General features: G+C 41.9%; 2 protein-coding genes across 16 annotated transcripts; both read right to left on the reverse strand.

The window, feature by feature from the left end:
• Window positions 1-3,567: 3,567 nt before the first annotated feature.
• Window positions 3,568-38,047, reverse strand: ACVR1 (activin A receptor type 1). 3 transcript variants are annotated; one of them, XM_015869086.2, is made up of 10 exons: window positions 37,937-38,047; window positions 20,801-20,877; window positions 18,676-18,930; window positions 18,244-18,461; window positions 15,811-15,910; window positions 13,880-14,026; window positions 12,641-12,916; window positions 9,844-10,041; window positions 5,538-5,668; window positions 3,568-4,849 (listed from the first exon to the last, which is right to left on the reverse strand). In XM_015869086.2, exons 1-10 carry the CDS (start codon window positions 37,942-37,944, stop codon window positions 4,715-4,717), a joined length of 1,545 nt encoding a protein of 514 aa, XP_015724572.1. In that variant the 5' UTR covers window positions 37,945-38,047; the 3' UTR covers window positions 3,568-4,714. The 3 variants fall into 3 exon arrangements, with proteins under 3 accessions (XP_015724572.1, XP_015724573.1, XP_085409096.1); XM_015869087.2 differs by lacking the exon at window positions 37,937-38,047 and adding an exon at window positions 29,757-29,904; XM_085552970.1 differs by lacking the exon at window positions 20,801-20,877.
• Window positions 38,048-54,321: 16,274 nt separating this feature from the next.
• KYNU (kynureninase) lies at window positions 54,322-106,790 on the reverse strand. Of its 13 annotated transcripts, XM_085552961.1 has the most exons (16): window positions 103,801-103,848; window positions 101,967-102,159; window positions 100,525-100,714; window positions 98,813-98,885; window positions 96,479-96,599; window positions 90,581-90,663; window positions 85,332-85,393; window positions 83,907-83,978; window positions 82,444-82,518; window positions 80,987-81,133; window positions 75,110-75,208; window positions 74,631-74,704; window positions 59,708-59,760; window positions 58,163-58,248; window positions 55,700-55,930; window positions 54,322-54,653 (listed from the first exon to the last, which is right to left on the reverse strand). In XM_085552961.1, the coding sequence occupies exons 4-16, from the start codon at window positions 98,838-98,840 to the stop codon at window positions 54,501-54,503; spliced, it is 1,284 nt and encodes a 427-aa protein (XP_085409087.1). In that variant the 5' UTR covers window positions 98,841-98,885; window positions 100,525-100,714; window positions 101,967-102,159; window positions 103,801-103,848; the 3' UTR covers window positions 54,322-54,500. The 13 variants fall into 13 exon arrangements, with proteins under 13 accessions (XP_085409087.1, XP_085409088.1, XP_015724604.2 ...); XM_085552962.1 differs by lacking the exon at window positions 101,967-102,159 and having other exon boundaries at window positions 103,801-103,861; XM_015869118.3 differs by lacking the exon at window positions 98,813-98,885 and having other exon boundaries at window positions 103,801-103,851.
• Window positions 106,791-144,179: the final 37,389 nt, after the last annotated feature.

Below are 144,179 nucleotides of genomic sequence, written 5' to 3' on the forward strand. Positions count from 1 at the left end.
CCCATCATCCCGTTATCTAATCCACGCTGAAAGCCTCGGAAAAATTCTCCTTTCAGCCTCACAAGCTGTCCCAAATGCCACCAACTGCTCGGGATGTTCTTTACCCTGCTGTGCCTCATTCGTACTGAAGGGTATCGTCAGAAGTCAATCACTTTGCCAACGTAACCAAGTAAATTCTAAGGGGGTCGCGGGCACAGGCTGGACCCTAAGCCAGCTGTAGGCGTCCTACGCTCCATGTGCCCTATTTGCTGTTGGATAAAGCTGCTCCCAGGAGCCTGGCTCCCCACCAGCTGTTACTTGGATTTCTACTGCTGCCAATTCAATATTGCTTTCCATGTATCTCTTATTATTATATCTTCATTTATGTCTTCAAACACAACATAAAACTACAGCGTGGTATCACCAGCACAAAACCCAAACCTGGATCAGGTCCCCTTCTCAGTTGTCTTCTTTAGCCTCAAGGCTAAACAGGCTCAATTCACTCAGCCTTTCTTCACAGGGGAGATGCTCCCGGCCCTTCACTCAACGCTGTGCTACAGAAAATGGTTCCATTCCACTGACACTGTGTTTTCTATTCTGCCACAGAATTGTATTCTATTCAACACGACATCTACAAAATCAATGGCTCAGAACCCCGCACAGGATGGGGTAAGTCATTTTTAATGCACCGCTGAGAGAAATCACTCAGAAACGAAAAACATGAGAGAGATTTCTGGGGACAAATCAGACAGTTCTGAGGTTCTGTGCTGGGCTTTGGATTTCTGGCTTTTTAGTTTGGTTTTTAGTCTATGATGCCTGCGTGATTTGGGATAACGCGTTTCAAATCACCCCTCAGGTCTGAAACTCACTTTGGAAGGTCTCGTGGAAACAAATACATCCAAATTGTTGTAACGATTATTGATACGAAATCACAAGCTGTGCCATTGCAGAGCTGCTCTGACACTGAATGAAGAACCAGCCAACCCCACACTGGTGTTTTCTCGGCCTCTCTCTCCTCTCAGCTCTCCATTCCTGTTTGCTCCCACTAACCCAGTCACTGCTCAGGATGCACCCGAAGTTGCCACACTACAAAACGCAGCCTGCTGCTGGAGCGACAGCAAACGGCCTCGTGACAAAGCTCCTGCTCTGAACATTGGCCTTTTCTTGTGTTCTGAAGATTACCGGCGTCGCTGTACTCTGAAGCCATAAGTGTGGCAAGCTGATTGAGAAGCAGTAAAAGTGGGAAATGCTGAGGCCTGAATTTAAATGGCAGCACTGTAATTTAAAAGCAGGGCTCCCTCAGCACAAAGGTGGAGATGCTGGGTGCTCATCCTGCTGCCAGCTGGGGGCTGGGGACGGGGACTTGGCAGCTCCTGCTGTACTAAGGCAGTAGGGGCCGGGAGGTGCCCGAGATCACAGAAGGGACCTTAAAAATTAAGGCCCCATCCGACTCAACCATTCCATGGTTCTATGATCCTCAAGGTCCCTTCTGGCCAAACTGCTCGTGGTTCTATGAGTTCTGAGATCCCTCCCACCCAAGCCATCCTACCACTCTATGATATGACACCCATAGTCGCTGATCCCTCACCCTCTGTCCGCAGCCCTCATCAGACCTCTGACACACCAAATGCCAGTGGGAAATGGAGCTGAGCAAACAAGGGATAAGAATGAGATCCCACTGTGAGGTCCCTGTGAGGCAGACGTGCTCCCAGCCTGGACGTCTGCACGGCATGGCTCACGGGACAGAAACAGCGGATCCGAGGGACGTAAAGGGCCTTTGGAAAGGGGTGACACCATCAAAGCATTTGCCAACTGGAAGCGCTGCTGGGCTGGCGGGGACACAAGAATTCCGTGTTGTAATTTGTTTTGTTCCTCATCAGGACAAAACCGAGACCTACTGAACTTCGAGGGCGGCACGAAGCGCAGCGCACAGCTCCATCAGAGCAACCAGGAACGTGCAGAACGGAGCGACACGGCAACGCAACGGCACCGCTCCGGGAACCACGGCAACAAACACCCCGACGGCTCCCGGCTGTTCCAGGGGCGGTCGCAGCGCGGAGCTGGTGAGAGCTGCGCTGCCGGACGCTTTTAGCACACAAATGAGATGATCGCACTGACCCAAATCCCCCCGAACAAACAGCCCGGCCGGCTGACGTCAAACTGAGCGCTGGGTGATGCGGAGAGAAAGGAAGAGCACAACGGAAAGCGGCGTCCAACGAGCGGAGCGGGGACCGCCCCGTCCGAGCTGCAGAGCAGCGCCCATCTGCTGCGGGACGGCTCAGCACGGCCTCGGCCATCTCCATAGTAATAAATGCCACAAGGCGCTGATGATATATCAGCGCTCCAAATCTCTTTAGAAGATTAGATTTTACGGGAGGAACAGGGGGACATCGATTAATAAGCACACGGGAGAAACACTGTGTGCGCCTGAGACAACAGCACTGGGGGGTCCGAGATGTGCCCCCCACCCCCCCTTCCCCATCTTGACAGCACCAGCATCTCCTCCCAGCTGCTCCAACCCCCAGCAACGGGACCGCAGCTGTTCCCACCCCCAGCACTGAGATCTTCAGCCTCGGATCCTGCTCCAAACTCCCACTTCCACACATCTGGAAGCACAGCTGTACCTCCTGCCTCCATAGCAGCTGGGTGTTAGAGAAGCACAGCACCGACCAGCTTGGTGGCAGGGCCAACCCAGCTCTTCAAACCATTCATCTCCACGCAGAGAGCTTCTCCTGATGCAAGCTTGAAGGTCCATCAATGAAAATGATCAGCTCACATTTCACCATAGAATCACAAGGTTGGAAAGGACCTATAAGATCATCTAGTCCAACATCCTCCCTTTTCCATACCTACAGCAAACCCCTAACCCATATCTCCTAGCTCCCTATCCAGACACCTCTTGAACACTGCTGGGGATGGCGACTCCACCACCTCCAGGACAGCCCACCTCCCCAGCTGCAGTAGTTTAACAGCCCACCCAGCACACACCGAACACCCAGACCAACTCAAGGCAAACCAGAGCTCGTTCTGCCAGCAGAGTCTTTGACTTTCTATTAAGAAAAATCAGATCCTACATTTCAGCAGCAGCAGCATTGGATCTGCTCAGATTCGCACCAGGGATAATTACCAGATACAGTGACTGGTGGACACAGAGCCCACACTGCAGAGGCTGTTGCACCAGGCCAGCCCCCAGCCCTGCACAGCACATGGTGTGGGGCAGTGCCAAGTCCAAACAGCAGCACCAGAATCCAAGGGCACATCACACCACACACAGCAAGGGAGATGGGGCGAGGAGGAGAAATCACAGTGAAACAGGAAAGTGGGATAAGCTGGGTATAGAGCAAAGAAGGAAACCTCTGCAAATGGTGAATTCAAAGGTGTCACAGCATAATGGACAAGTCTCCAGCTCCTGGGATTGCCTGCAGGACCTCAAGCCCCCGAATGAGGGAGTTCACCAACAGACACTGAGCGGAGCCTCAGCTGCTCAGTGCTCAGCCCTGCACTGCCAGCCCCACACCTACCTATGAGCACAGCCCTGCGGTGCCCACACATGGCTGAGAGGCAGGAAGAGAACTAAAACGCTTTGGCTTGACTTGAAAACATTCTATTTAATTTATACAAATAACTACTAAATAGAAAAAGTAGATTAAAACAAAATAGTTATTTTTTCTGGCAGAGTTTAAATGCATATTATATAGCTTAGAAGAAATAAAATGCATTCTCCCCACAGCATTCATGACCTAAAATTCTAGTTAATTCCTCCACTGCTCTCCTCCTCTAGCTCGGTACAATAGTAGACACGCCGTCCTGTGAGTAATGGCTATATATATGTTCCATATTTGAACTGAAAATATGTTACAGACCACACACCTACAAATGTGAAGCACTTAAGATGTGACTATTGAGTTGTAATATGAGAATACAGAAAACAATTTATGCTTCAGGTTATATCGTGTTACAAAAAACGTTTGTGTAAAATCATGAAAGAGGCCACATAAAAATAAGCTTTACCTTTATGCACTCGCTGTGCAGTTTAGAAACTGGCAAGTGCACCGTAATAAATAATTTGCAAGTTTTGTATAAACGAGAAATTCCTAATGTTCAGCATTATTGTAAACATCAGTACACGTAAAATGCAGCTAAAATCTGACCGTTACGTTTTCTTTCCTTTTGTCCAAATTCTTTTCCTATTATTCAGGCATGGATCAACGCAGTATATGCAGCCAATCGTATTTTTGGCAAGTCATGTCATTAAAATTAACAGTGACAGTGCAAGTAAGGAATGCAAAGAATTCCTAGTGCAATAAAGAAGAGAAGCACAGGCAATATTGCTGATTAAAATTACCACTTCCGCGTGTTCACCCTGGGAGTGATTAGGAGAATTTAAAAATAAAACAACCAAAAAGGGGGGGATGGGGAGGGGGGGGGGGGAAGCTGTTCAAAGCCATTATTTAATGCCCTGATCTTGTCTTAGGATTTCTCTGTCTTCCTTCAGGCCACTACCTTTGCAACAGTACATCCAGCATGAGTCTTTATAGCTTGACCGTTTGTGAAATGCCCACTGCAGTCACTGAGCAAAGTCCATATGGTTCCGGTGTCTCCCAGATGGATGGCTTGGTAGGAGCTGCTGCCTCTGTAAGAAGCCACATGGGGACCGACTACACGAACTGCCTGGCTGGGCTGCCTCTGAGCCAGACACGTGCCTTCCTGTCAGGAAAGCACCACAAGAAGAAGGTCAACAGTCAGCTTTCAGTTTATCTAAGGAATTATCGATTTTGGTCAAAGTCTTTTTGATTCGCAGGGCTGTTAGTCGTGCTGATGGATTCTGATACCAGCATTCTTTCATCAACTTGGCAAGAGATGTTAACGTCTGGAAAAGAATAACAACAAAACACACATGTAAGTACACAAATCACAAGCCAGAACAGCGATAGGTTGGGCTGTTGGGCCCTAACACAGAATGGCTTTACCACCTTACGCATCATCTATTAGGCATTTCAAATAGACCAGTTTTTGAGTGCTGAAAAGTAGAGTTTGATAATTAAAGAGAATAAGTGACTCAACAATGGGCTGACTGCGGTGTCGAACCATCACAACTTTAGAACAGTAGTCTGAGGGTTCCAGACTGACTGTGGTGAAGGAAAACTTCAAGCAGCAGCCGCCTTTCAGAGAGAACTGTCCCTTATCATGGAGGCAGGGGAATCAGAGCGCTGCTCCAAATCTGTGTGCTTATGAGCCATAGAAAGGCCTAACAGGCTTCATTTCCCCCATGTACACCCTCCTTTGGAAAGTGAGTAATAACGAAGAGTAGTGTGAAAACAATTATTAATTCTTACTACTGAAGGGCCAGTGTGAGAATAGCTCAGATTTAACAGTCTGCTCATCGAGTTTTCTTTCTTCTACAACATCAAGGTGCACACATAGATGGGTCTGAAACCTATGCTGGCAAGTAGCACTGAGATGATCTCAGCTTCAGATGGTTATAGGAGCAGTTCGCATGGCTTCAGGTCAGGAGAGGGGTCAGCTTTTACAAACCATACACCAGAATGTCTACTCACAGGGTCTGAGAACCACCTGTTGGGAATGTTTGGCCTTTGCTGATCTACACAGACCACTTTCCTCATGTCTTCAAAACTGGGATCATTGGGAACCAGGTCATAAAACGGTGGTTTATAGTCTTCTACAATACCTAGTGAAATACAACCAAGAGAGGCATTATTAAATGGCTGTCAGTGAAAGAGCACCTCTGCAAAGCCAGCATGTGTGAACCAGCCACCAGAGAAGCACAAAAATACCTGTAAGACTCCACACTGCCGTGCTAAACAGTCACTAGAAAAACAGAATAGCACTTATGTTTCTCCTACCATTCTGCAAAATTAAAAGCTATATCCATTTTGGAGATGCCTGAGCCAAAATAAGAGGTAAATCTACTTGTTGGAAAGTCATCTTTCATAAGGCATGGAGGTTTACAGGCTACCAGAGAACTGAGATATCTAGTAGAACAGCACAGAATTTCATCATCTGCACTGTTGTTTCCAATAGGGTTGACACGCTTTGCGCTGTTCCACGCATCATGGAAGAGTCCCATATGGATGTCAGCATCTACTGACCCTCACGCCGGTGCTTCGCATAAAATCATTTCTGCTACTAACACAGTAAAATGCTTAGGGTAAGTGGCACCGCACATCTTCAGGTATAGGCTTTGCTATGGTATCTGAATGCAGTTTCCAAGATTCTGCTTTGAAAAGTGAGTAAACAAGAAGTTAATGCGTGTTCTCTCCACTTGTCCCCAGGTTACATAAGAGCAGCCTGCTGAAAGCCTTTTGCCTCCTCACTCTGGCATGCGTGCAGCACTGCCGCTGTTGTGGATTAAGCTCATCAATGACCCAGGGAGCTCAGCTTTCTTCAGAAGCCAATTTAAAAACTGGTGTTTCAAGTTAGTCTGGAGAAATAGTGAGCAAATGAAGTCCTCTGTGTACAGCAGAAGCACAGACAGAACAAAGCTAGAACTGCTTTTTAGCAGCCTGGCAGCTGGTCTATAATCAGATACACACAAAATTCAGGATACTTTTTACTTCAAGTTATACTTGAGCAGAAAAAACGGTTCTCCAACATTTGTTACAGTGCTTGTTGGGATTTAGTTCTCTTGTTCTGTTGAAGACTAAGATCAAAATCCCACAGACACTCAGCAAAAGTCTGTAAATCTCCATCTCTGAGGACTGGGCTTCAGCTGGGAAACAGCTCAAAGACCTGGCTGTCCAAGGGACGTCCCAGAACGCAGCCACTAGCAGCCCACAGGTTTGCCACGTGTGCTCACAGCGAGCCATGCATGCTGTGTGTGCAACATTCTGTTTCCAAGCAACTTCTAACTAACTGCATATACTGAACATCACCTAGAGGGCTGAACTTTGGTCATGTCCTCCTTCTGCATCCTCTCAGAACACAAAATGAAGTCTGTGAGAATTTAAGAATACAAATAAGCTCTTTTGGGTCTGTATCACTTGAAATGGAAGCAGCGGTTTGACACCATTCACAGGCAAACCCTCAGAGCTACACAGTACAGTCCTGAAGGTGCTGCCAGTGCCATTACAATATTAACAGATTATCACTGAGCAAGTCCAGCTCTGTTTCAGTTTCCTATGCTCACATAGGCATTCCAACCAACAACATACAGGTGGCTATTTGAGGTACGGCACAGTATTAGAACATAAAGTCAACGTGGTCTTGCCTTTACTCCAACAGAGTAACTGCGGAGCCCCTAATGCTCCTGGGGCAGCTGCTGGCTGCAGCAGCTGGTTGGCACAGCCACCAAGTGCCACCTCTCACCCACACGCCTCCTCCCAGCAAGATCGCTGTCCTGAACTGTGGCACATTTCCCTCTCTCACTTCCAGAGGAAAGGAAATGAGCCTCTTACTACAAGAGGCCCTGCTAAGCACAACCTACAGCTCTCCATTTTCTGGACAGCCTTAATGACTTCTGTCACTGACAACACCCTACGCTTCTCTCTCTGGAAGAGCTGATTTTTGCTAACCAAATGCAATGGAACTCTCACAGAGCAGCAGTTTTTTTCAACTTTATCCTCTGTTACTTGCATGAAGGCTTATCTTGTGTGTAGAAATGCACCGTGGAGCAATACAGGACCTCCACAAACCCCAAAGCTGCAGGTACAGCCCTGCAGACACAACACAGACCACATGCCATCGAGCAGCAGCCCTTCTAAACTTGGTGTCTCACATCAACATCGAAGATGATCACATTATTGGGAATGACTGCTAAGACCTAAGGAACAGACTGCACTGCAGAGGAAGTACATTCTACAGCCATGAGTAACCACTCTGCAGTGAGCAAGCACTGCTCTATTGGCACAGAGCGAAACGCCAATGAGGGGGCTCAGATCACATTTACATGCACTGAGAATTGCTGAGGGGCTCCTGCTGCAGCACAGAGACAGCACAGAAGCACTCTTGGTTGCGGAGAGGTTTCATCATGTTTTCCTCCTGCTGCTAAGCCGCAGCAGAAAAGTGCCAAGTATCATGGTGTAGATCACTGAAGAAAAGTCACCCTGACTCAAGGGTCAGATCACAGCAACCTCAGGATCTCCAGGACTGGATATACTAAGACAGGTTGATGCACTGCAGCAGACTTCAAGTTCACACCAAGAGACAGATAGCAAGCATCCTTCCTCATGGGACAAACAGCAAAGCCCTGTTACCTCATAGACCAGGTACACCTGTCCCATGCCCACCCAACACCTTATCACCCGGTTCACATGAACCTGCTGCCTTGACCTCTGCATGTTCACTTCAAGTACCAAAGTCTTATTACAGATCAGACAGGGTTATCTGATGAGTCCTACATAGTCAGACGCTTGGATTTCTGAAAAAAAATGTTTACTTCACCTCAAACCAGTGCAAGGAAATGTAATCACTTTTGAGCTACAGCCTGAAATATAGATCAACAGGAAATAAGTACAGCTAAGTTAGTAGCACAGTTGCCTTCAACTTCAGGCTCCATTGGCATGACTAATGCCACGAGGCACCCGCATTACTGTTAGAAGAGCTTCCATAGCAGCACCAACCTCAGCCTGAAGTAAATTTCCAAAGCCCTTCCTTATCTTCTTGGTAGGTTTGCAGTCCATGCTGAGCTTTCTGCTATCTTGGTTAAGCTGCCAGCACAATCAAACCCATTAGTTTAACATTAGCTCTAGTAGGTCTCCTGTGAACTGCTGTTACTGCAGCTACATGTCTAAATACACGATATTTCAGCATGAGCATATTTAGATGTGTACCATTACACAGAACTTTCATTTTAAGAGGTATCAACATAGGACTGTATGTATTACCTACCATATGCACACAAAATACATTAGAATATATTTATTGATTAAAAAAAGAAGAACAGGACCTGTGCAGCCTGATCTTATGCTCTCAGAGGAGATTCCACTTTAGATCACTTGAGAACTGGAGGAGTAGCATCTAGGCTTGTAAGGATGTTTAAATGAGCCCATGCCTGGGCCCTCCTCTGAGTCTTGATACCTGCAAGGCAGCTTCGTTCAGGCAGCTTGTCAGCATCCCAGAGAGGACAGGCAGAGGGGAGATGATGCAGGAGAACACCATGAGGAAAATACCCAGCCTTCTACTGGCATGTGGGGCCAAGCTTCGTTACTCTGGATGAGCTACCACGAATCTTCACCATCACAGCCCACCTCTGTCCACCCACTGCTCGTTCATACCTGACTCTCTCCAACAAAAGCACTCACTCTTTCCTTTGGCTCTTGGCAAAGTCCTCTGGGAACAAAATAAGATCCAAAAGCCAGAGAGAACTTCTGAATGACAAGGAATCACACCAGCAGATACCCAGCTTCAGGGTCCTTACACTCAGACTATCTTGCCAATGAAACAGTGCAATGCTGTGTGCTACTAAACAGAACTGTACTCTGACCAAGTCCTGCTCTGGGGGTGGTTCAACAGAATCTTCTTCCTACATTTTCCTCCTCTGCTCTTTAGGTTTTGTCATGTGAAACAGACACCTAAAAGCATTCTCTGTGATTTAAGGGCACAAAGGTCAGAGATTTCACAGCCTAAGACTTCAGTTTAGCTGACTGTTTGATAAAATATTTCTCACCACTACATAGGATTTAGAAGGGACCCCTTTTTCCCCTTCCACGTCAACAGAGCTGACATCAGTAGTATATTCTGGTGCCCAGCTTACCAGCAGTTCCAAAGGCAGCAGTGTGCCAAGAACAAGCAGACTGTAGATCTGTACTTTGCTGTACACCCCGTGCATTTCAGTGGCAAATTCTCTACAGTCAATTATTTGCCTAATACATTGTAAAAGCAACAATAACGGTCCCAAACACTTACCATTGCTAACCATGCGCCTAGCTACCTCCCATAGGACCAGCCCGAAGGCCCAGATATCAACCCTCTTGTAGGAGTCAAAGCAGTCTGCCTGGATGGTTTCATCCAACACCTCCGGCGCCATGTAGCGTTTGGTGCCCACTCGGGGGTTGTTCCCCACATCCAACTGGTTGGTGCTTTGGGAGTGCATGACTGCAAGGCCTGAACAACAGAGAAGAAGCATTAAGTCCCCTTTGGAAGCAGACATTGAAAGTTACACGTCAGGAGTGACACCCAGCAGACAGTTCATTAAAAAGAAGGAACTCTGTGTCCAGCCGTCCAAAGACCAACTGGGTCAGCTGCAAAGCAGCTCTCAAAAACAGCCCCCACGTCCACAGACTTAGACCAATATCTCCTAAGGGATTACTATCAAGCACGTTATTGCACGGCTCTAAAATGCTGTTATTATAGGAATTAAATGTTTTGCAGCCACTGGATGTCACCGGCGCTCTAGGCACGTATACACACAAGGCTGGGCAGCTGTTACTTAGAAGAAAACAATTTTACCCAGCATTCAAATGTATTTATAGAACTTTTGGGTAGGCGGATGCATCTGAGCTGTGGGGAGAGGAGCAGACAAACACTGCATGACACACACACACACAAGTTAAAAAATAAAGCTAGAAAATAAAAGCCACCATATTTGTAGTAGCTTGAAAAATAAACATCCTCGAGTGATCCAAAGTGAGTCAGCCAAAACCACTCTACCAGGTTTCTACTAATTACTAAACATTTAAGCAAAGAACATTATGTGAGGGACTAATTTACTGTAAATTCGGAAATGCACAAAGTACTCATTTTGCCATGGTAAACAGACGGCACTGCAAATTGAACAGCAACAGGTGCATGACATAACTAAGCAATATAAAGGGCACAGACTCCTGGCTTTCCTCAACAAATCCTTACAATTTCCATTTAACGTGGCTGTTTTAGATGGAACTTAAGCAGCCCTTACTTCAGGCCCAAAGCACGTTAGCCAATCTACCACTTTTTTTTTCCCCTTACCAAAAGAATAATTCACAGGAACAACAAAAAAAATAACTCTGAAAAATCCTCTCCTGCAATTGAAGGGACTTCAGGTTGCTAAGAAAATGCTCCTGGCACCTCCAGAAAGATGCTGCCCACTGATTGCCCCACTGTCACTCAGAGAAGGGGCTCAAGAGCCCATCCTCCACATTAAAAGCATTTTTGTCCTATTTTATTTTTATCTTTCTCTTCAGATCGCACACACTGGAAACAGAGGTTAGAAAACAAATTTCCTGGCAAACTCTAAACATGTCAAGACTCTGGAGGACGCTGGTAAAATGCAGAATGCTCCATCCAAATAGGACAAAACAGATTTAATAGATTGATGGGTCAAAGTTTAGGGCTGAGGGATGCAAGTCAGCATCCAGTATGCTACAAACTGAGGACGTGTTGCAATAATGTCAGGAGACAGCCATGTTGTAATCAGGTCCTCATCACAGTGGCATGAGAAGGCTCAGGAGGCAGACATCGCACCCCTGCACGTTCCTTTCACCACAGAACACCCCAATGCACATTTAAACCAAGGGAGCTCTTACTGTAAGATACCAACTGTCTATACAAAGAAAAAAAGCATTAGGGAAAAAAACGATGGGACACACTGCTTTTCAGGTTGCCAAAAGAATCAATGTTACTATGCTGGGATATTTTTCAGGAGCAGAAATTGAGTAGATGTGTTCTGTCCGTACTCTTTGTACCTTCCTTATAAATACTAGATCTTGTCTCAAGCTGATGTTCACTGTTCAGCGTGGAGTTCAGTGATGGGGTAAGAGGAGAGCTGAGTTAGGCTTTCTTTTCGTATAAGCTTTACAGCACTGTTGTATAAAGTTGCTAAATGCTGTTCAGTAAAGTTGCATACGTGATCTACGGCCATGTATGAGAACTGCTTTAAGAGCAGAATAAATCAATTACAGGGCAGAGCTTTCCTAACTGCACTGACAGACCAAATCAAGAGTGACACCTGTCCTTGGACCTTATCAGAGCTTTTGCACAGCCAGGACATACTTGCTAACTCTCCTCCTTACACATAAGAAACAAAAAATGCACCACAAATACACACCTGAGTTCTTAAACATTTTAAAAATAGGTATTTTACCACTGCAAAAATTAGTTGGGAAATGTTTGTGACCTTGCTCAGAAAGTCCCCCTGATTTTTGAGGCTTAAACTGCAGAATGGCTTGGGCTGGGGGGGACCTGGTAGATCACCCAGTGGATTTCACTTGGTTAGTGTAGTGTTAATCAGTGCCAGCACATGCTGACCCCTTCTCAGTCAGCCTTGCTGGTGTGAACCATCACAGCAGCCTGAAGCCCCAAGCCAGCTGTCATGGAGAGCTCTGTCCTGGACTCATTGAGTTACCTGGGCAAAAAGCTCAAGCTAGATGGATGTTTTGGAGACGTACAGGTTTGGAACAGTGGGCACTTATTCCTTCAGAAATGATGTGAAACATAGCAAACACTGCCCGCGTAAATCTGTGAATGGCATCCAACAGCAAAAAAAAACAAGAACAAGTCCAAAATGTTCCATCTGTTTCTGAACTCTGCACTGGGCCTTGTCAGCTGTGCAACAGCACAGCAGCATCTCTGAGTTGGAAGTGCCACCTAGCGGCTGCCAAGCCTACAGGGCAACACCAGGGAAACTCGGTGTGAGAATTACATTAAGGCTACTTAAGGTAGGAGTTATCCAATACATTTGTCTGCTGCAGGAACACAGAGCACATTAGCACTGAAATGAACTCACCTAAGTCTGCTATGCAGCACTGTCCATTTTTCTTAACGAGGATATTTTTGCTCTTCAAGTCCCGATGAGAAATGGCAGGCTTCCCCTGCGTTCCAAATATCTCTATGTGCAAATGTGCAAGGCCGCTGGCTATGGACAGTACTATTCGCAGGCAGCTGACAGTGTCCAGGGTGGTGAGCTGCAGATAGTCATACAAAGACCCCATCTCGTGGTAGTGAGTAATTAACCACAGCTGGGTGCTAGAGTTTCTGGAAGTCATATCAGATGCAATAAAACCTAGGAAAGACAGGAAAAAAAGAGAAAAACTGAGTGACTAAGTGACTGCCCTAAGAAAAGAATCAACACAACCAGGCTTCTCGTGCATTTAGTTCAACTCAGCTGAACTAAAACTTGACCTCCATGATACTGCACTGAAAACAGACTGCAAGTATTACAACAATGAAATAGAGAGTTAATACATTCTGAACTCTAACTCGAGTCCATGCGCAAGAATAAAAACAGCATCTAGGACTTCAGCCACAGCTGATCACAAAAGCCTTTTTTACCTAAGCTCTCGGACCTAACACACACACTCAAAGGATGCAGAAATCATCATGCTTCAATATTTACAGGAAAATGAGATAAAGGGCAACCATAACAAAGGTTGAACACCAGAAAAGATTCACCAGTTTGACTCAAGCTCTGAGCAGAACAACTAAATCTAACAGCAAATAAACTGAGCTTTGAATCCATTCATTCAGGAGCAAGGGAAAAGAAACTCCTCCTCACTTGTTCTTCTCTCAGTCCTCTCAGGTAAACTCAAGTTGTAACAAAACCAGATACACCAGAACCTCTTCACCTACACATTGCACAACACTCTTCCTCACCATTTCACCACCCTGCAAGAATTGTTGCAAGGCTGAATGCTCAGCAGGAAGGCCTGTGGCACCTCCTTCCCTCTCTACACGCTATAGTGCCAACAATCAATTAATGCAGTTGACCCTTTTGTGCCGGAGTATTTCTGCAGGAAAATGCAGCTGCTGGGACGCTTCCTCCATTTATGGGACTCAGATTTCAGCACCTTCCTGCAAGTCTCTCCACTTAAAATTTCCCTTCAACCACTGAATAAAACACAGGAGTTAATTCTTGAGGACTTCGAGACGTAAAGTAGTGCACAACTGTCATATAAGTCAGCTGTTTGGTTAACTTAACTTTGGTTAACCCTCACGTTAACTATATGAATGCAATTCTTCTACTTACCTAAAATATTTTCATGCCGCAGCAATACAGTGTTATACAATTCAGTTTCCCTGAACCAGGATTTTTCATCCCTAGAAGAGAAGATCTTCACAGCAACGTTTTCTCCTTGCCACTGACCCCTCCAGACTTCTCCATAACGGCCCTTTCCTGGTCAGGGAGGAAACACACAGAGCTGTGAACTAACAGTCCTCACAGGATTAAGGACAGAAGCAGCCAAGCAGACAACATCCACCCCTCCCAAATACGGGCACTAAAGAATTAGTGCTCACCACTACCCTTCGCCATATGTAATATTAACAGGATGACACGTAAAGACACATATGCCATTAAAACCAAGTTCCTAACAACAGCATGAGACTGTTGCCAATATGCATAAATAGAGGTACATATGCACACATGTCAAATACTGTGGGTGTTATCTGTACCACAGCTGAACTAACCTACAGGACACAGCAAAAATTGTATTTTGTCTACAGTCTGATATATTTGCCTCTAAAATTTCCCACAACGTGTTCCTTGCAGTAATTCCCTTTCTGTTTTGTCTAGAAAGCAAACAAATAAAACCCATGAATTCTGAGGTTAGGAGGACAGAAAGGGCACAAGCGCTAGAGGAAGCCTTTATGTTTCCCTTGCAAAAGCAGTAAGGATTGCCATGTGTAAACTGATGTCCATAAAAAACAAACAACGCCAATAACCATCAACAAAACATCAGGTGGGGATCAAGACACGCTGCCTGCATCCCAGGCTTTCTACCCAAGAAGTAGAAAGCAATATTGAATTATTAAACACTCAAAAGCAAAGCAACATCCTGGAGAAGGCACAACGGGTAAGTTTCTGATCATCACCACCACCACAGCTGGAATACTGCATCCTCAGCGTTCACACAATGCACTCTGCTGGATCTGACAACTGTAAATACTAAATACCCACATTCTGCCCTTCATGGCTGTGCCATTCAGTGTTCCAAAGGGACACATACAGATCAGCTGCAGACAGACACCCAACAGTTACAGCTCAATGCTGTCACCAGAAGAGAATTTCTGCTAAGTGTTTCCATCTGGCTCTGCCATGTAGGCTAACACACACACAGGCTCTGGAAATAGCACCAGCCCGTGTTACCTCAGGAGCAGGCATCAGTCCAACAAGACACATACACACCTCTATACCAGACTGAACACCTCTTAGAAACACTGTGCAGGTAACATCCTATAGTTTCTGATGAAGAGGAACTGCTCAACATGTAGGCTAAGACTTAATGTCAGTGTAAATACATGCCTACCCAAGGCACACTATAGACCAAAGAGACACTGGCAAAATGTCAGCCCAGGCTCAAGAAAAATGTAAAAGATCCTTAATATCACACTTAAAGTTCTACAAAAAAAAGATCAAAAGGAGCTTTAGGAAAGAATTATTACTAATTACTTATACTTAGTTTTAAAAAAATAATTACTAAAAAGAATTTCTCACATATTTATAAGTGCTACTTCAGCTACTTCGCTTGCTGCTTCAACTCCAGATCCTGGAGTCCAAACAATCCTTTTCCAATTCTAAAGCTTTCTAACTGAATACCATTTGCTGTTTTATAAATGTGTTAAACAGTTTCAAACTCCAAATGGTGCTTGCTTAACATCCAGTCCATCTAGCTTACAATGTGCCCATTCAAATGCTCCTCAATTGTACTCTCTAGCATTACCTTCCCAAAAAAAGGTCAAATTTTTCCTGATAAAACGCAGATGATATTTGCTGTCTTACGCATAGATCTGAAAGGATGACCCCTCTTTCAAAGCAGAAACGCATTCTGTAAGCTAAAACATGAAAAGTTTCATATAACATAAGCATAATTGAGGAAAAAGGTGATTAGGATGCCAGACAGAGCTTTCTGCCTGTTTGTTACCCAGACCCGGCACAAGGCAAACAAGATCTCTACTGACCTACACACTCCACAAGCGTGATCTGGCGAGCCACTGTTCTTTGCACCAAGAATGGAAGTCCAGAACCACTTCCAGATGTGCAGGAATGGTCCAATAAATCCTGTTCAAAAGCAAGAGCAGAATTTTACTACATAAACTGCATCGTTTTCCACTTAAATACACAAAGGTGCATCTCCTCATAGGATTAAAGCTTATTAGTAGTATAAGATGTTTGGCCACACAGGACCAAGATACACTGCAGCCACCACTCCATAGAGGGCTAAGAACATCCCGCACAAGGTTTTACTATTGCAAAGGCCATACCAGGCATTGCAGAGAAGAGAGGAACTAAAACATGGGCACACCCATGCAAGCGTGCTTTCACCAGCTAGAGCTCAGCTAGTCTCCCAGATCTACTGACCTGGAGGATCTCGTATCCTCTAAGTCTGCATTATGCATCCCTATGAATAAACATGCATTAGAAAGAGCAGCTGACAACTTCTGTACTTTAAAACCCAGCCACAGACGGAGTTCGGAACAGAAACATCCAACAACTTGTTTTTCCAATAGCTTCTACTGTGTGCCAGCAGACATGTGCTGGTGCCCAGCCAGGCACGTGGCTGAAGCAGTCAACGGGAGCACCAGGGAGATGCTGTCAGCAGAGCACAAATAACAGAGGGGGGTTATGAGCAATGGTTTCCAGGCACGGCTCAGGAAGGGCTGTGCTCTGCTTTATGCTGAAAAGAAACATTAGGAGAATCCTAGTTGAATGTTAAAATCCTATTAGCCTGCAAAAATGCTACTACACAGCTACTTTTATAGCAAGGACTCCGATAATAGTTCTAAGTATTAGCACCCAGGTGCTCCGTATTGCTGGGCTTTTTTCTCTTAAGAAAGGAAAAGAGGATAAAAAAAAGCATACACCCAACAACCACAAGGTATTTTCAGCAAGCTGCACTGCTGGGCTTCACCTAGATCCAATGAAAGCTCATTTCTCCTCACAATTTTTTAATGAGTGCTCAAAAAAACACTGTGTAATAGTGACAGGAGTCTTGTTTTGCTTTTTTGATAGATACAGAGCTCATTATCCTATCTACATCAGTGACTGTAAAAACAAGATCGAGGAGGCCAGGCGTCCTTTATTCTCCATTAGGAAGCTCAGCTTAGGGCTGTATTTACTGCACTACGGAGATTAATCTGAAATACAAACAAACTCAGTTGTAACAGAACTGGAGATTTAGATCTCACAATTGACATGAAAAATCCATAACATGAAAGACTGACTGTGTAGGTGAACACATACAGATAGGGAAAAAATACCTTTATTCTTTGTTCACACCACCAGCACCAGGAGGCAGAGCACAGACACTCTGCTCACACCCTACAAGAGCTACACAGCTGTGAGCAAAACGACAGCAGACCAAAACTTCCCAGCCAGCAACTTTGCCAATTTCTTTCAAAAGAAATTTTTTTATTTATTTATCTCAGGTTGTTTCCTTGGATCATGTAATAATAAAGAACAAAGGGTCAGCAACTGGAATGGAAATGGTCTTGCACTGATAAGAGCTGGAAGTCGGTGCTTACAGACAATCAAGCTGCATACCTGCCTAGTTTGTGGGGAGCACATCAAACTACCTGTTTTAAGACCAAGAATCAAGCCTAGGAGAGCCAAAGACATTAAATGCAATTTATATATGGCTGAGCTGAAGCAGAACAGCAGGCAGTGACACAAAGCTGCTGCAGTTTACAGAGTGCCCATTCCCACAGTCACACCAACCACCCAACACTCCAAGCTCAGGAGGAAGGCACCAGTTTCAGTAACACTCAATGTATTCCTGAAGCCACAAAAGCTCAAGTTTCAATGGGAACGTTGCTGGAAACATTTTCAATTATTATTATTATTATTTAAAATAAGACCAAGGTAAAACCCTTCAAAACTGGTAAAAGGAGACGCTTTCCTACATTATTTTCCATAGACTGAGTGACCTGCAACATTTTAAAGATTGAATTTTGAACATGATATCCAAAGAAAAGGAGAACTGCTGCTACTCTCCTGGCCAAAGAAATTCGCTCATCTCCTCCTCCTCCAAGAGCCCAGCTACTAAGTTCATGGGACTCAGACCTGAAGTTTTAAGAACACCTGTATTTTCTTCTTTCTCCATCATCACATCCTTTTCAGTCTTTCAGTTTGTCATTGAAACATCCAAATCACAAAACATTTTTCACCTTCTGTATCACTTTAGGCTACCCAAAAACTTTACAAATATTGTTTAGCTGAACGTAAGCTTCTCAGAGGCTTTAGATGTTGTTTGTTGAACCAGAAAACGTTTGGCTACAGCTCACAGCAACTCTCCAAGGAAACTACACTTGCAAAAGTGGCTTTTTTGTGTGTGGTTTTTTTTTTCCCCTCTCAAAGGTGGTCACACATTTCCACCATTCACAAAGGTCACTTACTGCCAATGTACTGTCTCCAACATTTGAAGCAATGAGTCCCTCAATTGTGCCATATTCTGCATCTCTAGAATTGAGTCTCTCCATGTGGTTCTTCTGTATCCTCCGGATGACGAGCACAGCTACCACAGAGAAAACTACCAGCACTACCACAGGAGCCAGGATAACGATGATTAGTGTTTCCATGCTGTAACCCGCAGCTTCGCCTTGCAGGGTTTGCCCTTGAATAGGAGAGAAAGAACAAAATAAAACGTGAGAACACTCAGAGAAAACCCTTCCAGCAGGGCTGACACACTTTGCTCGGTGGCTACTCAGATTGGGAGATGCCTTTACACAGTCAAGGCTGCAGCAACATGTAGCACCTTTGCACACCTGCAAAGCATGCTGCCGTGATTCAACTGCTCAGAATGCCTTGTTTATAAATTAACCACTCACCTTTAGAAGAGGGCAACTTCGCAGTGATATTCATGTTGCACAGGTATCCTTGGCAGCACTCCACAGCTTGGTCAGGAGATGGCGGAGTTTTGCACGTCATTTTCCCTTGTTCATAGACTTGGAAGCAGCCTTTCTGGTAAACCTTAGCACCATCGTTAATGCTCAGGGAGGCAAAGCACTGCTGGCCCTGGCAGCGGTCTCCATTCCCACATGACATGCCTTCACACACACATTCATTTAGCTTCAGCTCCTCATCTGCAAAAAACAGAGAGGTGAGGAAACAAAAAGCCACACCATACTCTATAACTACTTTCACAGCAAGATTTAGTTGTCTACATAGAATAAGACAATAAAAATCTTTCATTTAAGGAAAGGAATGTTGCTTGCAGCTATCACGGAGGAACTACCAAGTAGGAGCTAACAATACCCATTTATCTGATCCAGTAATGCAGAGATACCAGCCTGCACCACTGAAGAAATACCAGTCTTATCTGCCTACTCCAAGCACTCACATTCCCAGGACTCAGCTTTACATCGGCCCCACAGGCACCATCGCAGTGCTACTGCATGGAAGGGTTGTCTGCACAAGGGCAGTAAGCAGTGAGAGACCAACTATAACTTTAAAGCAGATTTGTTAAACCAAACTGCATTGCTCTGCTCAGGGTAACTGAACAGGGATGAGGCTGCACCTGCACACACTCACACAGCAGACCTGCTCGCATTCTTTTTCAGCTCCAGCCATAAACACACGTGTCTGTAACACAGCAGTGTGCCACCACGTGTTCAACCTCTCAGAGCCTATCACTGGAGACTGCCCATGGGGAACAGAACTGTTTATTTTCCTCTTGGTTTTTTTTCTGCCCTCCTCCCACAGTGAACAAATACACAAGTATAGTTTGACACTTTTGTACTGCCTGAAATCAGCCAGCTTCCCTGCAGCCCACACCCTGCTCAGTGCACAGACAGTCCCTGTGGCTCACAGCCTGTTCCATCCCCACCTTACCTCCACCTCTCAAACCAGGGACCCTTCCTAGGGCAGCCTGCGGCAGCCAGAGAGCAGAAAGCCACTCCTTTGGCAAAGAACCTCTATGTCGTATGGTCAGCAAATGATAAACTACACTATGGACTTACAAAAAGTCAAAACATGCAGCACAATAAGTCTCAGTTTCCTCTCTAAGGACAACCCAGACCCAGTGGGGCAACTGGTGAATGTGCATAAGAGGTTACAAATCCAACACGGAGCCAGCCCAGGGCTGCTGAAATCTCTCACGGTGACAGGGACTTCAAGCACAACGGTTACAATATTTAATAACAGCAATATTGCTTTTCTTTTTAAATGACAAGTGCTAAGCAGCTCTGGAGGCAGACAGGGGCTGGGCAGCAGAGGGTCAGCATCCAGCCCTCAGAAGGCCCCAGAGAGAGGCAGCATTAAGTGCACAGAAAAAGGAAAATGCACCATAGGAAGTTTGGGAGAGAAAAAGGAAAGGAATAAAGCAAACAGTTGCTCCCTTCTCAAATCGTGCCATAATCTCCACTTACAAAAGAAAAAAATAAATACAAATCAAATCACACTAAACCTTCACACACGTATTTCCCCACTCCTCAGTCTCTTCCAAGGATCCAATTGTTGTGCTTTGTCTTTTACTATTTGAAAACAAATGCAGGGGATTTCAGAAAGACCTGATGAGGCAAAGAGCACCAACGTGCCACAGCAGACACACAGCACCTGAAATGCAGTCACCGCTGAGGAAGACATTGGCAGAAAGTGAGTGCTGACAGCAGGCAGTTTGGAAGCAGCCATCACACAACATCCAGAAACCCTCAGGTGAACCACCACCCTTCTCCCGTTTTGCTGAAGCAAACCTTACATGCACTGCACATCTGAAACCCTTGTGTGCACACAATGAGTCACTCAGCACTTCCAAAGACCTGACTGGAGCAGCCACGGAGAAGATGAAGTAGTTTGCTATTCAAATTAGCAGTGAAATTCCCACTTCGCTCCCCAGGCCCCGCTGAGCCCTACACCACCCACATACACTATAGATTTTGTACATAAACAGGCTCTAAAGCAAATCCAGGTGGAGCTGAGAAGAGCTCACCCCGCGATCACCAGCACGGCACTCACCTTGCACGCTGCGGGAGGGCAGGGCCAGCAGCAGCAGCAGCACAGGGAGAGCCATGGCTCCATCTGTCGCTGTTGGCCTGCAGGAAAAGACAGATATGAGAACTGGGCACAGCTGCACTGCCCTTGGGGGTAACCATCCCAAAACAGCACTTCTCCACATCTCCCATCAACTCCAGAAACTCTGTGCAGGATGACCAAGTTTGCTCTCATTTCCCACATCTACAGAGCTTCTATTTTACCACGGTTTCTTCGTGAGATTTACACTTTTCTGTAAAGAGCCACAGAAGCATAATGTGCAACTATAGCATGATATGAAGTGTGCCAAGAGGACAGCACGCACCCTTTCAGCACCAAGCAGGCCTGTAACATCAAAGACTTGCTTTACCAACCAGGTTTTAAAGACTTAAGCTGCCATGGACTTAATAGGAAGTTGTGTAGAACTGTGTTGTTTGGACTCAGCAAAGAGAGATCTCAGCCTGAAACTGCTGAATAACTTTCTTTAACCAGCAGCAACTGGCACAGGACAGCAGGGAAAGCACTGTGTGTAAGGCAGAGCCATCCAGCTCTGTGCTGCTTGACCCACATCCTGCACAAGAACTGACCGTGTTCCCAACAAAGGCACGGGCTCCTCTAAGGAAGTAAATAAAGGAGAGAATTCTTTCACATACTGCAAACCTTTTCCAGGATGCTTGCTCCTTACAAGGAAACAAAAGCTCTCTTGTCGCTTTGAAGAGCTATTTTACAGGCTACTGACAAGGAACTTCTTTGTAGCAGGGGTCCTCTCAGTTGGGAACGTGGACTGCAGATAACTGCAGATAGCAGCAAGCAGCCCCATGGGTCTGCAGCTCCAAACCACCCACCTGCCCTGATCCCAAACCCAACACAGCAGTGGGGAACACTTCCAGATCAACATGGCTCTGGTGAGCAGGCACAGGGCTGCTGCTGTGCCTCTGACAAGCAGCGCTTACATTCACTTACTCACACTGCATCCTAATGCAGCAGACAGAAAAGTGACATTACCAATGTTTTTCAATTTTCATCAAGCATCTCCGGTTGCTGCCTTTTCACATCATTAGCAGGCTACCTCTGTGCTCGGAGACTAAAGCCAAACCATTTCTGTATTTATTACCCAACACGGATTAGTTTTGGAAAGATGTCAGGGATTGCTTTGTGACCGGTTAACATGGTCAAGGATTTGTGACCCTGTGTGCTCCAGTTCTGAGACTTCCTTCTTGAAGGGAGGAAGCAAGCAGGGCCCAGCACTGCTCAATTTGCTACAACCCACCTTCTCACTGCTTGCACCCACTCTGCCTTCCTCCTCCCACTGCCAAAAGACCTTACAACACATGTATTATCTCACCTCCAACAATCACAAAACACGAGAAAAGCTGCATGCAGCACAGTCAACAAGCACTCATGGGTTAAGGGGTAGGCTGGGAGAAAGCTCCCTGCTAAATAAGGTACCCCACCACAGGTCACACAGTTCCAGCTGGGTCCTGAATGTCTGCACAGGAGACCTCACAACCTCTCTGGGCAACCTGTGCCCACACTTCCTCCCCCCTTACTGTAAAAAAGTTGTCTGCGTGTTTGTACAGAACTTCCTATGTACAAGCTTTAGGCCATTCATCCTTGTCCTATTGCTGTGCACCACCAAGAAGAGCCTGGCCTCATCCATTTGCCTCCCACCTCCCTTCAGACACTAGGGAGGATCACCTCCCTCAACCTGCTGGCCACACTAACGCACCCATTGATGACTTCACCTACCAATGCACTGAGGCTCCTGACAGCAACACACCTACCACTACACTGGGGGGCTTCCTCCAACAACATGCCTGTCAACCCACCAGGGCTTCTAGGAGCACTGTGCCCACCATCCCACCAGCGCTCCCTGCCCAGCACCCACACAGCCCCGCACCAAAGGCTGCAGGACAGCCAGCGCTCAGCTATTGGCAAAGCAAACAGCAAAACCCAGGCTATGAAGAGACCTCGTGTTTCAGAAAGCATGTTGTCCTCTCCAAGAGATAAGCCAAACACCAAGTTTGGCCTGTGTGAACCTTTGTTTCCTGGAAGCCTCCAAGAGCCGGGCTGGAGCTATGCAGGCTGATGCTGCCCAGGTACCTGCTGCGGGGGGAGCTCAGAGAATGGCTGCAAACAGCCAGACCTGTCTGCAGAGCACTTAATGCACATATATAAGAACCAAAACCTGGCTCAGGTAACACCAGGACGACCGCAGTAGCAGTAACCACTAGGTGGCATTCTGAACACGAGGGCCTGTGCCTTGGGCACTTTGTGACACACTCCATCTCACCCAGGGCAGCAAACAGGATACAGTATTCACTCCTTTCCTGTTTAGGAGTGAGGGAACAGAGCATGGAGTCACATACAGAAATAAAGGCCTGCTCAGCCTCCAGCTTGGCACACACAACAAGAATCCATTTGTTATCTATGCTGTCACCCACCGTCCTCAGCTGACACAATTGCAATTAGAAATTATTGCAAAGTAGAAATATCCACACCTTCTGGAAGAAGAACCCACATGTTTATCCAAGAGGAAAAAATACCTTACCTAGGCCAAAGACATGGGCCAGGAACACAGGAGTTCTCATTCCCATTGGAAAAGAGGAGGGCAGGGAGAGGACGAGGCAGGGACAGCTCAATAAGGGAGATGGCTCTGCCACCCATCACAAACCCAGGCTGCTCCACAAGCTGTGTGTAAGAACCGAGCACAAATGCTTCTAGCTGGCTATTACAAGTTGCACGTGAAAGCTTGCTATGCCTTTAGAAAAAGTGCACGCTAACACCTACTAGCTCTAACTCACTCGAAGTCGACTCCTTTGAGACTTGGCCCACAACCCACCAGGCATTCCTTTACTTCATTAAGCTTTCATCTGTGCAACACATGATGAAAGAGCTCAAGGAAAAGCACACCTCCATGGCTCACAGTGCTTCCCGACCCACCATCAAGCACTGATCCATCCAGCTCCTGGTGGGCAGCAGCCACAGAGGCACCAACACCCCCATCCCTGCAGGGGAGTGGGCATGGAGGGATCCCAGCCACAACCCCCAGCACCACAAGAGAAACACACTCATTTTGGCAAAACCAACCACCTGCAGCATAAAGATACGCCCAGCAGAACTTTACTCTAGGGCTCTTTGTGTTGTTTTCAGTCTATAACATAGCTCTCCATTCTACAATTCACTTTGGCTTTCCTTTCACCCCTCCAGAGGCTGCGGAGCAAAGCCCCCTGTGGGCTGGGCCTCTTTGATGGCATCCTTCTTTGGAAAACAAAACAACCCCAATCAGCTTTGGGAAGCAACTCTGGTAAAGTTGTAATGCACTGCCTGCACAACAGGCAGAATTCACAGCAAAACACTCACACTGCTCTGCTTTTTTACCCACCAAGCGTGTTTCATCACCAGGCCAGACTGAGCCCTGGTGTTCCAACTGCTGCCCTGCATCTGCCAGCCGTGCAGTGCCCACAGCCCCACTGCCTGCAGCTCCTCTCAATGCCATGGTAGTTTGGTTGGATCCCTGCCCCCTCCTTTTTATTTCTCCTTTCCCTGCATTTTAAACACACATCTCTTGGCCTCGGGCAGGCGCTGTGTTTTGGTTTGGTTTAGTGCAGTAGCTAGGGTCTGATGATGTAACGTGAGCAGCATTTCAAGATCGCTTCTTATTCTGGCAAGCCCTGCTGCAAGACAAATGCAGCCCGAGTCTCGCAGACGTACACAGCAGTCTCACCACCAGCCAGTGCTGTATGCACATATGTAAGGACCTTAAGAAGGTGCAAGTGCTTTTTAATTCCAGCCCGATACCACTGAGCATCTCAGAGCCAAACACCCAGTCACAGACCCAAGGAACAAACACACACAACAGGCAGCGCTCCATCACAAACAACCCTAAGCCTGATAACTTGGCATCTTATCACTTCTCCCGACAGATTTATTCCAGATACCACTCAGACTCTTCTATCCCGAGCTCTGTGCTGTGTCTTCCTTTTCCTTCGCTAGCTGTAAGCTTCCAAATTCATGCCTCCCACATGGCCTTGCCAAACCTGACTGTACTCGTATGTCTTCAGAAAATTGTTCCACACATTTACTCAGCCTTTCGTTTTAATTGCTCTCAGAGATGCCAAAAGCAATCGAATTACTATCCACCAGCTCAATTACCATGACTGGCCTCACACATACTTTTAGCTGCTAACATGAAGCAGAACACAAGCTACATCTCTTTACAGGCAAGTCTGGCTTCGGATTTCTGAATGAAAGACTGCCTAGAAGCAAATCCTCTGTGATCACACAGCAACTAAGCTGTATTCTCTTGATTAAAGTGAGCTTATGACATACATCCAGTGGCAATTCCAAAGGCTCAGCATCTCAACATAGAGGATCCAGACACAAATGTTAATGTAACAGACTGAATACAACAAGTCAGAGAGAACCTTCACCAACCACTTCCAAGAGAGAAAACAGGATACCCAAATTTGCTCTGAGTCGAGGCCCACCTCTAACAGGACGTGACCAAGAGACCATTCTGAGCCCAGTACAAGAAAAGACAGCATTTGATCATAAGCAGAGGGACCATGTTGATTTTGGGGTTTTTTGTTCTTTATTTTTCTTCCAGCATCAGGAAGAATTCGGCATAAATCCTTCAGATGAGAGAGCACAAGTTACAGGAATTAACATACTTCATCCAAAAGTCCTTTAATGGCAGCTGCCCCAAGACAAAGGGGAAAAGAGCACTGCCAAAGACACAGTGAATTACATTTGAATGCCCGCTTACTGTCAGTAGCCTCTCAGTGCAGTAACGTTTATGAAGGCATCCAACAGTCAGTCCAAAAAGCTTGCCATCTTCTTATTGCCACCCAGTGGAAATGTGAAGCCAGATCTACCTCCAGAGGAAGCCACCAGCTTTTCTCCTATCTCCTGGACATCCAACAGGATGAGTTTTGTGCTGCAGAACTTCCCACTCACCAACACAGACCTAGTTCTGAGAGCACTGAGGTCTGCAGGAGCACGGCTGCAGAGGTGAAGCAGCAGCTGCCATGCCTGCCTGCAAGCATGCAGTTTTGCCAGGAACCATCTCAACTTCAGCTGGACTAGACGCTAAGGAAACCACAATTAAATGGACTGAGACATCTAAAGCTATTCTCAGAAAATAGGCCAGACTGGGCATGAAAACATCTGAGTTTGGCTTGATTCATAAACCACATGACCAAGACACCCCAGCAGTGCCTCCAGGCAGCGGGTGAAGGAATGCCGAGCAACACAAAGGCAGACAGCAGAGCTTCCCAGCCCCAGCTGCTTCTCTGCAGCTCCTGCACCTCTCAGGCACCCACCTCTGAGGCAAAACCAGAGCAACACAAGCTAAATCATCACATCCAGCCAGCTATGATTGCACACACTCCGACTGTCTCTTACACCGACACACACCAGTTTCCTCTGCACCCATCCAGAGTGCAACACCAAGCCCTTGTTTGAATAAGTGCACAAACTGTGGACAAGTCCTTCCTGGTTCCAAGCAAACACAGACATGACTTCAGACACTGGGAGAGCAGCACCAACTTGGCTCCTCTGCCCTGTGAGTCAGCGTACGTACTCTGAGCATTGCAGCATTACACATAAGTGAGCAGAACACATAGGGGAGCTGCTCACCAAAGTGAAAACAAAAGACCAAAGGACATCTGCACCAAGTGGAAGGGACAAGCAGCAGGGGAAGCAGAATGCTGACCAGAAATTTCCATTTTCTAGTCTCAGCAATGGGGAAAAAAAAAAACAAAAACAAAACAGACGTTTTTCTTCTTAAAGAAATAAGCAGAACAGCAGCAATAATTTCAAAAATAAACTGCTTGAATATGGCAGAAATAAGCACGTGAGGAGGAGCGAGAGGTGAAGACACTCAGGACATCTGATGCTTGTGCCCTCCCCAGCTACAGCACACAACCTATAGAGCAGCACAGTCTCACCCTGCTCTCACTAAACACTGCTCGCTCCCCACAGCTGCCTCTTCAGGCGGTTGGCACCGACCCCATCAACACGGGACTCGTTTCCAACGAGGACAGTGTTATTTTATTGGCTACCCAGGCAGCACATGCACCAGAAATGGAGTTTTATCTCCCTGCTTTCCTGCCATACAGAACCAGACAGGCTGACTCTGAACGCTGAGATTGCTCATTTCTCCCCATTCCGTATCTCCAAGCCAAAACAACATCTGGAACTTCTGTGTGCTGCACAAAGAGGGAGACAGATAAAAGCTGGAGAAAGCAACACGGAGCTTCCTGAGCACTGCGTGTGACCGCGTTTACCCGCATTTCCCATACAGCCCTTCCAGAACAGCCCTGCTGGGAAAAAAGTCCCTCACACAGACTCAGACACAACATAAAACTCCTTCCACTGCAAAATAACCCTAGGAAGGATTATCAGAAAAATAACAGGAGCAAAGCTGATAGGAAAGTTCACAGTACGAACGTGGCACGGTTCTTATAGCAAAATAAGGCGACTACCACTGACATACAGAAGGAAATGAACAGAACGGCCCCAGAGCACATTACTCGATAGCTCATGGGAAGCTCATGGTGCTTCATACACAGCCCAGCTGTATGGGGCACAGCCGGGGCTCAGGCCATGCCCAGCACATCCCCACAACCAGCAGAGCAACAGAGAGCTGCGCCGCAGACAGGCACAGGGGCAAGACGTGTCCCAGCTAGCACAAACCTCCCTGCCCACAGACGTGCCAAGCACACACAGACCAGTTGCTCCAACATTTACTTAACTCCTGGTAGTTAATTAACAGAAGCCACGTCTGCTGGTTATTCCCTAACCGGCTCTCACATTGAGGGGCCAAGCTCCGCACCACACCAAGGGCAGGCAGCGGCCCATGGGGTGGGGGCTGTAGGGCAGCCAATGGCCCGGGCAGCCCTGACCTCACAGCCGGGCACTGAGCCCTCCTGTACCTGCCCAGCCCCAGGGAGCTGCCACACCACCTTCAGTGCATGAGAATGACCAAAGTGGCCCCATTCCTCCGCCGTCTGATGGAAGGAATCTCATCCCACTAGCACTGTGCAAAAAATACCATTAGTATTTCTCATGGATACCCAAAGCAAAACCAACCAAGACCACAGCTCCACAAACTTGGAACTCAGCCCAGCCAGAAGCTACAGCACCGACCAGCCGTTGGTTAGCTCTGATCTCCACCAAGGGCTGTTCACACAATCCAAAGCTTCTCTCTGCCTAGAATTTCCCTGAGTTAAAAGAACAAGCAGTGCTCTCTTCACATCTACTTTACAACAGCACACTAGAACTGAACATCACAGGCTACACAGACTACATGGGGTAAATCATTTAACTAAGGAAAAGCACCAGTTTCTCCTCTTCCTCCACGCTCTGCCATCACAACCATTTTCACACACTTGCAGCCTTTCAAAGGGATCATTTTCACCCCATCCTCTGGAATCTCCCTGGTCCTTCCCTTTCCATTTGCCTTCCAGCCCACAGACACTCCTTTTGGCCACCGTTCAGCCACCTTCCACACCAGATGAACTCACATACACCACGTAGCAGGTAGCTTTCAGGCATTTGCAGCTCGCTTACAAAAGGTTCTGACAGAACTTGCATTGATGCCCAAGCATTCATGGCACTGAATAGTGCCTGAACCCCATCCTCCTTACCATGTGACAGACAGGGACCTGAGGCTGGCCAACGTGAAGTCGGTTGGCTCCCGTCTTTGTTTATTCTTGAAATAAACTGAATGCAATGCACCACCTCAAAGCACTTTCTGTATCTGGATCAACAACCCCATTCCTTTCTTCGTTATCACCCACTGAAGAGCACAGAAGGGCCCTTGGCTGTGACACAGAGTGTCAGCGATGCTGCAGCAGGGTTTAGTGAATAAGATCTTTGCTGGACACAAGTTAACACTGGTTTGGATGTTTATAAAACACTGCTGCAAGAAACATGAAACTGAGTAACAGATCTTTAAACAACAACCCTTTCTAAGGGATGACTTCTTGCTCAAAGCTGCTTAGAGGAACCTGAAACTACACGTTACTTTCCAGCAGTGACTACACGTCCCATTTCTGCACCGTTTGCTTCTTTTGAAGTCCAGCAGCAGCTGCTGTAGCTCTGAGTGAGCAGAGGCACCAGGCCCACGCAGGAGCAGGCAGCTCGGCCACAGGCAGCACAGCAGGTTGTGGGCAGGGGCTCCAGCAGCCCGGTCACACCAGGCCAGCCCCACGGCAGCCGCCGGCCACACACGGCTCCCACAGGTGGGGCAGCAAAGAAATCAAAGAGCTTCAAAGTGGTTTTGCGGTGAGCACGCTGGGGGCAGAGCTGCCAAACCAGCAGTGCCGGGGAGGGGCGATCCACAGCAGCTGGGGATCTCTCCAGGTCTGTACTGCTCCGCAGGGAAAACCATCCCTGGCCACCTGAAAATCCAGCCGGTCTGCACAGGCTGCCCTGGGAAGGCAGTGCTGCCCAGGGTGATTTCAGCCCGGTACTCAACATTTCCATCCTTCCCAGACCGCTTCAGGGGCGGTGTTATACCACGCTGCCATCAGAGGAGCCTCCCCCTGAAGATGAGGAAAGGCTCCTTCGGTCCTTCCGCACTGCTTTATGACTGCACTCCATCTTCACCCCCCATCTCCTCCTTCCAACCCTAAATCTTGCACAATATGACAGCAAGAGGTTATTTCAAAGCACTCCACAGCGCTCCTTGCTCAGTTTGTATGCTGGGTAAAGCAGAGCACCCAGTGCTTCTGACTACAGCCAGTGCTGTGCGTGATGGTGAGCTCTGCGCTAAGCAAGATGCACAGAATGGAGGCTTCTTTGGGCTACTACCAGAATAAAACAAGTAGCTATAGAAAGCAAGATGAACCGCCCTGAGTCACTGCATTAGCATAATGATCCAAAGCAAAGCTAAGCAAAACTCAAGGTCAAAATACCCTATCTGGAACTTTACCTGGTTTTCTGAAGCTTTCAGGACAGCAGTCTCTATCTATCTGCATGGTGGACTACACTCTTTGAGGCTTGGTAAGTATTTCAACACTTCCAGACTGAACAGTGATCAAAGTATTTAAAATCATCAAGCTGAGTCACAACTTCAAGAATGGATTCTGTGTCTGGCTTTGCACTTATATTTTGTTCTCTAACAAAGGTTAATCATTGCCCGACATAAATGAAGATACCATTAGGACCAATTAAATGCTAACTTTATTTCCCAGGAAGAAAAGCAACCTTGTTAATAACAAACAACGGGATGAAAGGGAAGAATAGAACTTTTGACCGTTACTGGGAGCACACTGTGCTGGCATGCAGTGATGGGGAGGGACAGACCCCGGAGTTAACATTGTGTATCTTTGCTTATCCCAACCAAGACTTCAATCAAAGGGAATGCAAGAACAAGGGGTGATGCATAACTAATTGTAACCCTAAGAGTGATCTGGGCAGAAACTACAAGCTACAACCAGTTGTCACTTCATACATTTGATAGACATCACATACATGCAGTTCTGATAGGTAAATAGAGAGCATTAAAGCTTTTGGCTCGTCTGGTAAAAGACTGGTAAGGGAAGGGACTCAACTACACAGCACCATGAACAGAAGTGCCTTACACACACCCTGAATCATAGAAACACAAGGTTGGAAAGGTCCTACAAGATCATCTAGTCCAACCATCCTCCCATTAACATAGCTACAGCAAACCATTAAACCAGATCTCGTAGCTCCTCATCCAGATGCCTCCTGAACACTGCCAGGGATGGCGACTCCACCACCTCCCCGGGCAGCCATTCCAGCACCTGAACTACAAAACCCCAATGTTCTAACTCAAACACACTCAAAAAGCAGCGAGTTCAGCTCCTCCCCTCCCTAGGGAAGGCAGGCTTTGCTCATTGCTTTGGCTGCCAGTTACCTCAAGGCACACTCTGGCCCAAAGCAGCGCACTTGCTCCTCTCTCCAGGTTTTCCCATCACAGCCAAGACCACAGACATGCCACCTCCTACTTCTCCCACTGTTTGAAGAGGAACCTGCCGATATCTTCAGCCAGGTCTCTGAAGAGCCATCAAGTTCCAGTACATAACTAAAATTAGATAAGTAACATTTCACGGCCTTCAGCACTCCCGTCTACACAGCAGGCTCTTTCTTAAAGTAAAGAACATCTGCACTGGGAGCTCAACCAGCAGCACTACCAGCACAGCACACATCAATTCTGACATACTCCAGGAACGCAACCTGACCAGGAATAAAGGCAGATTTACTCCAAGCAGGCCCATTGTGAAAGGAGACCTACAACAACCCTGCAGTTTGAAACACCAGTTTGAACTGAGCCCTGGGGGATGCCACTAGTGACCGGCAGCCAACTGGATTCAACCCCATTGACCACAACTGTTTGGGCCCAGCCATCCAGCCAGTGCTTCACCCAGCAGACCGTACACCGGTCCAGATCATGGGCAGCCAGCATCTTCATGAGAATGTTACAGGACAAAGTGTCAAAGGCCTTACTGAAGTCCAGGTAGACCACATCGACAGCCTTACCCTCATCCACCAAGCAGGTCACCTTGTCATAGAATGAAATCAGGTTTGTCACACAGGATCTACCGTTCATAAACCAATGCTGACTGGGCCTGATCTCCTGGCTGGCCTTTAAATGGTCCATGATGGTTCCCGAGATTATTCATTCCATAACAAATATTGCATTTATTTTGAGTAAAGGCATTTTCATGGTGCACGTGATTCAAATATCACTATTTAAGTTTGGTCATATTGATACACTCATTCCTTAAAATACTGCAGGTGCAAGGAGCACGAGTGGGGGAAGGATATAAACAGCTCTGGACCTTAGAACAGCTTTCGCAGAGCAGTTATGCACAGGTTTGCTTTAGAGAAAAGGATGAGAGTGTGACGTGTGTAAAATGTCCCCACCAAGACAGAAAACCAGGCTCCTGTTTGGGCGAGCTGGAACACGATATTCATTTAGCTTACTCTCTACCAGAGGCTGATGCAAACATGTGGTACACAAACACACGCAGATGTGTCTGCATGGCATTCCCGGCACATCTGTGTAGGTTTAATTGACAGCCAACTGATCTGAGGTTAAAAGAGATAGCAAAAGCAGAGGCAAGGAGGTGTGGAAGAAATGTTAAGTGGTGTCTTGACAGCATGAGCCCATGGGAGGGACAAGAGAACAGAGCGAGGCATGGTGCCCGGCCAGCACCAGGACGCTGCCTGTTCCTCAGCAAACCTGAGAGGAGCTTCTTCTAATCCTGGTTGTTCGACACAACTTGTGTGTTTCTTCCTGGATAGAGAAGGGCTCCAGTTATGTAAGGGCATGGGAGGACAGTCAACACTGCCATGATTTAGCCTTCATGGCAGCCACAAAGCTCTCAGCCCTGTGCCCAGCTAGCTCACCTGCACACAGGGCACCCTGCTGGCAGAGGGACAGACAACTTCACATCAAAGGAAAGCCCTGTGCAAGTCTTCAGAGTAAACAGGCCTTGTGCAGAGACAAGCAGAGATGGGCCCTCCAGCACATTTATGCCTAGTTACCCAGGAGACACAGGGTGACAACAGCCCTGCCAGGGCACCCTGACACTGGCCTTTCACCAGCACAACACACACACAGGTTCTATCACTGTTCAGCCCAGCACAGCCCCGTGTCACACAGCAGCCCAGCACCACGAGGAGCGGCCTTTCAGGTAAGCAACAAAGCACTGCAATGCTGAATGAAGTCACTAAGAGTTTCAACGTGATTTTTGCCAGTAATAAACAACCTGCAAGATACCAACTATCTTTTCTTTAGTGTAACGCATTACAATTAATTTACCCTCCCCCTAAACCAAACCACTATCTTTTCATTTCGTTTTCTCTTTTAAGATTCAGCCTTGAAACGACTTAATTGTTCCAGTCCACCCACACAAACACAAGAGACAACTCCATTGCAGTGGAGAGCCCTAAATAGCACAGCCTGACTAATACAAACACACATCTTGTTTAACGCTACGTTTGTTCCCAGGGAGATGCAGACCTCCCCTCTGCTCCCACCCCGAACCCGCAGCCACTGCAGGCAGCCACCCAACCCCAGCGTGGGCAGTGCAGAACTGAGACACAAATCGATCCCTGTTGGAACAAGACCAGTAAAGCCAGGCTGAACTTGAACAAAATTAACACCCTTACCCAGCTCATAACATGGCCACAGAAAGCGCTGGAATAGAAGAAAGAGCAGCACGTGGAGAGGGATGAGCAGAGCCACTCGCTTCCTTGGCACCCACTCCCAGCTGAAGGCCTGTGCAGCCATGGTGTGGCTCAGGCTGCAGCCCCGGGCCATTAGCAGCCCAGGCTCAGGGGCCTGCTGAGGCACAGTCATGAAAGCAGCCATCAGCAGCTTGCAGGACTTCAAAAGGCAGCCACTTCTAGCCTCCGAGCTATCCACCCAGCCAAAGGGATCCGGTGAAGGGCTGCCAACCTACTCCTGCAGTTATAGGATACATGCCAGACAAGCAGCAGACCTGCAATTAGAAGAGGTGTTTGTTGGACTCTGTTCTGCAGCTCATTAGCAGAGACGTTAAGGTCTGCAGCTTCTTGTTCTAAGAAATGTCTGACCTCCGCTGAGCACAGCCGCTCCGTGTGACAGCACGAGCTCCTCCTGCTCACCTCTGCTCAACTGAGGTGGTCCCATGGCTCAGCATAGCAGAAAGGAGTGTTCCAGGCATGGAGAGCACAGCCCAGAGCTGTGCATTACCTCCATGTCTGCCAAAAAGCCAATTAGCAACAGCCTGCGCTCCCCTCTGCTCAGCCCATCTTGTTTCAAGGTAGAGCTCACTCCCACTCAGCCAAGGCAAACAAGAGTCCAGTCACCAAACTAGAGGTCTTCCTTCCTTTAAAACAGATCGGAGATAACTTGCAACAAGCTCCAGGTGTGTCCACACGTGGAGCACCACAGATGGCTGAACAGAAACACACACACTCTTGGGAGCATCTGAAGAAGAAGATGTGCTCATCCACATAAACCACTTTGTATCAGTAACCATTCAGCCACCTATTCAGCTCAATGGGAGAAAAGAGAACGAGAGGTACCTCCAACCCACACCAACCTGCTGGTTGCAAAAGGGCCCCTGAGCACAGACTGAGGGAGAAGCAACGAGGACACAGCGTGGGAAGGTCAGCATCCCTGCTCTGCCCCACGCTTCCAGCAGAGGCAAACTCTCCAGCCTGACACTGCATGCAGAGCTCTGCACCCAAAGGCCCATCCGCAGACCCAGGAACAGACCTAATACCCTTCCTAAAACAGAAATCCGCTCTCCCTCAAAGCCAGATGTACCTTTCAGCCCTGCTGATGACAGGCGGCATTCCCCAGCTTCCACACGGTGAGCAGCCATGGCCTCACCTTACAGCCATCACACAGCTCCGCAGGATCTGCTCAGACCCTCTCTCCCCAGCAGTTCAGCCTCATTGCACCTGCAGCAGCTCACAAAACCTCACACAACAAAGCTGAGCAGCCCCACGCCAACGAGTTACCCTAATTGCTTCGAGAGCTACGCTGCCTTCGTACCACGAGGGATTTTAGTGGGGGCTGGAGAGGTGCTGAAGCGTGTGCAGCACGCTGCTTTGCAGGCATAAAGAACACGTTCCCATCAGAACCGGGCAGCTCTTTGCCCCAACACGGCCCGCTCTCCCTGCGGGGCCCAGAGCCGTGCCTGCGGCTGGGACGAGCCCGGCACCAAAGGAAAGCACAGATCAAAGGAGCCCTGTTTGAAGGCGGGATCGTGTAATAACCGGCTGAGATGGTGATGCAGCACCTGATGTTGACTATTCACCAGCCGATGAATCACAGGGTCGGTCAGCACCTGAACTGCTAATAAAGAACACCACAGGCTTTCTGAAGCACTTTTGCACCGCCAGCACTACCAACACAGCCCTGACGATCCTTCCAGAAAAGTCAGTGCCCCACAGAATTAACAGAAAAGCAGCGGCGATGAACCCAGCCTTTCTAACCACAGCCACTGCTGAGCTGTCAGCCAGGCCTGCAGAGCAGCAAGGCCCACTGACAGCCACACGGGGGGCAGCTGCAGGCACCCAGCTGTGTGCAGTGTGTGAGGGGCCGGACCTCCAGCAAGGGACGGCTGCCAGCTGAAGTGGTGCCATAGCACACCCACAGCACGGCCCATAGGGAGCTTCGGGTATTGCCACGCTCCTACACACCTATTGCTCCATGCTTCTGAAAGCACTGCTCTAAAACTGGGTTCTAAACTGCACAAAAACAGACCAGAAAGAGGCAGAATTTCTTCAAAGCACCCTTGGTTCCTCTCAGGTCTGACCAGCCATCCCCAAGCACAGCCCTGGGATGGCCAGTCCACCACCCGGCCCACTGGAGCCCTGTGAATCCTCACCCATGTTAAGGATGAAGACAGCAATTTCTACTCTGAAATCTACTACACGTGGTGTGAGTGATCTCCTGGTGCTGTAATATAGCTGCACAGGCTGAGATTTTAACCTGTTTATACACAGAAGAGACTAAAAGATACAAGGGCAGATACTGAGATCCTCATTTGAGAACCCAAATACCTAAGAACGGGAACAAATTCAAGTACTATTTCTAACCCTTGGGCAGGAGTGAAGGGGTTAAAAGGGGGCCTGGCTATTTATGGCAGCCGTTCCTAAATCCTATTTTAACATCAGACTTCATTATATTTAAGCATTGCTTCAGAGTACCAGCTGGCAAATAAAATAAACCCACCAGCACGCTGGTGTTGTTTTGCCGCCTGCGTTCACCTCCTACCTCCAAAGGAGATTCTTCACTACTGATCAGGAGCCCACTGCTCATCCCTTCCCAAGTAAATGGCTTCGGAGAGCAAAGCAAGGCCAGAGCAGGGCAGTGGGAGCATCGAACCAATTTTATCCCTCTTGCAGACTTACCTGCATTCCTCCCAAATAAGCTCTGTAATGTGTTTCAGCCCTGCCAAAAAGGACCTGGTTAGGGCAGGGTTGGGGTTACTGGGTACTGGTGGGTGGGAAGCTGGATGTGAGCCTGCACTGTGCCCTCCTGACACAGAAAGCCAACTGGATCCTGGGCTAAGTCAAAAGCAGCATGGCCAGCAGGTCAGGGAGGGGACCCTGCATGACTGCTATGCACTGTGAGGCCTCACCTGGAGCACTACATCCAGATGTGGAGTCATCAGTACAGGAGAGACACGGACCTGTTGGAGTGTGTCCAGAGCTGGGCCACAGAAATCCCTATGAGGACAGGCTGAGAGCTGGGGCTGTTCAGCATGGAAGGCTCTGAGATGAGCTGAGAGCAGCCCTTCAGTATCTAAAGGGGCTGTAAGAAGGAAGGGGACAGACTCCAGCAGGGTCTGCTGTGACAGGACAAGGGGAATTGGTCTCAAACTGAAGGAGAGGAGACTGGGAATGGATAGAAAGATAGAAGATACCCCTCCCCACAGCCTTGGCAATGCTTCCCTGTATTCTCCTGTACACTGGAACCTATCAAGGGAGCCAGATGACAGACAGCAAAGCAGCAAAAGGAAGCTTTTCTGTACGCTGGGAAAACAAGCTCCCTTCAAAATAAACAGTTTTGCAGGAAATGGTTATATTTAGCCCTCCCCTTTCACCTCAGCTTCTCAATGCATTCTCCTTCTCCTGCTGAAGGACCTTAATAACTGGTGGTAGAGGTCAGCTTTAACGCATCGCCTCAGCAGCAAAAAATGCAGCCAACTTAATGCACATTAATATAGAAGAGTGTAAACAAGCACAGGAATATCAAATATCCAGCTACTACAGCATAAGGAGAACTCCGGTGTCTCAAAGCATGTTAAACAGCTCCAAAAAGATAACGTGACCAAAGTTGTTGTGCGAGTTTAGTCTGAGGAGGGTGAGGCTGAACTTCTGCAGGGCACCACTGCTCCTCTCACAAAGCTTTTCATGCTGACCAACACAGCTCCAGCACTCACTATGGAATACAAGCAGGAGGTAATGGCCTCACCAGCTGCACACCAAAATGCTTCCTGCCCCCCGACACACGTATAAAGTAAACCACAAGAAACTGGGTTTCCAAAGCACCACCACCAGAAGGTCAGCAGGATTTCCCTTTCCCAGCCGTAACTTCAATACCACACTGTAAGAACTAAACCAAGAAATCTATGGGACAGCTTTCCTCCCTCCGGCTCTTTCATTTAACTATCAGCCTCGCCTTCCACGCTGTTGGCCTCGCTACAGCTCGGGATGTAAAAGCTGAGACAGAGGTTGATCTGAGTCAGAGCAACAGGCACAGAAGTTGTCCTGAGATGGAGCAGCAGCAGTCAGCACACAGCAGGCCTGGAGATGCATGGCAGAAGAGATGTCCTCAGGGACACCTCCTGCACCCCTCCACCGACCCAGGGATGCCTTCAACAAATCAGCGTGGCCAAAAGAGCCGGGTGGCTGAGAGCCATCCTCATCCTCATCCTCATCCTCATCCTCATCCTCATCCTCATCCTCATCCTCATCCTCATCCTCGGCCTCAGCTCCCATCCACTCCAGCCTCAAGGCAACCCAGGACTTGTCAAGCATCATTAGAGCTCGGAGGGAACAAGTGGGAGGCCCTGCCGTGCTGCGGATCGCTGCGGTTTCTTTGGAGCTGAGTTAGAAAGGCGGCACGTCGAGACTCTTACAGAAAAGAGGGGAATTTCAGACGTTCGGAGCGCTGTCAGCACAGCACACACAGCACAGCGCCGGGGAGCGGCCGAGCAGCACAGCGCAGTGCGCGGCTCCCAGCGGGGGCCGCTTCCCCAGCCCCGCAAGGAGAAAGCAGCCGAACGGGCCACCGAAGCGTCTCGGCCCCATTTTACAGCGGGCTACTGCGGCAAACGGCTCCGCTCGCCACGTCTTCACCCACCACCGGAGACGGAAGGAAGGCCGCCCTCGGAGCCGCAGCCGGCGACAAGGCGAACGGGCCGAGCCCGGAGCCGCCTTTGTGTGCGGCCGACGCGGCGGAGCGTCCCGGGGCGCAGCACGGCGGCACGGAGCCACGCTCACGGAGCCGCAGCAGCCGCCCGGCAGCGCCCCGCAGCCCCCGGCCCGGCCTTACACGCCGCCCCTCTCGTGCAGGCCGCGGGCCCCGCCGCTCCCTCCGCGGCCGAGGAGGCCCCGCACCGCTCCCCGTCTCACCTCCTCATGGCTGCGTTGGGCACTACGGCGGACTCGCCATGGGCGGCGGCGGCTCGTGGGCCGCGCGGAGGGCACGGCGCTGACCCGGCGCGCAGCCCCCCCGCATGCCCCGCGGCGGCGGCGCGCAGCTGACAATGGGCCGGCGGCGGAGGGCGGAGCGAGGCGGGGCGGAGGGCGGCACCCGCCCGTAGTGACGGCTAATGGGAGCCGGGCTCGGAGCGTCACTTCCTGCCGCCGACGCGACGCCCCGGTCCGCCCTTCCTCCTGCTGCCTGCCCCGCTCTGCTCACACACCTTCACCTCCCCGCAGCGGTGGGCTCCTGGAGGCGATGGATGAGAACGTCCTGTATCACTCGGACCTGGGAACGGAGACGAACGACCTGCCGGCTCTGTTTGAGGACGTAAAGGTAACCGGCAGGGGCCGTGCCCTCGTCCTGCGGTGCTGCCGTCCCGTCTCGCAGTCCCCCGGCCGTGTGTGCTCCTGCCGGGTCGGTCCGCTCCGGCATAGCACGAACACTGAGAAACTGCGTCCCTTTTCTCCCTGCCTCTGTGTCCTCAGCAGCGCTCTCTAATTGATGCTGCTGGTAGAATACCAAGCTAACGTCTGGCTTGGCTCTGCTGTCAGGAGCGGTCGCTCCAGCCCAGGATTGCAATGCCCGGTGCTGCTCCGAGGCGGCAGCACCCCCCTGCTGCAGGCTGACTGCCGGTGCAGGCTGTAGCCGACACATCTGCGTTTTACACCCACTTCGATGATGGCGTTTGTCCGGTTCGTGCCCAAGGAGTTGGGGCTGGAGGGCGACAGGGAGGACCTGGCCGACATCTGTGCGGGAACGGACCCGTGCTGTCCATCAGCGTTAAATGCAGCGCTCGGCTCCTCGCAGGAGAGAATTCAGGTTGGAGAAGACCTCTATAATGAAGTCTACCCACCGTCCCCCCTATTCATTCCAGCACAGGCTCTCCTGAGCATCTTGTACTTTCAAAGGCCCAGCCAAGAGCAGGCTGGTGCCTACAATGGTACAAAGAACTGAGATGAGAGGTGTAGGAAAAGTATAAGGGTCACCATGGAGGGCACGAGTTTTGCGGGAGATTTGCCAGCCCCAAGCAGTGGTGGTGGGGCTGCAGCACAGCATTGAAGGCAGGAAGGGCTGGGAGTTCCACCTGGGTGGGTTGCAGGAACCCCTGACAACACCTACCAGCCTCTGCAGTGGGAAGAGGGTGTGAACTGTTTCCTTTTCAAAACAAAGTGCTGGTTACAGAGTAGATGAAGTGTAATAAATGAAGAATTAATCGACTGAGAACTATCTCAGTCACAAACCTCTGCTTGTGAATGCAACCATCTGTGTGTTCCTCAAGGCCAAGTTTTATTTAAATAGAAATTTATTAGGAGGATTAACAGTAGGAAAAGCAATAAGATGCCCAGGTTGGCCGGGCAGCAGGTTCTGCTCACCCAGAGGAGAGGAGTTGAAACTCCAGACACTGCTGTGCTGGCCTGGTGGGTCTCAAACAGCTGGAATTCCATCAATGCTGTTCAGGAAATAAGAGCGTGCCCCACTGGCTCCTGCCCTGTGAATGGAAGGACTGTCCTGCAGGGTGCCCTTGGCCCTCAGGGGAACACACTGCTCCTGGTGCAGTGCTGATAGCTGAGCAAATGGCACACACAGCTCATCTGCTCTGAGTGCCGCTGCTCCTGGCTGTGGTTAGAAAGGCTCTTGGACTCATGTGGCCCGATGAGCTCTGTGGGGCCAGAGCCTGGCCCAGCCACCCAGTGGGCAGGGACAGTCTCTGCCACCAACAGACGGGGATGCAGGCAGGCTGTGAGCACTGCCCCGAGATGTAAAAAGGCCAAGCTGCTCGTCGATGGGGGTGGAGGGCATTCATGGGGGTTACGCACAATCCCAGCCAGTTTACCATTGAAACTGCTTCCAGGTTTGAAGGCTCACTTACAAGGTTGCTTGCAAGTGAAATAGAACAGCGACTTACAGGATTCAGGAATTCAGATAAATATAAGTGCTACACGTCAAAAAAACTTGACACAGTATCTCCAATATTTCTAAAAGCACAAAACATTTCAGTCTAAAGACGCTTATCAGCATTCTCCAAGGGGCCATCTGTGTGGCACCTGGGGCCCTCCCGCTGCAGGGACCCCTCTGATGGCCCACTTGGGCCTCACTCACTCTGGTCCCCCACCACCTCATCCTCACCCACTGCTGCAGGGCTCCCTGCAGCATCACAGCACCCTGCCATCCCGCTGGGTCAGCACTGGGGGCACACAAACTCCTCTTGTTACAGAGGAGGAGCCTGGTTCTGAGTTTGCCTTCCTGGACTTTTTGGGCTGATCTGATGGCTGAAGAAGGTAGTGGTAGTGTCAAGGTGGCTGAAGAAGAGCAGGATTCAAGGTAGTGTCCTTCAGTCACCCATCACTGATGTGCAACCCACAATTCAAACTCAGCTCTGCAAAGTCCAATGTCTGCTTCAAGAGCCTTATGTACCATAAGGTACCCTAACTCTTGATGAAAACTACTCCAGGAAAAGCAATGCGGTGCTTTAACATTTTGCCTGGTTTGGTAGGGGTTTGCTTTGCTGCAGCTGACACAGCTATAGCCCTGATCATTTACTCGGTAGGACACGGCCACTTCTTTATTTTCTACAACACGGTGCAGTTAGGACTCTTCAATCATCCCGCTTTTAACTTAATGATTACATTGGGAAATGTTTACTCTGTTGCACATTCTGACACCCTCCCGGGGTTTCAGATCAGTCGGTTAATGGCTTACAGGGCTCAGCACCTCCGTCTCTGGGAGCTCCTTTCAGAATGTAAAGCATCCAGCACAGCCGCCCGCTTCCCAGGGATCAGAGCCGGCACTGCAGCTACTCACATTTCTCTTCTATAAATACATACCCGAAGGCACACATAAGCTTATGTGCACACAAGCTGGCACAAGAATTGCATTTCTGCAGCAGTTGGTACCGGACCGACTCATCCTGCAGCTGGGGCTTGACTTGCAGGCAACCAGTTAACATTTGAGCCACTTCTGATGACCAGAACTGACAGCTGAGTGGTACATCTTAAGGAGTGCCTTCGTTTTCATAATGCTGTTCTCAGGCTTCAGAACATCCAGCAGCTGAAGGTGAGTGAAAGGTCTCAGTGATGAAGCTGATGGTGGAAAACGGGAAAGAAGTAGGATGAAACAAAACAATACTTTCCTCATACTGTGAGTAAAGTGTAAAGATACACCTAAAGGCCATTTGTGAATGTATGTGCAAGTACATACATTATACATTCTATATGTTTGTAGCATAAGGGTTCAAAAGGTGATTAAAAACGTTTTGGTCACAAAACAGAGCCTTTGGAAGCGAAGAAGCTCAATGGTGAATAACTCACTACATGTATTTTGATATCACCCTTTTTAAATACTGATGATCACAATCTGTGTTGACAAAGAGCTCTGGTTTTCAGTCCTCAGCAGATTTCTAAGGGCAAATGAGAAGCTGAGTGACTTGAATTCAGCTTGCTCAGGAAAAGGCTTCTGACTTCTTTGATGTTTTCTATCAATGCAGCCCTGCTTCCAAGACACAACTTTTAGTTCTTCCCGGCCTTTTTGTTTTTCTATGGGATGTGAGCACTTCAAATGCATTTATTATGTTTTCCATTGCATTGCTTACTAAGTGCATGGCAGCACCACTTTCATATCCATAACAACAACAAGGCCCGGGGAAATTAACCCCAAAATTTTCCATGAGGTTATCTGACAAAATCCATAAGCCCCTTTCAGCTCCCTCAGCCGCTCAGTGGGTGCTGGCAGGAGCAGGAAGCAGAGCCCATGACCAGCAGGGGCTGAAGTGGGCAAAGCATTCTGAGAACTCATGTATCAACCTCACATGCACCTCCTCAGAGCACCCTGAAAAGCCAGGCTTTTCCAAACCTCGCAACACCCACTGGATTTGGGGGAATTTTCTTAGCCAAACATTAATCAAAGATTATCCTTATCTCAAAAGCCATTTTCCTGCATGGTGTAATCTCCCTGCAAGCCTCTCTCATGTCCAGCTGGCAGCCACTACACTTTGTCTTTGGCCTTGCTCACACCACAGATTTTAAACCTTTCAAGGGAAAATGACACGTTTTGAAGCCAATTAACATATCTTACCTCCACAGTTTGATACATACACATTACAAGTACACTAAAGAATCACATTACAACCATCACTGTTAGCATCCTAAACTCAAACCCAGGTCAAAAAAAAAACAAAACTAAAACCCAGACATTTCAATTTTAACAGCAGTGTGGATGAGATTTTTCTGTTCTCAGTTATAACATTTTGAAGTGAGGAGATGGCTGGGCATATTACTTCTCATGCTTTGAGAGCAACAGTTGGGAAGCAAGGTCTTCCCAACCTCTGAAAATGAAACTCGCTGATTTCACAAAAGTCTATTTCTAAGAAGGCTTTAAAGCAAAGGAAGATAAGGTGATGTGGTACTAGTGAACATGGGGAGTGCCACAGCATGTCCTACTATAGTATGGACAAGATTACGAGTCATTGTGGTGGTAGGAGGACACAGATCTTATGCCTTTATCCTCTCCTGGCCACAGTAAATCATTTTCTTCCAGAAAATGTCCTTCAGCCACAGATGTGGAAGAAAATAATGAGATGTCAAAGTATGACAGAATGGCTGAGAGATTTACAGAGATATCTGGTCCAACCTCCTGTTCAAGCTGGATCACCGTAATGCCCAGAACCATGTCCAGATGCCTTTTGAATATTTCCAAAGTTATTTGAACTCATACAAGCTAAAGATATGGAAGCATGAAGAAACACAGCACTCTTGAATAGAGACATGAGATGATAGTGCTTTGATATTAGGCATCACTTACCTAATGTTAAGCGCCACAATAAAAATACTAACTTCCAGGCAAACAGCAAAGCTCATGCTCTTTATTTCCTTCATTGAATTATTTATACAAGAATCCCTACAGAAGTCAAACCATGGAAGGAGAGAGAAATTACTGCTAAAGCTTTTACCTGCTACTCGGTTGTATTCAGCCCTATTTCTGCTGCAGTGCTGATACTGGGACAACCTATTTATGTGAAACTTGGAGAGTCAAACCGTTTTGTATTTCATGTTGGTGTCAAAGCAAAATCAATTCCCAACAGATTTTCAGAAGGCTCCAGGCTGGAGAGCTGATCAGACCTGAGAGACTAGAGCAGAGCTGGCTGTGTCCCCGCTCCAATGCTTGGCTAAAACACATCCTTCAGATTTGCTTCTGAAATTCTCCACCTGTAAAACTCTGACATATCTCCTTCTTGGGAGCGTTATGGATTGTAATTAAGTATTCTCTGCCTGATGTTTTCAGTACATGAAAACATTAAAAAGTAAATAAATTAGTACTATGAGAAGCTTGTGCCCTGGGTCTTAAATAGAAGCACCATCAGTAAACTCCAAGTCTGCAAAGACCTCTTGATTTTGATCTCACTGAACCCCAGTTTATGTTTTTCTGAAACCAATTCATACACGTTTTGTTATAATGTGAAACAATGAAATTACAAGAAACAACAACAACAAAAAACAACACCCACCAAACTCTCAGCATTTCCTCTCTAAGATTTTACTTGTCTGTCTGTAGAGCACAGTGAGATTATGCAGAATCTGAAAGGCAAGGTACAAAAGCTGCTGCCTTGGGATTTCCAGGTAGAAACCCTTTGCTTCCCAGTGTTAACATCTCTGTGAGCCACTAGATGGCACCCTCAATATGAGCTCTGCAAATGCTCCTGCAGGAAGAATTTGGTAGTAATCACAATCTGTCCTCTTTTTTTTTTTATTATTATTATTATTTCCAGAAAATTGCAGAGAGGGAGACAGTCAGGAAACAGATAAAACATTAACAGAAAGGAGAGGAAGTAACCTATCTGATGCTTTTACGATCTGATGCTTCCAAACAGTTATTTGCATGGCGGCCAAGCTCAGGCTGGTTTTGCAGGGGAATTTGTTTCCCTTACTTTGGAAGACAGAGCTGCCAACCTCTATGCAACTGCTTATGAGGCACTTCACGTTCATTGTATAATTAGCTAATTTGCCTTTTGGCAAGCAGTTAGCATCTGGATATAAATTTTAGTTTTGAAACCTCCTACGGTTGATTTGTTGGATACAGGCATTGAACCAAGGCAGATGTGTTTTTTTTTCCCCTCCTTTTGTTTACATGGGTTTCCAGAGCAAAGGGGCAGCAGGATTTTATGGGATTCACCTCAGAGAAAAGGAACAGGGGAGCACACTGAAAACCCTCTTAGAAGTACATCTTCAGAGGCAAACAGCGCAGATAAGGGAGGCAAAAAGTCAGGAGGAAGTACAGGTACAAAAAAAGGCCCTAACATGAGGTTGAATGGATGATACAGGAGGAGAAAAGTGAGAAAGGACAGCTTTAATTTCTGGAAAAGGAGGAGATCTAGCCTGTGTAGAAAGGAGAATCACACAGGCTAAGGGACAAATCACGTTTCTATCTGGAAGAGCAAAACCAAGCCAGTCGTACATAAAGCACCTCTTCTGGAGATTGCCTCGAGAGTTCAAACCTTTCAGCAAAGGAAGGGGCTGTACTGGCCATGAGATCAGCAGTCTCAGTGGGTCAGCACTTGGGGTTGTTTCTCCTGGGAAATCAGTTCTCTTGTTTGAGATGCCTGGTAGTACATAACACAACACCTGCATGGTGAATTGGGCTGAAATGGAGCCAGAGCTCAAACACCAACTAAAGGTGTCACGTAGCCACCAAATGGGCAAGAGACATTTTACTGATCTGGCAAGTCAGTGGATAATATACTATAGCCCTGATTTCACCTCTCCACACACAGTGTGGAAGCAGTAAGCACTGCAGAGGTGAGCAATGGAAAGGTTACAGCCCATGCAAATCTGCACACACTGTAAATCCATGCCATTTATGAGAATTAGGCTCAGGCTGAAACACTGAAGACTTGCAGAGAACAGATCTCTGGCTTCCTCACTTACTGCTAAGTCTTGATAAAACAATTTTTAGAAACATTTTCCATAGTATTGCTTTCAAAAGCACCGTTTTCACAAAATCCTGTTTGATAGCAGTCAAAATACCTCTATTACTTCAAATATTCCTTTGATGGAGAGAACTTATTTTCTGTCTCCATTACCTTTATAATCTCTGTTTCTGAGATGATAAAGGAAGCAAACTAACATTGTTAACTTCTCAACTAAAGAAAAATCCTTAATGTTTCCAGCTTATAGCTTTCTGCACAAATTACAGAAGTAAATGATTCATCTCACTGCTATCTGTACGTCTTTGGTAGCTTGATTATGGCTTCTATCTCACAGTAACAGCCAGCAAGTATTCCTCTCCTGCAGCAGCTCATGGAGCTAGAGGAAGTTTCATATTGCAGTTATCAGGTTTTTAATTCATTTTGGCACACTGCTATGTCCAGTAACGGAGACTATATAATGATCAGGGTAACTGTTATTACCCAATAACTTTATTTCCTGAGTTTTCGTACAGTATCAGTAATATTTGTATGTGGGTTTTCTGTGAAGCAACACAATGTAATGAATCAGAAAGCAACACAAAGGCAATTCATCAAGAAACAAGAAGATAGACAGCAGTATTTCTACGTTTTGACTTGAATTTTTCCTATGTTTCAATGTCAATTCATCTTGAACCAATCATTTGTAATAAGTGCCAGTATCCAAGAAAGGAAAAATATATCTGTGATTAATATAATTTGTTGCATTTGCTTTTCAACATTAATAAATTAAAACCTTTGCATATCATTTCTGCTGTTTACCAAAATCAGCTTTTAATTTCCTCCAACTTCGTTCCTGAGAACATTTCATAGCACCATCAAAGTCAGAAGCACAACGAATGTAAACGGGTTCAGTGCGACATAAAAACACTTCAGATCAAAGTGCACCTGTTTACAGTCACTAATGGCATTCTTTCAGCTGAAGAGCAACACTGCACATGAAGAGCATCCACCAAAGCCTGCCAAAATAATATCAATGAAAGATAAAATCCATTTTCTATTGCAGAAAGAGGTCATTCAGCCTGGAATAATTCCTAACTTAGGAAGTTAGGATCAGGTCAACCTTACCTACTCTCTTACTAATAAATAAAACTTAGTTAATAACTACATAGTTCTAGTGACTGACATCTCAAATACCAACTTAGTATCTAATAGGAACAAACTGTGTTATCACCATCAACCTAGTTTAAGCATGATTACGCAGAGCTCCAAGCAGGTCTTACAGGCCTGATTCAGATCTCAGGCTTAGGGCAATACAAGATTTGTATGAAACATGCCCAAAGAGAAAAGTAAAAAATACTTACTGCAATATGGAGCCAGGTGTGGAGATACGCTTTATAAGGGATTACCATACATCCAAGTTATCACTTGCAATGTGCCACAGACCCACAGGGGTTCACAGTCTGTACTACAGACTGCCGACTACTAGGACCAATTCTTCACATCCATATTATATGACTACAAATCCACCTGCAGTCCTCCACGATCCACTAACTATGAGGCCTACTTGCAATAAACAAATAAAAGCCTGCTACGAAATATCATTATAATAACACTGAACACAACAAAAACACAAGCTTCTTCAAGGCAGCAAGTGACTGCATATGGCCATGTCTCCTCTTGCGTCACTTAGTTTTTTAGTTTAAAGCCATCTAATTCTGAATTTAAAAAAAGAAAAAATAAAAAAATCCAATGTTTTCTCTAGGAAGATCACATAAGAGTCACAGATTTTCTCCAGTGCTTGAAAGAAATCTGTTCCTATAGCCTAAATGTTCAGAAAAAGTGTTGTTACTTCTAATGTTGCCAGATCTGAAGCACTGAGACACTACAGGAAAGGTTATTCTTGCCGTATTTACAGATACAAGCAGAAGTGACAGAAATCTCAATGTAAGACTGCTTGAAATACTTCCAGCTCAATTATGCAGAACTTCTCCTCGCAGAGATTCAGATATTCATCCAAACTTTCCATGCTTACCTGGAGCAGAGATGTGGTGATGGTAATTTGGAACAGCCCAAACTCTCTGGAAAAGAGCTAGCACCACAAGACAAACTGAGGTATTAGAAAAATATTTCTGACATGCAAGGAAGCTCACCACGAGTAGCCCAAGAAACACATTTTCTATGAGCTGAAGAAACAGAAATTTCAGTTTCAGTCTGACTGCCACTACGTAAGTAATCCATCACAAGGATATCTTGGGTAGGACCTTACAACACGTTGAGGACCTGCAACACATTCATGTTCACGCACGTACTCCACATCAGACAAGAAGTTGACTTACTGTGGAGGAAGCACCTCGTGCTCACCAGGAGGTAAGAGTACACACACATTTTGACCTCTAAATGATTTGGGAGCACACATTGCTGCACATTTGCCCTACCATTACCCATTCTGCAGTTCCGTAAACCCATCAGCCTGCAGATCATTCTGTCAAACTCAGTTTACTGAACAGGAAAGGCTTTAAAAGCAATATTAAAAGGAAACGTGATAAAATAACTTCTCTCTAGCACAACTTGTCACAACAAGAGGCCTGCTTCTTATTCAGACAGCCATATCCCCTCCTGCCCACTGCCTGCTATAGCATCCGATCACCATGCTGTGCACATGGAAGTCCTGCCCACTCTCCCTCCCTCCTTCTGCATACAGATCTGCAGCAGTTCTCAGCTGTGATCCTACAGCTGCTCCCTTCCTTCTTCTCATTGCTCCCACTTCCCATCTGAGGAGGGAAAATACAGCTCCAGATACATTTGATCTGCTCCCACATTCAATTTTTCTTTTGCAGAGCTCCCTTGCTGCTCTTGCAAGGGAAGTGCTGTGAAAGGCAGACTGTGCCAGAATTGCAGACTGTGGGTCTCAGAAAATTTGGTAGAAGCTGCACAAAACCCAGTAAGCATCACTTAACCTGGTAGAAACAGGCCACGAGGAGATACCTTCTGCTGCTAAAAGTCCATGGGACTCCATAGCACAGAGCTGAGCTGGAGTCTCTGTGCAGCACAGCAAAAGCCATCTTCTGTTATTTTATTGTAGCATAAACTTTAAAGCAGAGTTTTGGGGCTACTTGTTCCATTTGAAAAAGAAAGCAAACAAATCCGTACTGCCGATATAATTGGATTGAGAGGTAAAGAGAACAAAAAATGCTACTTGTAAATTAATTTAATTAATTAATTAAATGGACAGGGTGGACAACAGAACTTCATCACATAGATGTGAAGCGACCATCAGTAAAAGTGTGAAATACCACAGCAGAACTTGGCTAAGTTACCTTATCAAAAACCTAGATTGCTAAGGACATGACATTTGTCATGAAAATGTCTTTCACTGCACACCTAACATTTTAAGTCAAGTTGCATACTCTGATTTCCTTCACATCCATTTGACAGTATGTCAGCAGTGACAAAATTCTATAAAAAGATGGCAGCTTTGCATACTGCTGAAACTTATGCAGCACAAGCTTCCTGTGTGATCTCTGCAAGACTGAAAATACTTCAGATGTGCAAAAATCCATTTAAAGAAATCTAAGAGCTCATTAAATCTAAGTAAAATTAATCAGGAAACGGGAACCACAGAGTTACTACCTGGAGCACATTCCTGGTCCATAGGTTGGTCTTTGTGTATATATATATATATATATATTTATATATATATATATATAGTCTTTAAACCTAGCTTTTCACTGCTGAAATAAAAGGGAAGAAAAAGGAAGAGAACTACTAGTCAAGAAAGTTATACAGAAATCCAAGCCGGTCCTTTTCTCTCTCTTTTCCAGGTGCTTTAGGAATCTGGACACTATTTTAAAGGCCAGCATAGCCTATGAGTACTTGAAATAACTTAGAAATCCACTCCAACCCATTATATGGCTAGACGGCACTAAAAAAGAAAAACAAGCATATGTTGATGCATTATGTAAAGACCTTCTCTGACAAGATTTAGTTACATGCAAGTTTGAAATGCAGTGTAAATGCATTTTCTGGAGCTTTTGGCTTCCAAATGCTAAAAGTGCTACAAGACCGAACTGCCAAAATGGTACTTATACATTACACCATCACAGACCTTGAAAAGACAAATGAGTCATGCACTTTGTATGGCAATAAGTTAATCTGTGGTCCTGCAAGTCAGAGGTACAAACTGATGCTAGCACTGGTACTCAATATGGCCAACTATCCATGTCAATAATTGTCCAGAAGACAAGAGGTTTTTAGGGCTAGGGAGCATTTTTCAGGCTTCAGTAGCATTTTGAATTTAGGCAAATGGGAGTTCCCAGTAACTGGCCAACCAACACAGACTGTAACCCCTTTACTTTTTTACACCACCATAATTCCAATTCACCTTTATTTCAAGCTTCAAACGTCTTTAGCTTTCTAGTTCTTCTGAGTAAAACAGCACTGAACATTAGGCGTGTTATGAAAAATATTCTCTCCAAGACTTCTTAATCCTGGTTTATTCTTCCTTTGTAACAAGTGCTACAAAACCTCTTGCACTCATTACTTATTCATCATTCAGAGCATCTGAACATCTTACCTAAACTTTCAACTAAGACACTAAAAATGCTTCTTTGTCCTACCTGAAAAGTGTCTGGGAACTTGAGTTATTTTACAGTAGGGGAGCCCATGAGCCAGACTACAGCCTATACAATTATCTACACATGCTATGCCCCTCCAGATGGGTGACATACCAAAAGACACAATCCTTTTCCACGTGTAATATCTCTGCTTCTCAGATGCTTTCTTTCATTCAGAATGCCCTCCTGTTACATGCAGGAACTGGAAAAGTTTTCATACAGATGACTGACACTTGTCTTCATTTCAGAGGGAGTGTTTTCAGAGCTGGGTGGCCCCATGATTATTTCAGAACCCTGCATAAGCCTTGCCCCATGTAGGAGTTATTCTAAATGTATTAAATACAAGTGGAGAGGAAAAAAAACACACCCAAACTGTTCCTCTTCCACTTTGATTGAATCTCCTAGGAGAAAGAACTATCGTGGATATAAAACTTGGCCATGTTTTAACAACTTGACAATCTCTTTAAAATCTTTCAATAAAATCTAAGGGGTTTATTTTTGTGTTTGTTTCTTTATAAAAAGAAAAAAACTTCTACAGTTGAAAAGAGGCCCCACAACTCATAACACAGCAACTTTCTGAGCATTTACTTAAAATCTGCATTTCATTTCATAAAGTTTTTTTTAATCATTCGATTAATTGCTCAAAACTGTACACAGAGATAAAGGGAACTTTGAAATTCATACCTTAGAGTATTAACATGTACTCAGGACTAGATGTAAATGTCAGAGAGAAAGAAGATCTAATGAACTCTTTCTTGGTGAAATACAGTATTGCAGCTGTCTGGAATTCTATATGATTTTGTATCAGGCTCCAAAGCAAAACAACTACAGAAGTTTACTTACAGTGTGAGCTCTCATTTAGCATTTCTCATGTCTTCTTCCAGGGTAGATAGGTGGATCCTCTTTATGTTAGCAAAGTGTCCAGGGGAAAAAAAATAACAAGAAAAAAAGTAGTGTAACTGTAGAAGTATTTTTCTGTCTAGAAAATTATACCACTATAAGTTTTCTTTTTTCTCCCCTGATGTCTTCTCTGCCATAATAATGGCTTTAAATTTAAATCCTTCGCTGCTATTGTGACTTCAAAGCCTTAGAACGGCAATTGAATGAAGTAGTTCATCTGTCATTATTCAAATATGAAGCAATTATGATGAAATAAAGATAGAACTCCATTGAGAAATGCCCCAATCAATTCTCACTTATATTTAACTAGAAGCATAAAATGATGCTTAGCAGAGTAAGTTTAGGTAATAAAAACTTGGAATATAAAGAAGTATAAATTGCTGATCTATAACTTACTCATTTCTGAATAAGCTTTCTAAACATATTTCACAAATATTGACAAAAGTTTAAGCTTATGATGCAAAACTGTCTCTCGGATGGTCATAAAGACTGACTAGATTTTCAGAAATGTATTTTCATCAGTTGGTACACCCAGAGGTTCAGATGGGAACCTACTGAGGACTTAAGGGGCTCTGTGCAGGTCAGCTCAGTCTGAAATAAGTTGGGTTGAGACACGTTGATTGGATCTGGAAATAAAACTGGGCTTTACAAGAGAATATATGAAATAGCGACTCTACCTTGGCCATCTCTTCATCAAACTACTGCCACTGCTTTGGTGTTTGTGCATTCTGTAAAGCCTTCCTTGCCATTTAAGAGGACTCTTTTATGCACACAACTGGGGCTTCCTGTTCCTTTAGAAACCAACTGGGAACACAATGGTAACACAGCTTAATAACTGTGTTTCACTATCTCCCCCCACCCACCCCCAAAGAACATACTACAAAGCCAACTTAGTGGTTTGGTTTCTTTTTCTGTGCTTCATTATCTACTCCACCTTCTTGCTTAATATGCTGCTGATAAAGTGAAAGCAAGGTGGCCTTTGCAGTGGTCAGAACAAGGACTCCCAATATTTTTACATCTTTATCTTTCTCATTCACAATTATGCAACAAGCCTCAGATGTAGATAAAATGCACAGTACATCTTTTTCTTCACTCAGAGTGCATTGTTCTTTTGGGAAACAAAACCATCCTTTTCTACCTTGTCTTCTCCCTGGTTTTACTTTGGCAAAGTAAGGGGGAAGGGGGGGGGGGGGAGAAGAGGGCACCTATGGACCCTTTAGTATTTTTCCCTACTGTTTTTTCAGCAGTTATTACTGACTTAAGACAGTATTGAGAAAGATCACATACAACCACAGTTCTACATATTCATATTTATCTTCATTTTATAGGCTTTTTATACCTCCTGCCTGAGCATCAATTCTTTGTCCCTACATATACTCATGTGTTGTAGTTTAATCTGAGAAATGTCAATGTGATTTCTTCAAACAACTCAAGAACTGAATATTACCACAATTAGAAAACAGCAGTACTTAATCCTGAATTTTAAATTTGAGGAGTAACTACCAGGAAGCATTTGAGGCATAAACAATTAATTCTTTCACACATAGTTATTCCCAGTATTACTTTAACTGTGATAACTTAAAGCATTTCAAAAAGCAGACTAATATTCCTTCTTTCTTTCTTTTTGGTTGTTTTTGTTGTTGTTGTTGTTCAGAAGCTCTTTCACTTGATATTCTCTCACTAAATAACATGCAAAATACTGACACCTAATGTTAACTTTCAGTATTATTCATTTTGTAAACTTTTATAAGAACTCAGGAAGGAATGTGCAAATGCAACGTTCATACTGTGATTTTGTTTCAGGCCCCTCGTGCAAATTTTAAAGGCATATAGATGATGACTATAAAAGCAAAGAATCTGATGCTTATCTTCACGGCTTTATGTTTATCTTCACTATTCATAGACAAAAGAGAAAGTAACTCAGAAAAGTTGCCTTTCTGCAAGTCATCCTTTGAACAAAACATAAGTGCTCATAAATGAGGTCGATACCTGTAGCTCTACCCAGAAGCGTGGCAAAAATGCAATTCTAATAGCCATTTATTAATAATCAATTACTTCTCAAGAACTGAACTGTACCAATTCAGGAACTACTTCACCTACCTTACAAGATTCATTTTCCACTGTTGTTGATATGAGAAGTGGCTTTCACAGACACAGAATTTAACGCAGATGCCAAACTGCTCCACAAGGCCAAAACTCACCATTTTTTCTCTCCGTAAATTCCAATAAGGCTTCTACTAATTTGATCCCTAGATGCTATTTGGAGGTGCTTATTCTTCCTCACAGCCTATGTCCAGCTGAAGTCAAAATAAGGTATGGCATAGTATGACTCGGTGCATTTCTAATAAGCTCACTTAACTTTACAGTGAAGACTCCAGTGAGAATAATCCAGGGGCACAAATGCCTTGAAGTTACTGGCAGTGAAATAAACCACCATTCCCTATTGCGGCCCATCACTGTTTTATCCTCAGTGCTTTCCCTCATCAGCTTTATGGAAAATGGTTCTTTTCTAAGGTTGTCTCATTGACTGATGAAAGTAGCTGTGCTGCAGATGTACATATAAAAATAAAACCCCAGGCACTGAAACATACTTGGTCTGCAATACAATGACACAGCCTTGGCTGACTTCAGAAGAGATGACGTCAATGCAATCAAAACCTCTTGAGTGAGCCAAAGCTGCCCAAGTGATACTCTTTATGACAACGTTCACTCAAAAGCAGCTCTTCTTACTTCTCACAGATGCTAACAATACCAGAAAATTCTTTATTTGCTTTCTTTCAGCTCTCCTTTTCACATAACAGATGATGAAAAAGGTATTATTGAGGCAGATTTTTTTTAAAAGTGACCTTTTTACAGATACTTTTACAGTGTAGGCGTGTAGGCATCCACTATAAAGGTTTCCTGTTTTCAGAAGCCCCAGCATGCACTGAGAGATGCTCAATTTTGCAAGAAGATCTAACTGCAGAAATGCCCTTGAGTCAAAGTGGTTTGGAGTAGTCCTCACTTCTCCCCCCAAATCCTTTCTTAAAGTGGAATAAGTAGCACTACCAACAGTAATGCTCCAAGAGTTTCCAAGCAATAACCATCAGAGAAAAAGGTTTCTAAATTAATGGATTCTTGAAGAAAAAGGTGCATATAGAATATCTACAGACTTCAGAGCTCAGCTGCCATTCAGACCAAGGTGTTATTTATTTCTCAAAACAGCTCTGGGTAAAGCATTCATGAAATATTAGAAGTTTTTCTTCACTGCTCTTAGCTGCCTAGTGCAAATCTCGGTAAATATTTGGGCCACACTGTGAATAAACAATAAGGCATATTGCTGCTTTCGCTGAAACAATCCAGATTTCATTTATCCTAATCCAAAATAACCCTTGTTAAAACCTCAGCAAGTTCTCCTGCAGCCCTTCACAGTAGGTTACATGAACGTAAAATCCTACTCAGCTTTCTCAAGCCTATCAACTCCAAAACGACTACCTAGAAAGATAAAGATGCGTTGTATTAGGCAACTGTATCACAGAAAAGAAGGCATCCACAATGCAATTTAATTCTTCAATTATATCATTAATTAAGCAAAATTTTGGGTCTTTTGAAGAAGTCAGTAGATAGCAGCTAACAATTTTTAAGCAACTGATTGTTTAACCTTTACTCTTCTTGTAAACCACATTTTAAATAGGATTGATAAATTAAAAAACATAAATTGGACTGTATCTTTTAACTGTTAGTGACTGGTCTATTATTTTCCACTTTTTATTATGTATTATTTTTATAATAAAGGTGTTTTTTTGGGTATTCCTGAAGTGATGCTTCCCTGCTTCTCAAAGCTGATGTAATAAAACTACATAAAGTGTTTATGAAAAGCCCCATTAAAATATACAAAGCATAGTAATTTATGAAGTCAAAGTCAAAGCAAAGTGGAAATATGAGCTTTAATAAAATTAGGTCTGTTGTAAATAACTATTCAAGCACAGTCATTTTTTTGTAAATTGCATGGGAAATAGCTTCGCTTACTCAAAGCAAGGAATTGCTTAGCGGGATAAATGCATCTTAGTCAGAAGTAGATTAAAAGATATGGCAGAGCCATCAATAAGAACCAGATCGCACTGTATTGTTTGCTGTTTGTTTTGAAGAAGTAATTGCAGATCCCAAGATTTCAATAAATCTGTGCACATCCTGGAAAGAATTGTAGAGAGGAACTGGGGCAACACGAAGAGCATTTGGTTCTCGCATGTCGCACTGCAAAATAGGAAGGGAACGCTTAGTAAAATGCAGGTCACTTTGTATTTATTTTATCAGACTGTATTTTTAAGGGTTGCACCAAGGAAGAAGGGAATCTGTGCAGACATAAGTGCAAATTTAGAAACATCCTAGAAACTGATTGGAGAAGCATTACTGTGAGGAGTGGAGCAAGAAGAACAGTATGTGGCTAGTAACAAAGGATTCGTGGCTTGGGACAGCAGTGCCATTAGGGGCTCTAATTGGCTATGCAGCCCTGTAATTTATGCCTAGGTCTACCTTAGCACCTTACAGTAACCCATGGTTGAGGAATCACACGAGAGACTAAAAAGTCACCACAAAAGAGAGACATCCCCCCAGTAAGATAGATCATCTTGAACTAAAGACACAATTAATGTCACAGGGCATACAGTAATTTTCTTCCCCTCTCTGTAAATTTGAACGTTTTGCTGAATAGAGTAATCTCTTACATTTGAAGCTTATAATTGCATTGCGAAGACAAGCCAACAACATAAGGCCCTCTTAAAAGCTACAGTTCCTGGAATTCCCTGGCAGCACCATATTTTGCCTTTAGAGCTGCCCTTTAGGATCATGAGTCACCAGCAGAAACAAAACTCATATCATTTATAAGGCATTAGGTTATCAGCCTCACCTCCCAATACTCCTATGTTATGAAATGTGAAGCCTTACATTTAGCTTTGCTTTTTTGTGAGCAGCACCGATAACCGTGCTGTTACATGGCATCACTAGTCAATAGAGTCCTATTTGGACCTCCAGCTTTAAGTCTGTAACTCCTACACCACTGTGCACCAGTAAAGCCACTCAGAGAAGTGTGAGAATTAACCAGAGAAAGGAAAGCCTACAGACTAACAAATTATAAAATAACACTGCTTGCTTGATCATTTGCACAACTAAAGATTGAAGTTGTATAAGCACTTTTTATTATTCCAAGACTTTTTTGGCCTACTCAGGAATAAAAAAACCAAATGATTATATTCATAGGGCATTCGCTCAAAAAGTAATGAACAAGAAGTTGATTTACTCACAGCTACTCCTCTCTTCTCCAGTTCGTCAAACACGGACTTTATTGGAAGAGAAAAAGTTAGTGTGAGTTGGCATCCTCTCTCTTCAATCTGAGGTGGTGTGATGATTTTTACAAAGGGCTTCTCTGGATTTGCTTTATCCTCACTGTAGTGATGTTTTATCAGGTATTCCAAATAACCAGTAAGCAGAACAGATTTTCTTCTCAATGCTTTCATTGTAGTTTGACCAAAAACCTGGAATGATTTTAAATCGTTAGGAAGGTAATGCATTGCAACAGAAAACAGAAAAAGTGGAGATGATTAAAGCACTTTCTGAGCTTATAAATGACTTGTTTAATAATAATTACTTTTTTCTTTTAACTTGATGACTGAAGTCTGGTGTTGTTACCACACATACTACCTTTAGACCAAAGCATTAACATCAGGTAGATATTATAGGTACACATGATAAGATTAGGCTCTTGGAAACACAGCATAACATGACTACTTTAAGGTAACTAAAGATCCCTACACTAATCTACATAAATTAATTTACATACAGACACAAAAACAGTTTTCTAAGCATCCATTCGTAAATCTGAAGATATGCAGAAAGGATGCACATGGAAAAGTCATACAGAAAATGGTATCATGCCTCAAGAAACAAAAGTTAAGGGCCAAGGCAAACATTACCTCTAATCTACCAACTCTTATTTTCAGAAATACAAGATTTGCTTTATTATGCCCTGAATAGAAAGGCTTTCAAAGTTCAGCCTCTGATAGCCTACGTAAAGGAACAGTATTTGTTTGGCTGGTTTAATAGCTCTGTGCCCTAATACAGTCATAAGAACTGGCGAGCTTCAACAAGCAAAAATCTGTATCAGAACAGCATAAAACAAAAGTAATGCTTAAAAATGGCAGCCCTGCTTTGTCACACACAGGCGCACAAAGTGTGGCAAAGCAGTTTGGAAGGCCATGCAGCTCCTGCTCCTCTCCTGCTGGTGCACATGGGAACACTCAGCTACTGGGAACAACAGAAAACGCAGTTCCTGCCTTGCACAGATCTCCCATTTTCTTCTTCCCATACAAGTAGCTGCTGGGGGAAAGTGGCAAAATAGTGGTATCAAAGTAGACAATAGTCTATCTAGGCCATATTGTGGCTCATAGATGCAATATAGGTGCTTGGATAATCATGTCTCCATGGGCTGCGGCTGTAAAATCAGAGGCAAGGTGAGGTCCTGCACAAAAAAATCCACCATCTTCACTCTCAGAAAATCACTGCTCCAGACTGAAGGAGTCACGTTGATATATATTACCTTACACACACCCCAAAGAGAGATCTGTCTGCTCAGGCTTTGTGCAAGGAATATCTGGTCTCCTGGGTGAAATCTTCAAAGAAAAAGATCTTTTAAATGGGGCTGCAGAGTGCCCTCCTTTTGCCCATAAAAGGGATCAGCAACTGCCATAACAGTCACTTTAAGCATTACTGAGGAATAACAGGCGCTAACACTTGCAGTTTTCATTGTTTCCATTGGAAACACTGCCTTCTGCTTAATGTGTCCCAGTGAAGGTGGCATGCAGTTTCACTAGCCATCTCTTGCCAGACATGAAAACTATTTTGTTTCCCACTGTACTAGAGCAATTAGCACTGGGAAATCCTGGCTGTGCCAAAAGGTAATACAGGCACTGAAAGGGGAGGCAATGGAAACTGTTCAGCCCTCATTGTTTGAGGCTCTCTGCAGTGGGCTAAATGACATCAACCCACACAAACTGGAGCACTGACAATGTGGGTCATCGCAGAATAGCTTTCAGTTTATCTCGAAGGTCACATAAAGTTTAAAATATACTGGATGTTAAAGAACTAACAAAGTAAATTGTCGGGGAGAACAAGAAGCGTTGCTGTGCCCTTTGCAGTCCTTCAGCGTTGCATATAAGCAGGAAAGAGCACAACTGGCAATTTTCTGATTTTTTTTTCTATTGAAAATACCATTTTCTCAGTCAATAAGGAAGAAGAAGGTACAACATACAAACACTGCTCGTTGTATCAGCATCAGCTTTGCAGTTAGGCTGATGTTAGTGCAATGCTGGCAGAAATAAATCTCTGTCACGATGCTTGTGGCAAAACCTTGGTAACCAGGGATGTCTTGAAAGGCAGATTACAAAGAAAAATTAATATAGGGAAATCAGTGTAAAACCACCCTCTTCATCTTTAAATACCTAGTCTCACATGTCAGTGGTGAACAGTGAATAGTTCCATAAATGGAACTGACAAATCTGACAGCAAAGTTTATGGGAATAGTGAAGGAACAATATGATTTGTAAAGGATTGGTTTCTCAGGGTTGGATTATTTTTGGTTATTTGTTTTCTCCCTACTTGGCTTTTCAGCTTTTCTGGATTTCTTCACTTTAAAGGGAGACAGCAATAAAATTCATGACATTCATTCCACATTTTAATTCTTAAATTCAGTCCCAAAATAAAGCACTTACCTCTAAACCAGCTTGGAGAGAACAGACCAGTAAAATTGGAGGATTTGATAACCGAAATCCATTAATTCCTTTACTTAGTTGTAATTCTGAAAAACAAATAACTTATATTACTGTCCTTGATTTCTTCTTTTTAATGGAGTGGGACTTCATCTTGTAGTCCCTCCTCATGCAATTACATATTTCACTATTGTGGCCTGTAGGAATTACATATTAAAAGGAAATAGTAATGTATTCAGAGCTAATACTTTTTGCTTTGAGAGAAGCCCAAATTTATCCAGCAGAAGACCTCATTAGTAGCTGCACGGGACCTAAGAAATGCAATTAATTTGTTTAAATGGTGTGTGTTAAAACCACCTTTACACTTGAATCTCTTTTATCACTGGCGTAAACCAGAGAAATTCCAAGTCAGCAGAGGCACGCTCGTGCAAAGCTGTGGTGCACGGTGAGGGAATCACATCCCATAACTTTATTAAACTGACAAGACATGTGGGAGACTGCAGTTGCAGCTAAGTGTAGCTTCAGGCCACGTACAGAAGTTGCATAGACTTTAGGCTGTGAAATTTCACAAAATCCATTTAATAAAGCCATAAGCTTCTCTGTAAGTTCTGTGTCATCATTTATACTTCATGCTTCAGCACCAGAGGATGCTGAGGAAGAAATGCTCTTCATGCACAGCAGACTGGCTAATTTTATAATGATTAGTGCCCAACTTCTGCCTCTCAACTGTCCATGGAAATGGATAAGCAAAATTCTTCTAACATGTTTTTCAAGGTAATTTGTGTCTCCTGCTGGCTTTCTATAGTGCCACTCTTACGTTTGGTCAGAAAAGAAAGACCACACTGAGGCTATTAGCGAGGTGTTCACCAGCCAAAGTCACATCAATAGGGGCTGCCATTGAAAATTAAAAGTATATTAAAGACAAAACATGTTAGCAAAACAAAATAGCTCCTTTCTCTGCCTGATCTCTCAGGATAGTATCTCCACCATGATTTTAAATGGAGCCAAAGAGTCTAGCTGTCAGATTCAGGAAAAAAAACCTCATCATTTCATTGTGCACTAGGACAATAAATATTGAGCTTAATTCACAGTAGGTTTTGTTCTGTCTTCTATTCACTCAGTCATTAGTGCAAAAGATTCAAATATGTTGAAAAATTAAAGCAATTGCAAAACTTATGTCAGGCTGCTTTATGATTTCCCATTAATTCCAGCAGAATTAATCCTAAATATATTATCCATAGTAACAGATTCTCACTCAGAACCTTATAAGTTTAATGCATTAAGGTGATTCAAGTCTTTCATCCATAATCTACATCTGTATCTTGTCAGCAGAGTGTCTGGAAGTGGACAGTCAGACACACATATCCAAATTTATTCAATTTATTGTATTGACTTTACAGTACTATTCATCTGGGATAAGTATAGCTGAATACCTTTAACGTAAGTATGAAAACACAAAGGCCTATCCTTCCTACCCTCATATAAAAACTATGTTGTTTGTGATAAATATATCAAATCAGGTAAAATGGAAGATGTAAAAATACATACTGTTTTCCATGAGGAATCGTGTTTTGAACTCATGACCCCACCAGCCAGTTAACCTAAAATTTTATAAAGCAGATGAATAGCAATCTTACTATAATATCTTTTAATACACGTTTCAGGCTTAAGAAATATATACATTTCTAATGGATTGCAATTCTAACAGTGATATAAAAAAGCAATAAATTCTATAAATAGATAGCACTAAATACTTAATTTTACTGTTTAGAAGTTTCCTTTTGACAACTACCGATAAAATGTGCCATATCGTTCAAATTAACTATTGATTTCTAAGAATAACCATTTCATCGGAATTCATTGTGCAAAATGAGAAACAGAACAGAAATATTTCCTCTATTTTGTTCCAAAGCATTTGACTTAACCCCCCTTCATTGAACACTGGAAGCTAAAAGGTGATATAAAATCTGACTGAAGGAATCAGTGACGGGCAGCATACAGCCAACAGGGTCTTGCTATAAAGACTGTGCTGGCATTGGCTTTTCCATACTATGAGATAACCACGAGTCCTGTAGTAAGTTTTTCTACTGAACCACTCTTGTTACTGAGAAAAGATGCTTTAAAAAGAAAAACAAATCAATTTAATCCAAAAATCAGTTACTTAGATCACCTCTGGGAGAAAATAAAATGAAAAGTGATTAGCTTGAATAAAACTTGGCCAAGCTTTTAAATTAAGTTGATATCAGATAACTTATATTTGTTAAGAAACACACTCAAGGACATTGCTATAAACAACTTGCTGAAGCATTTGGAGGCACTGAACCACCTGATGTCCAGGGCACTCCAACCTATACTGCAGACATTATCAACGCTGCAAAACAAAGGACTATCTGCCCCACATCCCCTGGGATGTGTACTTCTTGACTGGAAACACTGGTGAGGAATCATGTCAATAGTAACTGAAATTTCCCAAGCATCAGTGCAATGACAGTATTAGAAAATCCCTCCTAACATCCTAAGCTCTCCAAAGAGAAACAAACAGGCATCATTTCCGCCAAGGTTTTGGCTTTGCTCGTTTTTTTCTGTGTCAGGTGGTTGGGAAGAAAAGAAAACCTGTTCAAAAGTTCTAATAAAGAAAAAATCCATAAGAGTAACCACATGGGAGGTCAGCCTTTCCAGAAGCAAACAAAGAAAAAGAGCATGGACCATCTCCCTCTGAAGCAGGAATGCTTCTTTGCAGTAAGCTAAGAAGTGTTGAGCTCTACAGAATGAAGACTGCATGTGAGTAAAAGACTTGTGATCTGAATACCGCATAGCGTAAAATAAAGTACTTCGTATTTCTGTGTAACAACAGAGGTTTTATGTTTACTTCTATGAAAGGCTCTGAGCTGCATCCAAACACGATGTATACAGAAAAAGCATGGATTTTTTTTTTTTATTGTTGTGTGATGTTTTTACTATTCTAAGGCCCATGAAAATCAATAGTGCAATATACATTCATTTCAAATGAGATACTATATTGCCAAAATGAATATAACCAATATAAAATATACTGCTTCTTCTGCCCAAGTGCCTTAGTTAGTGATGCTTTGGATCGTAAAAGATATTTCAACTATTTAATATGCACTGTATATCTATAGGACATTTCACTGTAGACCCCGAATACCGGATGTTACTACAGCGTTCTTGTAATGTCAATAACACACACTACATGAATTCCTAAAGTTTTAAACAGCAGAAGAAAATGTGAAATACATTTGGACTATTGCTCTCTAGCAAGGAAAAATAAAATACAACGTTCCATGAGGACCACATCCTACTGTTAAAGAAAAACATCAACCAGACTTCTGCTCCAATAAAACTCAATGGAAAGCACTCTAGTTGTATTTAGACAGCTCAGAACTCGCTAACTCTGAAGCTGGCTTAAAATCATACAGCACCACATTCACATCTTAAAAACTGAAATTTCAGAACCTTTCTAAAATGACAGAATGAATGATTTTTTGAAGACAATTTTAGCTATCTTGCCCTTTTCTACCATCACATTGACAATTTTTATTTAAAAAGAATATAATAATAATAATAGGCTGTTCAAGATCTTTAAAGGTGTCACTACAGAAGACGCACTTTGAAACAGCTCTAGTCTTACACTATCATCGATCTAATAGTCGATACGGATGTCCTATTATTTGACATACAAGCTGATATGCTTCAAAGCGTGGAGTCTAACTAATCTTTGTAAATCAGCAATTTGCTGTTTACAATTTCCTGTGGGGGGAATAAACAAAAAAATTGAAATGAGGGTTGCCACTGCTATGCAAAATTTCAACCTGTTATGATGGGAAATAGAGATGGTTGTTAAACCCCAAACATAAAGCTTTGTAAATGCTCGCTAAAAATAATAGGCAGTAAAACAGCACATTAAAACGCTACAGTAAAATCTCTTGTTAAAGAGTCGTTATTCTGCGTGTAAAATGAGTGTTTTGAAATGCAGTCACTATTTTGATTATTCTAATTACAAAAACAGACACCAAGATCTAAACTGATTTTGAATTCCAAATCATGGTCTTTACAAAATATGTAACATACAAGGCCCCTGAACCCATCTAAGATGCTCTCGTATCTAAAAACGCCTCAGACTTTGATTTAACTGAACTTTAGAGTTAAAACTGTGTTCAGTTTTGTGTTCTGAAGCTCAAGATAGTCAGGGAACTTCTAGAGAAAGTCCAGCAGAGGGCCTCAAAGATGATGGGAACCTGGAGCATCACATAAGTGAAGAAAGGTCTGAGAGACCTGCACAGCCTGGAGAAGACAACCAAGAGGGGTTCTTATCAGTGCTTATAAAGATCTAAATGGTGGCCGAGAGCATGGGGTCAGGCTCTTCCTCGTTTTGTCTAGAGACGGGACAAGGGGTAACAGGCAGAAACTGGAACATGGGAAGTCCCACAATAGCGCAAGGAAGAACTTAGTTACTGTCAGAGTGATGAAGCACCAGAACAGTCTGCCCAGATAGGTTGCGGAATCTCCTTCTCTGGAGAAATTCAAACCCATCTGGGCATCCAGGAACCTATCCCAGGTATCCAGGTGCTTCTGGAGCACTTCAGCAGCTATCTTCTCTTTCTCCAGCAATAAAAATAAACATGAAACCCACTGCTGTCATGTCAAAAAGAAGATCAGTTAGGGCAGGAAGAGCTGTGTGTTTTCTGTGGGTTGTGTGCCTGTATGTAAATCCACTAGCATATGAAACAATATATAAAATAACAAACATTGCTCTGTTTTAACCCGTATCTTTGTGCTTCAAAAAGCACAGGGACGTTCCCAGTAAATTCTGCCATTTTCCAATCTGCACAGAAGTCATTTTTAAACAAGCAACATGCAATTTAAAGCAAAGAGTCTCTTAGTGCAACTTTATGCAAGAATTCAGCATATCATGAATATTGCTGAAAGATCTTTCATATTATTCATTTTACACCAGAATGTTCCCTTATTTTTCAAATCAATGAACTTGCTGGGTTTGGAAATGACTCCAGAAAGGAACTGTACCCTCTCATTTAACTCTACTGCCTTTAAGAGCATTTACACCAGGGAACAATCTCCTCAATAAGCATTTTTGTTTAGCTCAATTCCCTCCTTCCTATCTGTACGCATTAGACTGAAGCACTACTTGTTCATAACTTGAGCCACCTCGTTTGTAGCTACATTAATGATGCAAAAGCATGGGATATAATGATCAGGATGCATGCGTAGCATAGACATCAAAGATTATCCAGTTAAAAAACACAGAAAATAAACAAAAAATTCCTTTGACCTTTGTGTCGAAGTTATAGGTGATCATTCTACCCATTTATAATTTACAGCCTGAAGCAGCACAGCTCTCATTTCCTTTTCTCAGCAAGAAGAAAAATAAACTCTTGAGTAGTGATACAGAAAACAGGGAAATACTATTAATGCATTTTGACTTGTGCAGTCCAGGGCAATGCACTGGAAGCATCTTTTCATTACACCGTGTGAGAAATCATTTTATATCCATGAGAAAGCATGTTAAAGAGCTGCAATGGGAACACAGTGTGAAACTAGTAGTGTGTTACTACACATTTGCTGGCTTTAACAGGCACGGATTTCTTCCATCCATAATCAGGTCATTATGCTATCTAGAAATTTTACATGCATTGCTTCCACAGTGTCTTATGTTAGGAGCATAAACCAGCAAACCATGCTCTGTTTATGGAGCTATGGATTAAGCTAAATCATAAACGTGTAGTTCTGGGATGGAGTATGCATGCAAAGGAGCTGATGTAGCTACTAAGCTCTTCATTAACTCCCTGTTTTATTTTATAAATCTTCTGGGTGTTGGCAAGGATTCAGATTTTTGTACCAGTGTTCTACCTATCAATGCAAATCAGCATTATGATGCCTTCTCCGGCTCTCATCTTTAAGAGAAGTTCACAAAGAACACAGAATGGAAGCAGACATACTATGCCCATAAAGACAACTTCCCAATAGAAAGGAGAGTTAAAAGGCCAACAACAGCCACCTAGCTCACCTTCTTGCAGCCCCACACACCCAGAACCACTGGCAGACTGAAGAATATCCCCACCACATCCACTCCATGTGCTCATGGTTTTAAGACCATAGAAGCACACTACAATGTGATACACAAAGAACAGAGGTCCACTGCATCTCCTATATTTTCCCATTAACACTAAATGCATTAAGTAAATAACTCACAAAGTCTCAGGAGTCAGGCTGAAAAAGACTGGTCTGAAGCTGGGAACAAATTGCACGTGGCCTCAGTTACAGCAACTTGACCATGTTTGATCAGCATCTCCTGCTGTGTAGGGGAAGGTCATAAGATGCCGCATTACCAAAGCCAGCTCCACCCTGCACTCATGTTTCAAAACCTTCTTTAAAAATAAAATGGAAAAAAAGTGACAGCCAAATCCCAACAGACCTAAAGTGCCATTTCACTACATAAAAATCTCTGGCTTGACTGTTTAGTTCTAGATCGTGAGGCATAATCCACTACAGAGTACAGTAAGGACAGAAGCAGTAGCCAGGAGTTGGGTCCTGAGGAGGAGCATCTCCTACAACATTCAGACTAACGTAAATCCCAGAACTTGAGTTTGTATGAACAAACTTGTACCACCTCGCAAAGCCACAACACATACTACTATGCAACCACTATTAGAAAACGGAGCAAGTGAGAAAAGGAGTAAGGTAGAATGTATGCTCCCACCCTCCCAAAACACACACTAACAGCGTACAACACTGCATCAGCTGCCAGGGGACCACCTACCACAGGGGTGATGTTGAAGCACATGGAACTGGATGACATTAACATAGATTACACCAGTCTGAAAGTAAGCTCACTTCCCACAATGCACGACTGCATTTGTTTGGATTCAATGCCAAAATTTAGAACAAATAGCGTTGGGAATCAGCTCCCCTAAAGAAAGCAAGTAGCAAAGACACTCATTACTTTACATAGCATATTTTTGGCTCACTGACTGAGTTTGAGGAGTTTCAATTTTCTTTACTATCACAGACTTCCCTGATCACAAATGAGTAATTTCATCGTTCTATGCCTCCAGCCTTCAGATCCAGAAACACTGCTCAGTGCTGCCCTAACTCTCTGGTGAGTGGTGAGAATATACTCTTTAACATGGTTTCACATACTTAGTAATGAGGTTCGTGTAAAGATGGAGAAACAGATTTCCTTTGAGTATTTTATACTGATTTTTTTTTAAATACAGATGGGAAGAGGGAAGCTGTAGGCAGTGGCTGATGCCACTCTTTCTCCTCCTCTCGGCCTTTTCCCAAATTACTCTCTCAGGCTTAAAAGTTGTTGCCAGTCTCAGGTTTCTGCTGAGTTCAGAATTTAATATTTTCTTGATCCAAGTCATTTAACAGGCTTTTATGGCAAGAAAACAAACAACAACAAAACCAAACAGTGTGTATATATGCATATGTATTTCCTTTGCTTATTTCTGCACATTTTACAGCTGTTCTGAAACAAAACAAACTTACACAGTAAGACAACATTATTCCACACTCATGCTTGAAACTAAGGCTTGCTGAACAAACTCCCATTATCCAAGCCTGTCCCAATCTTCCTGCACACCAAAGCAAGGTCTTGCTTCAACCCAGATCTCCCTTGCTTACATTTTATGTGGGCTTGAGGAGTCTGTTTAATCAAATTGAAGAATAATTGGGAAGTTAACACCCAGTTTCACATGGAGATGCAAAATAAAAAGGATTTTAAGCCTCACATACAGGTGAAATACTTGACATGCTGTGAAGCTGTCAGTTAAGGAGTGCTTTCTATAAGGAACATACTGTTGTGAGGATTTGCATGGGGAGTTAGCAACCAGCCCATTAGGCACTGATAGTATTTGGAAACCTAACTCTCACTGTCTCCTTCAGTAAACCTTGTCAGGATTGTCAAAGCTATATTAAGGAACCCTCCTCTCCAAACCCCCCTTACAACTATTTAGACACCCTTACCCCAAATGAACAATCCTTATCACAAAAGAACAATATCCATTGCTCTTTTCCATGCAGTAGCTATACTTTATTTTAAGCAGGATCTGTTTCTAGAGAATTGATAAAGCTTTTGAAGCTCAGGCAGTTATTAGCCTCACACTTGTGTACTTTCAGACTTCCAGACACTGTGATGCTTTTCAATTTATTACCTAATTATTAAGCACATGCAACTTGTGAGCAATGCCATTTGTTATTAACAGACCAGTTTCTTAGAGCTTAGTGGAAAAACAAGCAAAACCTTATGAAAAGTTGTTACTGTGGAAGTAGTAACTTTTCATATTTAATATCAGTGAGGCCTTACTTTGGAGAAGGACCAAAGAAAAATGATTCAATTAGGGGCTAATAGTGTGATATTTCTATTAAGCAGCCTGCGTTTTTAGTGTCAGGAAAAAGAAAACTTTGAGGACTGTCTTGGTTTAAAAAAAAATGAATAATTCATTTTCTGCCTAGCATCACATTTTTTAGACCATCATAATGAAAAGCCAGTTTCATAACAGAAATAACAGACATTATTTTCCCTTCAAAAGTAACCAGTCAGCTCTCAGCTCCTGTGCTCTCAAGGGTGGGGAATTCAATGCAGCTATTGCCACAATTAGAGAGACTCTTGGGTGAAAAACCAAGGCTGTTCAGTCAATCAAGCACAAGGTGATTTACGGCCGGTAGGTATTTGAAGACAGAGGTTGCACATGCTCCTCTTGCATCGATTTTTTTCCCTTGTTAGTCTTTTAGGCTCGACACAAGTGGGAACACACCAATTTCAACATGTCCCTCTGCATTACCCCTCCAGGTTAGAAGGGAAAGGAGATGGAGCACACTTCTGCAGCAAGAGACAAAGTGCAGAGGAAGAGGCACGGCTGCCACATCTCGAGTGCAATCAGGGCCAGGAGGACCAGCAATTCTGCACCAAACCTTGTGATGAGGGACGATAACTTCATTTACCATCAGGCGAATGGAAAGCACGATGAAGCAGCAGACAAAATTGTGGGCTGGGCAAAGTTCTTGCAAAAAAAAACCAACAAAAACCAACCCCTCTAAGGATAATGAATTAAAAACTTAAATCAGCTTATGAATAACTATTAGCACAAAGTGCTCATATATCACTGGCACTAGAGAAATATCAGATCTGTGAAAAGGGGAAATACAGCCAACAGTTTGCTAACATACTCAGTGGGGGTAAAAATCAAATATTCTCCTTAGCACCCGAAATTAAAAATCAAGCAGGGAGCCAACTCACATATAGATATATTAATAACATTCTCAGTGACTTTTATAAAGTATTGAATAGTTCCCAATTATATTGTGGTGGTAGAAAAAGCATATTACATTCTTTCAGATTTCAGTAAATTTTTCTAGACTGTTTCAAATAGATTAAATTAAACAAGAAGCAGAAGCAACATTCCCTCCAAGAAATACTTCTGTTAGTTCTGACTTAAAGGAGACTTGGATGATTTTCATTATTATGATGCATTTACTATACAGTCTCCTCAATCCCTTAAATGAATCTTTGAGGGGATAATATCTAGACAGATTTCTAAATAATAAATGTACCTGACTGAACTATTATATGAAAATTTAAAGATCTGTGAAGATGTGCTTCCTTCAGTCCCTGTTGTTTTTGAATGCAGCAATCACAATATTAATGCGAGGCCGTTATCATACTGGAATCCTTATTAGCTAAAATGCAAGAGTTATCACCTCTGCTCTTTGCCTGAAACAAAAAGCAATCTACATTAGATGAGTGGTTTTGTTCTAAATGTATGTCAAAGATTAAAACTAATTGAATTCAAAGTTTTAAGCATCAGAATAGTTGCAATCGAATCATATAGTTGTATTACAAAACATTTATCATCACTAAATGGGACTGAAAGACTCAAACTGATGTTATTGAGCTAAGTCTAAGACAAGAAATTAAGGGAGCTCACAGATTGGATTCCGACTTGGAGAAAGAAGGGGACAAGAGAGGAATGTGCAACGTCCCTCCCAGTACCTCACTTCTCTTCAGGCACCAGAGTGAGCACAGGTATTTGCATGGAGTCACAGTCTATCCTGAGCCTGCTCATAAAATCATCATAGAATGACTTGGGTTGGAAGGGACCTCAAGGATAATGAAGCTCCAACTCCCTCCCTCCCCCACATGCAGGACCACCAACCTCCACATTGAATACCAGCCCAGGCTGCCCAGAGCCCCATCCAACCTGGCCTTGAACAGCTCCAGGGATGGATGGGGCATCCACAGACTGGTGGCTTTTCTTCCATTTTGCTGTATGACACCAATGTGAGTGCTGCCTCTCTGGAAGCTCATTCAGCAGGAAGGAAACCAGCTTGTTGCCTTTCCTTAGTGGCAGAACTAAGGCACAGCAGAAAAGCACATTTAGAACTACCTGTCTCAAAGAGGAGAATGGAGGCACAAAGAGCAAGCAGCTAACAACACTTATCTTTTGAAGTGGGAAAAAGAGATTACAGCAGCCATAGACTCCGAGAAGAGCCCCAGGATCTCTTCCTTGCCTAGTTAATGGGGATGCAAGAGTTGCCCTTAGGCTACATTCACCTTTCCACCAGCCTAAGCCTGCTGGGTTCCTTTCATGTGTTCAAGCAGTTGTGTCTTACACCAAATGATGAGAAATGCTTCAGGCTTCAGATGGGAAATTGCCCCTGTGAGAAGCATAGACACCTCCCCTCTCACTTCCAAGGGTAGAGGTGGGAGGGGGCTGTGGCAGAGCAAAACAAGTGGTTTGTGTCCTGCCAGCACGGTCCAGAAAGAATGACCGAAAGTAAATTGGAATTGGCTCTGATCCATCACGTACATTGGTGTTGGCAAATGAATACCATAAAGAACTAAAAGAATTTGACCAATATCAGGAAAAAGAAAACCATGAGAAGAATGCTTGAAAAGATATTTCTTCATAGTGCTGGAGTTTCAGACAAATGAAAAAGCAAGTCATCAAACCTAAGTTTAAATACACATAAAATCCCCAAATCTGCCTGTAAGATACCTGTAGATGTCTGCAACCAAAACCACCAATGCTATAAATACTGCTTGCAAGAATACATGACTCAGAGAGGCTAACTGCTTTTGCTTGCCTGTTTATCTCTGCTTATTTCAGCATTTTGATGCCTACGGTCAAAAGCAGATATCAGTTCAGCACCGTGCTTTTTAAAACCCCTGTACTCGAGAAATATAAATGGAACCACGTCTGATTTTCCACATGCTCTGATTCTTAAGAATTCAAAACTTATAGTAAAGATCTGTGTATCGTGGGAGGACACAAAGGGAATGATAACAGCGCATCACTTTCACACACACTCCAGCTGCACTATAGGGGATGCATACTGGATATACAGCAACTTTACTTGTACATAATCCCTTGAATTTACAAGATTCACAGGCCCCCTCTTGCAGACCTTAAAACCTAAACAAGGCAGTATGACAACACATAAGCAAACACCTTCAGGGAGGAGAAAATGGGAGGATTATTTAAAACGAGAAAAGAAGCAAGACTGCTTGAAGATGAAGCTTAATTACAGGGGAGGATTTGAAGGAAGATAGAAAACGCCTGACAAAGAACAAGCTAAAAATCATGGCAGTGACATAAAAGGATGTACAGAGCTGAGAAGATGAAAGTGGGAATAGGTGATGTGAATGCACATTAACCTCTCTTTTTTGTCCCAAAGACTTATTCCAAAGTTAAAAAGTACTACTGGATATTTGCCATTCAGCTGATGCATACGAGAACACACCCCTGCAGGCCCATCATGGGTCTAGACTGGCCTAATAAATCACTTGTCCCAAGACAATGCAATTAAGCCTAATTAGCCGATGCCTTTATTCCTAAACAGTCTTTTCCCGAGGGAGGCATTAACTTTTGGTTTCTAAATTAGCTCAAGGATCTAAATTGCTCTCATCTCCTTGGCAAAGAAACAGTTTGTTTCTACCTCAATACAGAGCACTTCACCCACCCTGGGGACACTTGTTGCGCTCCAAAAAGACACTGCCTATACATCACTCCACAATTTGAATGCACTGGGACTACGACAGGCCCTTCTGCACACAGCAGCACACACACTATCATCTGTGACCCCTGACTTCCCATTGCACTGTGTTCAGTGCAGAGTCCTGGAAGTCTCAACATTGCTTCTTCAGACCAACCTGGCCAGACCAAGGTGCTCTACCCAGTTTTCAGCAGTGTCAAGACATTCAGATCTGATAGACTCCAAGGGCAACAATCAGAACATCAGCCCGCTGCTCACAGAATCATTTTAACCAACTTTTCTGGCATTGTAGTTACAAAGCAACCTTCCCAACATTTCTGTTATTCTCCCTCACTCCTGACAATAATCACCTCATTCCAAAGCTATATTGTTCTCAACGTCAAAGAAGCTTCAGCTACTTCATTTGGGGATTAAGCAGCTCCAGTTATAAAAGGGATAATATGGTATCTCTCCAGAAATCGAGAGGATAACTAAAGGAAAACAACCAGATCTACCAACCTGAGAAGGAACTGAACAACTACTTTCAAAATAGAGCAAATGGGAAGAGAGTATCTGGCAGGTGGGTGCCAGGGAGAGGAGGGAAGGGGAGACATCAGGCACTGACACAGCTTACATTTATCCCATATCACTGCAACAGTTCACCTACTAAAAGGAAATGCAGGTCTACATAAAGAGACAGAGAGAAACCTTTTGTGTTCTGGTATCTTCAATTTTCATGAAGCCCAGAAGAAAAGAGATCTAAGAGAAACAGTTGATTTTTCACCTCTACGTACGAAGAACTCATCTGAGGCTATCTTGTCCTTCTCAAAGGTACTATGAAATGGTTCCTTTTATTTCTTCTTGCTTTCTTTTTTAACATTATAGCAAAAGCCAACGTGATTTGGACGTCAGCTCCTTCCTGCACACACAACACTTCTTCACATCACTTCAACTTTTTATTTTTAACCTCTACCTGCTGCTAGTCTGTGCTGAAGTCTTGATAAATCCTTTTGCTTTAAACACTAGGCCGTGTACAGTTCTCATTTAATCCTCTGCCAAGTCTTATCTATTATTCTCCTGACTGCTTTACATATATTTATTTCCCTTTCATCTTTCAAAATTGTGCCTTACTTTTTCTTACAAGGATTCAGTGAGGACTTTTTTCTGCTCCTATCTCAAGACTCCGCAAGTTCGTCCCCTCCCTATCCCTTATGCCAGCTGACAGCAGGGTTAAGCTCACCATGCATCCACAGCTGATAAGAATACCTGACTGCTGCTGTGCCATCTATTCTATCCAAGCTTGCAAACTTTTACATCTCAGTAAAGAATCATTAAGGTTGGAAAAGACCTCTAAGATCATCAAGTCCAACCACCAACCCATCCTGACTATGCCCACTATGTCCCCAGCGCAGCTAACCTGCATGGCAAACTATCATTATACTTTTCATAAATGAAGAAGTTGAGGACTGGAAAAAAAAAGGCTTCTCCAAGCTCAAAGTGCAGCTCAAGCTCATTTTCAGTATTAGTCTGTCACCTTAGTGCTGCCGGTTCCTTGGAAATCTCCCCTTTGCAACACAACAGAATTCAAAAGGAAATTTGGTGGGGTGAGATCATTATGCAGACAGTGGTCAATGCATCACCAGTGTTTCATAGCTCTGCCCAGGTCTACTGCCACAGAAATGGCTCTAGCACAATTAGCCAAGAGTATATTGCTCTGTGATATATGTGATATAGATAGAACAGGTACTAAAAAAGAGCCATTCAAGTAATAAAATAGACTTCAAGGAGCTGAGATCATGAGAGAATAGGGATATACGGGGCCCATATATGTCAGATTGATTACATTTTAGTACTGTGGAAAGAAAGATAGTGGACTAGTGAAGGACTACCCAAAATATTCAGGTACAGATGTTAATTAGGGTGGTTACAACATGTAACTTTTAAACCCATGGCCTTGCTATGAGTTAGAGGACCATACCTAGCTAAGCTCGAGTGCAAGATAGTGTTTGCAGTGGCCCTGTCTTCTGTGGGAAGGCTACTATACAAATTAATCTTACTACATATGCATATATGCATAAAGAAAGAGTACAAAATGCAGCAGTTTTCACTGTTTTCTAGTCCAAGGAGCAGACTCTGGATGGAGCAACATCTGGAATATACCAGCCATGGCTGCAACACCAAAACCCATTTGCTTCCACTGTTCATATTAGCAAGAATGAGCATGAGGAAAAAAAGCACACAGAGAAATAAAGGAAACCATAAAAAAACAACAATAAAACACCTCTATGTGCCTTTGATGAATGGCAGCAGCTGGGCTTAGGAATATCTATGTAAAGAAATTTGTATTAAGTTGTTTAATTCCCACTAAGTACCTAAGTCCTTTTTGCCTCAAAGTAACAGAAAAAGGCACTTGGCAAATATTCTGGGTTTGCCTCTCTGAATTATGCTCAGAACATGTGTGTGTATATATATATATATAATATTAAAATACAATACATAATTCCAATAGATAAATAATAACCTAGTCAATAACCTCCAGAAAATATAAAGATTGAAACAAATCCATGGAAGTGGGTTAAGTGACATCGATAATACTGATCACAACCAAAAAAATCCGTATTTCAGGTGGTTTAAATGATTAAGGGCTATCAGCTGGAATGGAACTTAATTAGCCCTTATGTATGGATGTGGTGGAAGTAAAGAAACCGTTTAGTGCTTCTGTTTTGAATGAAGCTGTCTGGCCACTGGGTGTCATCCTTGATTCAGACGACAGCCAAAGACTTTTTTTAGATTCAACATAAAAACTGCAACTTCCAGAGCAGTTAAATTCCACTCTATTTGATTGTACAACATACAGCAAATTGCTCTGCATTTAAATCAGCTATAAAATTGAATACTTTGACAAAGACAAATTCTCCTTTGTCTCACTGTCTTATTTGGAAACCTGAAAAGGCTGGTTGGTGGGGAAAAAAACAACGCAACCAGGGCGTATTAGCTACAAACAGTTTGGAGAGTCATTATCAAATCTTAGGAAATATGAAATAACTATGATTAAATAATGCAGAAGGTCTATACAGGAAGCCTGGAATAATATTCTTAATTGAGTCCCAGGTTGAAAAAACTGCTTCATACAAGCATTTGTATTTGAGGCATTCAGCATTCAGATCTGATACACAAGTTAATGATTATGTATGAAGAAGCAGGTTCAGGAAAAACTAATTTAAGCCCTTCCCTATACTACCAAGCCAGTGCTCTCCCTGCAGTTCCAACATTTCATCAAGGAGGATGAAAGACTGAAAGTTCTTGAGGCTTTTTTCATTCTTTCCATTGCTATTCTGTGAATTCCAGCTGGTCCACTTTTTCCACTGCTGCCCAGCATCCTCCCTGCACCCCACAGCCCAGGCTGGAGGCCAGGAGACCAAGCCTGCACCTGCTGACTAATGGTGGAGTAACAGACACCTTTCCAGCAGCACTATCCCAATATCTGGAATGTTTTGCCAGCATTCACACGTGAAGATCAAATCAGCTCACAGCAGGTCATATGTCATCCTAATGAGTTTTCTGTTATGGGTGACTGAAAAGAACTTACCAGCGTTATTTTGTTATCTCCTGGGAGTCTAGACAGTCTGATACCAACACATAGCACAGCGAAGCTGTTTATTATAATATTATTTCTCTGAAACCTGATTTAGTTTGCCTTCCTCAAGCTAAAATAAAAGCAAATTCTCCAAGCATTAAAGCCAGAATGCGTTTACATTTGTCAATGCATTAAAAGTATTAATCCTACTGTTCTTAATATACATAAAGGGCGGACAATGTTTTAAATAACAGGTTTTCTTTTTTATAAATGCAGCTAACTTCAATTCTGATAGCACAGCTTTTCCTGGATTATGAACTCTTTGAGAACACAGATCTCCATGTAATGCTTCCCAGCTTTACCAGTGAATATAATTTTAATGAAAACATGCCAGTATTAAAGAGCTATTAGACACAGAGCTGAAATTGCCTTTGATTTTGTTCACCAATCAGAGACTTGATTAAAAAAATCCATTTTTTAAAGGAAGATATTAAGCATTCTCTTTACATTAAGCAGTCTCACAGGCATGATTTGGGTTTCTTATAATATAAGCATTCTCTTTTATGATTACACTTAGTTTAGAGCCAATAGGAGCCTTCTTCAAGAAAGAAATTATTGAAGATGTGAGCTCATACACTAATAATTTCAAAATATACCTAAATTAGCATAAAATAACCCTTCTAAGCTAAAAAGTCAGATAACCGGATTATCTAAGCATGCACTACCCTCTTCATTAAGGCAATAAGTCAGCAACAAATATTAGTCTAATAAGTCTTTGAAGCAGAGAATTTTTTTCTGCATCCATCCATACAAACATATCACAGGTCTATGACCAGGAATACTTTCACAGCTCCTTTTATTTAAGTACAGAAATACACTTACGCTGGTCGAATGCTCTGGGAATGCTTCTCGTGAATGTAGGCACCAGCGAGGCCTCCTGCTCCAGAATTTAAATACTAGAAAGAATAAATCAACATGTAAGCATCTTCTGTGCTCGTTAACTGTAATGTACAGCTTTTCTTACCTCACCCTGCTCTATAAAACAGACTAATTTCAATATTTCTCATGGTTTTTAAAATGGAGATCTTAGCACTTGTCTCAAAGTGCTAACGTAGGTAGAAGTAGATGTATTTTTTTCAGATTAGTTCTAAAAATATTCTTGGGCTTACATCTGAGATCTGAAATCTAACAGACAAAAGGCTGAAGCCGACCAACATTTTAATGTATAGAGAAATAATTCATTTAACTTCATCTGTTGATTCAGCCCAAGCTTTGGTGAATAACATCACAGGTCTATCTCATACTCATCACACATCTGTAAATGAGATTACAGAGGGCCTCAAACGAGGAATCTCTTTTACCTTGTAGGTGCACCAGCAGGCAAAATCCACTCCCCAGTCATGCAAACTGAGCTCTACGTTTCCAACAGCATGAGCCAGGTCAAATCCAACAAAGCAACCCTGCAGGAAAGATATTTAATATATCGTTTATCACAATAACCAACACCCTAAAATTGCTTTGAAAAAGTATCTTTAGAGTTGTACATATTGCTCCCTATGCAGGCTTGATAACAAGTTCCACTGTTTATATATAGTTTTACTACAAACAAGATATCCATGCTGTAGGTATCTACCAAAACTGTGAATTGTTTTATGGGCTTGTCTTCAAGGACACTTGGAGATAGTTTAGAATTCTATTTATTTTTCTCATGCAGTAAAGCATAAAATAGTGTTATTCAGAGATGAGCAGATAGTGAGCAGATAGATTTTACTGTTTTCTTATGCTTAAAGTCCCCTCACTTTTCAAACCATGATGTTGCTCTTTGGGGATCCAAATTAGTGAGACAGCATCCTATGCAACACATTGATTTTTAAGGATTTCTGTATTTGTAAACACATTGTCATTTCTCTGTTAAAAATGATGTACTTTAATTACCAAACCTTGTGTGGGGCACTACGCAAGGAAGGAGGAAAAAAAAGGTAATACAGATGTATAGGTAACAAATAGCAGTTTTACTCACAAAACAGCCACTGGATGGCAGCATTTTTTTAACTAAGAAAGTCATCTTAACTTTGCTGTTTATTTAAGCACAGAGAAATAAAAGTGCCTTTTGTGCCTAGATTACAAATAAAATGCTATTTTGCATTTTGCTTTAAAAACCACAAACAGCCAGCTTGAAAACAGCACGGTAGGCATAAGAGTGAGAGCCCAGGCTTCAGGAAAAAAAACCAGCATCCAATAATAAAACAAAGGATTTTTCTTTTTTTTTAAAGAATCTCTTGCTGTTTCTTGCACGAAGGGAGTCTGAACTGAATTATTTAAACAATACTTTGGTATATTTAATCCTCTGTAGAAGACAGATAACAATTTGAATGAGGCAGCATTTTAAGAAGATCCAAACAGGAATTCTAGTGGAGGAATTAGTGAAGTTATCAGCTGGAAAAGCCAACCCAAAATGATGGGAAGAAGAAAGCCCACCATCATAGTATTTGCATAATACAAGCATCTGCTATTAAACACAACCAGAGTTGCAATAAATGTTCCAACCTTCATACTGCAACTCGCCTTCATAGAGATGCCCAGGAGTAAGTTAGGAGAAATCAACATAAGTTGAGAGGTTTATGCAGAGAGACTGAAGTGCAATGGAAGCCGATGGGAGTGCTCATATCCAGAGAGATAAAATGGGTTTGGTTCAGAAAACAAGGCACTAAAGCCAATCTGCTACTGAATGAGAAAGCTTAAGACATTAACCTGGCTTCAAAACATCCGCTGTCTGGATTTAAACATTTACACACAAATGAACTACACCAATCTTTTAAAACTGCTACAACAAATTCATTGGTTTCAGTGAAAAACAAGCATATTGCAATATGCTTGGAGTCTTGGAGAACAAGCGTGGCAGCACATTAACAAAATTAATACAAAAGAACTTGTTGCTCATGAAAAAAGTCCATAAGAAATACAACTCTATGGTAAATTCTGTCTTTAATTCATCTGCTCCTTCCTTCCTTACATATGAGCAATAATTTCTACAATAAACTGAAGTACAAGATGAATAATAAAGAAAGTAGAGTGAAAATAAGAGAAGATGGGGAGTCACCCAGAGAAGCTGTGGATACCCCATGCCTGGATGCACCCAATGCCAGTTTGGATGTAATCATGGGCAGCCTGATCTGGTTGGGGGAAACCAACACATGACAGGGGGTAGGAACTGGATGGGCTTTGAGGTCCCACTCTAATCCAAGCTGTTCTATGATTCTGTGACACCAGGAGGTTGGACGCCTTTGGAATCATGGTACTACATTGACACCCCATAGCCAGAGTTACACCTCAGTGTGCCCAAGTGTTTCTGAGCACTGACACTGGCTGGTAGGTGTTGGCTTGCACCAATGCCATGCACCTGAAGCTCTCCAAGTAGACATCCACCAGCATGCCACCCATGGGACATATCTCTCAGGCAATTTAACCAACCCCCACTCTTTTGGAACGGCTTGGCGGATCCCACAGTGCACCATTAAACTTCATGAGCCTGAGAACCTGGGTTCTGTGTCGACAGGTTTCCTGCATCACCTCGGAAAACCTGGGATCACTCATGTTTTGCTCAAGTTGTCATCCCCAAAAACGATGCTGCTTCTTGGCTTTCCTAGGAAGGCGTCTGGCACGAGCTGCATGAACAGCAAATGTTTTGCCACACAGATTTCATGGAAGAAGTAAAACAAACTGAAGCAGCTCTCCCTGCACACACCACGCAGAGCAGGGACTGCGTGGGAACGTCACTTCCCCAGGCGTGGGGAATGCAGAGCTCCCCATCTGTTACGGGCAATGTAGAGGACTCAAGCACTCCCCTGCCTCTTCCATTTTATTTTAACATCTAAAAGTCATTTCTGCAACGTGTCTGGGTAGCTGCTGATAACCAGCAGGTAACAACTCAGCATGGACAATGACATTTGGAGAGACGGAGAGAAATGACAGCCTCACACAAGCAAAGCTGGGACATTTAGAGCGAGACGGGAAAAGAAATGAAGATGAAGGATCTTAAATCTCCTCCTACTGGGACTGGAGAGATTAAAATACTTTACATACTGTACAGAGACAGTGGAAAGTACAATGCAACTTATAAAATGAAAATCATATTTGAAAGGCAGACTCCTAGAAATCAGCCATTTCCTTGCTTGCAGAGGAATAAAACAACTAAATCTCCTGCAACCTCTACAGCAAGCACAGAAACGTGGAACAAGAAAAACTGTTACATCCTCCTTCAGCCTGCTGATGGGTCTCTCGCACAATACGCTGTAATTTTGATTTATCTGAGGGACCTAAGATGGAAAAATAGCCTGAGGTAATTTTTCAAGCTTAATTTAGTTCATTTAATATTTAATGACTTAATGAAGCTGTCTATGTGCAGAGCTTTCACTCTGGGAAGAATCTTAACGTACGCAGAGAACTTAGGAAATTGGCTTAAAAAATGTAAAAGGAAATTGGTAACTTAATTCATAAATGATTGACCTCAAAGATCCCAGGACATTTTCCAGACCTCCAGAGCTTGTGGCTCAGACCTCTAGCTAAGCCCTGATGGGGTAAAGCACTGCAGGACTTTATTTCAATTGTCTATTACAATAATTAAGACCATCTGTAGGGCGTTTTTTTCCCCTCAGCCACACCAGTTGACTAGTGCTATTCCTCCATTCTTCCCCCTTTTCTCAAATAACACTATCTCATATTGTCTTCCCCCCTATTTCTTGTTGTCAGCTCTCCCCAGATTCATTGCTTGCTCTCATGAACATGGGACCATTCACTACTCTTCAATACCAGTAAGGAGAATCCAGTATTTTTGCTCTCAACTTCACTTCTTAGGCACATCCTTCTTTTAAATGCACATTTTAAAGGACTTCAGCTGTTTTATATTAATGTCATGTATGAAACAGTCATTCTAACCAATGCTGGTTTCATCAGGTCCAGAAGCTCTAGAAGAAATGGTCTTCAAGTCCTAAAAGCCTCATAAGTTTTAAGTTCTTATAACATTCCCTAACTGATCCATAAAAGAGGAAAAAAAACCAAAACAATAAAAGTACTTCTTCAAACAGCATATAGAAAAGCCTTTATGGAGAAAAAAATAGCTGCTTATCATAACTACCTGGAATCTGCCCTAGATGCTTGAAATCTCAGTAGCCTTATTGCCCAATATAGTCAAGATTTGTTCTAGTTGACACTGCATTTTCAAGTTCAACTTGTTTCAAAATTAAGGACCAGAAGCACTGGATTAAATCCAATCCAGGTTAATCATCTAAACTCAAATTTCTTAAGCAGAGAAGGTTGTTTCCTTTTCATCATATTTCCTCCTCCTGACGGCTGGGTCAGCAGTTGTTCTTTGCTCTCCTGTGGCCCAACATCAGTTCCTAAAATCAGTTCTGACCTTGGAACTGAAGAGAGGAGCCAATTGTATTCGAGGACCCAGCATTTTGCTTTTAGTAACCAGAATCTCCAAGATCAAGCAGCAGCAACTTACAGGAAAACCACTTACCACTATTAACACAGCAAACTCTCCATGAATTGCTGATTTAATAGCTGTTCAAGTAAATATTTGCAGTATGCTGATTGTTTAAGTGTGGTGAAACTGTATGTTAAAAAGTAGTTTTGTATAAACATATAAACATCACTTAGCCCAGAGGCAGAATCCATAAGGATGCGGAGCTGAATCTATCTGACAGTAGGAGAACAACAAGGGCTGCCTTATGCTTTGCTTTTAATCCTATCTAGGCACTCAAGCACTACTTTTCTTTAAACATGATGATGACATTCCAGGTCATGAATGTACTCACTTCCCAGTGCAACACACAATATCCATGAACAGGTTTATTACTTGCATGCACAGTTTATGTCTACATTCATTCAGAGGTATTCATAGGGACACAGCAGCTCACATTTTCCTCCTGCTTGAATTTATACTTGCACAGCCTTATGGAAATGTTAAGCTCATCCTGGTTATCCTCTCAAATAATATAACCATCGAGCTCATTTTTGCTCTGTATGAACAAACTATCAGTGACTGTTTTTCCCCTGGAACACGCCTCAGTGTGTCACTGAGTTAGTTTATCACTTTCACCGAAGCCACAGAGCTTCTGCTCCTTGAAATATATGCCCCATAGTCCACTGGGCATCTGTAAGAGAGAACGTAAAGAGATTTTTCCCAGATTGTTCATATTTACAGTGAAGAGAGACCTCAGATCTTTCAGACCCTTCACAGAGTGGATTCAGAGGTGTGGTACATATGTGGGTGCTGGCAGCTGAGCAAAGATTTCTGCTGCAACAGAGAGCATGAGTGAGCAGTGCACTGGCTAGCATCACCCCATCAATCACCTGTCTGCCCTTCAGATGTTACAGCCCAGCCTTCTGACTGCTTACCTTTAGAAAAACACTGGAAGAGGAAGGCACCACAAAGGTGTTGTTTATAGAGCTACTTGGAGCTGATGCACAGACCTATTTGCCCCTGCAGCTGATTGCCTTCATCTCTTTCTTCCTTGGCTCTCTACATCTGTGTCAGAAGTCGGTCTTGTTTTATATTATGTTCAGAACCAATTTTGTCATCAGGTGCTGCTCAGCCAGAACCCCTTCTTTCTATAACTCCCAGCCCCTGAAGCACCTGCTTCTTTCATACCTACTATGCTCTTTACCATCATTTTCCAGAGCACAGCTTACACCCTTGACCTCCAAAGAAAAGCCTATAGCAATGGAAGACACACCCTGATATAGTCAGGAACACCTCCAGAATTAAAACATCTATATATGGTTATAAGTAGTTAGCTGCTTTGCAAAAACCCAGTGATACTAAATAAATTCATCCATAAGTGGTTTAATCTTGAATGAGATAAAGGTACATCCACTAAAAGAGTCCCCCTATGGAAGCTATGATTACCTCACCTCCCCCTCCACTCCATTGAACCTATTGGAATTCTATCCTTAAGGGGAAGCCTGGTAGAAGTCAAGTCATTCACAATCTCCATAATCTCTCCACATAATTTAAGACCCACCTATAAAAATCAGCTCCCTCAGCCCTCTTTCTTCCCACAGCACCCAGTTTCCAAATGATCTGTGCACAGCATGCTTTTACCTTTTATCAGGAGTCCCACAGATTTCCACATATGCTCCAGTTTATTGCACAGCAAGAGGAAATCAAAAACATTTCACTATATACATATATATACATACACACATTTAGGTTGGGCTTGGAGGAATCCTACCTTTTTCTGGCCAGCTTTTGTTATTCTAGGGATGTCAAATAGCTGGCCTGTGTAGTACTGCACCCCACTGAACAGAACGACAGCAATAGAGTCCCCTTCCTCCTCAATCACAGCAAGAATATCTTCAATCCTCAAGGTCTCCTCCCCCTAAAACAAAGTTAAAGCACTCGTTTTACATCAACTTTGGCAGTAATGAAACTGTCAATTCTGATTTCATAATCTATATTTTACCATGAGCCATGCTGCTTGCATAAGGAGATCAAAAGCAAATCCTTAGCACAGCAATGATATACAAAGGTAGAGCCACGAAATAGCCTATGAGTTACTTCAAATAAGAAAATTAGCAAACTTATCTCGAAAGTGCCAGTTTTTAAATGCCTATTCATTTCATATTTTAGCATGTTTCCTACGCTAATATTTCAGACAGCTTAAATTTACAAGCCAGCATATATAATTATTTTATATACCATCTGAAATTTGTGACATTCACGAGGCTTAAAAGTTGTCTAACAGTTTCATCCTATACTTCTCTGATAAACTCCGTATCCCAGAGGAAACTATTATAAGTTTGCTATATTTCTGTTTCAAACACAATAAGTCTCGCATCATCAAAGCACAACAATCCCCAAACATGGGGTGGTCATTACATGCAAAAGAACTTGAACAAAAAGTCTCTCATTCTTGATTCTTTATAGGAAAGTAACTGCCCTGTCCTCCTTCTGTCTTCCTAGCAAGGGATTGTGGAAAACATACCAGCACCTAGGGATCAATTAGGCAGTGAAAAGCTAGAATTAAATTAGACTTGTTACTGAAAAAAAGCTGGGGCAAGACTGTTGAATTGCAAGCATTGCCAACTGCTGTTATCTCAACCATTCTTGCAAATCTATCAGCATTCAGCAGCGGGCTCTTTACTCACAAGATGATTCAGATTTCAGAAGCAAAAGGTCACCACCAGTTTATAGTTAGGTGACAGAGTTCTTAATACTGCAACACTGAAGCAAGGCAGTCTTTCAAATTGCTCTGTGCTGCATATTATTCAAAGCAGACCTTTCCCTTACCCTGCACTGATAAAGGCACAATGTGGCTCGTGTTAAGGCAGTCTTTTACCTTAGGACACTGAGAGGACATTAGGGTTTCTCAATGAACTGTTCCATTTTTGCAGTTACCTTTTTGCAAATATGAAAAAACGGGGTTGGGGGGAGGAAGAGGGAAGTGGTCACATTTATAAGGCAAATGCACCAGTTGAATCAATTGTAAAAGTGATTACAATCACAAAACTGAAATTCTATCCAAACGTACATTAAAGTTGTGTAAAATTTGTCCAAATAGTGTAAGCTATAGGGAACATGGGACTATAACTTCTATAGTCAGCTGCTAGAATATCTGCAAACATATGCCTTCTCTCATATGTTTCTGCCTTAGGATTAGCAAGGGTAGCTGACGTGCATCACACCAACCTCCCGTGGCCGCATCAAGAGCATGCTTTTCTCCACATCAAGTCCATGAAATCGAAGCTGGGACTCCACAGCATACTGCAAGAGATTTTCATGTAGAGCAAATTAGCCTAAGTACATGATAAAGCAACTAAAAGAAGAAAAGCCAAGCACAGCAGAAATTCGGAAAAGCAATTCAGATGCTTGCCTTTCACTAAAATTAATGCTTGAAGCCTAATCTAATGCCTCTGAAAACGTTCTAGATTTCCTTTGGTTTGAATAGATCAGAATTTAATTCACATCAGATAGCAAAGATGAAGACAAAGCCTAAATTCTGTAGGATGAGCTCATGGAGCAGAATGAGGTCAGAAACAAGGCAAAAGATGTGCTTTGCCACATACCAGCAAACCAAACCCGCACAGATAATGGTACAGTGAAATCAGAGCAGCATAATCTATAGCTTATTCTGCTAAACCTGGGCACACTGCTTGGCACACATTAACTCCCAAGTTGTCACATATGCATTGCTGTCCCTGCAAACAGAGCTGGCTGGCACAAATTCTTGCCCATGTTACCCTCATATGCTGCAGAGGCAGGAGGAAATGAGAGCTCTAAATTCTTACACACCGACTTTTTAATCAATAAATAATGGTTTTGGAGATGGCATAAAAGTTATCAAGTAATGCCGTGAAATAGATTAAAAATTACACAACAAGAAGCAAAGTGACAGGAGTTGCACTGAGTATTACTGAAGCACCATTGAAATTTAAGAAGATGGAGTCCCGGTGTACAAGCGCACCTGGAAGAAATGCAAGATTAGCATGAAATTGCCTTTGTCTGGAATAAAGGCAATTTGAGGTTTATACGCTTGCGCTGCCATCTTCAAAACAAATAAACTTGGAAGTAGTTTGAGTCGTGTCTATCACACCTTAGAAATCAAATTTGTTACCAATTTCCATGAGTTTACGGAGCTGGTGATAAAGCAGCAGTGGGGCACAAACGCAAAGATTAATTTTCTGTAAGCTATGACGCATGGACAATTGTGTCTCATTTTATAGCAGACAAATTATGTTTGAACTAGTAATCCAAAGTACTAAGAACAAACATTTCCATCTCTGTCTGGGGATACATAAGTGTTAATGCTGTGAATTTGTATTGATTTGGTTTCATAAAGTAAAACAGCAACAAGAATTAATAAAACATTTACAACTCGAGTTGATTTAGGCCAGTAGTTTGCTCGATGTCTTTAAAAAGACTAATAAATCAATATGCCCATTCAATCTTTTCCTCTTGTAACATTTTTTATTCGAACAAAAGGAATAAATCTATGATCTGTAAAATATGCTTAGCTCAAAAGCTTCTGACAGATTTTTTTATTGTAACGTTACTTGGACAAGATGAGCTAATAAATATTCAAATCAGGCTCCTGATATTCTTTGGAAAAATATGATTAATAATACAAATATGGTAAAATATTAATTTCTTACATGGTCAGAGGGAAAGGCTTTGGCTTCTAGAAGAATTTTATAGCGTCTTGGAGTAGGCTTAAAGAAAGATAGCTGTTAGGAACAAAAAAAGAAGAAGATATGTTGAAATGTACCTCAGCAGACATCCTCCCAGCATGTAACTTAATAAAGACTGCTTTACTTTCATGCAGACTACAGAGAATCCCCCCCAGAAATCACCAATGTTTCTCTGTCTATATAACATTTATCATAGCAGGAAAGCATTATAATACTGTATTTCATAGAGTCATAATGAAGGTCACAAGAGATCTAATAGTGAAAAATTCCTTTTACAAGAATCAGAAGCAAAGATCTGACTGTGGACAAGGAAGCCTGGATTTCACCCAGCCCCATCATCTCCCAAGTAAAAATAGCAAACAGCACAAAAGAACTGCATTCCTATCTCAGCTCTAAAACAATTATCAAAGCACTGCCTCTGAAACAAGCCTGATGAAAGGACCAAGCCTTCTGCAAACCCCTCACCCATCTCAGCACCTGCACATCAATGGCCTTTCCTACTCATCATCACCAAGAGGAGGAGTAGGAACAGACTTAGGAGCCCTCTTGTTCATGACAACAGAGTAGAGGTGGTTCCACAGGGCTCAGTGTGGGCTGAGACAAGATCTAAATGCAAATACAGTTATTCTACACACGAACCACATGAAACCTCGTGTGATCATTCAATTGATCCAAACTTTGGAAACACTGAAGAACCATAGATACGACAGTTGAGGGAGCTACTTAAAAGGAAATCATGTTCAAGGCCACAGTGCCTTAAAACCAACAAACAGATGCTTTGCAATTTGTAGTTATATAAAATCCAGGACTTAAATAATGATTTGAAATTTAATAGACATTACTGCTCCATATTTACTCATTGGTCTTGTCTGTCTTTTGCTCTGCAATGTAACACAGAATCCAGAGCTATTTAGGATGTTTAATTACCGTCAATTAATATTCTGATATCCTCTCTGATTACTGACACACAGCTCACACAAGAAAAGCTCAAACTTTATAAAGTCATTGAACAGAATCATTACAGTTAGAAAGGACCTCCATCTACCACCAATACTGCTCATGTCCTTGGAGTACTACATCTACCCTTCCCTTATGTACCTTCAGAGATGGTGACACTACCACTTTCCTGGGCAACCTGTTCCTTGAAATCATCTTTCTGACCAGCATTTCTGTTCAAGTAGAGCCAGGTCTTACACAGAAGCAAAGTTGCTCAAGATACTATTTCAAGAGCTTAAGGGAAAGTTAAGCTTTTGCCTAGTGTTGCCTTAGTGGGATCCCTACAAAACAGTTTACTTACGCGAATAAAAGAAAAACATGCCTGTCAAGGCCATCCAAAAATAAAGGAAAAAATAACTGTCAACACATCAGATAAACATTCTGAAGACATACCATCAGAAGGTGCAAGTTCACAGTTAGTCCATTCATTATGGCGACCTCATGTCTTTGGGCACCTGAAATAAAAACATATATATATACACTCCATGGGATTTTATTCACTATTTCAGAGAAACCTTGTGAAGTGTTGAGAAAGTAAAATAGGAAAAATGTTTTCAGTCAACGTTTCTCTAAAGACAGGAAAGTAAACAAATGTTTGAGGTGTCATCACAGCGGAGGAAAAAGATTTCTTGTCTGACTCACTACACCACACTAGCAGGAAAATATTTCTTTTCCAGGTCAGCCACAGAAAAACAAAAAGCAATGAAGTATTTCCATTTCCTGGCAAACCACTCGCAGATTTATTGCCTTTAATACTTCAGACAAAAATCAGGTCATAAGCCTATATGTAAAGCAAGATTTCAGACTTATTTTTGTTCATCTCTAATTAAAAAAACAAGCCAAAATGGCCTAATGAATATAACAGGTCATTATTAATGTGGCAACTTAACAGGAAGAAGCCATAGCTACATAGCTCTAGGGAGGGGGGTAACAGATGCCTTTTGGCCCCAGTTAATCACAGACAGAGCTAATGGAGTAACAACTAATTGTTATTACAGAGTATTAAGCAAGAAATTCTCAAACCTTTACCAACCACTGGTGAAAGGTTTCAGGCAGGATGAGGGACTCTAAGGCAAAGCACTGTGTTGAGATATGGAGGAAATCAATTCCTATTTCTTTCTGTTTTGCCTGATGTCTATTGTTGAAAAGCAGTAATTCACCCTTGACAAATCAGTGCTTTGAGAGTTCTCTTCAGCTGGAAGGAAGATGGGCTTGTGCATGTTGCTGTAGTTATCACCCATCCATGGAGTGTGCTGAAGGTGGAAAGAGGCTGAAGACAGGGAGAGATGAAGGCAAATGCAAGCAGGCAGGGAGGCCAGCAAACACTCTGATGGAGAAAGAAGAAAGGAAAACTTATTGGGGAAAAAGAAAGGGAGCTGCAAGAAAAGGAGAAGTGAATCCTGTGTTTCTCCTGTCCCGGTCTTAGTGTGTACACAAGGTCCCTAACCAACACAGGAGAGACACTCCCAAATAGTATGGTTTCCTGAGCTACAACTGCACCAACCTTGGAAAGAGACATAGCCTTGGGCTGAGGTCGATAAAAGGAAATATAGTCAAAGAACATGGAAATCTGTGAATAAAAAGAGTATATTCATAAATCTTTGCCAGGCAAGTCTCAGCTTCAGCCACCGCAGAAAAGCCACAAACCACCTTGATTGAGGGATTCAATGGCCTTCTTTGTGTTGCTGAAATCTGTAATTATTGAACAGCAAGACCTGTTGATAGTTGCCAGTGACCCCAAAGGGCCAGTTCAGAGGATGAGCCAGGAGGGATAAAAGATGCCCTAACTTCCCTCCTCCAAACACGAGGAACTTGTAGTTTGTGAGAAGAAATACAAGTGAACCTATCTCTTGAGCAGAAAACATAAGATTCTTCCTCACTTAAACTGCTCTCCTCTGATTTCTCTTTCCTCTGATAGCATTGCATCCACAAGCTCGGTGCTGCTGGAAGAGGTCACCTTGTGCCCAATTCTATTGCAGATACAAAAGACAGCTAGTCAGTGATTGCAGCTCAAAACGGTGTTATTTTCAGCCTTAATGTTTCTATGGAACTCTTGAGGCTGGGAAAAATAAATAAATAAATGGTATTTTCCTTTCTACCTCTGCTCTTTCTAAGAAATCTGTGTTTTTCACAGCAAATTCTGCATAAGCAACCCTTTGCTCGCTGCACTGCGCCCATATCAAACCAATGGTTAATCTGTAGATCACTTTTAGCTGCGTGCTAGCATTCCAAATTAAATATGACACTACATTTGTCATGTAAGTCTTGGTCTTCCGTAAATTATATATTTATTAAAAGCTTTCCATTATTGAATTTCATGCCCACAAAACAAACCTCATCCGTGTCATTGGAAAACTGTTATCCCTTATAACCTGCTCTGCTTTCAGAAAACAACCTTTCCATGATCCAATTAACCTATTACAATATTCAAAGACCCGGCACACAGGAGACAAAATTATGTTTGCTTTCTTTCTTTCCTAACTTTATACCATATCTCCAAGACAGGCTAAAACCTGTATGTTCTGCTTGATAAATCTCCTCTTTAATAAAAGGAAGCAGCATTTGCAAAAGACAACTTCAGAGACAATTATGATTGTGTTAGGCAGACACTGCCATCTTTCTCCTCTCCGTCTGCAGCAGGAGATTGATCCACAGCAGAATAAGTAAAAAGCGTTCCGTGAAATGATTGAAAACAAAGACTAAAGGCTCCCATTTTAAAAGCGGTTTGCTTATTTCAAATACTCCTTATCACTCAAAGTCACTACAAATCTGCTCCGTGTTCAGTCTTCCCTCAACAGAGACCTGCCTGAGCACATCGTGGAGCAGCAGCCACACAGTTAATCTTGTTCCATCGGAAGGTGATCCTGCCAAGGTTGTAATGTTTTAATAAAGTCTGGTAGGTGCAGCTGAGATTAGCGGCACTGCGTTACGCTGCTTGGTGTGAGGGTGGAAAAAAAGGCTCTGGCCTCCGCTGACCTTGACTCTGCATTACACAACATATTTACTACTGTAACTTTCATTGAACAAGAAAATGGGACCGCATTTAATAAGCAAGATGTTATAGCACTATAAACCATTAGATGGGCAGAGATATTTTACAGTCTTCAGCCCATTCCTGAATAAATATTTTTCACTCACTACCACTTAGAGTGAGAACTGACAATTCCTCTCCTTCCATAACATATTAAATATGGAATAAAAACAGCATAAAAATCTGTTTACGTTCTCGCATCAAAATCACTAAAAAGAAAAATTCAGAATTCACTCAACTCATCTACTGCATCTTGCTGGAAGACACTACATAATAAATAACATTTTAGCATAACACATTTCCTGCATTTATTCTCTACCCTTTTACTGATACAGACAGTGTAACACCATTTTTTTAAATGCATCTATTATTTGGAAAAGATTAATTTGTTTACCTTTAAAGGACTGCTTCCATAGGTTCTGAAAAATGCTATAAGGATATTATATAAATTAAAAATAACTATTGATGTGTGAACATGCAGATCAGATTTCAGCCTGAAACATATTCCGTTTCTTAATTATACACATCTGAGAAACCTTTGGAGGACAAAATCCAGAATGATAACCTTGACTGCACTGCTGAGGAAAACAACAGGACTACGAAAGGCTTCCCACTGAAGTGTTTTAAAACTAAAATAGGTCAACAGTAGGGTGACCTCAATCATCATCATTTCCATGGAAAGCTTTAAAACATTTATATTGCGCTCTAAAACGAAGCAAGCTGTTGTAATAAGTTCAGAGTAGTTTGGCCCATTTCCCCATTCTTGCACCCAAAATATTTTTTTAATTAAACAAATAAAATGCACTGAGTTGGCAGACTCAACAGAACAGATGGCAAAGGGGAGAAGACCCCCACCTGACTCCTTGCTTACTGCAGTGACATTAAACTAAAACTGTGCCAAATCAGAGCTGGCACCTGCAGGAGGTCAGTGCCCAGCCCACACCTGCACCCCACCAGGTGATCAGGAACCCTATTATGGAAACAGATCCATGGCAGATATTTACAGATCTGATGAGTAATGAGGTGTTTGCAGTGCCCTCCAGTTAATGAAGTTCAAGGTTTACAACTGAAAAGCCTTTCTTATGCATCAAGCTAGTTATGTGACTGGACATAATCTTCCAACTGCCCACAGCTTCCCAGTTCTAACTCAAAAGAACAAAAGCATCAACTTGCCAGGAAAGACTGGTCAAACTAAAGAAATCCCTTGGGAATACTAAGTACTACAGCAACAAGTTCCAAAACACAGGAAGACAGAAGAGTAGATCTACATTTTTGGCTTTCACTTCATTCTGCAAGTGGGATTGCTCCACACAGTACACTAATGCCCAGCATAGCCTCCCTAATATTTATACTATCTTGTCACTTACATCACAGATAAGCCAAGGATAAAAATATTTTCCTGCACTTGTTCCTCTCCAATAATAGTTTTCAACAATCTACTGATTTGGAAACTCTATAGAGAAGTCAAAGTTGGCATGTGTTCTCTTTACTTGCTTTACGAATAAAATAAATTTATAAGTATGCTTGTCATTAAACATTCTTTAATGTCTCCCTTTCCTGCTGTTCAGAATCCATTAGCTTCACCTGAAGGAGAAAAACACACCTTTCTCATTGAGCACTTGTCTCGTGTAATTTTTTCTCCAAGTCTAGACAATACCTACCATATGAACAGTCAACAATGGTAATATTTTATCCTTACAGAAGGCACAAATGAACACATGATAATTTGGTTCCAGTGATCAATATTGACAATTAAGCTCAACAAATAAATTGGAATACTGGACAAATCTCAATAGAATCTCCTAACCTAACCTTGACAGCCGCTGTAAGGATTGGGAAGAAAGCAGTTCTGAGACAGACTATGTCAGTAACATCTCTCCTCCCCCTTTTGATAGCAACAAATCTTAACAAAATCCCAGTGAAAGGTTATTTCAGCAACAGCACGCAGGCCAGAATAAGACGCAATAAAGGAAATTTGCATTCAGACTCAGATGACTGCTTTTGCAGCTGGCAAACTCACCAGGAGAAGTCTCCAGGGTTACTTTTCCAATCTCCAGAATAACCAGCTGCATTTACTGCCCATGTCCTGCAGCACTTGGACTCCTGAAGGAGTACAGTAGGGTAATGGGAACTTACAAATAGCAGGTCCTGCCCCAATTACCTGCTTCATTGACATAAGCAGTTCTCAAATATGAGCATGGATTTAGTGATGGGGAAAAGAGGAAAAGCAGAAAATGTCTAGGTAGAAATCATTTCTTCAAAGGGAAAGTTCACTGGTTCACTTCTAAGAGTGAGGAACAGAATCTGTAATGCCAAGTGCCCTTTAAAAGGACTTTGCGTGTTAGACCAATTGGTTTACGAGGCTCCTAGAAAACCTTTGCTGCAATTAGTTCCATGATATGCATATGCTCGTATATTATTCCCTACATTCATCTCTTAAATCACTTACAGCCTTAAAATAAAGTGTTACTCCATGTACTAAGCAATCAGATAAAACTACTTCAACATGAAAGAGTACAAGGAATTAAGTTCTGGTTACAGAGCTTCAGGGCTTCCCATCTTAAATTTGTTTCTGTTACTAGAGAAAGTTTTCCCAGCAGTTCATACCTACCCACCAGTTCAGCCATCAGGTCCACAAGACACTCGTCCGCCAGTGCCCATGGGCGCTGCCCGTTGAAGTGGCCATGAACCCCTCTGCAAGGAAAACATGAAAACACACTGCTGCCTTTCAGTCAATCCTAAGACAGATACCTGGTTAGAGCAATTAGGATCATCTAAGTCCAACCATCAACCCACCATCACCATTCCCACTAACCACATCCCCAGTGCCATATACATCCCTTTTCTTGAAAAGCAACAGGGATGTTGACTCCAGAACCTCCATGGGAGGCCTGTTCAACTGTTCTTATCAACCAATTTCTGTCACACAAATTTCCCCTCTGAACTCACCCTTCAGCATAAAGCTGCCCAAACAGCTGCATGTAAATTGCTTCTTTTCTCCCTGACAGATTATTCCAGATGTGCATTTTTGCTTTAACAGCGGGCATTTTGAAACTTTATTTCACAAACTGTTCCTGCCTACAGTGGATAACACCAGCACTATAGATCTGAATGTATTGCTACTCCAAAGAGACTTATCTGTTCAGTGCTGGATTAAGTGCCTTTAATTTTTTATTTATTTATTTAGCTTCAAATGTGCCAGAATTAAACTTTTAAGGAAATCATCATGCATATAAAGATAAAAAATTGTGAAGTTTCTTAAACGTAGAGGAGGCGGTGTTCAGATTTATATGCAAATGAAGGCAGATTGAGAAAAGCAATAATGGTGCTAATCTGGGGGAACGTTGCTCTGGGCTTCCATCTCATTCCGTCTCACACTGGATGATTTTCACATTTGCAGAGCACCACAGGGTACCTGTGGAGTCAGAAATGCCAGGCTGCATGGGAACCGAGTATAAAGCAGCTTCAAAAAGGGACCGAGACAGTAGGAGACAGAGATGGAAAAATAAGCCTGAGAAGTTGTGATGAGAAAAAGGAATAGCAGCACGTAATAAACCTTTTAAAGAGGAACAAGCCTACAATATTCACTTAAAATCAAAAGACTTCTGGCAGATTAAGATGTGACAAAGGAGCGTGCATGAGAGATTACCAGCCAGACCCCCTTGCTTCGCCCTATTTAGAGGATTGTTTTCACCCACCCACCTCCATCTTTCCTGCCTCAGGAAAAATTTTGCTCCACCTCCCACACAACCTGGATGTTTTTACAGTCAGATTTTCTGATTAACTTGTCTCTAACTCACACCTCATAGGAGTATATCCAAAAGAACCACAGCCCTAAGCAAAGAAAATACAAGCTGCCACAAAGCATGCCATTTGTTATCAACATTTCTTGCCTTTTTTTTGTGAAATACCATTTGTTTTTTGACTAGTTACTGCTTAAATCTGTAGCTGAAGAAGGACACAGGCAATATTGAACATCTCTTACAGAGAAAATGCAGTCTCCCTACATTCAACAAGTCTAACTCCATCGAGATTAAGAGGAGGACCTCACTCCTTCATTTGGATAAGGTCACAGTTCACCAGCTGACTGCTTTTCTCAGTTTTGGAATTACTCTCTGATGAGATCTTGAGATGAGGAAGCGGGCAGTGTGAAATAGCGCTCATTTACAAGAACATTTCATAGATGAAGAATAAGGGCAGTAGCTGGGTAAGCAGAGAAATGCTGTTCCTAGCTTCTCCAATCAGGATGTAATGCAGCTGCTTTCCCTAAAGACAGTGGTATGAGTTTCACAAGCAGCAAGACATTTATAACCAATTTCCCTTCTTATCCTTAAGTGTAACACAGTAATCAAGAAAGTTTGGCATAATACAGATTGTTTAAAAGAAAAAAAAATGAGAAATAGATTTTCAGTGGCTCCCAGCCTGAAGGGATCTGTATTTCTGAAAGAGGATACTGAACATAATAAGATAGGAAAAAGAAACTCTAACTACCGATGGGATTCTCTCTCATTAGCTTTCTCTGATTTTATAGCCATTAGTGTCCTTCTAATGGGAATTTACTGATGAAAGCTCTCCCTACCAACATACAAGACTAACAAAAAAACCTCAGAATAAATTTCCAAGTTTTCATGAAGACAGATAATAGATTTCAGCCATGAGATTATTTTATTTCAAAAAGAAAACACAAAAAAATTGAGTACAGTGAAAGAGGGAAGAACCAGCATTAATTATTATTCATATTATAGCACATCTTACAGCTTGCCTTCCTCTTGATGGCCGATATAAATGCCAAGAGACAAAAATTATTGCAGCTAAAATGGTAGTTAAAGGCATATTCTTTGGCTTTTTTTTTTTATTTTATTATTATTTTAATCACATGAAACACCATACCCTTTGCTGATGGCACAATACATCCTATTCCACTTAGGTTGTAAAATTCTATGCTCTGCCTCAGAGAATTTATCTCTCTGTATATTACGCCACCCCTCTCTGAGCTCTGGTAGGCACTGGGGGTAATAATCTTTAAGGACAACTACAGCGCTTCTGGTGTTCCCTTCAGACACAGGTAACCTAACTTATTTTGCTTCCACTGCACTCTGGATAGCAAGAGAGATTTAAATCCAAGCACCTAAATTAATGGATACAAAACACATCCCATCAAATCATAATGCGTCCTACAAATAGATCCATTTCTTAAACTACTGAGAGAACTACTCGTTCTGCAAATTAATTTTTAGTCAGTTGCCATTTTCTTTGCAATTTGGGAAGAAATCTCAATGCCACATTTTATTTGCTGAGGCCTGGCAGATTTATAAGTCACTTGGGAAACTAAAAACACTCTTTCTGATATGATCCCAAGGTTCCAAAGGAGGTAACAATGGGGATTTACATTGACTGCCAGCTTCAGGAATCTTCTGCACTCATCCAAATCTTGTTCAAATGGAAATTTCCTTCTTGCAACTTTGCCAAAAAGGCTGCAAGCTGCTTAAGGAGCCAATGCAGACTCTTAACTTTCATGTTGGCTTTAAGCAAAGAAATGGTCAAAGGAAAGGACATATCCAAGGAAAAAGAACTGTATGGAGCAGTTGACTGAAGATAAAACTGAAAAAAGAAACCAAACCAAAGCACTCCAAAACCAGAAAAACCACAGCATTAAAGGAGACATTTACAGTCCTAACATACAGTGTGCTGAAGCATATAACGCAGAGATGACTCTTACAGAATGGCGGAGAAGTGGCTTTGTCCAAGCCACCCTCCTGTTTACAGGGCTGCTATGTCTTGCACGGTGAGTTCAGCAGCACCAAAGACACCTTTTCATGCACTAAAAACGGCCTTTTGCTACTTCAGGTGCCATCTCATAAAGCCCTCATCAGATTCAGATATTTTTTCTATTGTACTCATACCAGAAGGTTGTTAACAGATTGCTTAAATGCTTCAAAGTGTATACAGTTAATTAGTTTCTACCCTGGGTATATTAATTCTCAGTTTATATTTACCATACCAGTATGTTATTTCACACGCTGTTCCTTCCCCCCTAATGCTTATATCATGACACATCCAGCAATCCTTTTCCCTTTCAGTCTTTATTTTGCCCAACTAAACAAGCTCTAACTTCCATATTGGAGGCTCTCCCCTCCCTTACCAGCTCCTCACAAAGCACAACTGACCTACAGCAGACTCCATCCTGATTTAACTACTCCACTTCAATGAGTTACTGCAGAGGGCAATGGGTTTTTTCTTTTCCATTTGTGCATGTTTGCATGCAATTATTCTATAAAATGCACTAATTGCATAAACAACTTTGGCAGATGAAGAGGGAAAAAAAAAGACATTGTAAAGCATCTTCTGGCCTTCAACGAGCCAGGCAAGTCACTGGAACCTTGGTCTTTTAGATTTCAAACAGTGGACAAGTAGACTCTTGGTGACTCCAGGCTAATCATGAAGGACACAACCTTTATCTCTTTGTCTCTACTGAAGAAACCTCAGATTCAGCAGCAATCATAACAAAAAAACAACAACATCAAAGATCAAGTCTCAAATGCTCGTATTTTAATCTACACTAAGAACATCAGTGGCCTGAATCTGCAGTCTCTATATAGTAATACAAAAACAAGGAAGGAGAAACATGGAAAGAAGAAAATCCTAAATCAGAATTTACGCTGGAGTCGGAAAAGCCAGCAAAGAAAGCAGTAATCCTCCATTTGAACTGTGTGTGGGGGAAACAGCGCCAGTGTGAGAGGGAACATGAGAAAGAAGAAAACGTGAAAGCCTTTTCCTCTACAGGCCTTGTGCTAATGAGTTACGGCCATCAGCACCCAGAATCAATGCCTCCCATCCCAAGTGGCAGCTCCAAGGTAATTATCCCATTCACTCTTGCCACCAGCTAGAAACAGTGAAAACATTTTAAATAGACAGTGCAGCAGCCATCTGAGATGAGTCCCATGACACAGCAACCGACTTGGTTTATCACATTTTCTAACAGAGACAGAACCTGAATTACTACTGATTTGAAGGATGTTTCTAATTCATGTGCCACTATTTAGAGTCTTGATCCTTATTTTTACCCAAGCCACCGTCACTGAATTCCACACTGCCAACTCAGAAGCCACTGAGCAAGCTTCAGCTGCTGCCTTACAATGGATTTTGCTAAGCTGATCTTGCTGATGAGAACAGAAGCACTACCTGCGTTCGAGCTCCCTATCCCTTCACAACCCCATCACTTGATCCTCCCTCCCTGTCACCATCATTTTCTTTGCACAAATTGCTCAGTTCAAATTTTGCTTGACCTCACCTTGACTGTCTCAGTTGCCTTAAGTACATCTGCAGCCAGCACTATTTTGGAATCTTTTTTTTCCTTCTTTCTCTTTGGTAAATTTATTTCACTTAAATCTTTGATGCATTCTGGGTTATCTGTTTGCCAAAAATACAACTCAGATCCAAAGAGCCGTTTTAGGTTTGCTGCCTCTCTTCTGGTGGCTAGAAATCACATCCAGCCATATTTCCCCCTTGGATACAGCTACTGAAGGGGCTTTTGATCTTCTGCCTACATGCTGCCTACACTTTTCTTCCAAAGTTTTATAATCGTTGAGGGGGAAGAAAAATATATATGCTTCACTGTAGCAAAGACAACCATAGGGATGGAAGTGAACCAATAAAAAGGTGCACTGAGGGAGCTGAAATACATTTGCACTCCTAGTGCATCACTAACAGATAAGAGCACTATCTGCTTTTTAGTTGTTGAAAGAACTCAGGTGTTTCTCTGATAAAGTACGATAATCAGACAGCAATGGACAAGGTTGCAATTTCTTCAAATGACTGCAGAAACTGCAGTGCTGCGCTCAATGAATAACCAGCAGGAAAGAGGGCTTCCCAAAGTTCAACCCCATTCCCATTCATTCTCAACCTTCTTCTCACTTCTCAGAAAAGAAGTTGTAAATAAGAAACAGCAAACTATTTTTATTAGTTCACAGCATCCATCTATTAACAAGGCAAACAGCAGCTACAAACTTGTTCACATTTACATCATGCAGCTTCCACCTGCAGCATAAAGTTGGGTCAAGAAGAGCTGATGTCCTCCCCAGTAACACCACTTGTGCTCTGTGCCACTTCAAGCAGTTAAAATATAAATTAGAAATATCACAAGTCCTGAAACTGAATCATACTCACCAGCAAACAGCACTAACCAAGTGAGTTTGTGCACCTTATGTATGAACTCATGCAGCAATTGGATGATGATGGTTAAACTGCGCAGCCCTTCGGATGGGTCAAAGCAGAGCCATCACAGACAGCACAGGTTATCACAGCTGAAAGTTTCTCTTTGCCTCTTTCACCACTCACACCTTTAAAGGAGATTTAAACAGCTCTGGGGAAAATGCTGAATACGTTTTACTCCTGTGCTGGGGAGGGTTTAGCACACTATTCTTCTACCCAAGCATTTCTAAGACAAATCCCAAAATAAAGCAGAGTGCTCATCTGAAGCATAGGTTGGTGTTTCACATGATCTACTCACGTTCGAGCCCACTTGTCCAGTTCTTCATCCAGGTAAGTTTTAACTTTCTTTGGCTGAAGTCCCAGAGAATTGCCAACAAAGTATATGCAGCTCTCCTCTCCGTTCACCAGGGTCAGGTCAGCTGCATGGAAAGAGGCCACCAGCACTGATTTCATCAGGTTCATAATCAACAGTGAGTGCAAATGGAGCATTTTCCTGACCAGACCATCCACTTCTTCCATCATCAACATACCACTATTCTGAGCTGTGAAACTACTTCAATTGTACACTTATTAGAAGTTAAAACTAGATAAATTTGTGTCTTTCATTAAGATCTCTCTGCATGATTAAATTGCTATTTAGGAAAATGTATTCATTTTATAGAATATTATAAGGCAGTCACAAAAGTTCTCGTCTTGTCAGCATATATTGTGGGCTGCACTTCATGTCATCCTCTGGTGAGGAGGAGGAAATGTATGTTGACAAATTCTTTCAATGATTAGGAGAAAAGCAAGGCCTGGAAATTTATAAATAATAGCTCCCAGTGATGTTCTGAACAATCTAATTACCCCATGTCATCATCTATCAATCCAAACATTGTCTTTTTCTATTATTTCTCACATTAGACACCCTTGGAGGGACAGATGATCTTCTTGTAAGTAATCTGCATGCACCTATACAGGTACTTAGAAAACCCTAAGTTAACATTACCTGTATTTTTAGTAAATGAGGGAGATGCATGCTAGAGCTAAATAAGTCTGTGCTTCAGTCTGAAAATATTATTTTAGAGCTGCAGAAAAATAGATTAGATGTCTGGGAAGAGGTCTCTTACTACCTTTCACACTAACAATTACCAACTTCATTGAACTTCACCAGAAACACATATTTCAGAAGTATAGGCAACTTAGGTGATTTATTCCTTAAAGCTTTAGAAGCTTTTAAAAAGCATAAGTCAGAGAGCAATTTCAGCCTAATCTGTTTTACAGATACTATGTCTGTTTTCCATCCATATTTTAATAGGAATGAAAGCAGAGAGGTATAAATATCATCCATGGCCCTAAATTGGTTCTATTAACAGTTCTCTTCCTATCAAGCAACACAACAATATGGTCTCATTGGGAACAGCAAGAAGGGTCTTTGCTCAAGAATTCAAGCTCTAAATCTCACTGCTACTCTTTATATTTCAATCAGGCATTAAAACAGGTAAGGAATTATAAACAAGGCAGCATTTCTTGCACCACCGTTCTCTTTAGACAAAACACCTCTTGGGTTGCCGCTGGAAAGAAGCTGCCGTTTTTTCTTTACTTCTTTGACAGAATGTATTTTTCTGCTTTTACAGCTGTCACTTTTGATATCTATTTTCTGGCATGCTATGGCCTTTATATGAGGCTATACTCTTCCTTTTCACAAAAGGCTGTTTATTTCCTCCTCCCTGGCATCGTTAAAATACTCATTTTGGACCACCGCTGCTTCTCGAACTACTCTAGGGTTTTGTTTGCTTCATCATTGTGATCTCATTTACAATCAAGTCTAAGGCAAGTTATCTTTCAACAAATTACCCTTATTTCTCACAGTGCCAGCCCATTTTACTTCTGGCGGAGCTGTGGTTGACATAAATAGGTCTATGAGATATTCAAGTAAGAAGCAAGATCTATTGATGAGATAAAGACTGGTTAAAAAATAGATAATTACATAAATGTGTCCTTCAAACAGCACAAGGTACACGATCATTTACCTAAAGATACCTAAATTAGATACACTATCAATGATTCTTATATCTAAATAAATTCATGTGGATTGGCCAGTGACCTACATCATTTTTCTGCAATAGATTTATTTCTATACCTTTCAAACTTCAAAAGCAAGTATGTTTTCAGAAATATTCAACCCAAACAGACCAAAATAATGTCTTCATGAGCCAGAAAGGATGGATTAAATCTGCTTACAAATTACTTGAATCCCACCCCTTGTTGAAGGATGAAAATCACTTCTTCCATCTCTTCCTATTTCCCCACACACACATCCTCAACAAGCTCTCCAAACGAAGAGCCGCATTCATAAGACTAACACTACCTTTAACCATCTCTTCAGGGAAATACAGCTTAACACTTTCATTCCAGGACAACTTCTTATTCTCAAGAAAAGCAAATGATGTTTAGTTCCTTTATGAGATGACAAAACGCACACAACAGCCTTAATCAGACTGACAATTTGGTACCTGAATGCAATCCAGTCAATTCCTACCTCTCTCCACATGCAAGAAAAAGCATTAGAGACTACGCTGTCATCTCAGAGGGAAATGATATGTGAATGTTTCCCTAAATCTTCTCCTATCATCTCTTCTTATTTGCTCACCTGTGCCTTGTCCCTCAGGCTTGCCCATAAAACCTCAGATTTGCCAGGGAGTTAGACCGCTAGTTGTTTCTACCTGATCGATATAACAAATAAACATTATAGACAGCTGAGACAGTTTGTAAGCTGAAAACAAAATTAAGCTATATACTGACTTCCTAAACATTTTCACATATGTAATCTTACAGTCGTCTCTTATGGATGCTCTCATCTGCTTCATTTTAAAACCTCATTGTTGCACTTCATGTAAATATATAAAAAAAGTATTTGATGGCTAATCTCTATAATGACATTTATCTTAAGCACGCTATCTAGAATCCGCTCCTGTGCCAAGATAAATGTCACAAGAGATCTCTATGCTGCAGTGTAAATATATATATTTTTTCCCCTCACACCCCTACTGTGCTTCAGCAGGGAAGCAGCTTCTAACAGAGGCAGGGGAAAAGCAAGAGGGGAACCTGCAATTTGGGAACACAAAAATGATGGGTTCTCTATGCTGCTCAGCTGATACTATCAATAGGCTGCTTAACTTCACAAAAACACACTGTTAAAATTAACAAAAATATTATGCAAGAAACCGGTATGTTTTTTCTTTAATTTTTAATAAAAGCTTAATAAATGTTGGGGAAAAAATGACCATGCATAGTCATAACCATCTATGCCATCCACGGTAATATCAGTTGAAAAGACTGCAAGTTTTGTTTCCCATGCATTTGACACGTGAGGTGAAAATAAACTCAAATGGGACTTGCGAAGCAGAGCAGAGCCCAAGAGCACATGGCCTTTGAAGGTAGATGCTCACACCAGGTTTCCCTGCTCATCTGAGGCCAGAGACAACAGCAGCAGCAGCTACAAAACCCACTGGCAGCAGTGCCAAGCACAGCACCAGAGTATCCAAATGTGGAAATGCTTTATACTTTCTGTCAGGAGCACTGATAAGAAGCCAAAACCTCCCTCCTGACTGGTTGCTTGCACAACAGGTCATCTCTTAACAACCTGACCAGAATTCCCTCTGCACCCACATCCAGTCTCCTCAGAACAATCATCAGGAGCAAGACTGAAAAAGGCAGAGACTCTTTTGCATGGCTACACTGGAACATGCAGTTATCTGTTTCTAGGCAATTCATGAGGAAAGCAATCCTCAAATAAAGGCTTCGTTATGAATTATTTGCTGAGAACAATTATTTGCTTTAAGGCACAGTCTTCATCCAACCTCAGGAAAAAAAAAAAATCATCACTACTAGCAATAAGGAAGAAATGTGAATATAATATACATAATGTCCCTTTCATTAACTAAAATAATTGTAACTAGACAGATAACACCAAGCTGTATCAAAGTGAGGAAGTAACTGTGCTGAACTACGAAGTTGTAAGCGACATTGCCGTTTCAAACCATTAGCTAGAAAGGCTTCTGCCTATAATTTTCAATCAGTCACTATATTGTTCAAAGCAGCTGACTGACAGCATAAGCATCATGCAAGCACTGTATCCTCACATTTTATTCAGGAAGGGAATGAGAGCATAAAGCTTTCGGTGCTCGAATAAGTTGATGGATTGATTTAGCAACACCAGGGACATACTGTGCTCAGATATAACAGCAATTGCTCAATTATCTCATAAGTGACAATGATTTCCAGTGATTTGTGATAAACATATGCAAAAGATAAGAATCACCCACCCTCCCCCCGCTCTTCCACTGTAATTATAATTCTCACTTGGAGGCAGATCCTTGACTTTTGGGATATGGAAACATTCACGAAGATGCTTTAACTTGTCTTCTTCATCTAAGTGAAAAGCGAGTTTCTTGTCTGCTGGGCTGCATCCCAGCCGCGAGGCAGCTTGCTCTATAATGGTTGCTGGTAGCGCAGTAGAAGATGGATCCATTTTCAGGTCATTCAATTTCACCTTCGAAGGAGAAGTGCCACAGTTTAACTTCTGCAGAATGTATATTCACAAGTGGTTGATAAGCAGCCACCAAAGCTGCAGCATTCAAGGCCCCACATTTTCTTGATTTAAAGCTTTTAAGTAGCGAAATGTGAACGAATAATGGCAAAATTGATCAATTCAAGTAAATACATAGCAGTGTATTTCTGTTTTTAAAGCTTTTCCCCCTCAGCTCCATAGATACACTGCTGTTCCCCTTTTAAGCTATATCAGCAGCCTCCCAGTTCTCCCACCAGACCAACAGCAGTTACAAACACTGAAGCTTCATCCATCGTCTCTGGATCTGGAAACCAGAAGCAACATTGTTGTTATTACAGTCTGTGCTCCTAAAGATAGCAGGTGCATAGCTACACTCAAAGTTGTTTCCAGGCTGCAATGCTTAGACTCTCTCAGCTTTTCTTCCTTGCCAAATAGGAAGGGCCTGTTGTGCTAATAATACAGGGGTAGAGCAGGAAGTGTACAGATAAAAGACATAAGATGCTTTCAAAACCAAGACCTTAAAATATTCATGTCTAGTTACATCAGGCATCCTATGGTCTTACCTCCTTTGTACCAAGAAAGGGACAAAGCCCAAGTCAAGCAATAAGCACAAGAATGTATATTAGTGGGTTTTTGTTGCTGCTCTTTTCTTTAAATTAAGTTTTAATGCCACTGCCTGAGTATCACCCAGAAGAGCTTCATCACCACATACAGTAAGGACAACTGTGGGTATTTCAATATAACCCCCCTAAATATAACAACTCCATTAATGCCAATTAATTCAAACCTCTTTATACTCTAGGTAAATGGCCAGCATGATGCCAGTTATCTGGTTTAATCATTTGATCTACGATCAGAATATTCCTCTCTAGACTTGATAAACTACACAGTATCTTCTTTTTCCCTCCATCACAGCAACACAGAGTGGGGAAAAAAAAAAGCTTTCATTTAACTGATAATATTCATCTTAAGGAGCCTTTGGAGATAACCAATTGTTGAACACGGGTTGTTCACACTTCCTCATCATCAGCAAATTTATCATCCTTACCCAGTCATCCTAATGACTTCTCAGCTATTAAAAAGGAGAGGAAAATTGGAAAAGTGATAGAAAGGTATTCGAGCATCCTTTTTGTCAGTGTTTTCTATGGCTTCTAGGAGGCGAACAGCTACAGTGTGATGAGTTGCTGGGTCCAATACTAAAGGAGCAGGTGACATGGATGAAAACAGTACACACCAACTCATCACCTCCTGAAGACACAGTAGGAACCACTTCCCAGCTCCTCCACAGCTGTGCAGCAGATCCTGGATCCCAGTTCCTCTACTGTGGTACTGGTAGCATCTGCAGCCTTGTATAGGTCTGAGTAGTACTCTGGACCCTCTTGAATATTGTTCTGAGATCTTTATTTCCTCCAATAAATGCAAAATATCTAAAAAAGCAAGCTAGGATCACAGACATAGTACAGCCACCACCTGTACCAGCACCTTGTTATTGTGTAAAGACCTCCACTGAAGTGAAAGCTTTTCCACTTCTCCCCCTTACTAATTTAAGAAGGCATGGGCTTAACCAGCACTATTTTCAAGCAGTACAGGAGGCAGCACTTGGAAAGTAAAACTAGTTCCAAAGACTTATTTCTTCTATTTGCAATGCTATCAAGGATGTCTTAACCTGCAATTATTAGGAAAGAATGTCCAGTACACACGGAAGCAAGATATAATTGCATTCTTTTCCAACTTCCATTAGTTAGCTCACGCAGGCAATGTCAGCTAATTCCATTGCAATTTATGACCAACAGATGGATAAGGGTGTTTGAAGGATAGTATGGCTTTTTACATACCAGATTCCTCTCATCTAGGCTGCAGATTCTTTGTTTTCCCAACACAAAGACATGACAGCATCCTTCCATCTGTCCCTCTTCCCCATTTCATTGTAAGGACACAGAGTTATTACAGTAGATTAATAGCTATCATAACCCAGGTCATCTCATGACCTGTGTGGAAAGCCTAAATGGGTTTTGTATCCAATTGAGGCTTGACCCAAAACCCAGTGAAGTCAGTAGGTGTCTCTAATAGACAAATTCCTGATTAGGCCTCTGATTCCCTGTCATTGCTATAGTTTGCTGCATCTGATCAACAAGTTTTGTTTATTCTAATTCTTATATTAAATCTTGGCAGCAAATATAAACCTCCAATGCAAAGATCTAGAAGCTAAAAATGATTAAGCGCTCTGAGGTACCTGATTTAATACAAACATTACGAAATAAGATAGAGCTACTAAAAGAACAATCAATCAATCAGAATCCTACTGAGGAATGAAATCCCAGAATCGAACTCTGAGACCAGAATAAGAAAGCACTTTTGTTCTTCAGCTGGACATTCAAGAGAACATAAAGTCAGCTTTTTATTATTATTATTAGTTTTTACTCTGCTCTTTTGACATCTTCACTACTTCCCCTACCATAGGATTTAATTCTTCTGCAGCTTTTCTTTCTGTTCCCCATATCTACTCGAAATCTTGCTGTTCACTAGTTGCTCCCCCCTCCTCCCTCAAGGAAGTCTCTACTTCAGCCCTTACTACTCCCACCCTTGTGGCACATGCAGGGACTCATTGCATAGAACTGACCAGTGAGTGCTGGCAGCGTTTAGCTTTCAAAAAGAGCACTTGAAACCCAAACTAAGTAAAGTCGCTACATATTTGATCAGCACAAGCACCAACTCATTTCATCTGCAATTTTTAACCCATAGAAAACAGTGGAAAGACCATAAAAGGCAACAGATGAGGAAGTCAGGCAAAGGACACAGACGTGATTATTTCTCTTTAGTCCTTTACGCAGAGCTTACTGACTAGACAGAAACAAGCATGAATATTAACAAGCTATCCTATCAAACTCTCACACAAAGGTCCTTTAGGCTTAATTATAAGAACAATCCCTCCTACTTTTAGATGCACTTACAGTATTTTTATAGTTCTGCTCTGCCTATGTTTGTATTTTGATGCTCTCAATAAAAGAGCTGTACAGTCCCTCAGCCCCTTTAAACATTCTCTTCAAGCATTCCAAGATTTTACTCACAGTCTTTCTACCCAAGACAGTGCTGACATGAGCAGACAACGAATCCTTATTTAATAGCTGTGTCAATAGCCCCGGGGGACAGCTTATCGGGAAGGGGGGGTGGGGTGGGGAATAGCAGGTCCTGCACTTTCCGCCCTCCAATGGCTGCCCAACATGTTGCTAAACGTGGCTCAGCCCACAGACCTTTGAGTTTTTCAGGTGACCCTACAGGTGAACTCTGAGTATTGGGATCGTGCACCGACGTTAAGTGCAAGTTAGCAAAGCAGCTCCGTGCTGTCAAAACACGCCCAGTCTGAGCACCAATGGCATCGTGGATTGCAGCTGTTTGAAGCAAAAGAAAACCTACAGCTATGTGCAGCCTAAAAGAGACGATCCTCCCTCCCATCTTTGCACAAAGAAAGTGAATACAGAACTGCAGAAGGCAGCTCCTAAAATACACAGCCCAAAGCAACGCGTTCTAGATTATTTCAGGTTAAATACACTTCAATGAATCTGTTTACATTACAGGAATGCAGAGGGGGGAAAAAAAGAAACCTAAATGCTCACAGCACACCCAGCAACAGACAGCAGCAAACACAACGTGTAATTAGAGAAGTTACAGAACAGAGTCACAGCTGCAGCAAGGGAATGTGACAGAGGAATTAGGATAAACTCAGTTGCTCAGAGCAGTTTAAGCACACATCGACCTCAACATTGAGAAGTGACTGTGCTACAATTTCACACGTAAAGCTCATATTTCCCCCCTCCACAGAAAAGTGAGGTTACCCTGAGATTGGCAGCTGTTCCTGGGAGAGGATGAGGAAACCCTTGTGCAAGTGCAAATGCAATGAGTTATGTTGGGAAAGAGCAGCAGTCACATGCCTGGCTCAGTCAGACTCTGACCTGAGTAGAGGCTGAGCATCCCCACCCCACCCCCACCGTAAACCGAAAGCAAGAGCTTGTGTGATTATGTGCATATATAATATATATATTGCTCTTTATCACAGCTGCAATATTAAAATCTCTGATTGAGGTCTTTCTCCAACAGAGGTGCAAGAACGGGGCCACAAACAACCATAACAAAAGTGGTTTTAAACTAAGCTGTTTCACTTTAGGGAAGGAGCAAATCGATACGTAACAGCCAGGAGTCAGTAAAGTGTACAAGAACATGGCAGGGTGAGCAATGGGAATTTACATGGAGCGTGGATTTGGCAGTGTGGGAAAACAGAAGAGTCAGAAGTGAAATTAGAGACAAATAGAGTTTGTACCCCTCTTTGCTCTCCTGCAAAGATCACCTCAAAGTGTATATCACCTATGTATTCCTATTTCAGCTCAGTCCCCACTGCTTACACTAGAGCTACATCCATTCCTACATGTAGTTAGAGCATAAGTCAACTCAAAGCAGCCAGGAATTATTATTTCTACCTCATTCAGCACCAAAAAGTTAGTAAATAAATAAAATCAACATTAAGGAGAGATAAAGGAGTCAAAGTTGGATCTCAAATTTACACTTAGTCCACAACTCCAGTATGGACTTGCATACACATAAGCCTGTGCTAATGCTGGTTTATTATCTGCACTTCCATTTTCAATAAACATCACTGTATATGACACTGAAACACCTGATCATCTCATATAAGGAAAAAAAAAAATGGAGGCACTCAGTATAGGCCAAAAATAAAGCTAACTTCAAACCATCAGTTCTTGTACTTGCTTCATACTGTCAAATGACTTGCCACTACTTGTCTTGCTTTATGCTTTATCAAGACCCTTGGACTGTTGCTCAAGACAATCTTTACCACCAGGAATTTGGGCTAAAATGAAAAGCAGGATACAGGGACATTCCAGCTGTTGAAGTAATAAAGTATACATCATACAGTCCAGCATAGTATTTATGTCTTGTTTGGTTGGCCATTTAGATCACAACAACCTAAAATACAGTGCGACTTTTCAGCATGTCCTTGGAAATAAAGAGACAAGAACAACAAACTGCAAGGTTTCTTACTGCATTTCCTTTGAGGAAAGAGGACAAGAGATGAAGCCACTGTGAACTGTAGAAAGAACAGCGTGCAGATCTATCTCACTGTTACAGAGCGTCAATTCTCTAACGGCTGAGCTTAAGCAGAAGAGGAGAACGGTCTTATCTGCAGAGCAAGGCTGCACAAGATAGAATTTCAGTGTGGTAAGAGAGAAAGAAGAAATGCCATGACAAGAGGGGGACAGCCTCAACACCAGTCTTCTAAAGGAGCTACTAGGGGATCAACAAGGAGTCTCATTCTGAGGTACTCAGCCATACTAAGATGCACAATGCCAGATGAGTCCATCAGCATGCCCATGCGTGCTGATACTGCTTCATCTCATCTTTCATGCTAATCTTTCGCTGCATCCACCTGTTATTCATCCGTAGCATCACTGGAATACATTCAAGTTTTATAATGGGAGCCCTGTTCCTGAAGAAACTATTTAACTTTTTCCACATAAACATTCACATAAAATTCATTTGCTACCCTGAGAAAAGTTATGCTTTATTCTTAAGGTATGTAGCAGCAAATAAGTGAAGGTGTCCTGAAGCTCACTCATCTCATGATGGATGGCCTATTAGGACACCTGGCCCATCAGGTCAGCAAGCCCACAGCACTCTTACTATTAAGAAGATAAAGGGAATCCTTTTCTAGTTTAAGATAAAAGGGTTTGTCTTGACCAGAACAAGACAACCTGGAATACCCCTGAGCAGAAACACACCTCAATTTCTTGTCAAAAAAGGAACAGTAAAGCAAGGACAGCAGCCCACGTTGCATTGCTCAGCACACAGCTACTGAGTAAAACTAATGACAAGTCGCGCAGCTTTTTTCTAAAGCATGCCATCTGCCCACCTTACCTTTATGAAGTTCACCATAGACCTAATAACAATAACTACATAAACAACAAAGATTAATAAATATACACACCTTTGGTCTGATATCTGCCCAGCCTGATGTGCCAGCTCCCTTATCCCTTTTGCTATCCCTCCATCTACACACCTGCTCTGCCCAAAAAGCTCCTGCTGCAGCTGAGGTCACATTCATACCCTGCTTGATTAGGACAGCTGGGTTTCGTTTCTTTAAGTGAGCACATGTGCTTGGCCTGCTTTAGTGGTGTGAGAACAGAATAAGCACTATCTGTCCATGTTGTTTTGCCTTACAGATGATTGATCCTAAATATGTGAATTTTTACATATTCTCACAGAAGAGTTAAGAGTGAAATTCTTCATTATTAGCTGCATTTTGGGATTTTAAGTGAGCTTCTGAAATTGTCATTTCACGTTTTCCCTTTTCAATTGGAATATCAGGCACATCTCCAAAAACACAAACAGATTCTTTTTCTTACTTGCTCCCAATATTGTTTTCCTTCACACTGAATATCAATTATCATTACCATTTCTTTCTGACTCTTCATTATTTCTAGGAATTTATCCTTTGAGGTCTATTTTTAAAGTGGAGCCTCGGTGGAAAAAGAAATGAATATAAATAAGAAATTGTTTACTTTTCTGCAATAACATTGAGAGAACAATATACCACCACTACACTAATAATGGTAATAGTTAGAGGAGGACAATAAGGAAATTGGGGTCAAGTGACTTCCACACAGAGAAAACCAAAAACAGTAACTCCCCCTGGCTTAGATAATTCCATGGTAGCTGCAACAGCAAGAAAATACACTGTGAACAGATGAATCTTCCACAGATCTCCCCAAGTCAGCTGCTGCTAATAAAAGGCTTCTGTACTGCTGATGCCTTCGTCACATTTCCAGGCAGAATGCACATACACAGATGTTTAAAAACCCTCTTGCTATAAGCAAGTGTTTATCACTGTCTATCTTAATGAAGTTTTGCAAGAGATCAGCTCGCTATTTCTCCTATCTCCCTCCTTCTCCCTCCTCCCCCGGTCAAATATTTGTTGTTAATGTTTGCTTTGGGCAGCATGGATTGTCAAAGTCATTTTTACCAAAGGCAGGGGTTGGAAGGGGCTGCAATTGGTCCTTCCTAAGGGGCATTACTATGGCAAAAATGGGCATTTGAGAGACTGAAAGGAAAACAGGGCACCTGGCACCCATTATTTTATGGCAACTGCTTGGTATGTATCACATAATGCCATTAAAAGTAAAAGTCAGTGCTTTGGGGATGGGGATTTACAGCCACCCTTTCTCCAGGGTCCTTTCAAGGCAGGTAGAGGTGTCTGTATCAGACAGAGCCTCCAGGCACAAGTAGATCTGCAGCTCCCCACACACCAAATGAGCAGCTGTGTGTCTGGACACAACAGGACAACTGCCAACTTCTTCATCTACTCACAGCACATTTCCTGCCTGTGGTCAAAGAGCTTCTGAGAAGAAGGAAACCAGAGTTCGACTTCAGGCCAGATACAACGGGATAGCAACAGCAAGACTTGAATGAGAGGCATTCCATAATAGCAGAGCTTTTGTGTTGTTTTTTTTTAATGTTTGTGTACCATGTCTTTATGATGCTCTTTGTACCACTACAGGTTGACTAATCGTTAGGGCCATTAATTTAACTGAGCTAGACAAACGAAACTGCTGCAGTTCCCTCCTCCTCTGCCCCCTGTTTGCAGCTCCATAAAAGCGAATGTACTTCACACTTTCGATTTTATTTTCAAGCTCTTGCAGCAGTTACCATCTGGAGTAAGATTTGGGGAGGGGAAAAGAAGACAGGTCAGAAAATGACAAGCTGAAATGTGCAAAAAAACACATGGAGTGCCACATGGTGCTGATGAACCAGAAGCACCCAGCAGACCTGAGCACTCCAACTGCTGCAAAGTTGGAGTGCAAAGCTGGAGCTGCAAAGCTGGCTGTGCCTGATTGCATCGATGGGCTGCTTTTCAGAATGGCCTCAGAGCAGCAGGGAAAGCAGTAGTACGTAAAAAGTAGTAGCAGGCAGCAAGGTGGGGAGTGACATGTAGGGATGCCACAACAGCAGGTAGTGGCTTAGGAAGGGGATGCATGCCTGCATATTCTTCAGTGAGAATCTCATTCTGCAACATATTAGTAAGCCCAGCAGGTGTGATGGGTATCACAGGTAAGAACCAAACTCAGGCTAGAAGAGCAAAGGTACATGCTTATAGAATCATAATCATACAATGAAAAATGAACTTTCTGCATCCGCACACTCCCTCATTCCATCCCTGTCCCCACTATTGAGCCTCTCAGCCCTCTCTGACTGCTGCAGATTTAATCCTCCTTTGATTCCCTAATAAAATGCTTACATAGCAAATCAGACCACAAACTGGCCAAGGTCTGGATGAAGCTGTGCCAATAGCTGACTTCCTACCGATATTTATAATCCCCAGCTCACCCCTTGCTTGAACCTTGGGGTGCAGGCAATGACTCAGCAGTCGCAGGGCTTATATTAGTATTCTCAGGGCATATCCAGAGCATTTTAAGCCGGCTGCCTCCCCTGTGCAGTGATCAGACCTATCAGTCTGTGGTGAATTGCTCTGAGGAAGGTTACAGGTCTCCACAGGGACCGCTCATGATCTTTGAAAAGTGCATTTCCCTCTAGCAAGTCATAAATGCTCAGGAGAATTGCTAAAGATCACTCAAAATAGATTATTGAATACTTTGATGTCTCGCTCTCATTCCGTGTTATCATATGCTTTAAGTATATTAAAAGGTTCCCTAAATACCAAGTGCATTTGTGTGGCATAGAATTTATCCTTTCCAAAGCCAGAAGAAAATAACTTTGGATCATTACAGGATGTGTAACACTTCTTTTTTCTGCAGTTCTGCAGAATGGATTATAAACTTGACAGCGTTGTGTTGTGGGTGGCTTTTTTTTCCTTCCCCACCTCTGAGGACTGTTGTAATAGACTTTAGTTAACTTCTTTGGATTGTTTTTTTCCTTGCTAACAGTCCCCAGTCAAATTGAAAAATAAGAACCTTCTGGATCGTGTCTTGATAAGGTCAGATTGTAGAATTTTTCTTTCCAGCAATTTAGCCAGACTTTCTCCTTCCAGAATACATTTACTCGGTAATAAACATCTCCAGACAGCCGGGCTGTACAGACTGGAAACAATTAAACCAAAATTGGGGAAAGCAGCACATGAATAAAGTATTTTGCTTTAATGAAATTGGGCTGCAAAATTCAGGAGCAAAGGAAGTAAAAGCATTTTCAAATTGTATTAATTAGATATATTTGTAAAAATCTGTGCTTATGCAAGTACCTTACCCATTTTTTCATATCAAGCTAAGAAGAAAACAGGCAGGGTAATTGCAAGCCTACCACTGTAATGATGTGGTCAGACATCAGGCACACACCGATATTTGGGTACGTAACTTAATATCTAGAAGAAAAAAAAAGTGGAAGTTTAGCCCATTTTCTTAAGCTCTATAACATGCAACCTGTCAAAAACAGGTTAAAAAGGTTTTTTTTCTTGCTGAAGTAGAAGGAGTTTAAAAAACAGCTTGTTCCAGAAATGAGGTAACAACTTATTCTTAGAAGAAGCCTCATCTCTCAATTAGTAAAACAATTAAGTGAATGTGCTCAGCTCTCCCTGCTTCCTAAAAATCCAAGTAAAATCTGCGTGAAACAACACAGGTTTTTTTCTGTTATCACAGCTATTTCACCAGATCCTAAATCCTTTAGTTTTCCAATTTCTGCATAAATGCCTTTACCACTTAGACGTAACATATTCCTTCCACATCTATCACTTGTTTACTTACAGGAAGAGAACAAAAAGCACCTGTGCTATTATTTTTAATTAAGTTATCCTCCTACACTTCCTCTGTCCAACATCCTCCAATAGTTTTTATATCATTCTAAAATAATTTAGAATTGAATAAATGATGCACCACGGTTGTGACAGCTCTCAGTGTTCCTTTCTCAGGAGACCCACAACTTGTACAAAACTAAACTTGGTTTTATAAAGCACTATTTCAATTTGGAAAGTTCACAACATTTCCAAGAGGAATTAATGAACGTGGCTAATAGCTGGATCTGAGTTGTAAGGCATTAGTAGGACACAGTCATGAGGAAAGGCGATATATAACCTTTAGAGGGGACAATTAGAGATCAATTATTAGAGCTAGAGAATGAGCATTTGAAAGCAACTTCTTCATTAATCAAAGATTACCTCAAATTAGAATGTTTAATTGTTTGCCAAGGTGCTTTGTATATTCTTTTGTGCAAGAAAGAAAGAAAGAAAGAAAGAGAGAGAGAAAGAGAGAAAGAGAGAAAGAGAAGAAAGGAAAGGAAGGAAAGAAAGAGAGAAAGGAAAGAAAGGAAGGAAAGGAAGGAAAGGAAGGAAAGGAAGGAAAGGAAGGAAAGGAAGGAAAGGAAGGAAGGAAGGAAAGGAAGGAAGGAAAGGAAGGAAGGAAAGGAAGGAAGGAAGGAAGGAAGGAAAGGAAGGAAAGGAAGGAAAGGAAGGAAAGGAAGGAAGGAAAGGAAGGAAAGGAAGGAAAGGAAGGAAAGGAAGGAAAGGAAGGAAGGAAGGAAGGAAGGAAGGAAGGAAGGAAGGAAGGAAGGAAGGAAGGAAGGAAGGAAGGAAGGAAGGAAGGAAGGAAGGAAGGAAGGAAGGAAGGAAGGAAGGAAGGAAGGAAGGAAGGAAGGAAGGAAGGAAGGAAGGAAGGAAGGAAGGAAGGAAGGAAGGAAGGAAGGAAGGAGGGAAGGGAGGAAGGGAGGAAGAAAGAAAGAAAAAGAAAGGAAGGAAGGAAGGAAGGAAGGAAGGAAGGAAGGAAGGAAGGAAGGAAGGAAGGAAGGAAGGAAGGAAGGAAGGAAGGAAGGAAGGAAGGAAGGAAGGAAGGAAGGAAGGAAGGAAGGAAGGAAGGAAGGAAGGAAGGAAGGAAGGAAGGAAGGAAGGAAGGAAGGAAGGAAGGAAGGAAGGAAGAAGGAAAGAAGGAAAGAAGGAAAGAAGGAAAGAAGCTTTTGGCAGATTGCTCACTTCTGGATCACTTCATCTGAATATGGTTTTAAAGATAAAATACAAAATATCTTAAAGAACATGTAGCACAGCCAAAGTAACAGAACTCAGAAAATGACACTGAAGGTGCTGCAGCTGCTGGGCTTTATTATATCAAGACTGGTGAGGATTTATTAACTATTTGGGTGTGTGGCTGCACTGAAAAAAAAAGGTGTTTTAGTATCAGTGGCAAGAAGGGAAAATGTGTGAATATCTTACACATTGTTATGATTTGTGGTAGAATGGTAGGATATAATGCAAGCTTTAGATCAAACCTGTAGCATCCGAGAAAATACCCAGAACCAGGAGGAGGCATCAGGAACAGGCACAGAAAGGGAGGTGGCCATTTGGAAATGGCTTTTCTATATTTTCTATAGGGGATGTCAGGGTGATCCTCACTGATAATAGAAGGTAAAATGTCACAAATACAGAAAAACCTGTGGGGATACTCTTGGGTGGTCTAGAACTTGTCTTCATAGAGACCAGAGTTTAGAGTCCCAAAACTCTATTAGCCATGTTAGCAGCACAAAGCAAAGAATTTTACCCTTTCTGCACCAAATTATGATACGAGAAGGATGCCATGTGTACTTTCATCCTTTTATTTAATCGTGTCATGTTTATTTTATGTTTTAAATTCTGACATTCTGCCAAATGTGAGGTATGATGATGGATGGCTATTTGTGCAGTGCGCTGTTTGCTGCAATTAAAGTCAGTTCTAGTAAAAAGCTTGGTCTATGTTTTTCTTATATCCTGGGGGAAAAGTTATTTTCACACAGTACTCTTTAATGTTTGAGTTTATACTGGTGTGAATCTATAGCAATATGAGTTGCTGTTTACATATACTGAAAGATTCAACTAACAGCAGTATCTGACATAATAATTAAACAGACATTACCAGAGATCATAATCAGAAGACGTGTCTAGGGCAATGTCATGCAAACATACATGAACATTTAAAGTCACAACCAGGTCTGAGGAAGGAGGACAGTGTCCATGGAATATCTCACACCTTATCGATTCCTGGCTGCCTCATCTGCCCTTTGAATCAGTCACTAATTGCCTTGGTGAGAGCAGATATCTGGATGCTCAAGGTCAGTGTCAGTCAACCAACCATGCCAAACTCTGCTCCGTTTGTTAATTATTTATGACTCCTCGCAGTACAAGTCACACACACCATGGTGCCCTGCACTTCATTTGCCATTCCATACTTCTTTATAGGTAAGATACATCTCTCAGATTGAAGAAAGGAGCTAAAAGGTTGCTGTTCCCCACTCATTTTAAGTTGGTGCAAGGCTTGGCCGCTGCTGACAGATCTGATCACTATATAAAGTGTGCATTAATGTTCCCTACTATTTTTTTGCTGACACTAGCACTTCTATAACCAAATCATGAGCTGAAGCCATATATACTGAATAGGCGAATTAATTTTCCACCGTATATCTGCAAAGGTGCTAGAACTCATGTGGGGAAAATAGTAAGAATAAATAGCTGGTCCAAAGTAGGGTCGTTCAGACTTCGGTTCTCAGTGGCATTGTAGCCTAAATCAACCACTACACCACCTAGGGAGGCAGCTACTGTGTTATGTATCTCCATTTCCTGAAGGTGCAGTTTAACAACGTGATGCTAAAGCATACATAAATAAGCGGACCAGCAAAGAGCAAGTTAATCGTAGTAAGATGTCCACATATTTGAAAGCAGTTAAACAAGCAAGTTCATTTATTTTCAAGTAATAAATTCATATGTTTGTAAACTAGAAAAGCAAAATCCCAGGATGCTTCATGGGTCATAGCTCAGTGAAAGGAGCCACAAGCAATGAGACAAATCAAAGGCACACACCATCCTAGGTGTTTTCTAGTGGCAAATAACAGGGAGATCTCAAGAATATTGTATAGGCTCAGTGCTTACAGATGAAAACAAACAGACATTGAGCTGAATTACATGGTGGTCTCCTCTGAAATCTGAAAGAGGGTTTGGCAGTGGGTATCACTCAGTTCCCTGATACAGGCTTATCATCTGTGGCAGAAGAGCCACCTCGCAGAGCTGCCCATTGACTTCAGCCAGAGGATGAGCAGGAACTGGGAGATTCACTCGCAAGATTTCTGCTATTTTATCTGTGTGGAAAAATGATTGGTCTCAGGTTTTAAGAAAGTATGATTTACTTTTAAATTACACACACACACAAAAAAATAATACACCAATTCTACCATCTATTGGCATGAAAACTGCTTATCGATTTGAAGAAAATACTAGTAATATTTTACATAAATCTACTGTGATAAAACTAGAGTTTATAGTGTTGAAGACTTTTGTGAGGAGTCATTAAAGGAAGGAAATGAGTTTTATGATACGAAAGGATAAAATGGGTTTTTTAAATGTTTCACAAAAAAAAAAAATTAAATGCAGAAGTTTATTTTTTTTAAATAAACCTGTTCCTTCTTAAGAAATACAAATATATATATATATATATATTGTTTCTTCTAGCTCATTTTAATTCATTCTAAATTCATTACGTCTGTATAGAAATGCAGGGGGGGCAGTGAGGGGCCTGCAGAAAGCAAAATCATTTGTAGGAATGTGATGTGTCAAACAAAATTACTCTAAGAAACAATTCAAGTATAAATGGCAGCGCCGTGTCTGTGCTGCTGCGTATCAGTGGTAGCTCCAAGCCCATTCAGTCACTTCAGTTGTAGAGCCATCGAATAACCCAAGATGGAAGGGACCCAATAAAGATCATTGATTCCAATCCCTAACCCTACAGAGCACCCACCTAAAAATCAGATCATGGTACTGAGAGCACCGTCCAAATGCTCCCTGAGCAGTAGCAGCTTGGGGCAGTGCTTACTGCCCTGGGCAGCTGTTCCATGCCCATCTCTCTCTGATGCAGAACCCTAACCCCTTCCCAACCCTCCCTCACACAGCTCTATGCTGTTCCCTATTGCTGTCGCCAGAAAGCAGAGCTCAGCACTGCCCATCTGCTCCTTATGAGGTGCTGTAGGCCACCATAAGGCCTCCAAGGGAGCTTTTTGCCTCTTTGTTAATCCTGGTTTATCAAACTTGATGATGCCAAAAGCATGTCTGACACAGAGCAGAGATAGGAATCTGCAGACGTTTGGGCTTCTGAGGCCAAATTGTGTCTCCTGCTGGCTCAGGTGTTTGTGGCTTCTCACCCTACACATCTAAAGTGCAAGATTACCTGGGATTGACCTTGTCTTTAAAAGGGAATCCAGAGAATAAACACTGTCAAACAGAATTATTGTCTTAGTTGCCATGCTTCTACTCAAGTTTAAGACAAAGGCACAGCTCTGCATGCAGTTAAATGCTTTTTTGCACAAGGGGAGATGAACTGGGCTTGGAGGGTTCCGTACGCACACACACAGAAGGGGAACTATAGAAACTCCTTCTCCTGTCTTGTTTTTAATCTCAGAAATATGGTTTCCTAATCTTATTTTAATGAAGCAAAAGCGTAATGTGCTTTCTACCACCATAAGCTGAATAAATTTGTGCCAGGCAGAGAATTTGAGAACTGAATGACAGAGCCCATAAAAATGATGTTACCTGACAGTGGCAGCACTTTTCTGACAGAAAGCAAGTCCCACTTGACTTTGGAGAAGAAAAGTTCCCAACAACTTTTAATCTACGGGCTCATCCCCATGTACATTTCCACGTGCTTTACATGCCTGATAGCTCTTTACCTTCCTTCTCCTATAAAGCAAGGGGAAAAAAATGAGGCCGTGAACTCAATCAGTTAAATTAGAGATAAGCCTTTTGCAGTTGGGACCATCTTTTCATTATGGAGGTTCAGAGTCTGATAGAAAAGGGTCCCAATACTTTCCTGAGTTAGGGGAGGTTTAGGTTGGATGTTAGGAGGAAGATTTTCACGCAGAGGGTGGTGATGCACTGGAACAGGTTGCCTAAGGAGACTGTGGATGCCCCATCCCTGGAGGCATTCAAGGCCAGGCTGGATGTAGCTCTGGGCAGCCTGGGCTGCTGGTTGGTGACCCTGCACACAGCAGGGGGTTGGAACTGGATGAGCACTGTGGTCCTTTTCAAAGCAGGCCACTCTATGCTTCTATGTGTGCTTCTTGTGCACACATCAACCTCTAGAGGGCCCTCCATCAGAAACCTGCAGTGGTTCCGTGCACAAGGTAATTGGACGTGGGATCTATGTATTAGACTTGAATAAAAATGGTCGTGCTAATTAAGGAGAGATTGATAATTAAGGAGAATGATCATGATGAGAACAGCCGTGTGTGTTCATAAAACTAAGGGTTTTATTTCCAAATCGGTGCTTTAACACCAAGCCTCAGTAAGAAGGGATGTTCAGACGTTAGATTAATTAACAACACGTTGTGAAAAATTACACACACTTTTTCCTCTGTCTTTAGAAGGACAAATGTGATTAGCAGAGAACACATCCACCTGCATAAGAACATTTTCTAATTATTCATGTGGCCATAAATGACCTGTGGCAGCTCATAACATGGTGAAGACTGAAGATGAACAGTATATGCCAATGGGAAAATAACACAAATTCTTCCCCATTTCCCATGATATGAAATTTCTTGCTTTCTTATTAAAGATAAATTAAATCAAACACGCACTTTTATAACTGGTTTAAGATCCTCTCTTATCTTGGCTGCATGCACCCAGACCATCCCCTGTGCCAGCACTGATATTCACTTGGGTGATTTTTTTTCCCCTTTTTCTTTCTCTTTTTTTTTTAATGTGGGAGAAGGGTAGAGGTTAGACACAGACAGAACTGGGGATGAAGGGAAGATATATTCTATATATTCTAGTAGAATATACCTAATAGAATATATCTTAGACTTAGACCTGTTCTTACTAGCTGCAAAATTGCAGCCCGATCCATCTGCAACTGTGGTAGCATATTAGTTACAGGGACTTATGGGCAGCACAATTAGGATATATGCAATCTTTCATGTTATGTTTGTAACTATTAACTGCAGCATAAACATCATACAATATAACAAATTGGTTCTATCTGAAAATGGGAGAGGCAAACTTGTTAGATAAGATGAAAGACTTTGTATTTCACTCAAAACAAGTCTTACAGCTTAGTCATAAATACCTAGAAGCCTTGTTTTCTAATAGAAATGCCATATAAGTTAATATATAACACTTATGTCTGGCACACACAGCACTTGAAAATCCACTGCATCCTCAAGCTTATGACTGGAAGATGCAATCTTAATTTTTGAGTAAAGTTTTCCTTCAGGATCCAAGCTCAAATGAGCCTTAGCTGAGAATTAAGTCAGTCACTAACTCAGTTTATTATGGCAAACACAAAATAAATTGTGTTACACAAGTACCGCCACCAAATTATGGTAGATAGTTCTGGGGTAGCAATGTAAAATATCTATGAACTTTTCAGTATATTGATATTGATGAATGGCTATTTCACAATTGGTTTTGTCCAAGAAACAGATTTGTCCTATTTACAGATGGAAATCTTAAATTTCCCCCCATCCTTTTTGTTGTTTTGTTGTCATAGAAGTGTATCTTTTTTCTCCTCTTCAATTTCACCACAATTATGCTACACTGAGATAAGTTTTAACAAGTTAGCAGCCCTTTAGAGAAGAAAAAGAAAACATCAAAAAATTCTAGGCTATTATTAAAGTAACACTAGATGCTTTAATAATCATTTTTGATCAGGTTACACTTGTTATAAATAAAATCATATGCCAGAATAACCCTAAATTAAAAATAGCAAAATCACAGTCAGCAAGAAAATTAGATGTCTTACCAAACTTTGTATTGCAACTTTTAAACTCCCGAGAAGGTTTTACTGGAAGTGATACTTAACCTTTATATGTCATGATCTTGGAATGGCAAGGTCTATGCTTCTATAGCCAGGCCAATTACCTTCAATTAAGCGAAAAATGTGCAAGGCTTTCTCGGCCAGTACAAATTCCTTAACTTTATTCTATACCCTTAAAGATACACCAAGAGTTAAAAAACAGAATCACCTTCCAGGAAGACTTTAATGAAACGCTCTTGTATGTAACTTCACCTTTTAATATCTTTCATTTAGATAAGCTTTTACAGAAGCCTTAAAGAATAAAACTGCTCGGCCACCCTAATTTAAAATAGAAGGCATATTGCCATGGTGCCTTACAGGGATGTCTTAACTATCCACCACGTATAATTCTTCTGGACAATGACCATATAAAAGATTAACATGTTGAGTGTGTTCATTGTAAAACATGAAATTTATCGGTGCAGTTCATTTTTTTTAAATTTACTATAAAAGATTATAATCCCCAACCCTGCAGGAATAATGGCAATATATCTGCAACACGACTTACTCACATGTTTGCTTTGCTATGGAAGAGATATATGAAATGAACCTAACTTGGATACACGCTGAGATTTCTTAGAGGCGCATCAGAACTATTTAATTTTTCTCAGAAGTAACATATTCTACTGAAGTGCCTTTATAACATGAAAACCTTGATAGCAAAGGTATGAACTGGTGGCTGCACAGACTACTCTGACATTACTGGTGCACAATGGGAGAAATCAAAATAGGTAGGAGAAAAGTGACATATAGCGCTCTCTGGGAGTTTCACTGAGCGTGTATGGGCTGCTTATGTCACGTATTGCTTTATAACATAACCCCTACCTGTGCTGAAGTTTTAGAACCCACAGAAATGCTGTTATGCTTTCCCCGACCCTAAAAACATCAACAAAATTGTAGTGTGTAGGGATAGAAAGTAAGGCAGGGAAAAATAAGAATTGTAAATGATTTACAAAATGTATCAGTGCGTTTGCTACCAGCTGATGTGCTCTTTGAGACAAATAAAAAGATGAGTTTCCAAAAATGAGTCTCGCAAACGATAGTGAAATAGAAGACCACAGTAAGCACATCCTTTCCCTATGAAATGATGACACCAATCACTTCTACCACTTCTATTTCTGCCTCATGTGTGGCCACTATTCTATTTTTAATGCATTTTTCTATAAAATTCTAGGGACACATCAGTCCTGCTACATCAACACATTCACCACTGATAACCGTGGTTCACCTGTGTGATACTTGGTGCACAGAGACACAAAACAAAGCTACCAAAGGCTTTGAGAGGTGAAGCTCCCAGAGCACAGCATCAGAGAAGGACATGGAGGCCTCAGAGAAATGCATAGAAGCTATTTTATTGTAAATGGCCCCCAATAAGGAGGCTTAGGATATCCTTCTTGACATTAAAAGAGAAAAAGGAGAAGCAAAGCTCGGGGTGAGTCCAGCCTCCAAGAAATATCACCAGCTGTGGGCAGAAGGAAAAGATCCAAAAACACAGTCCACAAACCCACGGTGGCAGCTCCCTGCTGGGATTCATGTTGCTCACATTCTCTCTGAACCATCCCCTAAGCTGTCTAAATTAACAGGCCCATGGGTGATTTTCACCCAAGCCACACTGAGAAGTCTCGCCTGCCAAACTGGCAGGCGGCAAAGTTTTGATATCCAAAATATTTAATGCTATTTAGGCCTGTAAGCCCACTGCTGTTTCACTCATTGTTTTCTGTCTTTTGCATTGCTATCTGCCTGTGAAATAAGTGCATGTGGACTGGTGCTGAAAAATCTGCATTTAATCGCTCAAAACAGGCAGAAAGGGCTCAAAAGTGCCAGAGAGCTGGGCAGAGGATGACACAGCTTGTTGGATATGGTCACTTGCCACCTTTTCCTGCCCTCCAACTGACTGGCAAAAGAAAGCTTACTGGCTTGGCATCATGCGAAGGAACCACTGATAACAGCTACCAGGCCACCTCAGGAAAAAAAAAAAAGACTTCCTTATTTACACAACAAAAAATATTCCAATAGGCCCTAAATGTATTCAAGCACTCTGAGCGTCATTCTTAAATAATTATTAAATAAAGCTCCAAGGCTGTAAATCATCACTATCCTTTATTCAAACAATCCCCTTTTGCTGACATGGTGTATATTTTGCCTCAAGGTTTTGAAGCATACATGTACATTTTACATCTTGTATCTTCATGCAGGCGTATTCTGATCATCCCACAGAACTAGATTTTGACTTTAAAAGAATTTGTGTTTGTTAATTGGATTCTCCCGAGCCTAAAAAACTTGCTTTTCCTCTAAATGTCAGAACGCCGTCAGCAAAGTAATACTCAGAAGATGCTGCTGGATCACTCCCTTAATGTGTCGCAATTCATACCCAAAGAGATACATATATTATGATGCAGCCATAGACAATTGGAAAAGGAAGGGCGAATGTCCACACAATGGCTTTCATGCCCCTCTCCTCCCACCTCTGCCCCATAACCACTGTGGTGGTGAACCTGCCAGACAGGTTACTGGAAACTTTTCACAGAGTTTCAAAGCATCTGTTGAACACATTTGATAGCCACACAGCTCTCAGTGCCTTTGAATCCTTCCGACAAACTGCTTTGCCTTTCTCTTAGTAGAGATGAAAAGGATTCAACTAAGAATCTGTCTCACACCTCCTCTTTCCTGTTGCCCTCTCTTTCTCTGGACTTAAAAAGCAAAGTAAATGCTGAAGCGCGGGTGTGATGGTGTGACAGAAGTGTGGTCTTTACTTCCGATGGGAGGAACTCAAGGAGCTTCCTCTGGCAATGCTGAAGATCAATCACAGCAGCTAAAGAAGGAGACCGTTTCTCAGATTTGCTCTTATTTGGCTCTAGCTGTTGTTAACAAGATTCCTGCTGAACAGTACCACCAGTCTGGAGACTGCCAGTTCTCCCAACAACAAGCTCTGTTATTTTGTAAATTCAGTCTTTTACTCTCATCTTTTATGGTGAAATGAGTGCATTGACATCAAAGTCCAACCCAGACCCAGCACTAACTTTCCTGGTCTGCGTGACACATGCTTAGATTCAACTCCTGACAGCAGCACTGCTCCATCACTGTCACAATAATAGAAAGTGCTGTATGCTGACATCTTATATGCTTCTCCTTTCTTTCATAAACCAGCATTACCACTCATCTGTTTCCAAGACTATCCATGTGAGGAATTACAAAACAACCAAGCGGGAAGAATGGGGGACTCAGCTTGTGTTAGTGCAAGGTTGGAAGAAGGGCAGCAACCACAATCCTGGGGCAAACAACCTGACTTGAAACTACACCCTCATATATGCCCTGTGGTATCCTGTGGTAAAAATTCCTGACAAAGCATTGTAACTTCTTTCCTAGAGTTGAGCCATCACTGCTGCCCAAAGCAAGCTTCCTTCCTCCCAAGGCTGAACAGAAGGCAAGCAAATGCTGTATTAAGAGACATGGTTTAGTGGGGAGATACTGGTGGTAGGTGGGCAGTTGGACTGGATGATACTGGAGGTCTTTTCATAGAATCATAGAATCACCAGGGTTGGAAAAGAATAGAAATAAAGCTGCATGGACAAGCAAGTGCTAATTACTGTGTGTATATCTATTAATTCCACTTCAGTTTTCCACTTGGTTAATTTTTCTTTGTCCTGCTTTGACCAAGCTCATAATTGATTTCACTTCATGTAAGATGCCTGTGACATGATGCACTGAGCCTATACTTTTAAGAACATTAACATAAATAAGGGTATGAAACTTTCAGCAAATACCTAAGGCTATCAAATTTTGGTTAGTTTCAGCAACTCAAGCACAACTTTTTACTTCTACGATGAGTATCTATATCGCTTTCAGGGTGAAAATTCTTATAGAAGACCTCCATGTGTAACAGATAATAATGGGAATTTGCCGCTGATAGTATTTATAAATTCCAAGGACATTCTTGAATTGGCAGCATAAGGCCAATAGTATTATGTCACTCAAATTGAGGTCCTCTCTGACAACACAGCATTTTCCTCCAATATTACTGACAGATGTCTACAGAGCACGTCACCTCTTACATTCAGTGGTCTGTAGCTGACACTCTTCTTATTTTATATGGCAGAACATTAATCCACAATCATTTAAGGCAGTTTTTCTCTTCAATGGCTTTGAAGCAGATAAAGTCATTTGTAACACAAGTCAGACAATTTTTTTACACTGCAGTGACACATCCCACATTTTTCTCATCTGCAAGAGTTTCTCTCACAGTAGGAACAAAACACCCATTTAATGTCATCCAGGGTGGAAGTCACGAACCATTGTGTTCAATTTACAAAGAAATACAACAAGATTCTAACATCTAAAATAAAGGCACTGTATGATGCACTGTATCCGGATTAACATTTTCCAATTCAAAGGATTGACAACAAAGGAAAAAATAAATAAAATTAACAGTTGCAATGATTTTATGAGGACTTTATTAATAAAAAATAAAAAAGGAGAAGCACAAAGAGCTGACTGTGTTCATTGACTTCACAGAAACAACTAGTTGGGTTCTGATACATGAGGCGCAGACTAGCTCTTCAGTATTTGCATAGCAAGCCTGCTGATTTCCATGATTAGTCAATGAAATGCATGAAGCCTCAATCTTGACAGTGAACACAATGTTTCAGGGAAAATGTCAGGTTTTGTGGTTGAAGATTAAATTTACTCTGATTTTCAGTGTACCCAAACATTACCTTGGATGCCATTGTTAAATGTCATTCCAGTCTATAGAAGGAAATATACAGATGCAAATATACAATGCTTAGGTTATAAGAGAATTCTTCTCCCCAGTTTCAGCAACAGAATCCCTATCCGGAACTTCAGTGCATACAACCTAATGTTTAATATTAAAAAAATAAATAGATATCACTGGAGGGACAGACTTCTCATGAATGTTCAACAGAATGGAAAATATATGCCTTTCTTCTATACATAATCCTTAATTTTCAGATTTAGAGTCTACTCTCTCCCAAGTTTAAATCTTTCTCTGCAAGATCTTTCAACACAAAATCTGGTGGAGACCTCAGCAATGTAAAAATAAATATATGCTCTATTTTGGAGCTTTGTTCTGACTAATTTTGTGTCGATACCATTAACAAAACAATGACTTTGTTTGGAAAGACCTTACTGTACAACCTCCAAATGATCTTCGCTGTGCTCTAAGCCATCTTTATGACTGTTGAGTAAAAGCAATCAGGCCACATTTTCCACTCACACTTAATGTAAATCAAAAATAAATCATGTGAAGCCAGCAGGCACGACCCAGTGAAAACAGGTTCCCAGCTGCTAAGTATGGGCTTAGTCAGGAAAGATTTGTTGGATTCCATGGTTTAAAACTAAATGAAAGTAAAGAGTGGATTTATCCTTGCTCCTGGTTTATTCCACATGCCTGGGATTGGGGCTTTTATAACACACATTATCATTTTGTTCTCCTCTGAATATATACAGTATGCTAATTGCTGTAAGTAGAAGAAATCTTATTCAGACCCTGATATTCACTGGCAGCCTTATCATCCTCTTTTCTACACTTATCACACACAATTGAGGCAATTTACTCACAAACTGCAGAGCTATACAGAGAAATAATGTATTCCCCCATCTTACCATGCTTCTGGATTCACTTCTCCAGGGATTAAGCTAAAATTCCAAAGCCCCCAAGTCAAAAACCTGACATTAGTTTCCACCACATTTTTCCAGCCTCTCATTTCAGACTGTGCCTCAGACGGACAGGAGAAAAACTACAGGACATCATGCTATTTCTTGATGTCTTATTTGTCTGTTTGCAAAATATGATAATCACAAGCAATCTATTATGACCTGATTTACCTTGTGGCTACTCTGAATACACGAGTTCATATGTCTGAGAGGAGATAAATAAGTCTGTCTGGGCTGGGTAGGGGTAGAGTTTATAGAGTTTCCTCATACAGTGATGGATGAATATACATTCATCCTCATAAAGACAAAGTGCATGCAAACATCAAGATCAAATTTAATTTCTTCTCTATCAAATAAGTCAGAGCATAATGTATTCTTCAAGCAATTGGTATTATCTACTCAGGCACTGATATTTCTGATCTAAACTCTGTTAGCTTGGTCTTTGGAAGACTTTTCTCTGTGATTAGATAGTAGATGTAATGTGGTCAAATGAATGCTTATATCAGTTTATGTACACAATTGCTGATGTCTAGGAATTGATACTGGGAAAATCAGATCCCTTCTGGTCTGTATCCTGACATCTGAAGAGAGAACAGTGATTTCTTAAATGAAAGAACATCAAGATAGAGAAAACAGGATTGTCTTTACCGGCTCTATCTTCAATAAAATTATTCAGTTCAAAAAGACATGCAATAACAAACCCTAAATGTTAAATACTTTTCCCTGGAATCTGCTGAATCACTGATTAAGAAGGCTATAAATTGGATTAAACTCAGGTAGCTCTTTCTACTATGGAGCTCATTGGGAAATTAAAAAATAGTGGTTTTTTTTGTTTTTTTTTTTAATTCAGAAATGTCTCTTCCAAAACTTAAGTTTCCTTTTAATAAAGCAGATACATCAAAGGATCAAGGTCTTATTCGATCTAAACATCTAAATTACTTAAAGGGGTGTAAAACAGAAGCAAAATGCTAATTAGATACCTGTAGGGCTGGGCAGCCATGGACTTATCAGGGAGCTCCTGGCCAATTTTCATCATCTAGGCCCAGCTCCCAGGGCTCCACAACTGAAGAGCTGATGGGAATGTCAACGACTGGTGCTAGACTGAGATTCAGAGCAGCTCACACAACTCTTGAGGGTATAAGAGCTCAGTCCCTACATATGTAAGTGTATTTATAATGTGTTTATATAAGTGTAATTATAATCAGTGCAATTGCACCTTCCATAGCTCCATTAATGTTCTCCCTATGCTGAATTCTCACCTGTAAACACTTGGGATCCTTTCATCCTACCTCATGTAGAACCAAGCTCATGCTTCCACCTCCATCAGCCCCTTCCCTGTGTAAGCCTGCCTTGGTCTAAAAGCAACTTACGTAGTGTCTAGCATCTGCCTTTATGAATATATGTTTGTTTTGCTTGTTAAAGAGTTACATTTTCCAGTAAAAAGTGATAATTTTAATACATTTCTTTGTATGATTAATTATTTCTTTTATTTTTAAGCTAGCTATAGCAGCAGAAAGCAATAGAGAGGTTTCAGATCTCTTTGAATCCTGGTATCAGGAATCATTCAAACAAGTAAACTCAAAACAGCTGCAGTAATTGGCTAAAATTGCCATTTTTAATGACACAAATTATACTGGAGTGATGTTTAATGAAAGCTACAATTCCCAGCTTCTATAAGCAAAATTTAAAACGTTCTCCCAAATTGTATTGACCTCTCTCATTTAATACCCTGCTAATCTTTGAAAATTGAAAACAAATGCTTCAATTAAGAGACAATTAATTGACAATTAATTCAACAATAAGCAGATGGCCGGAAAGATCATTCTGCTATTAAATGAATTAAATGTGAGAGGGAGTGTTTGACCTTCCATATATAACACCTCCCCCACCCCAATCTTGAGAAACAAAACAAAAAATACCCACCACGCTTTGCTTAAGGAAAAGAAAAAGAGAAATCATGGATTTTCTTGTGTCCTGCTGTGCAGAGCTATAACTTTGAAAAATGAAAATAAAAAGCTTATTTACATCAGTATTTTGGTCTAGGGGATAGGAAATGTGAATTAGGATAGGAATAAAGAGAAATAACATGCACAAGTGCAGGAGGATTTACAATACTTCTTGCGCCCCAAGGCCCAATATAAGAAAATAAAGCCGCCATTATCATCAGAACTGCAGAAGATCTCACAAAGGGCTTGTCTGCATAGGGAGGTCAGCACAGAACAAGAGCTGTTTTGAATTTAAAGTGCAACTGCAACTTCACCTTCCTCTCTGCTTAAGCACGATGGCTGCTTTCCCATGGTTACAAACAACCAGGCTCATGATAGGAATGCCCTCTCTGATCACTGTGCATTAACCAAAACTAGAGGGAGTTGCTGCAAACACAAAGAAGATGTCAAGCACAAAGTGCTCAAGACAGAGCTGAACAGGTTGCTGAGCTGAATTGAGTCTCCCACTTCTCAGTCCTACGCCCCAAGTGATGAACTCTTTACATTCAGCTTTCTACCCCTTCCCCAAATATGTACCCATGCATGAGAACCAGTCTGTGGGTTTGTTATTACATCTTAGTACACATTGTTTTTTAGTGGGGATATGGAGAACGGCTCAAATCTTGAAGTCCTGAAGTTCAAGACTTCACTCTTCATCTCTCAAAAGATCAAAGCCAAATTGCAAGTGACATTAGGGTATTTTTTAGGTAATTCCATAAAATGGTCCTTCAGGCCATTACTATGGACCTATTTTCTCTCAGAGAACTGCCATATATGTAGAAACAATTTTGTGCTGAACATGTAACACAACACATAGAAGAGAGAAGACAGCCCATGCAGAAGACTTATACTTACAGATCACAAAGAAATACATTAAGAAATAAAAGCCAAACTTATTTGTGCAAAAATAGGTATGTAAGATAAATGGATGAGTAAAGATAAGGTTGGCCATGCTGAAAGCTTCTGGCATATAACCTAACCTTATTGATAAAGCAGTATTTGCTATTATTTTTGGGGGAGGGGAACAAACAAAGCTATATGAAAATGCTTAATATAATTAGCAACTGAGACACGTAAATTAAGCATTCCAGTCATCTTGCACATATCACTGCATGAGCTCTTTTACTGTTTCATTTGTTATTGTGTTTTATGCAGTCTGGCTATGACTTCAGCAGTAATTTATACTGCATAAACCTTGACACTTTGTGTGGCAGAAGCAGTGAGCCTGGCTTTTTAGGACTCTGACACAGTAAAAGCAGGCCAAGTTCCTTCTGCTTGGAGTTGTCTGTGTTTTGTTAATATTCATCAGATATTCCTGCTCTTTATTTCAATGTATATCTCTTAATCCCACTATGAGAACAACCAAGCCCAAAAGCTGGAGCAGCAAGACTGTTAAGTACATTCATGAATACTTTACTCATAATGCTCATCTTTCATATGTCAATATAATAATTATGTTATTTTTCCTATAGCATTAATAATACATTCGTACTTGAAAAAAGGCTTCCTGAGATATTCTGAAAATTAAATGACCAGATAGAAGTTGCCTTGTGAAATCAAACATATTCTGACGTTAGAAGACATTAGTGGAATTGGAAATAAACTTGAAAAGCATCAGAACAACTATCAAAGGCATCAATGTTTGATTGCTACTCAGTTTTCTCTTTCTCAGGCATAGGGCTTGAAACTATTCCATAACAACAAACTGTAAATTGACTTCTGATGTGCAGAATCATAGGGAATAGATTTATACATCTCCGTATCCTTACACTTGAATAATGAAGGTTTCATGAAGCACATCTTTAGGTTAGTTTTCAAAGAGAGATATCTTGTACTTGATCGCTGATTTCTTTTGCTTTTTGCCATGTCCAGCCAGAAGAGTGCAAGTGTAGCTTACCGTATTAGCTATCTCTTTAAGGTGGTTTTAAACTACTTAAAAATATGTTGGTTTCACTTTCATTCCTTCCTTAGGCTACAAGAGGCCCAGCAGGTTTGAGCCTGTCTCTTCATCTGGAATAGCTCAGTCCATTCCCTATCAACATACTGCAGTCTGCTGAGGCTGCATACTTATCCGCAGATGTTACATACTAATCAAAGGAGGAAAAAAAATATATAACACCCCAAAATGTGCTGAGTTCATCTTCACATCTCATCGGAATTTTAAAATATTTTAACTGTTTTCCAGTACAAATAAGTGTACAAGACTATCTGTGTAATTACATTCCTTAGGCTTTGGTTCCACAACCAAACCGCTTATCTAATGGCACCAAGATTAAGGGTTTACCTAATACAACACCCCATTGGTCCATAGGAACCATTACCCTGAACAATCTGCTGAATGCTCTTCAACACTACGCCAAGATCAAGGAGGTAGACTTTTAAACTGGAAAATTCAAGTTCAGAATATGGTTAGAGTTATCAATCACATTATTTCAAATAAGGCTTGTGTCTACTTTTCCCATTATTAATGGTTAGTACTGATGATGGATAAAGGCAACATCATATTTCACCTCAACATTCAGATGGAGATCTCAAGGGAACTGCTCAGTGATAAGTTATATTTCTTTGCAAAAGATAAAAGAAAAAAAATAGCGATTTTTCTAGTCTTTTGCCCTAATTTTCCTTTGTTGTTACTGGAACATCGGTTTAACTGTTGTGTGTAGCCCTTCATTGAGCGTTGGCAGTTTATCATCAGCTGCAAGGCAGGATATGGGTTAGCAGGGTATTAGCAATGTGTTGCCTTCACTTGAGACCAAAAACATATCTAGTCAGCTAATGAAAGATATGCTAGACTTAAGTAGTTATTTATAAATCCTCAGCATTGTATTATAAACCTTGCAACAAGCAGGTACACTCCTGCAGCTCTCTGATCTGCAGTAAGGCACTTTAGGGATGCATCGCGGATAATGTTCCCTTTAGATACAACTCTGTCCCTTTGCTAATCTCCTGTCAGCCGAATTCTCCTTGCTCTTCTCAGTTTTGCACCGTGCTTCATTTTAGAAATCCTTAATTGGAGATCAAGGCAGGTTTCAAAGGTCTGACAACGCTGATGAGTCAGCAGTTCAGCTAACAATTGCCAAAGTTTTGGGGGGTTTTGTTGCTTTTTATTTAATAAATCAGAGACCCAGCAAATGTTGGCTCTACAGCTTACTCTCAGGGTCTTTGAAATGCAAATAGGTAAGTCCTGTAGACTGAAACTCAATCTGACTTACTTAGAAATGTCAGAACAAACAAGGTTTTGCAAGCTCAACGCCCTATTTAACAAACCTTTTTAAAAGATCACGGTGGAAAGCATGGGGTTAGTCACTTGAAAGTCTTTAAAGGTTGCTCTGTTTAATCACAGTTACCATACCTTCTTCAGCAAGATTTTGAACAAACAAGTACAGACACATTCTTAGGCAAAATGCAGTTTGCATCCAGTTTACTAAAGACAGTTTCCTCATTTTATACAGCGTGGTGTCAGGGCAAAGATGAAGAACTCTGCAGTGGCTCTGGATGCAGTAATCGTGTGGTTGACATCACCAATATTTTTCCACAAGTGAAGGATCAGGTCCTCAGATTATGGGTTTATTTAGCCATGATTTCAGCAATTCATGTTGAGCTTCACTGGCGCACATGAAAAGTGATCTTAGCTCCAGTTAAGCTCCACTTCTATAAGAAGAGATGAGCAAACGCATTAGAATCCACTGAACTGGATACTTCTCCAACAAGCTGTTTCTTCTCATGCAGTAATTAGCAGGAGCTAATTCAACACAAGAATTAAAAGTATGGCATTCAAAGAAAAATTTCATGCAACCATGAAATCTATGATTCATCAGCTTTAAAATACAAAGCCTAAGTGAACAGTCATTTCCAGTGATAGAAGATCATCATCAGATCTCCTCCTTTTCCAATTTGTTTAAATACAATGTGCGTTTGTCTTTTTCCCTTGCAGACATGGGACCAACTTCCTTCTTCCAAGCTCCTGCATACCACAAGACATTTCTTTCCTAAGATGATAAAATGCCCAAGCAACTGCTCATAATTTACTCAAGTACTTTTAGAAGGCAAATAGTCCACACTGTATTACAAAGGCTTTTTTCCTAACACTGTTGAAAACCCCTATTCAAATGACAAGAGCAACTCACTGCTTTATCCTGAGGTGAAGACTTAGATTAGTGTTTTGCTGCTGTGATACGCAGATGAGCTCAGCAAAGGTCTTTAAGAAATCAGACCTTCTCAGACCTAATTTTAAGCACCAGTGAGCAGTTTGAGTCATCATTCTTTCTTACCAGTCAATGCCTGTGAGCTCAGCCATTTCGCCTCACCCAGTAAGTTACTTCAAATTAGTGATGTCAAGAATACAAATAACATTTGATTTCACCCATTGCTGTTCCACCTGCTCCAATGGTTTCTAAAATTGAGCATCCCCTAGAACAGTAGAGGGAAATTTATCCACTTGTTTGAGTCTGAACAGCACCATCATACTAGCATGACTGCTGCATTCAAGTTCCAACCACTGCATCTTCCTCATTATTTGGCAGCTTGAAAAAAATACCTGACAAACCAGTGCATGCCGACCTATGGCTGTCTATTCACCCTCAGCTTATGCTTAGCCTTCTGTATATATTTCAAAAACATGCAAAAGTAAAACAAAACAGATTATAGAAATAAGGAAAGATTAAACTGTGAGGTATGTGCCTAGAATAGAGTGGTTAAATCAAATTAGCACAGGGACTTTGGTGGGCTGCAGGGATGCAATAATTCACATGAAAAATAGCCTCATGTTAGAATAACAAAGGAGACTTAATTCCTATATTATTGCAGTTTGGAGAGGGAATAGGGAGTGTGAAAACGCTATTTCTATAGAGGCCTAAACTAAGGGTTCATCCTTAGCATGCATTTTCTTAGGCCCAATCCTTAACCTCAATGCTTTTCTCTTCCCAGAGGGCCTACTGCTGTGCTGAACCCCAGTGCCTCTCCATCCCAGCAGACACAAGGCTCCCCTCTCTCCAGCAGCTTGCTTGGCTGAGTCACGCCTTCAGCAAGGAAAGCAAAACAGCCACAAATATAGTGCAAACAAACAGGGGCTGCCACAGACGTGTTTTGGAAGAGCTTATTCCTGTGTGGGAAGTGCTGCAGTGCGATAAAGAAATTTTCTATCTGCGTAAGCATAATATGTTGGGATGGTGCCAGGAGTGCCAAAGAGGGAGAAATTCTCATCCCTAGTTAATCTGGGTAGGAAAATGTTGTGGAGGTCAAAATTTGATTTAATTAACATTGCTCATTACATACAGAGCGTGCCTGAGCATAACACTGAGATGGAATGAAGAATATACTACTTTCTTTGCTTGAACTGATATAATCAACTGAAATAGCAGCCTTCATCTGTGCTCAGAAGGAACTCAAGTGGTTGTACAGAACCACGACCTGAGGCATGAACAGAAAACAAGCACACCTTGAAAACATCTATCTGCCCTCTGCATGGATGGACACTGATTTGAAGCACCAGGTGGAATTCTTGGTTACTACCATGTAATTTTAATGAACAGAATGATAGTCTGATGAAATCTAAGAAATTTATGTTAATCAGGGTCAATCAGTAAATACAGGCATTCAAATACGATGTTATCCTCTGTGGCAGAAGATAGTAACTTTTATTTGCCTTAGCATAGTGGAGTCACTGAACTGATAAATAAGTAATACTAAGTAGCACTGAGACTACTGTCAACGTTATGTGCCAAAAAGGAGCAACACACGACATCTGCCAGGAAGGCAGACAAAAACACCTTGCATAGCATGGTTCAGAAACAAAAATTCACTGTCCTGTGAAGTAATGAGCAAGTACAGGAAACACATAACCAGACGGAAAGGAAAATACCACCTTTCCGCATTTCAGATGATTGGCCACACTCTGGATCAAGATGTGAGCCCACATGACCATGATCAGGCCACAGCTGCCAGGATTTCACACAAGCACAGCTCTTCCACAAGGGTGAATAAGCTGTTCTCTTCAGCTTTCTGTCCATCCTAAAACATGTTGCATCCAATTGGAGACATTGGGACACAAGGCAGCTGGGCTGTCAAGGAGAACGTGTGAAAGACTTAAATTTTCTGTAGACAGGTTAGAGGAGGAAAATGATAGAACATAAAAAATGAAGAACATCAAATAGAGATACACAGGTAAGTGGTATCCTGACGGCACACTCAGTAGATCTCTCTTAGATAAGCCTGGCCAATACTACAATACTATGATGAGCTAAGAGAACACTCAGAGAAAGCAATAGGGTTTACAGAATGGATGGGATGGGCAATTAGCAGCAGCAGATAATTGAATCCTTGTGGTTAAGAAGAACCACTGAATTCAATAGGAGATGCACGTACATCTTAAGTCAACACTTGGTTTTGAATGACAATAGATAAAGTAGATAATATATAAAATAGATAAAATATAAAGATATAAAATAGATAAAACACAAGCCTTTAAAGAGACTGGGTTCAAATCCAAGTTCAGTTGGGTTACTTCACACCCATGTGAGGAGAAAGCAATCTGTTCCTGCATTATAGCGTAATCAATTGTTCAAGAATTTTGACATCCTCTAGACCAATAAATAAAGCATGTCAAGAATTTTAGACAGCTTAACACTCTCCCATAGGGAAATGAAGAAATTCACACAGAAAGAGTTATTCTAAACCTGACCCAAGTGGTTTTTGGAACACAGACCTCAGGCACACACTGGCAGACAGAAGTAAATATTTCCTTCCACTGATATTCAAACCCCATCAGTGTTATAGGCTGAGTTCTACTGCCTTGAGTTCCCCTCACTACATGTAAACAAAACCCAGATAAAGTCTCAATGGCATCTCAAGACAGTAATTATCAATCAAGCTGTAACAAACCTGTAGAGTGATGCAACACAATCAACACAGAGCTGTTAGCAGCTCTTCATTGGTTTATAGGAGAATATTCTCTCTGGTGGGCATGCATAAGGTGAATATTTCCAACACGAAATGAGACTGCTTTATTGACATCGGTGTAGCTAAACCATTGAGTACTTCGATACATTGAAATAGCAAAGAGCTACCTCTGATCTTCGGTTGTGCTTCAGCCATTTTGCTTTAAATAACTGCTTTGCAGAGCTAAAACTAACCAACCAAAATTCAGACAAAGAAACAAACAAAAACCAAACAAGCAACCAAATCAACCAACCAGAAAAAAAAAACATAACGCACTGATAGAAAATGGTAATCAGGATGTATTTTAGAAGAATCAGAAACCTGACATTCTCACCAATTCCCCTTGCTTTGCATTCAAAGAAAAAGAAGGGAGTCTAGAACTGGGCTTGTTTGTACAACTATCCCAATAACTTTACAACTAAACACTTAAATGTAATTTACTAGTGTCTCAAAGGTGGGATATAAACATGGTCATACTTTTGTTTACAGATTATTCCTCCAAAATCTCTACGTATCATTCTTTTACTGATGTTGTTCTCTGATATTGAAGGTATTACATTTTACCATACGTAACAATCAGAAATATCAGTGCCGTGGAATAATGATACAAGAGGAGTAATGACAAAGGGACTAGCGCAATGGAAAGGTATGGAAATAAATAAATAAAAAACACCAGCAAAAGCACTCACCCATCTCTGAAGATCTAGGATCTCCAAGCAGAGATCCTTCCCCAGTGGCAGTCAGCCCTTAAATGAGGTCTAAGAGAGGCGCAGCCAGGCTGCAGCCCTTCTGGTCACAGACAGGAATTGCCTTCAGCTGTGCTCCCAGGGCTGACCGAGTCCTTTCCACAGGTGCTCAATCAGCGTTTCAGGCTGTGACTCAACAATTAAGATGCACCATAGATTCAGATCCTATCCCAAGTTGGAAGGGATTCATATAGATCATCTCATACAAGTCCACATGGGACCACACAAAAACGAGACCAAGTTTCTGGAGAGATGCTGACTATTAAATTTGTAAGCTGCATGATTTTGCTCTTTGAGTAACAATGGTACAAACTCTTTTTAGCTCAATAAATATTTATGGAAGATTCCATTAAACAGACAGTGAGGAACAAAACCACTTGAAGGTAATTTATATCTCTCCCTAACTTCAGCTTAGTATTTATCTTTTCCTAAGAAGTCTTTAGCTGTTGAGGAAAAATGCTCACAATTTAAATTCACTGATTGATTGCAGCTGACAAAGAGGAATTTTCCGCCAATCGTTATGTTTGGACAGTTGGAAATGTCCAGTGCAAGTGTAGAAGCACCAACAATGCTGCCTATTCTGTAGGGAGCAGTGACCTTTATGAAGAGCAGCAACACACAGCACCTTCCCCACCCAAATGCATTAATACGTCAGCATACAGAAACAATGCAGTTTATAAGCATTCTAGTTATATGCTGGCTAAGAAGGTAGCCCATGAATATGAAAATCCAATGCAGAGTGCCATGCAGTTCTCTGGCAGCAATGTCACCAAGAGCTGTGCCCTTCCTGTACAGAGCATACATATATAAATATTTTCATTCAACCCATCAGAATTTGTGCTTGTGCACTGAGAATTCATCAGCCGGCTATAAAGCGTAACAATAGCTGGTCAAGGACAGAGCACACAATGCCTTTTCACACCGGGCAAAGGCAATCAAGAGATTTCACACATATTTGTGCTGCCTAAGAAACATCCTTAATGTGCGGGGACACAGACAAGGGTAAGAGCAAGAAAGATAAATTATCTTGCTCCTAGCTACAGTCAGCCTGTGGATAGAAGCAGATTGACACAGTTGAGTACAAGCACCAAGAGCCAGAGACTGTAAATACCTGTTAGAGCACACGCTGGGCTGAGTGAGGAAAAATGCCTTTCTCCTCCTTCCTAACCCTTCCACTCATCTTCATCTGTCTCTCCTGGTAGCTTTATCATCCTTCTCTGAGAGCAAAAAAGGGATGGAAAGGGTAAGTGGCATTTCTACCCCTCGACCCTGGATATTTAAGGATGAGGCATTTAAATTTGTAGGATAGATTTGAGAGTCATCAACCTCTGGAGACAAGCTCTTAGAGGAGCAGCTCTAAGAACTCCTCGAGAATTACAGCTAAAGAAACTCATACAAAGCCTCCCAGTAATCCCATTTTTTTGCACATTTGTAAAAATGGATTGAAGAGGCTGAGAGATATTCAATCATCCCTGAAAGAAGGTAGCTTAAATGGCTATTGCTGCAGATTTTGGCTAATTACATTACCAAGTACAGATCTAACAGAAAGATTTAGACCCAGAAGAAATACGTAAGAAAACATTGAATAGTCTTTGAAATATTCCTACCTGCTCCCTTCCTAAATTCTTATGTGTTCTGCTTACGTTGGAAAACTGCTTCTGCTTCTTTAGGGCTGTGACTGTTTTAGGGAATTTAAAGAATACAAGGGCCAACCCTCAGGTTTTATTCTATCGAAATTACGTTGTTGTAGCATAAACCTCAGGACTGTCAGGTCAGTGGAAATTTTAGATCTGATATGGGATGTAGCTCACTGTGCTGCTTTCAGAGGATGGTCCCTGAAGATATCACCTATTTTCATTGGGCACAAATTGCTTTAGTACTACAGAGCCAACAAAAGGCTACTTCCAAGCTGTACTCCATCATACACAAAGATACAGCTTTCCTTATCTTTAAACTATGGTGGGACACCCTTTTATTCACTGCAAGACAGTTTCCCTTCATGGAATCTAGGCCAGGGTTAAAAAATGTTGAGTATCAACTTCGTCCTGCCATTTTGCTCATCTGGGATATGGAAACCTGAGATTTTTATCCACTAATTGCTGTGTGACTCAACGTTAACATAACTGGGACCTGCATTTGGGGACATCCCAGAGAGTCACTTGTGGAGCCTCAGCTCCATGAGCACTTGAACTTCCAGAACTTACTATAAATGTGCGTGATGTGCAGAAAGATGGGAATCTTGCTGTAAGTGATGCTGGTCACTTTGCCTTCTTACATTCCCACACTGGAAGAGATACAAAAGTGCTCTTTCTGTTGGGTAGCCAATTTCCTGAAATCCTGTCAGTGTCGGAGACCAGCACAGTGATCATCTGGACACACAACCATATGGGTAGGTCATACATGCCAGGTGATGATCCCAAGAGAACAGTTTCCACCTCCAAATATCCCTGCTAATTGCTGTCCTCCGGACTGTAAAAGTCAGGATAAAATGGACCCCATCAGACTCACAGAACAAACAAGAAAAGAACCAGATTATGCTGTATAAAGAAATTTTAGTGCAATCCTGAAATAGAAAACAGCAAAACCAACAAAATAATACCATAATCTATTTCAAATGCAGCTGTAATTCTCTCTGGGAGTCTCCAACTGAGTATTCTTGTTTTGTTTCTCTTGAACTATTGCATTTTTCCTCACTTTCTTATTTCACGCTAAAAGATTCTGCCACAAAACAGGGGGAAAAAAAGAAAAAGCTCTTCATCAGTCAAAAGCAAACACTTTCAATTTAACGTGGAAACACAGCTCCATTTAAAAGCATGAAATGCTGCTCAAAAGAGAAACATCATTGTTTCTCAATATCAAATATTAGTGATTACTGTAAGGATCGTTGTAAATACCACACAAGCACTCAAGGAGCCCATTTAGCTCAGAATCTGTTCACAAAAGCAGCCATAATAATAACCATAAATTAGACCACAGTTTACTGAGTGCTAAGGCTGCTGAATATTAAACAAGAATCTTGCAAATTCTGGCACAACCACTCATCCTCTAGATAAGCCAGTGAATGAAATCTCCTTCCAAGTCCACTGTTGAGTTGTGTTATTCATTCCTAATTGAAAAGCAGAATGACTCCATATTGTCTTAGTTTTACCTCCAAAGAGAGCCAAAGGCAGCTACCATCAGCCCAGATGCCTGGTGTGTTACATTTGGGATATCTTGCATTGGGAGCCAGATAATATCACAACTTTTAAGTAAAATCTTCCCAAACGTAAACTACATGCTCTGAAAAAAATCTTACCAAGCGAGGAAATAAGAGAGCCAGTTCCTTAGGTTGCAAGTCAGATGGAAAGACACACTTCTTCACCATTTCACCTCCAGAGAGAAGAAGAGTGCCAAAAATCATAATGAAATGCAGCAGTTTATGACTGAAACACAGTTCAACCAAAACATCAAAAATAACATGTGCTTACTGCAACTGAAAGGAACAGAGCAAGCTACCTTGCAGGCAGCTCCCACTGTCCACTGGAGTCTTTGTGCTTGTTTAGACCGGGGATGGTGGAACACACACCCAAACATCACCTAAACACAGGCTAACGGAGCAGACTTGGTGCTGCTGGATGAGCCCATGAGCAGAGAGATTTTCAGGTTTTTGCTGGACTAAGCTCATCAGAAACAATACGTTGCCTATTAAAAATTAATTCTCTTAAGCAGTGTATGACATTAAAATGTAAATTTAAAGCTCAGCCTGTTAAGGTGCTGAACCACATGGCTTTAATCCACAGAGGCGTTAATGCAGGTGCTTAAACTCTGCATGTGTGCAGTCTTATTTCTGTAAGCACTTTGCTAAAGGGGCAGATTACAAAAGCTCTTGGAGGATCTAGCCCTCAGCAGCAACAAAGAGGTAGTTTAGGCCAAAGGCATTGGAGTGGGCTGGAGCCCGCGTGTTATTTTTGCATTTTGAATGAAAGCAAATAGTTTAATCACATTTGGAAACCTTCATAGAGAAGCAATCCTTAGTCATTTTGGGGAGATAAGTCCTCTTAAATTCTAATTCTTACCCTTCTGCTTGTTCACCAAATAGCTTTAAGAAATATCTTGACACGTTTCAGCTTTTCCATCTCCACAACGCTTACCTCAAAGGGCTATTGTGCACGCCATTAAATAATACTGGCAAAGCGCTCTGAAGATCTGTACTAAGATCTGCAGTAAGAGAAATTATTATTGTAGCATTTGTACCATGCAAAGTTTGATACAAATCCACAAACTACACCATTGGTTACAATTCCTTAAGCACAATATCCAACATAAAGACATTAAGTGTTAGAAAGAGTTGACTACTATAGAACATAGTTCTGTAAAACCTTTATTCTTATAGTTATATTATATTCAAATGTCAGTATAAATCCAAACCTCTATTTTTATTTTAAGCTCGGCTGATTTATTGATGGCTGTGCTTAATTTTTAAAACATTTCCCCCTTTAGAAATTAGCCTTCTGTCAACCTTTCTAATGTACACAGTCTGGAGTCACAGTGTTCATCTTAAGCAGCTTAGCATTAATGTTTAATTCTGCAGACTTTACCCTAGCTGTGCAGAACAGTTTGATAGTTTATGTGCCGCTGCCATCAGCAGCTAGCGTGTATTTCTGTATTCCCAACAATGCTCATAGCGAGTTCCCATTCTTCTCCAACTGTTTTCCCTATTTCTTCCCCCTGTAATTTTTAATACCCTTGTATTTTATCAATAAAAGGTAATTTTGGAAGCTAGCAATGGAAATGCTGCAGTACAAAAGGCTCTGTGGACTGCTCTTCAGAAGCTGGAGTCGATGAGGCAGTTGTGCAAGCTCCTGTAGGTATGGCTGCCATTTTCTTCTCTGGATCAACCTCTGGCCATCAAGAGCTTTGTGTCTTCAGTGCTACAAGCTGCTCCTTTCCCACAGAGCTATACAAATACAATAAATGTTCTGGTCTTAACAAGCAGAAGCAATATCCTATGCTTCCTCATCCTTCCTGTGCAACAGAAATTAATGCAGAGTGCTTTATGCACTGGCTTGTACTCCTCAGGGGATTTAATTTAGATGAAATACGCTTTGCTTTTCTTTTTTTCATATACACATGTATTTCTCATAATTTCTTCATCTACTTCAGGTTCTGGTATGTTCTAGAGATCACACTCAAGAAAAGAATCCTTCATACTCTGACAGATTACAAAGTTTTCTTCTCTAAAGTATCTGGAGATCAGAAAGGTCTGATTCAACCAACTATATGCTTACCATTAAGATGTGCTTATCTTCTATTAAGTGCAATAGGAGCAGGAACTAGCTTAATGTTAATTATACACCGATGTGTTTTATGGATTGGTCCTGGATTACTCATTTGATTACAATTAGGCCTGTGATTGCATGCTCACTGAGCTGAGGTTGCCCAGCAGTGAGTCCCTCTGCTTATGCAGCAGGAAGCACCAGCCTGCATCACCCAAGGCTTTCCCTTCCCTTGCTGTGCTGAAGGGATGAATTCAGCTTCAAAACCTCAAGTGCTATTACCTTTTTTCCCCCTGTGCCTTGCAACCACTCAGAAGAGGCAGAGCAAACATTAGCAGACAGACAAGGAGGCTTTCCTTACTGCTGTAAAAGCAGGACACCCAAGGGAGAAACTTCAGCCTGATGAAGCACTAACAGGCTTAGAGCTGAGTGTGACTGTGTCAGTTCAACAGCTGACCTTGCTGAGTCAAAACTACTCATCAGCTGGAAACAATATTAATTAGAGTGGCACAAGAATGATGCATTTAAAAATCATTTTATAGAGGGTAATGATTACAAAGAAATGAACTATTTATGAAACTTTATGCAAAGTGCCTCCTCTAGACCAAAACGTGCAGGAAAGCTGATATCCTCATCAGAATGATCCTGTGGTTAAGAGAACAGACTGGGAGTCATTCCTGAGGTCTGTGTCTTTTTCATGTCTTATCTTTGAGAGACAGATCATGAACCAGTTGTCCTCACTGATGAGCAGTATCAGCCCTAGTTGTCCCACACCAAATAACGATGCAGCCCATGCGGGCAGCCATCCATCACTGCAAAAAGACATTCTCATTGTAACCTTTAGATTGCATGAGATGCTCAGGGAAGGTACGATCTCCTCCTGCATTTAGCACACAGCTTTCCCTGCAGCTGTTCTGTCAAAGCATCTGCAATATAGGTAAAGACAGCCTCAATGCAAGCCAAACATTATCATTCTAGGAGATTTAAGTAAAGGTTATTGGAAGCAAAACATTAAATTCTCGTGGCTTTCTTCTGAGGGATTTCAGTATTTTCTATAGTTCACATCCCTACATGTATTTCAGGCTTAGAAAAACAAATTCCAGACTGAAGTTACAGAAGAAAATTAATATCTAAATACTGGTTCATATATAAAGGGTTTTTTTTCCTCCACAAATGACAGTCATTCAAACTATCAGTCGTTTGGAGAGGAAGAATCAGCAGGCAATCTAATTCAAGGAATTAGATTGTAGTGCCTGATGTAGATCTACGAGTTAATTTAAATAATGAGTCACCTGGTAGGCAATCAAATCTAGGTCAGGACATTTAGCAGGCTGAAAATAATGAGTCTAACAGCAACAGAGCTCACAAAACAATTCACATAATAATGACAGCATAAGAATGACAGTCCTAACATAACCAGACAGCATGCTCAAACAGTAAATAGACAGAGCAAAGAGAATGAACTTGCGTGGGGAAGCAAAACATATTCTCCAATGAAACTATTATAGAAGAATTATGTTTGGTTAAAAGGCAGCACACTGACAATCACAGTGAGGACATTCAATATTTATGTGCTCTTATTGCATCTGCGATATCAGTGAAAGCTCTCTTTTCCAGCTTTTTCTTGTTATGCATGTAAAGCAAATAGAGTCAAATGTGGTTGTTGGTTTCAGGGAAGCGAGGCAGACAGGCAACAGTTTCCTGGTGTCTTTTGCTTGCATTGATTGATGATCTTGATTTTAAAAGCTGTTTCTTGGTTCAAGAAGATAAGAATATTAGGGAAGGAGAAAGTAAATGTTCAAAAGCAGCTCCCTCTGCAGTCCCCTTTACCTCTGCAAAAGGATAGGCATTTAAAAGTATAATTAATACAAAACAGGCAAAAGAGGAGGAACTTGAAGCCTGTTCCCTCTGCAACTCCTTTACAAAATACATGCCATGGATCTCTGTGTGTGCTTCAAGCCCAGGGGCTGCCACTACATCCAGACCATTCTGCTCTTTGAGAACATATCAGCAGAGGAATTGTTTAAAGAAAAACACTAGATGTCAGCAGTTCTCCTCATGCCTCGATGTGTGATCTTGCCCAAGAACACAGCACTCATCTTAAGCTAATCCAGTTCTTTCAGGGCAGGAATTCACTTACCATTTTACATTTTTTGGTGTTTTTGTTTTTTTCTCATTACTTTTTATTTTTTGTTTGTCATTTTCACATTGTCCTTCCTGCACCTGGCTACTGCAAGGTGTTTTCTTCTGGCTATATCCTTTAAATACACATCTATGTTCTTCTTGTAAGTTTTTGTTTCAGTTTTGCTCATTTGGACAAGCAGAGGACAACACATGCAGCTGGTGCATGGGTTTTTACATAGGGCCCATTGGGTAAATTGCCTCTGGGTAAATCATAGAATCACGAAGGTTAGAAATGACCTACGAGATCATCCAGTCCAATCGTCCTCTTATAACCAGTAGAAGGGACATCAGCTGTATCTTCCTACCTTTCTGCATAGAATCACAGAATGATTTGGGTTGGAAGGTTCCTTGAGGACCATCCATTTCCAGCCCCTTCTGTGGGCTGGTTGCCACCCACCAGCTTAGGCTACCCAGAACCCATCCGTGGCCTTCAGCATCTTCAGGAATGGGGCATGCACATAGTCTGGGCAGAGGGAAAATTTCCTGAGGGAAAAAATTCCTCCTAATTTCTAATCAAAATCTCCCCCCTTTTAGTTTAAACACTCTGGCTCATGTCAACATTACATGGTCAGGTCCAGCATTTTAAAACACATTTTTGTATTAAGAGCAGCTGAGGCTTACAAAGGGCTGTACTACGTTATTAAGATAAAATGTAGAATAGCAGCAGATCTACCTACTGAAAGTCATTTTAAAACCAGTTAACTATATGATGCTCCAAGCAACGAGCACTGTTGGCTTGTTACTAGTGCTGGTTTGTTGAGTTTATTCAGCTTAAACTAATAGGGAAAAATATAAGAGATGACCACCAAATAAATGCTCCTCCATTTTGGCTTACATTATGGCTTGTCATGGCATAATTCCAGGTAGCTAATACTAAATAGCTTTTTTTATTTTTTAAACTCTGTGAGCTCTTTTGGTTTATAATTGCAAATTCCATTTTAAAAGAATTGTTAAGTTACATCCAGAGATTCAAGAAAGAATATTACTTTGTAGCTTAGCTGTGTGGATCCAAAGTTACTGAATTCTTTGCCCCTTCAAGAGAATCAGTGGGAGTTCTGTGATGCCACCCATTGTGCTTTTATTTCTTTTCAACATCAAAAGAGAACGTTCAGATTTTATTCCTACTTTTATCAGTGTGATCTGTATTTGCCTATAAGCAGTATCTCCTGTGGCAATAAAGGTATATCTGGTGGCTACCTGGAAAAACTTCATCAGGCTTCAGTAATGCAAAATGGATGACAGAGAGACTAAACTGGACCTTATGCGGTTGTTATCTTTTAATTTTAATTAATGTTATCTTAATCATTGGCTTTTAGTTATCTGTATATATGTATATTTAAGCTTTTCCTTCATTTTTGCAAACACAAAAATAGCAGTGAAAAGCATTTAGTATCAAAAGAGTAACAGCTCTTCACTCCTGCAGCAACATGACTTGAATCACATCTGAATAACAGCACCCATGAACCAGGGCAGCCTGGTGCAATGCTCTAGGCAATAGATGCTGAATTAAGAGATCTGAGCTAAGAGTGGGTTTGAGGTCCATTTGGATGAAAGGAGTGTTATAAATGAGAACTGATAACCAAAGAACTGACCAAGACAAAAATCACCAGCCTGTACAGACAGGATGGGAATCACAACCTGCTCTTTATTCCCTGTGTATTTCACCAGCACTGGAGCCAGTCACACCTAGAATGTTTTTCAGAAGTTGGGAGCAAAACATTTAAGTTGTAGGTAGCGAAAACATTTGACTGACTTTCTAAAAGGATAATCCTCGATACAGCAATTTTCCCCTCTCTAGTTATGAGGATTTTACAGTTTATAGATGCCTGAAATAGTAATGCCACACGCAACCCTTTTTAGCCAGACATACTTAAAATGCTCATTCAAAAGTAATAAGCACAATATTTTTATAATCGGGTTCCCCTTGGAATGAAATCACTGGAAAAACGTTCCTGCCAGTTTGTGCTGATTACCTGTGTGTCTCATTATTCCAAACTCTATCTGACAGCCGCACAGCCATAACCGCCTTTCAACAAGAACCACCACTGAGTCTTTTAAAAATAATTTTATTTCAGTTTCTAGCGAGTTCTAACTTAAACAGCACACATAATTGCCTAATAAGCAGTTCATAAGAAGAACATAATTTCAAAGTGAAATGTTGGACCCATCCAGCCTTTGACAGTGACAGAAATTAGAGATGCCTTTTAAGTTCTCCAGTGCAAGTTATTCTGCAACAGAAGAATCAGCAAACTGGAAACTTGTTAGAATGCTGATTAAACTTTCAAAGTATGCCCAGAATTCAAAAAAAAAGGAAAAAAAATAAAGAAAAAAAAATTATCAGTATTAAGCAACCATTGAATTTAAAATAGAAAAAGCTATTTCTGAAGTAGAGGCAGGCTCCAAAATAATAATAAAACCAAACAAATCAGTTAAATTCAAAACAAACAAACAAAATCAAGCAGGTTCAATATTTTGAAAGTGAAATCCCTAGTTTGTGAAATTGTTATTTCCTTTGTAGATATTGTATCTCTCTCTATAAATATATATCATGTATATATGAGGCCTAATTTTGACTAACCTTCTGCTTTACAAGGGTCACAGGGATTAATCCATGTATTTTTTCTTTTAGCACACTTATATGTGCCTGGCAAGCTCAAATAACAAAAAACCACGTAACTTTGAGGACCACAGAAGATGAAGGTCTGGACATAGTCCTGTTAAGATCTTGATGCTCTTTCGGACATTTTTGAAGGACTTATTGCAAGTTCAGTCAGCAGTGTCAGGTATCTCACCTCCAGTACCGTACAGTGACAATAATGGTAAAAGAGAGATGATAATAAATATCCAAAAGGTTATCTACAGGAAAAACTCACCTGTATAGAAGCCTTCAGTCTGCTGGAAAACATTGAAGCAATCTCCACCAAAGAGCAAACTCAAAGAGATGCTGCCTTAGTGGTGGTCAGCCCTTAAATGAGGTCTAGAGGAGATGGAGTCAAGTTCCACCCCTTCCAGGAGCACAGCTAAATTACTCTCACCTGTGCTCCCACAGCTGACCTGACACTTGCGTCAGCTGATTAATCAGAGGTTCAGGCTGCGATTACCAATTTCCCATACAAATACTTTGTATTCCTACTTCCCAAGTCTTTGCGTGTGAAGCAAAGCTCTCCATTCCCCCATGAATCCAGGCCTGACCAGGGAAACCAGAGCCCTCCAACATGGCAATGTAGCTGTAATATATCTTGGAGTTATTCATACCCCAACAGTGTATGGGTGCAGATATAAAACTCTGCAGGTTCCAGATAGTGTAAGTCCCTCATTCACCTTCTGGAAATTCACCTTTGCCATTTCCTTAATTCCTCAAATAATTAGATGTTAAAATATGAAGCCAGAAATAGAGATAATGGATACATGGTTAATCCACTGATTTTTATTTAATAATGGCCGAGATGCTGAGTACTCATTATGACAAGTTTGATTCCTATGTGTATCATTCTTGGATAAATGAAAGTTTTTTGGCAGGTACCACAGGAATCAAAGGTAATTGGCAGATTGGATAAGCTACAAGATTGAGTATTTATTTAACATCAAAGACAGCTTTATTTATCTGGATATACAGCAAAGGAAAGCAGTAGGGTTGAAAAAATATCGACACGTGAAATTTAATACATTTTATAAGAATTACTTCATTCTGATGAAACTGCAAATAAAAAGGAGTTAAAGCCCAATGTTTTTTTCATAGTCAAATGCATTCATATATCTCTGTTTTATCTAGAATTACTTTCTACTCTATCTTTACAAACTGGATGACTAGGTTGTAAAGAATTCTATATTTTATATATTTTATTCTATATTTCTAT

This window comes from Coturnix japonica, chromosome 7 (assembly GCF_054131305.1).
Source record: "Coturnix japonica strain WE chromosome 7, WE-NBRP24, whole genome shotgun sequence".
NCBI classification, from domain to species: Eukaryota; Metazoa; Chordata; class Aves; order Galliformes; family Phasianidae; genus Coturnix; species Coturnix japonica.

Bases quoted from the DNA above. Each gene is read 5' to 3' on its own strand.
- KYNU (XM_015869119.3), bottom strand. From the start codon at position 100,693: ATGGATCCATCTTCTACTGCGCTACCAGCAACCATTATAGAGCAAGCT. The intron at 96,600-100,524 runs GTGAGAATTATA...CTTTCCATGCAG, and splicing joins AGTCAAGGATCTGCCTCCAA to CTGACCTGACCCTGGTGAAC. The intron at 83,979-85,331 runs GTATGTCTTCAG...TGTTCCTAACAG, and splicing joins TGAACTTGCACCTTCTGATG to CTATCTTTCTTTAAGCCTAC.
- ACVR1 (XM_015869086.2), bottom strand. The intron at 10,042-12,640 runs GTGAGTTCATTT...TCTGTTGTTCAG, and splicing joins GTGCTGCATAGCAGACTTAG to GCCTTGCAGTCATGCACTCC. The intron at 5,669-9,843 runs GTAAGTGTTTGG...GTATTTCACTAG, and splicing joins TAGGCGCATGGTTAGCAATG to GTATTGTAGAAGACTATAAA.